Below are 141,750 nucleotides of genomic sequence, written 5' to 3'. Positions count from 1 at the left end.
AGCGCCCCCTATATCCAACTAGTTAACAAGAAATCTGTGGAGTGGTTGAAAAACTAGTTTTAATGACTCCAACCTAACTGTATGTAAACTTCCGACTTCAACTGTATGTTAGCTAGCTAGTTAACTAACAATCTAGACTATTCTGTTTGTTTAGAAAAGCCAACGAAGCTAAACTCGTTGTGAATTTAGTCATGTAGTCATCTAGACAGGCTAATGTTGTTAGCTAACCATGAGCTAGTTAGCTAGATAACAGGTATTGCGTATATGTTTAAAACATGCAGGAAAGGAGGAGCATGAGCAGCTGAGCAGTTAAGCAGTATTGCGGAGTGACACTCCAAAATACAAACATTTTTGATAAATATGTTCTATTGCAATAGGCTGCAATAGGCCTTGCGGTGAAGCGAAGAAAACATTCCAGAAATTTTGCTATAAACAACTTTGAGCTTAACCAAACTGGTGACTGTGGATCCATCAGATGACAGGCTGTGGGATCTGGAATCAGTCATTGACCAACACCACTATTCCAACTGCGACATGGATTGCAGGGATTCCTTACCTCAGACTGGCCGTAAGAACCAAGTCTCTGCCAAACAGCCTGCCAGAAGATTTAGGAACTCCTCCACTGAGACCATTGATTTAGGCAATAAGGCTTGAGGGGTTATGGTATAGTGCCAATATATACCACGGCTAAGGGCTGTTCTTATGCATGATACGCATGAGATAGGCCATATACCACAAACCCCCAGGGTGCCTTATTGCTATTATAAACTGGTTACCAATGTAACAATTTCTTTGTCATACCCATGGTATATGGTCTGATATACCACTGCTTTCAGCTAATCAGCATTCAGGTCTCGAACCCAGTTTATAATTAAATCCCTTTTGCGTGTGTGCATAAGTATAGATACATTCACAGGATAGTTTGAGCGATGAAAGTTGGACAGAGGATCTCAAACTCTGAGCAAGAAACAATTGGACAAACTTAAAGAAACGATTGTTAGCTACTGTCTGGCAATTGTGCCGTTATTATGTGCCAGATGTTAAGACTACAAACAGTTATTAAAGGCCCATTTGTGAGACTGACATATCATTTCAATAGGCATAAGCTACATATTAAAATCTGTTTTTATGATTGTAATTCAACTTTGCCATGTTTTGCTTAGATAGATGCAGGTAGCCTATAGCCCCTGATACGTCTACATTTAAGTGATAATGCCCGAGAAGCCGGTGTTTGGAGAATATATTAGCACAGGTGTTAATACTACAATACAATGGGTTACCAACATATTCAAATAATTATTGACATATTTTAATTAAAAACATTATTTGTATTAATATATTGATACTATTTCATCCTTCCATAAGATATAGTCCCGTCAAAAATCTAGGGTTGCACCCAATCCGGCTGGTCGCTTATTCTATTGGTTTGGTTGCCAGAGATGCGACCCAGTCGTTCAGTCTTTTGTTTTTGTACCTATGGACGTGACCCAGTCATTCGTTCTAAATGTTCCATCGCCATACTGGCTGGCAACGTTCTTATTCCTTGCTTACTAGCTAGCCAACTACGGCTAACTTACAGTTAAGTCAAACAGTACAGACAGAATATCAACAGTAGCTGCATTTGTTTAAAATGTTTTCTGGCTACATTTATTTGGATACATTCATAACAATGATCTAAATAGGCGTGATTTCGCCTGGCATAGAAAATGTGCACTCTCGTTAGCTCCTCTGAACAACAGTGCCCTAACCAACAACACAGCTAACACCATAATTTAAAACTGAAGCTGGAAAGACTGCAAACCAGCTGCACTTCATTTCGTTTTACCTTTTTTCAATTGACATTTCTTTGCATATATCCATAAAAATGATGCCAGCTGATTCATGATCTCAACTGGCTGAGAAACGCTGCCTGCCCCTCTCTCTCATCCTAACTCCTGACCTCGACACATTCATTACTATGGGACATTTGGAGATTGAATTTGAATGTTGAAACAACATTGCAAATGTAGGAGAGACAGACAGCAAGGATTATGCAAATCTACGTTGTTGAAAACTACACTTTTGTCTAAAAGAAATGACAATGCCTAGATGCTTTTTATATTGGAGATCAAGTTCATGACTTCCCTACCTGGGCTAATGATACAGTGGAACAGTCAGGGGGAACAGAGTAAATAGGCATTTTAACGTTGTAGATTTACCAAGTGATAATTAAGATTTAGCAGGTGGTAACTTGTGGAATAGACACCGGCTGGAATGCGCTTTTAACCAATCAGGAGTGCGTAATGCTGGGGAGCCTGGCGCCTTCAAATGCCCGTAGGGGTGCCCCCTGTAAAATCCCAACGAACTGGTAGAGCTGTATAGGATCCTGGCGAGCCGGCTGAGGCATAGCAGCCTGACGATCCGGCTGAGGCGTGAAAACCTGTCGATCCTGCTGGGCGTGGGAGCCCGATGATCCGGCTGAGGCGTAGCAGCTTGACGAGCCGGCTGGGTGTAAAAACCTGACAATCTGGCTGAGGCCTGAAGTAGGATGGGCGTCTCCCGAGCCAACTGGGGCAAGGAAACCTCTCGAGCTGGCTAGGGCATGGAAACCCGACGATCCAGCTAATGCACCCCCGGTTCCATCGGTGGCAGCCCCCGGACCCGACGTCACCACCAACCGAACCGCCAGCACTCCCCGATGCTTAATTTGATGGCTGCTGCATTATGTAAGGGCCGATGGAGAAGAGAAGCAGGTACGGGGAGTCAACATTTAATCAGAACAGACAGGAAAATAGGACAGGAACAGCGTCAGGACCAGGTAATACACAGACGTAAGACAACTAATGCAGCAGCGGGGAATAGAGCTGGGAAACTGACAAATATAGGGGACGTAATAAACAGTTGACCGAGTCCAGGTGAGTACAATAATACACTGATACGCGTGACGAGGAAAGGCAGGTGTTTGTAATGATGGTGGCAGGAGTGTGTAATGCTGGAGAGCCTGGCACTTTCGAGTGCCAGGGGGGAAGAGCGGGAGTAGGTGTGACAAATACAGTGTCTTGCGAAAGTATTCGGCCCCCTTGAACTTTGCGACCTTTTGCCACATTTCAGGCTTCAAACATAAAGATATAAAACTGTATTTTTTTTGTGAAGAATCAACAACAAGTGGGACACAATCATGAAGTGGAACAACATTTATTGGATATTTCAAACTTTTTTAACAAATCAAAAACTGAAAAATTGGGCGTGCAAAATGATTCAGCCCCCTTAAGTTAATACTTTGTAGCGCCACCTTTTGCTGCGATTACAGCTGTAAGTCGCTTGGGGTATGTCTCTATCAGTTTTGCACATCGAGAGACTGAAATTTTTTCCCATTCCTCCTTGCAAAACAGCTCGAGCTCAGTGAGGTTGGATGGAGAGCATTTGTGAACAGCAGTTTTCAGTTCTTTCCACAGATTCTCGATTGGATTCAGGTCTGGACTTTGACTTGGCCATTCTAACACCTGGATATGTTTATTTTTAAACCATTCCATTGTAGATTTTGCTTTATGTTTTGGATCATTGTCATGTTGGAAGACAAATCTCCGTCCCAGTCTCAGGTCTTTGGCAGACTCCATCAGGTTTTCTTCCAGAATGGTCCTGTATTTGGCTCCATCCATCTTCCCATCAATTTTAACCATCTTCCCTGTCCCTGCTGAAGAAAAGCAGGCCCAAACCATGATGCTGCCACCACCATGTTTGACAGTGGGGATGGTGTGTTCAGCTGTGTTGGTTTTACGCCAAACATATCATTTTGCATTGTTGCCAAAAAGTTCAATTTTGGTTTCATCTGACCAGAGCACCTTCTTCCACATGTTTGGTGTGTCTCCCAGGTGGCTTGTGGCAAACTTTAAACAACACTTTTTATGTATATCTTTAAGAAATGGCTTTCTTCTTGCCACTCTTCCATAAAGGCCAGATTTGTGCAATATACGACTTTGTTGTCCTATGGACAGAGTCTCCCACCTCAGCTGTAGATCTCTGCAGTTCATCCAGAGTGATCATGGGCCTCTTGGCTGCATCTCTGATCAGTCTTCTCCTTGTATGAGCTGAAAGTTTAGAGGGACGGCCAGGTCTTGGTAGATTTGCAGTGGTCTGATACTCCTTCCATTTCAATATTATCGCTTGCACAGTGCTCCTTGGGATGTTTAAAGCTTGGGAAATATTTTTGTATCCAAATCCGGCTTTAAACTTCTTCACAACAGTATCTCGGACCTGCCTGGTGTGTTCCTTGTTCCTCATGATGCTCTCTGCGCTTTTAACGGACCTCTGAGACTATCACAGTGCAGGTGCATTTATACGGAGACTTGATTACACACAGGTGGATTGTATTTATCATCAGTCATTTAGGTCAACATTGGATCATTCAGAGATCCTCACTGAACTTCTGGAGAGAGTTTGCTGCACTGAAAGTAAAGGGGCTGAATAATTTTGCACGCCCAATTTTTCAGTTTTTGATTTGTTAAAAAAGTTTGAAATATCCAATAAATGTCGTTCCACTTCATGATTGTGTCCCACTTGTTGTTGATTCTTCACAAAAAAATACAGTTTTATATCTTTATGTTTGAAGCCTGAAATGTGGCAAAAGGTCGCAAAGTTCAAAGGGGCCGAATACTTTCGCAAGGCACTGTACACCCCTCTGGCCCTCCCCACCACTCACTCACTCAACAACAGCCTGCTTCACTGTCTGATAGTCAGCAGGCGCAGGTCACAGTGAAATATACATATATTTTAAGAGAAATGCCATGGTGGCCGCGATGCAACTTAGAAGTAGCCCAAAAACTTACAACCAATACATTTTCACCCGCAACAGCGTTTTCAAAGTTGCCCAATACAGGAAAACCGTGAACATGGCAACCTTGCTTGCTATTTGTCAATGAGTTTGCATGGAGAAATATGCCTTGAGGGATGACATCAAAGTTTGCAACAAGATGTGTAGTTCTGTATGATAGTCACGTTAGAGACTAATTAGCATTTTGTTTTTGGAGGGTAATTACAGGCATATAATGAATGATAAGTGACTTTGTCTGAGAGAGATTTGCATGGTTATCAAAACGTCACGCCAGGGTATGCCTACACGAAACACAGACCTTACAATTTATGAAGTAGTTTTATCGTCCTGACGGAAAAGTGAATGGGTTGGTTTTTATGGCTATTATGACTCAACCTGTGGTACTCAATAGGATTCGATTTCCTCAACTTTATTTAATGGCGACAAGGCGAGAACAAAATGAGGGAAATACTTTTCTTATGAAACACTCTTTCCACCACCATGCTAGAGTGGCCAAATTCGAATCCTGGGTATTGTGTATCAAGTTCATCCGATCAGGTTGAAACTATCAGACTATAAAAACTTGTTATGGCTGCCAGTGAAAATAGAGGGCGCCAAATTCAAACCACCGAAACCTCATAATTACAATTCCTAAAACATACGTGTCTCATACCATTTTAAAGATATCCTCGTTGTTAATCCCACCAAAGTGTCCGATTTCAAATAGGCTTTTCAGCGAAAGCACTACAAAAGATTGTTAGGTCTCCACCAAACCACAATAAGCACAGCCATTTTCCAACGAAATATAGCATTCACAAAAAGCAGAAATAAAGATAATTCAAAGTTAGTGATTAATTTTATCTTCATGAGATGACACTCATATTCATGTTACACAATACATGCATGTTTTGTTTGATAACTCAGATTTTTTTATATAAATATGAACTTACATTGGCGTATTAGATTGACTAGTTCCAAAAACATCAAGTGATTTTGCATAGCCACATCGTTTCAACAGAAATACTCATCATAAATGTAGATGATACACGTGAAATATACACATGAAATTATAGATATACAGTGGAGCAAAAAAGTATTTAGTCAGCCACCAATTGTGCAAGTTCTCCCACTTAAGAAGATGAGGCCTGTAATTTTCATCATAGGTACACTTCAACTATGACAGACAAATGTAGAATTTTTTTCTCTCCAGAAAATAACATTGTAGGATTTTTAATGAATTTATTTGCAAATTATGGTGGAAAATAAGTATTTGGTCAATAACAAAAGTTTATCTCAATACTTTATGTACCCTTTGTTGGCAATGACAGAGGTCAAACGTTTTCTGTAAGTCTTCACAAGGTTTTCACACACTGTTGCTGGTATTTTGGCCCATTCCTCCATGCAGATCTCCTCTAGAGCAGTGATGTTTTGGGGCTGTTGCTGGGCAACATGGACTTTCAACTCTCTCCAAAGATTTTCTATGGGGTTGAGATCTGGAGACTGGCTAGGCCACTCCAGGACCTTGAAATGCTTCTTACGAAGCCACTCCTTCGTTGCCCGGGCGGTGTGTTTGGAATCCTTGTCATGTTGAAAGACCCAGACAGCCAGTCATCTTCAATGCCCTTGCTGGTGGAAGGAGGTTTTCACTCAAAATCTCATGATACATGGCCCCATTCATTCCTTCCTTTACACGGATCAGTCGTCCTGGTCCCTTTTCAGAAAAACAGCTCCAAAGCATGATGTTTCCACCCCCATGCTTCACAGTAGGTATGGTGTTCTTTGGATGCAACTCAGCATTCTTTGTCCTCCAAACACCAAATAAGTATTTGGTCAATAACAAAAGTTTATCTCAATACTTTATGTACCCTTTGTTGGCAATGACAGAGGTCAAACGTTTTCTGTAAGTCTTCACAAGGTTTTCACACACTGCAAAAGCAAAAAAACTCAGTTCTCTTTGTATTCACATTGCCATTGCCTTTGAATGAGTACTCTTTTGCCAGTTCAATTCACTTATTTTGTGGAACGAGTCCCCTTTGCATTCACATTGCTATGTTATGCTGTATAAAGGAACCATGATCTTTTTCCAACATTCACTCAATGTACTGTAGATTTTTACAAAGTGCAGGACAAGCCATTCCATCAGAATGTGTTATCGGACAGCTAGATATACCTACTTACATTTTGGAAGCTAATATATTGCATTTAATTAAAATGAGACAATAATTGTAATCAGAAGATACCATTAACATCCACAATCAATAAACAGCTTATGAACCTCTCCTAGCCTATAGATCACATATTGCAAACAAACAAACTAAACTAAAAACTCCCCCATTTCTGTGCATCCTTGACAATCTCTAATCAATATCCAAAATCAGCACATATGTTTTCTGGCGAACCTGCACATCATCATTTTGCTTCTTTTGAGGGGTCTGAGTTCCTTTTGGAGTGTTCACACCACACAAAAAATTAAGCAAACTGCACATAGTTCACAAAAGTTGGCTGAAAGGGACCAAGTGTGAAAACACCCTTAGGTATGAACCGGTCTATGAAGGAAATGAATGTATTGCCTCCTGTGAGGGTGTTGGTGAATGGAGAAAGGTAGAGTCAGGCGCAGGACACAGGAGTATAGTCTCCTCAAAAATGAAGGCACAATATTCCAACATGGAAAAAACAAAAAGAACAAGAACACGAACCCACATGACAAACAATAATGCACAATGTGGAGAGGGAAGCCAGAGGGTTAAATAAGGAACATAATTAATGTAATAGAACAAAACCAAACGAAAATGAAACATGGATCGGTAGCGACTAGAAAGCCGGTGACGTCGACCGCCGAATGCCACCCCAACAATGAGAGGGACCAACTTCAGCGGAAGTCGTGACAGTACCCCCCCCCCCCCTTGACGCGCGGCTCCAGCAGTATATGCCGGGGGCCCCCCGATGTCCAGAGGGGGCGGAGGAACCTCCCGCCCCTCAGACTGCTGGAGCAGACCAGCCACCACCGGCCTGAGAGACACATGGAGCAGGGGGTTAATACGGTAATCAGGGGGAAAGTGTAATCTATAACAAACCATGTTCAATCTCCTCAGGACTTTCAATGGCCCCACAAACCGCGGACCCAGCTTCCGGCAGGCCAGGCGAAGGGGCAGATTTCGGGTTGAGAGCCAGACCTGGTATGCACCGGGGCCTCACTGTGGTGGCGGTCGGCACTCGCCTTCTGCCGCCTGATGGCCCGTTGTAGACGCACATGAGCGGCCTCCGAGTGCCGAAACCATTCATCCACCGCAGGAGCCTCGATCTGGCTCTGATGCTACGGTGCCAGGACCGGCTGATAACCTAACACACACTGGAAAGGGGATAGGTTAGTGGAAGAGTGGCGATGGGAGTTTTGGGCCATATTCGACCAGGGGATGAAAACCGACCACTCCCCCGGCCGGTCCTGGCAATTGGACCGCAGAAATCTACCCACATCCTGGTTGACTCTCTCAACCTGCCCGTTACTCTCGGGGTGAAAACCTGATGTGAGGCTGACCGAGGCCCCCAGGCATTTTATAAATGCCCTCCATACTTTAGACGTGAATTGGGGACCTCACGATCAGAAACTATATCCTCAGGCACCCCGTAGTGCCGGAATACGTGGGTGAACAAGGCCTCCGCAGTCTGCAGAGCCGTATGGAGACCGGGCAAAGGAAGAAGATGGCAGGACTTAGAAAACCGATCCACAACGACCAGAACCGTGGTATTACCCCGTGACGGGGGAAGATCCGTCACGAAGTCCACCGATAGGTGTGACCACGGTTGTTGTGGAACGGGAAGAGGCTGTAATTTCCCTTTGGGCAGGTGTCTAGGTGCCTTGCACTGTGCGCACACCGAGCAGGAGGAAACATAAACCCTCACGTCCTTAGCTAAAGTGGAACGCCAGTACTTCCCAACAAGACAGCGCACTGTCCAACCGATGCCAGGATGACCTGAGGGTGACGTATGGGCCCAACAGATCAAACGATCGCGGACATCAAACGGAAAGTACAGATGCCCGACTGGACACTGTGGGGGAGTGGGATCCGTACGTGACGCCCGCTCGATGTCCACGTCCACCTCCCATAACACCAGGCAAGAAGCTGGAATTATGGGAGTGCGATCCGCAGACCTCTCCTCCTTGTCAAACATCCGGGACAGTGCATCTGCCTTAACGTTCTGGGAACCTGGTCTGTAGGATAGAGTGAAAACAAAGCGGGTAAAAAACATGGTCCACCTCGCCTGGCGAGGATTCAGTTCTGCCCGAATGTACTCCAGATTGCGGTGGTCAGTCCAAATGAGAAAATGGTGTCTAGCCCCCTCAAGCCAATATATCCACGCCTTCAGAGCCCTGACAACAGCCAACAGCTCCCGGTCCCCCACATCATAGTTTTGCGGGCTGAGCGCAGGGTAGGAGCTTTAGTGGTGTACCTGAGCGCCGAGATACCAGCTATCCCAGCCTCGAACGCATCCACCTCAACTATGAACGCTAAGGAGGGATCAGGATAAGCCAGCACGGGAGCCGAGGTAAACAGAGCCTTCAGTTGACTAAATGCCCTGTCCGCCTCAGCTGACAACTGCAGCCGCACTGGTCCCCCCTTCAGCAAGGAGGTAATGGGAGCCGCTACCTGACCGAAACCCCGGATAAACCTCCGGTAGTTGTTGGAAAACTCTAAGAACCACTGCACCTCCTTTACCGTGGTTGGAGTCATGCGGTCATTCTCCATCTCTACCCCTGACAGGGAAAAGCGGTACCCTAGGAAAGAGATGGACTGTTGGAAGAACAGACATTTCTCAGCCTTGACATACAGATCATGCTCCAACACTCGACCAAGCACCTTGCGCACCATAGACACATGTTCGGCTCGTGTAGCGGTGTCATCTATATACACCACTACACCCTGTCTGTGCAGGTCACTGAAAATCTCATCTACAAAGGATTGCAAGACTGATGGAGCATTCATTAACCCGTACGGCATGACAAGATATTCATAGTGCCCGGATGTGGTGCTAAATGCCCCCCCCCCCCCCCCCCCCCCCCCCCCCCCCCCCCACCCATGCAAGGACTCTGTCATACTGGCTATGAGAGGTAGTGGGTAACTGTATTTTACTGTGATTTAATTCAAACCTCGATAGTCTATACACGGGCGCAAACCTCCATCCTTCTACTTCACAAAAAAAGAAACTTGAGGAGCCAGGTGAAATGGAAGGCCGAATGTATCCCTGTCCCAGAGATTCGGTGACATACAGTGCCTTGCGAAAGTATTCGGCCCCCTTGAACTTTGCAACCTTTTGCCACATTTCAGGCTTCAAACATAAAGATATAAAACTGTATTTTTTGTGAAGAATCAACAACAAGTGGGACACAATCATGAAGTGGAACGATATTTCAAACTTTTTTAACAAATCAAAAACTGAAAAATTGGGCGTGCAAAATTATGCAGCTGGCTTCCGCGTTAAGTAGGTGGATGTTAAGGACTGCAGTTTGGCGGGTCATGTTTCAGAGGACGCATGACTCGACCATCGCCTCTCCCGAGCCTATTGGGGAGTTGCAGCGATGAGACAAGATCGTAATTGGATATCACAAATTTGGGGAGAGAAGAGGGTAAAATACAACTACAACAAAAAATTGATCTGCTTGATCAACATATAATATATTACCTTTTTTTACTTAAAGATAGACTCATCAATATTCACCTCAAAAGACCAGCTTTACTGAATACTGGACTCGTCATTACCTCATGCGCAGACAACAGTATCCTTGATGGTGCTGATGAGTGCATTCTCTTCACACTGTCGACAATATCTTTGGCTGCACTGCTGCTCACGCTCATCATCCTGCTCACATCTTTCTGTTTGCGTTTGATATGTTTGCGTGTGGTTTTTTTCCATGCTTTTTGAAGCACTGATATTTGTTGAGATTTGTTCTGAGTATCGGTGATGGTGATGACGAGTGCATCCTCTTGCCTCACATTCTCTGGCACACTGGTGCTCATGATCAAGTCACATTGCTGAGTCTTGTTTGAAAAATGATTTATGATTGCCTGTGATCGTGGTGCCGCTGAGTCTCTACTTTCTCTGAGGTAGGCCTAGCTAATATCTCCCTGTCAGCTGTGTTGGAACCAGCAGCAGCTGCAAACAAGGCTGTGTCCCTGCACTTGACAGGTGAGTGTTGTGAGCCCACTGCTGCTATTCATCTCACTTGCTACCTACATGCACCCTGGGCCAGTGCTGGACTACTTTATGGCAGCTGCCCTCACCCTCCATGGACACTGGTAAGGTGGCTCTACTATGGCCTCAAAGGGGATGGGACATTGGGCTGAATATCAGGGTTGGGATCAATTACATTTCAATTCAGTCAATTCAAGGTAGTCTTGAATCTGAAAACTGAAATTCCATTCCAAGGAAAATTGAAAGTAGAAATGGAATTTCAGTTGACTTCCTAAATTGAAATGTCACCAGTTGACCCCATCCCAGAAGAATATTGTGTAACGTTCATGCAGTGGGCTTTATTGACCCATATAGACCAGCTCTGTGCATCACAGGGGTTTTGCTGACATACTATGTCCAAGGTGACCTGAAGATAAAACTGGTCAAGTCTGGCCTATTCACCACGTCCATGGGGACCGTTGCCTTTTCAGCTACCATGATGTGGGGATCCGCAAGGCCGTTGCTATGCTGTGGGGGATATAGACCATACTGAAGGTACAGACACTGAACAGGGACCATATCATTCAGTGTACATTTTGCCCCATATGCCTGGACAATTTCATCTTTGATATCAGGAACTTAACAAAGTCAGCCTTGTTTGAAAAGGTTATGTTAGTAAGAACTACAAGGTTAACCTAAGCCCTTTTGTCACAAACGTATAATGTGGGTTTATATTATACTATTTTATAGTGATCCTTTTTGTTTATAACTTGGACAAGATTTGCATGGTTAAATCTGTTGTATCACATATTATTGTTGTTTTTGTCCACACTTGGAAATGGGACATTTTACCCAATGTTTTGACTATGCTGCCTCAAAACTATCCCCTGTATAAAAAAAAATACATTGACCAAAGATATATACGCAACATGTAAAGTGCTGTTCACATGTTTCATGAGCTGAAATAAAAAATCCCAGATATTTTCCATATACACAAAAGGCATATTTCTCTCAAATTTTGTGTTCAGATTTGTTTACATCCCTGTTAGTAAGCATTTCTCCCTTGCCAAGATAATTAATCCACCTGACAGGTGTGGCATATCAAGAAGCTGATTAAACAGATCATTATAAAGGTGCACCTTGTGCTGGGGATTAAAAAAGGCCTCTTGACATACAACACAATGCCACAGATGTCTCAAGTTTTGAGGGACTGTAATTTGCATGATGACTGCAGGAATGTTCACCAAAGCTGTTGCCAGAGAATTAAATATTAATTTCTCTTGCCTCCAACATAATTTTAGAGAATTTGGCAGTATGTCCAACCAGCCTCACAACTGCAGACCACGTGTAACCACGCCAGCCCAGGACCACCACATCCAGCTTCTTTACCTGCGGGATCGTCTGAGGGGGGGGTGGTGGGTGGGTGCTGAGGAGTATTTCTGTGTTGTAATAAAGCCCTTTTGTGGGGAAAAACCTATTCTGATTGACTGGGCCTGGCTGCCAAGTGCCCTCCAAGGCCAACTCATGGCTGCAACCCTGCCCAGTCATGTGAAATCCATAGATTAGGTCCTAATGAATTTATTTAAATTGACTGATTTCCTTATCTGAACTTTAACTGACAACAATTTCCAAGATTTTACTATGTTGTGTTTATTTTTTTGTTCAGTATAGTTGAAACCACATGAATCATGTTTGCAAAAAATGTGTCCTCTTTTTCATAGCCTTATCCATATACCAAGTGACAGATCAAAATGTACTGGGTGGGCAGGGGCTTGTCTGGGGAGCTATGTATGCTTTGTAAGCATTACATGGCAAAGTGGCCAGAAGGTTGTGGATTAGCAGAGGGTAGGGGTCTCCATTATAATAAAAACACTGCTTAATTCTATCATCTTATTTGCAGTCCGAGAAAAAAATAGCCTTTTATAAATACATTTCATGCAATTTCACGTAATTGTAGATGACTGGAGACAAGCAAAATCTTTTTAATACCACCACAGAGCATGACAACAAATGAGTGCATGCTGCAGCACCAGAGACGTTTTGATTTATATACAGGCTATTGTTAAAGAAAGAGGATAATCTAAGTCTGGAACAGTGCTAAGGTTGTCTGTCACCTGTAAAAATTGAGCACAATAGAACCAAGTTACAACATCCAAGATGGCATAGCAGTCTGTTTGTCTTGTCCCATCCCATGTATATATCTTTTCCTTCGTATATATTTTGTATATTTTTTTATCTCAATTTCCATCTACGGACTGAACATACTCTCCTGCAACCCGCCTCACCTAATATGGTACGGATCTGCTATTTTTACACTTTAGAACCGGACCCCCATCAGCAGCTAGCCAGCTAACTAGCTACTAGCTAGTAGTCAGTTAGCCACAGCAATCAATCAATCAAATGTATTTATAAAGCCCCTCTTACATAAGCTGATGTCACAAAGTGCTGTACAGAAACCCAGCCTAAAGCTCCAAACAGCAAGCAATGCAGGTGTAGAAGCACGGTGGCTTAGAAAAACTCCCTAGAAAGACCAGAACCTAGGAAGAAACCTAGAGAGGAACCAGGCTATGAGGGGTGTCCAGTCCTCTTCTTGCTGTACCGGGTAGAGATTGTAACAGAACATGGCCAAGATGTTCAAATGTTCAGCAGGGTCAAATAATAATGATCACAGTGGTTGTCGAGGGTGCAACTGGTCAGCTTCTCAGGAGTAAATGGCAATTGGCTTTTCATGGGCAATCATTCAGAGTATCTCTACCACTCCTGCTGTCTCTAGAGAGTTGAAAACAGCAGGTCTGGGAAAGGTAGCACATCCGGTGAACAGGTCAGGGTTCCATAGCCGCAGGCAGAACAGTTTAAACTGGAGCAGCAGCACGGCCAGGTGAACTGGGCACAGCAAGGAGTCATCAGGCCAGGTAGTCCTGAGGCATGGTCCTTGGGCTCAGGTCCTCCAAGAGAGAGAAAGAAAGAGAGAATTAGAGAGAGCATACTTACATTCACACAGGACACCAGATAAGACAGGAGAAATACTCCAGATATAACAGACTGACCCTAGCCCCCCGACACATAAACTACTGCAACATAAGTACTGGAGGCTGAGACAGGAGGGGTCGGGAGACACTGTGGCCCCGTCCGACGATACCCGCGGAAAGGGCCAAACAGGCATGATAAACCCCACCCATTTTGCCAAAGCACAGCCCCCACACCACGAGAGGGATATCTTCAACCACCAACTTACCATCCTGAGACAAGGCCGAGTATAACCCACAAAGATCTCCGCCACGGCACAACCCAAGGGGGGCGCCAACCAGGACAGGAAGATCAAGTCAGTAACTCAACCCACTCAAGTGACGCACCCCTAGCACCGTTAACTCGGACATCAGCCAGCCTCATTCTGGTCAATTCCTGCCAGTCCGCACAGCGCAATATCAACCAAGAGCATATCGGACTGCTTTTTCTCTACCACATCTCCGGATTCCAACCGCAAGCTCTGAACCTTTACACCGGATCATCGTAGCTAGCCAGCTGTTATCCGACTGGCTACTCCTGGCTAATGTCTCTGTCCCGAATCAAGCACCAGTTAGCCTGGAGCTAGCCTCGAGCTAGGCCCATCTCCCGGCTAGCTGAAGAGGTCCATCAGCCAATTCTTGGGCTACAATACCTAATTTGCCAATTGGCCTGGACCTTTTTACTGCCAACATGGAGTCCCATGCAGGCTTTCCCTGGCCTGCTAGCTGTCTGAATCACTGTGTCTCCAGCTCGCCTAGCTACTCACTGGACCAGATCACTCGGCTACAAATGCCTCTCCCTAATGTCAATATGCTTGTCTATTGCTGTTTTGGTTAGTGATTATTGTCTTATTTCACTGTAGAGCCTCCAGCCCTCTCAATATGCCTTAGTTAGCCCTTTTGTTCCACCCCCCACACATGCAATGACCTCACCTGGCTTAAATGGTGCCTCTAGAGACAAAACCTCACTCATCGTCACTCAATGCCTAGGTTTACCTCCACTGTATTCACATCCTACCATACCTTTGTCTGTACATTATGCCTTGAATCTATTCTTCCTCGCCCAGAAATCTGCTCCTTTTACTTTCTGTTCCGAATGCACTAGAGGACCAGTTCTTATAGCCTTTAGCAGTACCCTTATCCTACTCCTCCTCTGTTCTTCTGGTGATGTAGAGGTTAACCCAGGCCCTGCAGCCCCTAGCTCCACTCCCATTCCCCAGACGCTCTCATTTGTTGACCTCTGTAACCGCAAAAGCCTTGGTTTCATTAATGTTTTATTCACTGCTTTAGGACACTCCGCCAACCCTGATGTCCTAGCCGGGTCTGAATCATGGCTAAGTAAGGTCACCAAAAATCCTGAAATTTCCACCCCTAACTATTTTTATCCACCCCTAACATTTTCTGAACTACCAAAGAGGGCGGAGTTTCAATCTTCAATCTACTGCAGAGTCACCAACCAAGGAGGGCCTACAGCAGCACCTAGATCTTATGCACAGATTCTGTCAGACCTGGGCCCTGACAGTAAATCTCAGTAAGACCAAAATAATGGTGTTCCAAAAAAGGTCCAGTCACCAGGACCACAAATACAAATTCCATCTAGACACTGTTGCCCTAGAGCACACAAAAAACTATACATACCTTGGCCTAAACATCAGCGCCACAGGTAACTTCCACAAAGCTGTGAATGATCTGAGAGACAAGGCAAGAAGGGCATTCTATGCCATCAAAAGAAACATAAATTTCAACATACCAATTAGGATTTGGCTAAAAATACTTGAATCAGTCATAGAGCCCATTGCCCTTTATGGTTGTGAGGTCTGGGGTCCGCTCACCAACCAAGACTTCACAAAATGGGACAAACACCAAATTGAGACTCTGCACGCAGAATTCTGCAAAAATATCCTCCGTGTACAACGTAGAATACCAAATAATGCATGCAGAGCAGAATTAGGCCGATACCCACTAATTATCAAAATCCAGAAAAGAGCCGTTAAATTCTACAACCACCTAAAAGGAAGCGATTCACAAACCTTCCATAACAAAGCCATCACCTACAGAGAGATGAACCTGGAGAAGAGTCCACTAAGCAAGCTGGTCCTGGGGCTCTGTTCACAAACACAAACACACCCTACAGAGCCCCAGGACAACAGCACAATTAGACCCAACCAAATCATGAGAAAACAAAAAGATAATTACTTGACACATTGGAAAGAATTAACAAAAAAACAGAGCAAACTAGAATGCTATTTGGCCCTAAACAGAGAGTACACAGCGGCAGAATACCTGACCACTGTGACTGACCCAAAATTAAGGAAAGCTTTGACTATGTACAGACTCAGTGAGCATAGCCTTGCTATTGAGACAGGCCGCCGTAGGCAGACATGGCTCTCAAGAGAAGACAGGCTATGTGCTCACTGCCCACAAAATGAGGTGGAAACTGAGCTGCACTTCCTAACCTCCTGCCCAATGTATGACCATATTAGAGAGACATATTTCCCTCAGATTACACAGATCCACAAAGAATTTGAAAACAAATCCAAATTTGAAAAACTCCCATATCTACTGGGTGAAATTCCACAGTGTGCCATCACAGCAGCAAGATTTGTGACCTGTTGCCACGAGAAAAGGGCAACCAGTGAAGAACACACACCATTGTAAATACAACCCATATTTATGCTTATTTATTTTATCTTGAGTCCTTTAACCATTTGTACATTGTTAAAACACTGTATGCTGTAACTGTAAGACACAGCCATGCTCATATATATATATATATATATAATATGACATTTGTAATGTCTTTACTGTTTTGAAACCTCTGTATGTGTAATGTTTACTGTTAATTTTTGTTGTTTTTCACTTTATATATTCACTTTGTATGTTGTCTACCTCACTTGCTTTGGCAATGACACATGTTTCCCATGCCAATAAAGCCCTTGAATTGAAATTGAATTGAATTGTTAGCCTGCAGAGTTCTGTCATACTATCCAGGTCTGTGCCCAAACAATTTGAGCTTCCTCTTTTAAAAATCCACCTTTCCAGAAACAAGTCTCTCAACATTGCCACTTGTTATAGACCCCCATTCAGCCCCCAGCTGTGACCTGGACAGCACATGTGAATTTATTGCCCCCCATCTATCTTCAGAGCTTGTATTGTTAGGTGATCATTCCGTCAGTAGAGGATGCCTGGATATTCTTTAAAAGTGTTTTCCTCAAGGCTAGCTTTTTGAAACAGAAATTTGCATCCTGTAGCACTAATTCCAAAATGTTTTGGGACACTGTAAAGTCCATGGAGAATAAGAGCACCTCCCAGCTGCCCACTGCACTGAGGATGGGAAACATTGTCACCACCTATAAATCTTCGATAATCAATTTCTCTACAGCTGGCCATGTTTTCCACCTAGCTACCCCTACCCCGGCCAACTGCACCCCCTTCAGCAACTTGTCCAAGCCTCCCCCCGCCCGCTTTACCTTCACCTAAATCCAGGAAGCTGATGTTCTGAAAGCTGCAAAATCTGGATCCCTACAAATCAGCTGGGCTCAACAATCTGGACCCTCTCTTTCTATTATCCACCGAAATTGTTGCAACCCCTATTACTAGCCTATTCAACCTCTCTTTCGTATCATCTGAGATCCCCAAAGATTGGAAAGCTGCCACAGTCATCCCCCTATTCAAAGGGGGAGACACTCTAGACCAAAACTGTTATAGACCTATATCCGTCCTGCCCTGCCTTTCTAAAATCTTTGAAAGCCAAGTTAAAAAACAGATCACAGACCATTTCGAATCCCACTGTACCTTCTCCACTATGCAATCTGGTTTCCGAGCTGGCCATGGGTGCACCTCAGCCATGCTCAAATTTCTAAACGATATCATAACCTCCATCGATAAAATACAGTACTTTGCAGCAGTCTTCATCGACCTGGCCAAGACTGTCGACTCTGTCAATCACCGCATTCTTATCGACAGACCCAATAGCCTTGGTTTCTCAAATGTCTTCCTCGCCTGGTACACCAACTACTTCTCAGAGTTTAGTGTGTCAAATCGGAGGTCCTGATGTCCGGACCTCTGGCAGTCTCTATGGGAGTGCCACAGGTTCAATTCTCAGGCCGACTCTTATCTCTGTATATATCAATGATGTCGTACTTGCTGCTGGTGTTTCTCTGATCCACCTCTACGCAGATAACATTCTGTATCCATCTCCAACTGCTTTTAAATGCAAGTAAGACTAAATGCATGCTCTTCAACCGATTGCTGCCCACACCCTCCCGCCCGACTAGCATCACTACTCTGGACAGTTCTGACTTAAAATTTGTGGACAACTACAAATACCTAGGTGTCTGGTTAGATTGTGAACTCTCCTTCCAGACTCATATTAAGCATCTCCAATCCAAAATTAAATCTAGAATTGGCTTCCTATTTCACAACAAAGCCTCCTTCACTCATGCTGTCAAACATACCCCCGTAAAACTGACTATCCTACCGATCCTTGACTTCAGCGATGTAATTTACCAAATAGCCTCCAACACTCTACTTAGCAAACTGGATGTAGTCTATCACAGTGCCATCCGTTTTGTCACCAAAGCCCCATATACTACCCACCAGCTCTCGTTGGCTGGCCCTTACCACATATTTGTTGCCAAACCCATTGGCTCCAGGTCATCTGTAAGTCTATGCTAGGTAAAGCCCCACCTTATCTCAGCTCACTGGTAACCATAGCAACACCCACCGGTAGCACGCACTCCAGCAGGTATATATTACTGGTCACCCCCAAAGCAAACACTTGCTTTGGCTGCCTTTCCTTCCAATTCTCTGCTACCAATGACTGGAACGAATTGCAAAAATCACTGAAGCTGGAGTCTTAAATCTCCCTCTCTAACTTTAAGCAGCTCACCATTCACTGTACCTGTACACAGCCAATCTGTAAATACTGCACCGAACTACCTCATCCCCATGTTGTTACTTATAATCTTGCTCTTTTGCACCCCAGTACCTCTACTTGTACATCACAATCTGCACATCTATCACTCCAGTGTTAATGCTAAATTGTAATTATTTTGCCTCCATGGCCTATTTATTGCCTTACCTCCCCACTCTTCTACATTTGCACACACTGTACATATACTTTTCTATTGTGTGATTGACTGTACGTTTGTTTGTGTAACTGTGTTGTTGATTTTGTTGCACTGCTTTGCTTTAACTTGGCCAGGTCGCAGTTGTAAATGAGAACTTGTTCTCAACTGGCCTACCTGGTTAAATAAAGGTGAAATAAAAATAAACCAAAAAAGTATCTAATCATCACTGAATTTGAGAAAAAGCCATTTGTTTTTTTTAACACAGCAACCAACTGCATATAATCAGTTAGGCCTATATGCACTTGCAACTTTTGTTCATTTGGGAAAGTATAGTTTTCAAGTTTATTTTATTTAATGATATTGTTGTTAAAAATAGATTTGCGGTGACTGTGATTAGGGCATGGGAATATAAGAGCATCTGCTAGGGTAAATTAACAAACTAGGCATGCATAGCTTGCTGCATGTTCCTCAAACGAAAGACTAACACATTGTGTTTCTAAAACTGAATTCAAAGTCCGTGTAGAATGACTGTATAGCCTAATAACGGATCTTTCTTTTCATTATTTAAATCTAAGTAAAAAAATTATTTATTTGTGCATTGGTTTTCAAAGAGTGGTAATAAATGTCCAAGGTTCTACTGTACTACACTGTTTAGCCATCATCTGAATAGCCACAAGGGGGAGTTGTATGCTAGTATATCAGAGATGATCTGACCGTGTAACAGGTTTACACTGTCTTTGCGTGTAGCCTTTAGCCCATACACAGTATATGTCCGGCCATAAATGTTTGACCCACTGACTGAACCGGGGAAAGTGAAGACAACCAGTGCACATTAACTGCCACCGGTCTATTCTCTATGTCCATATTGTTATTTTATTACACAAGTATTTGAACAGGCCAGCATCCTTATAATTGATTAAAAAAATACACAATATATTGGTTTAAATGTCCAGTGAATGTATAGATATAGAACTATTATGCATTTTTCATTATAGTGCCATTAGAGAATAGTTTAATACTAATAGTAGAGGTGTGTGTGTGTGGGATGAAAGCAATGAAACTAATTTGACCCTTGCCCCTGTTAGGTAAGCTGTACAAATAGCCCAAATTAGGTCATAATCACTTCCCACTACAAGATGACTTAGCCTAAAGGTTCAAGTTCAAGCCTAAAAGCACTGCACATACTAGGAAACAACATGCAAAAAGTATCTAAAAATGCTTAAAACTACAAGAATTGCCTGTGAGAAGCAGTCATTTCATTCAATTCAGGAAGTAAACAAAAAAAAGTACTACAGTGAAATAGGACCTATCGCAATGGTTCTCTGCCTCTATACATTGAAATGAACCCCTGACCCTGGTGTGAAGATCAGAAAAGGGACTGTTCTATGACTGTCCCTGTATTCTCATCCCTGAATGATGCTGGCTCTCTTTCCACTCTCTCTCCCCTCCCTGTCCCTTTGTTCCTCAGCAATGGGTTATATACCAGGATTATATAATGCACCGCCTCCATATTGACTGCCAGTAGAGTGTGTAGCTCACTAGCGAGCAGTGTAGTGCCCAACTAGCAAAAAAAGCTTTCTCTATAAAAGGACAGTAGACTTCTGTAGCTAACTGAATTCCACGCACAGAATTCTTCACACAGCAGCAGCAGTGTTCTAAGTCAAGCCATGCCACCAGTAAAGCTTGAGGTATCAGGTAAGGTTATTCTCCTCTTTAAAGGTTAATCCTGCATCTTAATCTCTTTATCTATAACCTACAGCCGCATATTACTTTTGTATCCTAGGCTACAGCTGAATATGACTGTTTTTGCCCAGACTACAGCTGTTGGCATATTGGTTGTTTCATAGTCTATATATTACTACATATTATAGCTGCATGTGATTGCTGTTTCCTGGGCTACATATTACTGCATATTATAGCTGCATTTTACGGTTGTTTGCTAGGCTACATTTTACAGCATATAGCTGCATATTACTGTTGTTTGCTAGGCTACATTTTACAGCATATAGCTGCATATTACTGCTTATTATATGTGAATTTTACTGTTGTTTCCTATGCTATTTTACTGCATATTATAGCTGCACGTGACTGTTGTTTCCCTCTGTGTGGGTGTGTATCCTGTCCTTACTAAAAACAGTTGGCAAATACAAATGTTAATCTGGAATAGCCTGTTTGACTGAAAGACAAGACATGTTGGTCATAGAGACTATAACAATGCTGGCTGTAAAGTATGTTTACTTTCTTGTTTGCAATGGAAGCACATAGTGCCTTCCGAAAGTATTTATTTTTCCACATTTTGTTGATTAAATTGGAATTGTGTGTCACTGGCCTACACACAATACTCCACAATGTCAAAGTGGAATTATGTTTTTCTATATTTTTTTGGACAAATTCATTAACAACAAAAAGCTGAAATGTCTTGAGTCAATAAGTATTCAACCACTTTGTTTTGACAAGCCTTAATAACTTCAGGAGTAAAAAATTGTGATTAACAAGTCATAAGTTGCATGGACTCATTCTGTGTGCAATAATTGTTCTTAACATTATTTCTGAATGACTGCCTCACCACTGTACCCCACACATACAATTATCTGTACGTTCCCTCAGTCGAGCAGTGAATTTCAAACACAGATTCAACCACAAACACCAGGAAGGTGTTCCAATGCCTCGCAAAGAAGGGCACCTCGTGGTAGAAGTGAAAAATATACCTTGAATATCCCTTTGAGCATGGTGAAGTTATTAAATACACTTTGGATGGTGTATCAAAACACCCAGTCACTACAAAGATACAGGGAACCTTCCTAACTCAGTTGCTGGAAAGGAAGGAAACCATATAGGGATTTCACCATGAGGCCAATGGTGACTTTAAAACAGTTAGAGTTCATTGGCTGTGATAGGAGAAAACTGAGAATGGATCAACAACATTGTAGTTACTCCACAATATTAATAACCTAATTGACAGAGTGAAAAGAAGGAAGCCTGATATATTCCAAAACATGCATCCTGTTTGCAACAAGGCACTAAAATAATACTGCATAAAATGTGGCAAAGCAAATCAATTGTCCTAAATACAAAGTGTTTTGTTTGGGGCAAATTCAATACAACACATTCCACTCTCCATATTTTCAAGCACAGTGGTTGCTGCATCATGTTATGGGTACGCTTGTAATCGTTTAGGACTGAGGAGTTTTTCTGGATGAAAAATATAAGGAATGGAACTAAGCACAAGCAAAATCCTAGAGGAAAAACTGGTTCAGTCTGCTTTCCACCAGCCACTGGGAGATGAATTCACCTTTCAGCAGGTCAATAACCTAAAGCACTTGTCCAAATATACACTGGAGTTGCTTACCATGAAGACAGTGAATATACCCGAGTGGCCGAGTTACTGTTTTGACCTCAATCTGCTTTAAAATGGCTGTCTAGCAATTATCAACAACCACCTTGAAAAATATAGTACAATGCTGGTTTGTAAATCTTTTCGAGACTTACCTAGAAAGACCCAGAATTGTAAACGCAGACAAATGTGATTCTAACATGTATTGACTCAGGGATTTGAATACTTATGTAAATTAGATATATCTGTATTTCGTTTTCAATAAATGTGCATGACATTTCTAAAAACCTGTTTTCACTTTGTGATTATGGGGTATATGTGTACATGTGATTATTCATTTTTTTTTTAATCTATTTTGAATTCAGGCTGTGATGCAAAAAAAATATGGAATAAGTCAAGGGGTATGAATACCTTCAGAAGGATATGTTGTAAACACTGTCTTCCGGTATGCTTTAATGCAGAAACATCTGTTGATAGAATAGAATATAGGGACAGGTACGTTATAGGAATATTAGAATATCGGAATGGACAGTGGTATTCGAAAACTTGTGAGAATTCATTTTTGTGCAAAAATAGTGGTTCTGTGGGTGTCACCAAGTAGGCTGATACTTTATACCCTATTTCATAACTTAGGCGGTAAAGTCCAATATCCGAGTTGGCAGTGTGCTAAGGCAGTGAATAAAACAAACTTAGGGAGGAGGCTTCTAATGACCTCTTATGGATATGGGAGACGCTAGCGTCTCAACTGGCCAATTGCCAGGGAAATGCAGAGCGCCAGATTTAAAAAAAATGCTATAAAATTCAAACTTTCATTAAATCACACATGTAAGATACTCAATTAAAGCTACACTCGTAGTAAATCCAGCCAACATGTCAGATTTTTTAAATGCTTTTCGGCGAAAGCATAAGAAGATATTATCTTATAGCCTGCACCCATCTGCACCTGCAGTAAACAAAGGAGCTAGCGTAGCAGGCGCTACACAAAACGCTGGAATAAAATATAAAATATGCATTACCTTTGACGAGCTTCTTTTGTTGGCACTCCAATATGTCCCATAAACATCACAATTGGTTCTTTTGTCCGATTAATTCCGTCCATATATATCGAAAATGTCCATTTATAAAGCGCGTTTGATCCAGAAAAAAACAGCTTACAAAAACACAACGTCACTACAAAATATTTCAAAAGTTGCCTATAAACTTTGCCAAAATATTTTAAACTACTTTTGTAATACAACGTTAGGTATTTTTAAATGTTAATAATCGATCACATTGTAGACGGGGCAATCTGTATTCAATACATGAATGAAAAGAAACCAGCTCTGCTTTTCATGTCTTGCGCAACTCACAAAAGCGTCCCCAGTTCCGAGTTGGCCTACTTCTTCAATGCACAAAGGAATAACCTCAACCATATTCCAAAGACTGGCGACATCGTGTGGAAGCGGTAGGAACTGAAAATTGGTTACTATTAAATATCCAATGGTAAAGACAATATAGTGAACAGAGATGGGGGAAGAAAAAAAAACCTGAACAGTTAGTCCTCGGGGATTTGCCTGCTACATAAGTTCTGTTATACTCACATACATGATTCAAACAGTTTTAGAAACCTCAGTGTTTTCTATCCAAATCTACTAATAATATGTATATCTTATATTCTTGGCATGAGTAGCAGGAAGTTGAAATTGGGCACGCTATTTATCCAAAAGTGAAAATTCTGCCCCCTAGCTTTAACTTAACTTGCAACTATCAAACCCGGATCCGGGAGCGTAATCATAGCCTCAAACTAATTAGCATAACGCAGCGGACATAAATCTCCATCCTCCATTCATGAAAATCACAAATGAAATATATTGAGACACAGCTTAGCCTTTTGTTAATCACACTGTCATCTCAGATTTTCAAAATATGCTTTACAGCCAACGTTAGACAAGCATTTGTGTAAGTTTATCATTGCATAATGCTATGCTAGGCTCTGCTGGCAGCAGGCAACATTTTCACAAAAATAAGAAAAGCAATCAAATTAAATCATTTACCTTTGAAGAACTTCGGATGTTTTCACTCAGGAGACTCCCAGTTAGATAGCAAATGTTCCTATCCTGTTCCTATATTGTTTTACCTTAATTCTGAGTAGAACTACACATTAATTGATTATAATTGTATTAATTCCAATCAATTCCATACAATTATATGTTTTCAGGGTGGAATATTTTAATCATTCAATTAACAGATAAATCCCATTAACATTTTGTCTCTAGAGACACCATTTAAACCAGGTGAGGTCACCACGTGTGAGAGGTGGAACAAAAGGGCAAGCTAAGGCATGTCGTGACGTTGTATTAGTTAATGTGACGACTGTTGCGCATTGAATGATTACAAGTTTCTAATTGCGTGATTAACTGAATCAAGCAATTATTAACGCATTAACCTGGGGGACCATAGGAAAACTAGTTTTTATTGAGTTTCTATTTCCCAAATTAACTCAAAGAATATCAGAATATCGATTTTACAACAGGCGCTAATTAACCTGCAATCTCGTTCTGAACGCCGTATAGTCCGTGAATCTGCACTGCCCCGGGTCTCACCAATGAGTTCGTACCACACCAATCTTAGTTGGATATTTATTTACTAAAAAAGCTAAAATGATGATAAAAGATACACATAGACAAAACACATTATAGGCTATTGATTAGAACTTAGTTTAACGAGCCAACACACTATGGCGCGTGTTACCCAAAATTGGGATTTCAAAGAGAGAGAGAAAAAAGAAGGTACACGAGACAGATATACATTTGGGTGAATTTGTCAGCTATGCTATTCTGACCCTAGCCTTGCCCCAAACTGCCGCTCTTATGGGTCAGAATATAATGATGTAATTACGTTTGGGGCACCTCTCTGATCGTCCTCCCGATGTCAGTGTCTTTTTGGCTTAGGAGTCTGTTCCCTCACCCTTGCTCTGGAAGGGGTCTTCTGAGGACAGACAACTCTGTAGCTCAGAGCTCACAGCGTTGGAATGAAACAGTGTAGTTACCACGATTCGATGGGAGATGGAGGCTAGGTGGTTCGACTTGAATTCACCCGCTTAGACACAGCTACTCATCCGTAGCTTGGGTAGAAACTTGGGTCACGTAGTTTTCCTGTAAATTCTTTACTCACAGGTTTTATACCCTTGGGTCAGAAGTGGGCGTAACTGCCTTTAGGGCAATTCTCTGGGTGTACCAAGTTATGAGGGCAAGGTCTAGATTTGACTCAAATTCAATTTTAGACAACTAACTTCACATTTTATCTTTCCCAAAACATTCTCTTTGATTTGGATATTTTCCATACAACGTACAATGTATAAACATCAAACATATACTAGGAAAACTCTTCACGTTACAGTGTTTTCGTATTAACGTCATCTATTAACCTTTAATAACAAAACAAAAATGACATACATTTTCATATTCCATCTATCGTCATGACCACCATTTTGGCTGACGGAAACCATTGTTCCAAAGTCCCTTTATTTCATGTTTAATGTTCTGAGGCTGGTTCTCCATAGTAACAGGACAAAGGAATTTGTCTGTGGCCTGAGATTTACCAGGGGCGTGAGGGGTCATAAAACCCCCACATCAGCAGACCCCTAGATCTCTCCTCCTCTGTTGGGGTTGAGAGATAATATGTGGTCTCCTGTAACCTGACCTGATCAGGACAAGTCATGACAGGCATATTGAGCATGGCTGGAGGCTCTACAGTGAAATAAGACAATAATGACTAACCAAAACAGCAATGGACACGGCATATTGACATTAGCCTAGCCTATAGAAAGCTGATGGGATCCTCTTAGTTTTAATAGAGTCAATCACTCTGTTTTCTCACACAATTGCAAAGCCTAGAGAAATGTTGTGTAACATGAGCTCATCGGCTCTCATTAAGAGTTTGATTCGATTTTTAATTACATTTGCATTGATGTCAGGGTGATTAGAGGAACAATAGAGTGCTGAGTACCAGACAGTTATCAATTATTGTAGTCTACTAATGACCATCAGCAGCATCAGAGCTTGGAGAAGCCTAATTTACCATGACTAAATGGTCATGTGTAATTTGACCGCCTTCATGACTCGTGACTGCCGGTTTCGTGGTAATGTAGTCACCGTAACAGCCCTACCCCTTGATATTGTGCATCTGAAGCAGAGAATAGCTTTACTCGCACATTGTTTACATTGGTCAGCTATATGTTCAATTTAAAAACAATACCAATAGACAATGTTTGAAGCTACATTACTTGTGCTGACATTAAATTGTTCAGTACATATCCAACCCTTGTAATTTAGGTGGTGAAATGTCTGGAAAGAGGAGATAATGGGATCCTTAACTTAAAACATACAACTGCTATTACCAAGACTAACACAACAATGACATTATCTATGCTAAATGTGTAAAAGAAAGACAATAGTTGGGCTATAAGAAATATTTTTTATTCAATGGGGCTAGGCAAAGCAGAGATGACAACATACTTTTCATTTCACCCATACAACAAAATAGCCTATTATTAAAGTACAGTATGTTTACAATATCAACAATAGTATTTTACAAGTTCGAAATTACATTGTATATATTCATACAGTTTAAGGGGGCACTTTTGTCTTGACACCAAGGTGAATGTAATCTCTACTTAAATGGCACAACAGAACCATTCAGATTGTCCAAAGTACAGCATATGACAACCATCTCATATAACTGAGGGATGTCTCCTTTCGTATCTGGAACAGGACCGAGTAGAAGTAGAAGCTGATGCAGCATTGCTCATCTTCACAGTGGGAATCCAGTTGACATGGGTGTCTTGATATGAGAAGCACACCTGATGTTAGAATATCACTTCTTCCGGTTACCTATACCAACAGGGCTTTGAAGTCCTTGGTTGTTTTTAATTAATTCAGGTGTTTCATTGTCATATACATATTAAATATATTGTTGGGCAGGAACCAACCAATAGTCAACACATCAAGTTGTCCTGTCTCATTGATGCCTTTGTCCTATAATGTCATGTCCTTACATTTTCCCCCCTCTTATGAATTTGCGTCCCCCCTTTTCATGGTTATGGCTAGAAGGGATCCAGCTTTTGTAAAATGAACATAATATTTGACATTTCATAGCAGATTGGGAAAATGTAAACAGCAGGATAGGAGAATTAAGTTAAGGGTTAGTTAGGTTAGCTGAAATGCAAAAAAAATAACTGTTTACATTAATTTGACAAGCTGGATCCCTTTTAGTCAGGACCCCTTTTCGGCCTAGAGCACATGGTTGCTTTCAAGACAAGGTCACTTTTATTTATCTGTTGTCAGTGTCAGAAGAGTAGGCCTGGACCAACAAAGATTCTGCTAATGTCATATAAAGTGTAGTAGAATTGCATGAAAGGTTAATCAAAGGCCACATTCTTCCCCAAAACTTGAAACTCAGGTGACACATGTTAATAGCTAGACTACAAGCTATCGAGCCAGCTAGCTCATTTTGGGTAATTTAGGGTAGGTGTTAACTCCTGGTTAGCATAACAGTTAAATTAAACTTGAAATCGATCAGACTTGACTTACCAGTGATGAAATAAACGTAGTAAACCTTGTATTGACAGCTGTCTTTGTTCAGGTCTTGACGGGCAAAAAGGTTTCTTAGCTTTTCTGACAGTTCTTGAGTCTTATCTCATTGGTGTCTCCAATAGTGTTTCATGACATCTGTAAATGTATATTTTTTTCCTGTTTTCTTTCCTGCCTTGTTAGAGCAGCCAAATATGCCACAGAAAATGACCGTGTTGATGAATCAACTAGTTTTAGTCACTGTTATCATGCAGTTTGGGGTAGCCACTCGGCTGTTGTCAGAATAATTAATGTGGTGGTCTTCCAACATGGCAATAAAACCTTTACAAATAAGAACCAGAAGTTCCAGCTAAAACCTGGATTGGAAACTGAGCTTCACGCGCAGCAATAGATCTCTTCGCGAATGCAGTCTGCTTGAGCAGGTCCATCAACATTCCATATGGCAGTTGGGACAGAGCGCATGGTAAGCTACAAAACAACAAAGCTTAAAAACAACTGTTTCTCAAAATGTATGCAAAATACTTTGAAAATATTTGACTGCTAAGTTGTAGTCCCTGTTCTCCTGCATTCTTGTTTTACTTTTGTAACTAAAGCAGTGGTTTGTTGGGGAGAAGGACGTCAAAGAAATATTTGCTATCTAGTTACTGTAGCTAGCTAATTTGAGCTAGCTAACTAGCTAGCTAATGTTAGCTCTCTGGCTAATCCTCCATGGTACATTCTAACTTTTACCTGTTGTAGGCGTTGGTTACAGCTAGCTAGCTGACATTTTGATTTCTGTTTAGTTAGTGATAGTAAATGTGTGTGTGTGTGAGAGAGAAATGATCACAATAACTTTAGAAAACATTGTCATGTAAACGTTGTTATCCAAGTAGTCTAATTTTTGATATCCTCTTTTTTAAATCAAAAGGCACTCACACATCTGAGCTATCTTTTTTTGCAGGTGCATGGTAACAGTAGAATAAAGTGAGAAAAAATAAGAAACCCACACACCGATCTTGATATCATCACTGTTCTTTAATAAGCTTTACATGTCGGCCACACAGCCTTCTTCAGAGATTTTGTGAGCTTTTTAAATTAGCACCATTGTGTGGACATAGTCCCACCACATTGAATCTATATGTTTTTTTATGACAGTTTACAATTTAAGGTAACAGTAAGTAATTTAGTCTCTCATAGTTGAAGTGTACCTATGATGAAAATTATAGGCCTCTCTCATCTTTTTAAGTGGGAGAACTTGCACAATTGGTGGCTGACTAAATACTTTTTTGCCCCACTGTATGCCCCATAACCATCACAATTGGTCCTTTTGTTCGATTAATTCCGTCCATATATATCCAAAATGTCAATTTATTTGGCGCGTTTGATCCAGAAAAAAACAGCTCCCAAAATGCGCAACGTCAATACAAAATATTTCAAAAGTTGCCTATAAACTTTGCCAAAATATTTCAAACCACTTTTGTAATACAACTTTAGGTATTTTTAACATGCATGAAACCAAGGCTTTTACGGTTACAGAAGTCAGCAAAAGAGAGCGCCTGGGGAATGGAAGTGGAGCTAGGCACTGCAGGGCCTGGATTAACCTCTACATCACCAGAGGAATAGAGGAGGAGTAGGATAAGGGTACGGCTAAAGTCTACAAGAACTGGTCATCTAGTGCTTTCGGAACAGAGAGTAAAAGGAGCAGGTTTCTTTTTGCGGAAGAATAGATTCAAGGTATAACATACAGACAAGGGCATGGTAGGATGTGAATACAACCTAGGTTAATCTCCACTTTGAATGACAATGAGAGAGGTTTTGTGTCACGAGAATTCACGAAACTCCCTTTTTCACAATTCCTGACATTTAATCCTAGTAAGAATTCCCTGTCTTAGGTCAGTTAGGATCCCCACTTTATTTTAAAAATGTGAAATGTAAGATTAATACTAGAGAAAATGTATTTATTTCAGCTTTTATTTATTTCATCAGATTCCCAGTGGGTCAGAAGTATGCATACACTCAATTAGTATTTTCTAGCATTGCCTTTAAGTTGTTTAACTTGGGTCAAGCATTTCGGGTAGCCTTCCACAAGCTTCCCACAATAAGTTGGGTGAATTTTGGCCAATTCCTCTTGACAGAGCTGGTGTAACTGAGTCAGGTTTAAAGTATAGGCCTCCTTGCCCGCACACACTTTTTCAGTTCTGCCCACACATTTTCTCTAGGATTGAGGTCAGGGCTTTGTGATGGTCACTCCAATATCATGACTTTGTTGTCCTTAAGCCATTTTTCTGCAACTTTGTAAGTATGCTTGGGATCAATGTCCATTTGTAAGACCCATTTACGACCAAGCTTTAACTTCCTGAATGATGTCTTGAGATGTTGCCTCAATATTCCCACATAATTTTGCATCCTCATGAAGCCATCTATTTTGTGACGTGCACCAGTCCCTCCTGCAGCAAAGCACCCCCACAACATGATGCTGCCACCCCCATGCTTCACTCATGGGATGGTGTTCTTGGGCTTGCAAACCTCCCTCTTTTTCCTCCAAACAAAACAATGGTCATTATGGCAAAACAATTATATTTTTGTTTCATCAGACCAGAGGGCAGTTCCTCAAAAAGTATGATCTTTGTCCCCATGTGCAGTTGCAACCGTAGTCTGGCTTTTTTTATTGCGGTTTTGGAGCAGTGGCTTCTTCCTTGCTGAGCGGCCTTTCAGGTTATGTTGATTTAGGACTTGTTTTACTGTGGATATAGATACTTTTGTACCTGTTTCCACTAGCATCTTCACAAGTTCATTTGCTGTTGTTTTGGGGTTGATTTGCACTTTTCGCATAAAAGTACGTTAATCTTTAGGAGACAGAACGATTTTCCTTCCTGAGCGGTATGATGGCTGTGTGGTCCCATGGTGTTTATACTTGCGTACTATTGTTTGTACAGATGAACGTCATACCTTCAGGTGTTTGGAAATTGTTCCCAAGGATGAACCAGACTTTTGAAGGTCTAAATTTTTTTCTCTGAAGTCTTGGCTGATCTCTTTTGATTTTCCCATGATGTCAAGCAAAGAGCCACTGAGTTAGAAGGTAGGCCTTGAAATACATCCACAGGTACACCTCCAGTATACTGAAATTATGTCAGTTAGCATATCAGAAGCTTCTAAAGCCATGACATCATTTTCTGGAATTTTCCAAGCTGTTTAAAGCCACAGTCAACTTAGTGTATGTAAACTTCTGAACCACTGGAATTGTGATTCAGTGAATTACAAGTGAAATAATCTGTCTGTAAACAATTGTTGTAAGAATTACTTGTCATGCACAAAGTTGATGTCCTAACTTGCCAAAACTATAGTTTGTTAACAAGAAATTTGTGTGGTTGAAAAACGAGTTTTAATGACTCCAACCTAAGTATATGTAAACTTCTGACTCAACAATATGGCAGAGGTTGAAAACCCATAGCACTTAAGTTTTTTAAATAACAGGTTATGGTCAATAATATCAAAGGCTGCACTGAAATCTAACAGTACAGCTCCCACAATCTTCTTAGTATCAATTTCTTTCAACCAATCATCAGTCATTTGTGTCAGTGTAGTACATGTCGAGTGCCCTTCTCTCTAAGCTTGCTGAAAGTCTGTTGTTCATTTGTTTACAGAGAAGTAGCATTGTATTTGGTCAAACAACATTTTTTTTCCCAACAGTTTGCTAAGAGCTGGCCGCAAGCTTATAGGTCTACTGTTAGAACCAGTAAAGGCCCGCTTTACCACTCTTGGGTAGCAGAAGTACTTTGGCTTCCATCCAGCCCTGAGGACAAAGACTTTCCTCTAGGATCAGATTAAAAATATGACAGGAGTGGATATAAAGTCAGCCACCATCATCAGTAGCTTTCAATTTAAGTTGTCAATGCCAGGAAGTTGGTCATTATTCCACCTCTCCCACACTAACTTCACAAAATTCTTACTTGCACTGCTTTTCTTTCATTATTTGTTTTTTTTATGCATGAATATAATTGCTCACTGTTTGTCTAAGCTTGTCCACTTTGCCAGTGAAATAATCATTAAAATAACTGGCAACATCAAATGTGTTTGTGATGAATAATCCATCTGATTCGATGAAAGATGGAGTTGAATTTGTCTTTCAAACCATCATTTCATTTAATGTACTCCAAAGTTATATCATTGATCTTGGCTTCATAATAAAGTTTCTTCTTCTTTTTGTTGAGTTTAGTCACATCATTTCTCAATTTGCAGTAAGTAAGCCAGTCAGATGTACAGCATGACTTATTAGCCACTCCTTTTGCCCCATTTCTTACAACCATACAGTTTATCAATTCCTCATCAATCCATGGAGCCTTAACAGTTGTATCAGTCAGTTTCTTAACAGTTGCATGTTTATCAATAATTGGAAGAAACAATTTCATAAATTCATCAAGTGCAGTGTCTGGATGCTCCTCATTAATCACATCACACCAACAAATATTTTTAACATCATCCACTTAAGAGTCACAGCAAAATCTTTGGTGTGATCTCTTGTACACTATTTAGGCCCAGCTGTTGGAACTTTGGCTTTCCTAGATATAGCCACTATATTGTGATCACTGCAACCAATGGGTACGGATACAGCGTTAGAACATTCTACAGCATTAGTAAAGAGGTGATCGATACATGTGGATGATTTTGTTCCTGTATTGTTTGTAAACACCCCAGTAGGTTGATTTAATAACCTGAACCAGATTACAGGCACTGGTTACAGTAAGAAGCTTCCTCTTGAGTGAACAACTTGATGAAAACCAGTCAATATTCAGTTCCCCAAGAAAGTAGACCTCTGTTTACATCCCATACACTATCAAGCATTTCACACATATTATTTAGATACTGACTGTTAGCACTTGGTGGCCTATAGCAACACCCCAAAAGAAAAGGACAAGTTAACCTGCAGCCTCAACACTTCAATAACACTTGACATAAGATCTTCTCTAAGCATTACAGGGATATGGCTCTGAAAATATACAGCAACTCCTCCCCCATAAGCATTTCTGTCTCATCTATACATGTTATATCATTGTATTGCTACTGATGTATCATCAAATGAATTATATAATTATCAATCTAGTCTCAGAAATGGCTAATATATGAATGCTATCTCATGTTACCAAATGATTGATTTCATGACCCTTATTTCTGTCACGTTCTGACCTTAGTTCTTTTGTTATGTCTTTCTTTTAGTATGGTCAGGGCGTGAGTTGGGTGGATTGTCTGTGTTCGTTTTTCTATGTTGTGTTTTGTGTTTGGCCTGGTATGGTTCTCAATCAGAAGCAGGTGTCGTTAGTTGTCTCTGATTGAGAATCATACTTAGGTAGCCTTTTCCCACTTGTGTTTCGTGGGTGATTGTTTCCTGTTTTGTTGTTTGTGTCACCATTCAGGACTGTTTCGGTTTTCATTTCCTTTGTTATTTTTGTATTTTGTCATGTTCAGTGATTATTAAAGTATCATGGACACTTACCATGCTGCGCATTGGTCCGATCCTTGCTACTCCTCCTCAGACGAAGAGGAGGAAATCCGTTACAATTTCTAAGGCTACATATAGTAATATGGGCTATTTTCAGCCCTTTCCTGGGTAGCTTATCAGAGATAGACATGATATTGAAAGAGCAGACAAAGCAAGAGAAAACGGGGTTGAGGCTACGAACCCAAAAGGCTTGGCTCTCTCATCCCTTCCAGGCTTTTGGGTGGGATGGTGGACAATGAGCCTGTCATAGACAATGAGGATGTATGGAATGTCCTCACGCACAGATCAGTTCTTCCCTGTTCTGGCGCACAGCTTCAGGATAGTCCTTGTTGAGGAAGATTCCTCTCAAGTTCTTGGCTCTTTGCAGAACAGCTACCTTGTTTTGAACCTCAGGAACTTGACCACTATCGGCCTGGGCCTTTCACCTGGGCCGGTGGTGGGTTTTCCAGTCCTGTGGGCGCGCTCCATCTCAATCTTCCCGTGGTCCATCTTCAATTTCTCAGCGATCATTTCCCTCACTTTGTCCTCAGACTCTATCCAGGTCTCATGTGGAGATTCTGAAATTCCGTCCACAGCCATGTTGTTCCGCCTTGATTGTCCCTCGAGATTGTCTAATTTATCTGTCATTGTTATCATGGATTCACACACAGAACTGATGTCCTCTCTCAATGACTTACAGATTACTGTCATCTTGCCGTTCTCCTGTTTCAACTTGTCGAGCTCACCCTTGGAGAACTGTAAACAGTTATTCAGGTCCTGGACCTCTCTGGCCAGGTATTCCATTATTTTATTAGTAGAATCCATGAGAATTTGGACAAAACACTTGAAACTATTTTCTTGTTGTTGTAGCAACTGCTTATAGGTTTATTTTTGTTTGTTTAAAAGATCCTTCACGTGTGATAGAAAGACACCACTGGCACTGTCCTCAACGGTACTCCCATCGGCTTTGGTCTTTGTCATGGTAGCTAGCAAAGTATCTTAGGATGTTACTCCTCGCAGTTCCAGACAGGGCAGATCATGGGGAAAAAATAAAAACAACAAACAGCAGGGATCTAGACAGCCACAAACCTGGGACAATCCACGGTCCCAGCCACATTGGCTAACCATATCGCAGGCAGCGTTCTAGAACACCTCGCTAGCTTGATGTCCAGCTAGCTAGCAGCTAGGCTAGCTGCGACGCCAAAAAGCTCCTCAGACCCGTCCTTGGTCGGCAGGATAACTGGAAAGATACATGCAGTCCCAGCAACTGATGCCAACTGTGTTACGTGATCCAACATAAGAAGCTAGGTAGCTACAAAAAACTTTACCATATTCTTTTAAACAACTAACTTTCCAAATAAAGAAACCCAAGCTCTTCCTTATTCTCCGTACAACAGGAAGTGACTACATTAATTATAGCAGCAGTGTAGCTGTGAGAGTGATTCTTAAATTCAGCTGTCAAAGCTGGGTCCGATGATAAAACATGCCAGTGTTTCTTGACAGCATCTCCCACTTTTGTGAGTTCAAAGTATATGTGGCGGTGAACATTACAGAGTGTTCTTTAGCTCTAATGGGTCATTTTAGTAGAAGTTCAGGTCATGTTTTCCCAATGCCAAATGAAGAGCTTCATCCACACATTGTGGAAAGTAGCCTATTTTTAGAATCCTATTGCACATCTCTGCTGCTTTTTCTATATTGACCTCTGTGGAGTGTCATATATGGCGCAGTCTGAAAAACTGGCTTCTTGAAGTCCTCTTTTTAATGCTTCAAGGTGGAAGCTGTCCCCCTGTAATTTAGTATTTCTGTGTGTTTCCTTTCTATACAGTGTTGTAAACAGAGTTTCATTTGATTTCTCATTTCACATATCGAGGTAATGAACACTTTTAGAGTCACATTCAATAGTGAATTTGAGATTGGGGTCAATGTCATTGAGTAATGCCCTAAAGTCTGACAGCTCTTCTCCCGTTCCTCCCCATATGCACATTTTTTTGTCAATATATCGATACCACTTCAGGATTTTATTCAAAAATAGATTTTTGTTTTCATTGTTAACAAAACTATAATGTCTTAGCTCTTATTACTTATTTATATAATAAAAAAGATTCCGAATACAAGGAAGTGAACTGGAGCTTCACATTTACTAAAACGAGTTAGTACCAGAATAACATAGATCAACACTGCTCAATTCTTAAAGGGGGCATCAGTAATTGACAGAACATAACAAAAACGTTGTTCAAAAATACCCACATAAAGATTAACATAGCTCGGAGCGAATGTGGAGCCCATCGATGTTCCATTCATTTGGAGGTAGTATTCATCATCAAACCTGAAATAGTTATACGACAAAACATATTCAGCCAGCTCTAAAATCAAGTTTGTTGGTGTGTATTCGTTGGTATCTCTGTCTCTCAAATAGTGAGCTAGGGCTGTGATAAGAGAATTATGTTCTCCAGGTACATAACCCAATTTAATTATATTACTCTAAGTCTGAAACCCAGAGTTTGTAGGAAACTGGTTGAAATGAATCAGGCGGAGACCCAGCTACAATGGTCAAATGTTTATTCACGGGAACGTTCTAAAGTCAAGAATACAAAACAATTCATTTTATACTGACTTCTCACTCCCACACATTCACACAAACATACATACACACAAACATACGCACACACATGTCCTGCTACGCACACACTGTCTGTCTCACTACCCAGCCAACAGAGATGGTGACCTTGTCCTTGAGACGGAATGCTGGTATATAGACTCTTGACATCTAATGTGACCAAAATGCAGTCTTATGTTAATATCGTTATTAGTGAGATTTTGTTTATGAGGTATATAGAGTATTTTACATATGATGGAAATTCTTGCACATGAGATTTAATAAAATAGTCTACGAAGGTTGACAATGGCTCTAGCATTGAGCCTATTCCAGCAACCACTGGTCTACCCCATCACACCACTCTTATTAATCGTTACTCGAATAAAACAATGGGCCTTTATATACTCCCAGTAATTCTAAGCATGTCATTTCTGTGGGTGAATTCTGCAACAATTACTGTATTGTGATGTAGATTTGTTTTTGGCATTGCTTGATCTATTTTAAATGTAAAAATATCTTGTCTATGAAATTTAATTGGTGACTATGGAAACAAATAGAAATGAAATGAACAATGTTTTCAATATTCAACTTTATCCTCTGCAATACTTTTTACAGTACACTCTTTTGCGATCTACAACCTACAGTTGAAGTCGGAAGTTTACATACTGTCATGTACTGTCATGTTGTGTCTTGTTTCTGTCCTTTCCTTTCACCCTGTCTCCCTCTGCTGGTCGTACTAGGTTACCGTTTCTGTCCCTCTTTCCCCCAGCTGTTCCTTGTCTTCTCTGACTACCTCATTCACCCCCTTTCCCACCTGTTCCCTTTTTCCCTCTGATTAGGTCCCTATATCTCTCTCTGTTTCTGCTCCTGTCTTTGTCGGATTCTTGTTTGTGTGTCTCATGCCTGAACCAGACTATCATCGTGTTTGCTGCAACCTTGTCCTGTCCTGTCGGAATCTACCTGTCCATCTGAGCCCACGTGTGTTCATCATTAAAGAAACTCTGTTTGTTAATTCGCTTTTGGGTCCTCATTCACGCACCTGACAGAAGAATCCGACCAAGAATGGACCCAGCGACTTCGGATCCTCTCCACTCAGCCGTCGAGATCCAGGGAGCGATGCTAGGCAGACACGAGCAGGAATTGTGTGCTGCTCGACATGCCGTTGAGACCCTGGCCACCCAAGTCTCCAACCTCACAGAACAGGTTCACCATCTCCGCCTCGATCCACCGGCCACTTCCAGGGCTTTCGAATCTCCGGAGCCCAGAATCAATAACCCGCCGTGTTACTCTGGGGAGCCCACTGAATGCCGCTCGTTCCTCACCCAGTGTGATATTGTGTTTTCTCTCTAGCCCAACACTTACGCCAGGAGCACTGCTCGTGTCGCCTACGTCATATCTCTCCTTACTGGACGGGCTCGTGAGTGGGGCACGGCAATCTGGGAGGCAAGGGCTGAGTGTACTAACCAGTATCAGGACTTTAAGGAGGAGATGATACGGGTTTTTGATCGATCTGTTTTTGGGGAGGAGGCTTCCAGGGCCCTGTCTTCCCTATGTCAAGGTAATCGATCCATAACAGACTACTCTATTGAGTTTCGCACTCTTGCTGCCTCCAGTGGCTGGAACGAGCCGGCTTTGCTCGCTCGTTTTCTGGAGGGTCTCCGCGCAGAGGTAAAGGATGAGATTCTCTCCCGGGAGGTTCCTTCCAGCGTGGATTCCTTGATTGAACTCGCTATTCGCATTGAGCGACGGGTTGATCTTCGTCACCGAGCTCGTGGAAAGGAGCTCGCGTTCTCCGTTGCCCCCCTCTCCGCATCACTACCATCTTCCTCTGCCGGCTCGGGTGCTGAGCCTATGCAGCTGGGAGGTATCCGCATCTCGACTAAGGAGAGGGAACGGAGAATCACCAACCGCCTCTGTCTCTATTGCGGTTCTGCTGGTCATTTTGTCACTTCATGTCCAGTAAAAGCCAGAGCTCATCAGTAAGCGGAGGGCTACTGGTGAGCGCTACTACTCCTGTCTCTCCTTCAAGATCCTGCACTACCTTGTCGGTCCATCTACGCTGGACCGGTTCGTCAGCTTCCTGCAGTGCCTTAATAGACTCTGGGGCGGAGGGCTGTTTTATGGACGAGACCTGGGCTCGGGAACATGACATTCCTCTCAGACAGTTAAGGGAGTCCACGGCCTTGTTCGCCCTGGATGGTAGTCCTCTCCCCAGGATTCAGCGTGAGACGCTACCTTTAACCCTCACTGTTTCTGGTAATCATAGCGAAACCATTTCTTTTTTAATTTTTCGTTCACCTTTTACACCTGTTGTTTTGGGCCATCCCTGGCTAGTTTGTCATAATCCTTCCATTAATTGGTCTAGTAATTCTATCCTCTCCTGGAACGTCTCTTGTCATGTGAAATGTTTAATGTCTGCTATCCCTCCTGTTTCCTCTGTCTCTTCTTCACAGGAGGAGCCTGGTGATTTGACAGGGGTGCCGGAGGAATATCACGATCTGCGCACGGTGTTCAGTCGGTCCAGGGCCACCTCTCTTCCTCCACACCGATCGTATGATTGTAGTATTGATCTCCTTCCGGGAACCACTCCCCCCCGGGGTAGACTATACTCTCTGTCGGCTCCCGAACGTAAGGCTCTCGAAGATTATTTGTCTGTAGCTCTTGCCGCCGGTACCATAGTCCCCTCCTCCTCTCCCGCCGGAGCGGGGTTTTTTTTTGTTAAGAAGAAGGACGGGTCCCTGCGCCCCTGCATAGATTATCGAGGGCTGAATGACATAACAGTGAAGAATCGTTATCCGCTTCCTCTTATGTCTTCAGCCTTCGAGATCCTGCAGGGAGCCAGGTTTTTCACTAAGTTGGACCTTCGTAACGCTTACCATCTCGTGCGCATCAGGGAGGGGGACGAGTGGAAGACGGCGTTTAACACTCCGTTAGGGCACTTTGAATACCGGGTTCTTCCTTTCGGCCTCGCTAACGCTCCAGCTGTCTTTCAGGCATTAGTCAATGATGTCCTGAGAGACATGCTGAACATCTTTGTTTTCGTTTACCTTGACGATATCCTGATTTTTTCACCGTCACTCCAGATTCATGTTCAGCACGTTCGACGTGTCCTCCAGCGCCTTTTAGAGAATTGTCTTTTTGTGAAGGCTGAGAAGTGCTCTTTTCATGCCTCCTCCGTCACATTTCTCGGTTCTGTTATTTCCACTGAAGGCATTAAGATGGATCCCGCTAAGGTCCAAGCTGTCATTGATTGGCCCGTCCCTAAGTCACGCGTCGAGCTGCAGCGCTTTCTCGGCTTCGCGAACTTCTATCGTCGTTTCATCCGCAATTTCGGTCAGGTGGCAGCTCCTCTCACAGCCCTTACTTCTGTCAAGACGTGCTTTAAGTGGTCCGTTTCCGCCCAGGGAGCTTTTGATCTCCTCAAGAATCGTTTTACATCCGCACCTATCCTTGTTACACCTGACGTCACTAGACAGTTCGTTGTCGAGGTTGACGCGTCAGAGGTGGGCGTGGGAGCCATTCTTTCTCAGCGCTCCCTCTCTGACGACAAGGTCCACCCATGCGCGTATTTTTCTCATCGCCTGTCGCCGTCGGAACGTAACTATGATGTGGGAAACCGCGAACTGCTCGCCATCCGGTTAGCCCTAGGCGAATGGCGACAGTGGTTGGAGTGGGCGACCGTTCCTTTTGTCGTTTGGACTGACCATAGGAACCTTGAGTACATCCGTTCTGCCAAACGACTTAATGCGCGTCAGGCGCGTTGGGCGCTGTTTTTCGCTCGTTTCGAGTTCGTGATTTCTTATCGCCCGGGCTCTAAGAACACCAAGCCTGATGCTTTATCTCGTCTCTTCAGTTCTTCAGTAGCCTCCACTGACCCCGAGGGGATTCTCCCTGAGGGGCGTGTTGTCGGGTTGACTGTCTGGGGAATTGAGAGGCAGGTAAAGCAAGCGCTCACTCACACTCCGTCGCCGCACGCTTGTCCTAGGAACCTTCTTTTCGTTCCCGTTCCTACTCGTCTGGCCGTTCTTCAGTGGGCTCACTCTGCCAAGTTAGCCGGCCACCCTGGCGTTCGGGGTACGCTTGCTTCCATTCGCCAGCGTTTTTGGTGGCCCACCCGGGAGCATGACACGCGTCGTTTCGTGGCTGCTTGTTCGGTCTGCGCGCAGACTAAGTCCGGTAACTCCCCTCCTGCCGGCCGTCTCAGGCCGCTTCCCATTCCCTCTCGACCGTGGTCTCACATCGCCTTAGATTTTGTCACCGGACTGCCTTCGTCAGCGGGGAAGACTGTTATTCTTACGGTTGTCGATAGGTTCTCTAAGGCGGCTCATTTCATTCCCCTTGCTAAGCTTCCTTCTGCTAAAGAGACGGCACAAATCATCATCGAGAATGTTTTCAGAATTCATGGCCTTCCGTCGGACGTCGTTTCGGACAGAGGTCCGCAATTCACGTCTCAATTTTGGAGGGAGTTTTGCCGTTTGATTGGGGCTTCCGTCAGTCTCTCTTCCGGCTTTCACCCCCAGTCTAACGGTCAAGCAGAACGGGCCAATCAGACTATTGGTCGCATCTTACGCAGTCTTTCTTTTCGCAACCCTGCGTCTTGGTCAGAACAGCTCCCCTGGGCAGAATACGCCCACAACTCGCTTCCTTCGTCTGCGACCGGGCTATCTCCTTTTCAGAGTAGCCTCGGGTACCAGCCTCCGCTGTTCTCATCTCAGTTCGCCGAGTCCAGCGTCCCCTCCGCTCAGGCTTTTGTCCAACGTTGCGAGCGCACCTGGAAGAGGGTCAGGTCTGCACTTTGCCGTTATAGGACGCAGACTGTGAGGGCTGCTAATAAGCGTAGAACTAAGAGTCCTAGATATTGTCGCGGTCAGAGAGTTTGGCTCTCCACTCAGAACCTTCCCCTTCTCGCAAGTTGACCCCGCGGTTCATTGGTCCGTTCCGTATTTCTCGGGTCATTAATCCTGTCGCAGTTCGACTTCTTCTTCCGCGATACCTTCGTCGCGTCCACCCGGTCTTCCATGTCTCCTGTATCAAGCCCGTTCTTCGCGCCCCCGCTCGTCTTCCCCCCCCCCCCCCATCCTTGTCGAGGGCGCACCCATCTACAGGGTCCGTAGGATTTTGGACATGCGTCCTCGGGGCCGTGGTCACCAGTACCTCGTAGATTGGGAGGGGTACGGTCCTGAGGAGAGGAGTTGGGTTCCCTCTCGGGACGTGCTGGACCGTGCGCTGATCGATGATTTCCTCCGTTGCCGCCAGGCTTCCTCCTCGAGTGCGCCAGGAGGCGCTCGGTGAGTGGGGGGGTACTGTCATGTACTGTCATGTTGTGTCTTGTTTCTGTCCTTTCCTTTCACCCTGTCTCCCTCTGCTGGTCGTACTAGGTTACCGTTTCTGTCCCTCTTTCCCCCAGCTGTTCCTTGTCTTCTCTGACTACCTCATTCACCCCCTTTCCCACCTGTTCCCTTTTTCCCTCTGATTAGGTCCCTATATCTCTCTCTGTTTCTGCTCCTGTCTTTGTCGGATTCTTGTTTGTGTGTCTCATGCCTGAACCAGACTATCATCGTGTTTGCTGCAACCTTGTCCTGTCCTGTCGGAATCTACCTGTCCATCTGAGCCCACGTGTGTTCATCATTAAAGAAACTCTGTTTGTTAATTCGCTTTTGGGTCCTCATTCACGCACCTGACACATACACTTAGGTTGGACTCAAAACTAGTTTTCCAACCACTCCAAAAATGTTAATGTTAATAACAAACTATAGTTTTGGCAAGTTGGTTAGGACATCTACTTTGTGCATGACACAAGTAATTTTTCCAACAAATGTTTACAGACAGATTATTACATTTATAATTCACTTTATCAAAATTCCAGTGGGTCAGAAGTTTACAAACACTAAGTTGACTGTGCCTTTAAATAATTGTAGACCTCCACGAGTCTGGTTCATCCTTAGGAGCAATTACCAAACACCTGAAGGGGCCACGTTCATCTGTACAAACAATAGTACGCAAGTATAAACACCTTGGGACCACGCAGCCATCATAACGCTCAGGAAAAAGACGTGTTCTGTCTTCTACAGTTGAACGTACTGGTGTGAAAAGTGCAAATCAATCCCATAAAAACAGCAAAGTACAAAAGTATCTATAAAGCGAGTCCTATATCGACATAACCTGAAAGGCCGCTCAGCAAGGAAGAAACCACTGCTCCAAAATGTAATAAAAAGCCAGACGACTGTTTGCAACTGCACATGGGGACAAAGATCGTACTATTTGGAGACATGTCCTCTGGTCTGATGAAACAAAAATAGAACTGTTTGGCCATAATGACCATTGTTATGTTTGGAGGAAAAAGGGGGGGGGGGGGGGCTTGCAAGCCGAAGAAGCAACTCCACAAGCAGTATCATGTTGCGGGGCTGCTTTGCTGCAGGAGGGACTGGTACACTTCACAAAATAGATTGTGTGGATATATCGAAGCAACATGTCAAGACGTCAGTCAGGAAGTTAAATCTTGGTCGCAAATTGGTCTTCCAAATGGACAATGACCCCAAGCATACTTTGTGGCAAAATGGCTTAAAGACAACAAAGTCAAGATATCGGAGTGGCCATCACAAAGCCCTGACCTCAATCCCATAGAAAATGTGAAAAAACTGAAAACGCGTGTGAGAGCAAGGAGGCCTGCCAACCTGATTCAGTTACACCAGCTCTGTCAGGAGGAATGGGCCAAAATTCACCCAACTTATTGTGGGACGCTTGTGGAAGGATACCCAAAACGTTTGACTCAAGTTAAACAAATTAAAGCTAATGCTACCAATTACTAATTGAGTATACAGTATGTAAACTTCTGATCCACTGGGAATGTGATGAAAGAACTAAAACCTGAAATAAATCATTCTTTACTATTTTTCTGACATTTCACATTCTTAAAATAAAGTGGGGATCCTAACTGACCTAAGACAGGGATTTTTTACTAGGATTCAATGTCTGGAATTGTGAAAAACTGAGATTAAATGTATTTTGGCTAAGGTGTATGTAAACTTCCTACTTGAACTGTATATACTGACGTGAGCCTACATCTATGTTCCCTCTAAGCTGTTCGGTGTGCGGGCACGCAATAGTCAGAGACTGCCACACAGCTCCCTGGGACTGCCATGCTGTACACAGAAGAAATATCAGCAAACTAAGAAGCACGAGATTGAACTTCACTCAACATTCTAGAGCTTTCCCTTTTAGTTAACACTATTAACGTTTCCCTTTACTATGGCAATTGTGATTGAATCAACACATTTTTAGTCACTTTTAATGCAACATACTGAAACAAAACAACTATGGAAGAGATTTTGCTGTAGGCAGTAGAATTCTATTACGCATGAATCAGCCCATACTCTACAGACCAGTGCGGCATAACCAGTTAGAGCTGCAGTATTTAATTTGATATTTTAATTAACCTTTATTTAACTAGGCAAGTCAGTAAAGAACAAATTCTTATTTACAATGATGTCCTACCCAGGCCAAACCCGAACGACGCTCATGGTCGGTTGTGATACAGCCTGGAATCAAATCAGGGTCTGTAGCGACACCTCTAGCACTGAGATGAAGTGCCTTCGATCGCTGCGCCACTCAGGAGCCCTATATGCAAATAGAACATTTCTATTTATGGATCTGTTCCATTTACTCTGAACAGGACTGTGTTTACAGCTGTGATCGTGAGTAGATGCACTTGTTTTGAGATCAAAGGTGGGGCAACAGTACCAGGCAGCAGGCAGGTTCAGGCAGAGGTCGATAATCCAGAGGGGGGGGCAAAGGTACAGGTCGGCATGGTCAGGGACAGGCAGAGTGGTCAGGTAGGCGGGCTCGAAGTTAGGACAGGCAAGGGTCGAAACCAGGAGGGCGAGAAAAGAGAGACTGGAAAAAGGATCTGAGACACAAAATGCTGGTTGACTTGAACAAACAAGACGAACTGGCAACAGACAAATGGAGAACACAGGTATAAACACACAATTGATAATGGGGAAGATAGCCGACACCTGGAGGGGGGGTGGAGACAATCACAAAGAAATAGATCAGGATGTGACAACCTCCTTGTTTGAAGGACAAGTGGATGAACAGGTTAATGGTCAAGCCATGCATGTTTTTTCCCCCAAAGTCTAATGGAATGTAGGCCTACATTTAACTCCACACATTGGCTGCTACTGTAGGCTGAATAGCTATTTCCATGTTATTAAAATGTTATGCATATGCATTTTGTCTATCGTTTTCGATGGTATGCCACTCTGTTAGGTCTACATTATGATCAAATAGCCATAGTAGCTTACTTGGCCACTGTTAAAACTAACTTATCTCTTCCTCTTCCTCTCTACTGCCACCACAGCCTACATAACAAACACAGGTACCGGAGTCGGGACAGACAGTTTCCCTGTGATCGTTAACTTTGTGACTGACAGGTGCCTGTCCTGTCAATAGATCACTAGGAGATGCATTTTGTTCATTCTAGCAGGGATGGGCAACACCAGTCCTCGGGGGCCTGAGTGGTGTCACACTTTTTTCTCATCCCTAGCAAACACAGCTGATTAAACTAATTGCATTCTAAACTGAAGATCATGATTAGTTGAATATTGGATTCTGGTGTGTTAGCTGGGGCTGACACCAACCGGGCCCCTAAGGACTGGAGTTGCCAATCCCAGTTCGAGTGGGAGAAGGCTAACTTTTTTTCTGACTTAGTAGCCTTAGTAGCCTAATTAATTTGGAAAATTGGAAAAAAATAGGCTATCCGGCTGAAAATGAGTGTGTTAACTGCTGTATAGCAGACAGAAAGCGCTAGTGGAAAACACTCGTTAACACAAATATTAGCGTCTTAGTTCTTATTGTGGGACTCTAAAAACAAGTGTGAAGTTAGCAGCATTAAGCATTCAGCCTATTATAATCATTGAACATGCATATTGGACTGATCAGTCTAAACTAAATATTGTGCTCCCATGAAATGGGGTATCAGCCTACCCAGTGACACCAACAGAACACAACTATGTAGAGTTTACACATATTAGCATCTTAGGTCTTATTAGAGAACTTTAGCTGTGGGAAATCAGCTCACTATACAGCCTATTGCACATGGATATTTGACTGTACAGCCTAAGCTAGAGATTGTGCACCCATGAAATGGGGTGTCAGCCAACTCAGTAATGCCCATAGAACACAACTGTGAAGAGTTTTCTCTAATATTAGCTTCATAGCACTTATTGTGGGACTTTGAAACTGTTCTGAAATGAGTCACATTCAGCTCATAAGTCTGTCTACAATGTACTGAAAATGCATATTGCAATGTGCAGCCTTAGGTATGGATCTTGGATCCATGAAATAGGGTATCAGTCTACTCAGTGACATCCAGATATTGCAATTCTGAAGAGTTTACACAAATATTAGCATTGTAGCTCATAATAGGGAACTTTAACTATGGGAAATCACCTCACTATAGACCTATTGCGTGTATTGACATTCATATTGCAATGTAGAACCTTACCTATGTATCTTGGGTCCATGAAATGGAGTATCAGCCTACTGTTCATGCAGGAACCAATGGGGTGCTTGGGGGGATTCAGGCAGGTACCAATGTGAGGCTCGAGGGAGGGGGGGGGGGGGGTATTCAAGAGGAACAAATAAGAGATCAATCTCAGTCATTTAAGTTTTTTGCAAGGCAAACATAAGGCCCCAAAAGGATTTGTGAAAGTATTTTGTGGTGGTGATTTTTCTGGTGGTAAGACTATGCATCTGCTTGGTGTATAAACAGTTCACTGTCAATGAGGCCTTGTGTGGAGAACTAAGATGTATTTACTGAGCTTAATCAGAGCAAAAATCTCTTGCCAAGTCTAAACAGTCTTCATAATTTAATTTTATAATCTAGCAATAAAGCACGAGGCAATGTGATATATGGCCAATATACCACAGCTAAGGGCTGTTCTTATGCATGACGGTTTGGTTTGTGTGTCGTGGGACTCACAGCATCCTAGAGGTTCAAGAGACACACAAATAAAAGTATCTATCATTTTTTTGCAGATGCGACCATCACACCGTCTAGTGATGCCAAGCCAAAGGAGCTCAATAAGTGTAACCAGCTAGAGCTGAAGGGTCTGGAGTCTATCGCCCCTCTGGTGCGGTCCGTGGAGGAGACCCCAGAGCCCATCGCCACAGAGGTGTGTGGGACCATCCCAACCTGGATCCGAGGCAGCCTCCTCCGCAATGGCCCAGGGAAGTTTGAGTTCGGAAACCAACAGTGAGTCACACCTTTAGCCACATTTTTTGGAACAACTTGCAGCCTTTAGACCAGTAGAATAAAACAAAAAATAAGTATAAGTAGGCTACACATTGGCATAACAAGGATGGGTTTCAGAGACATACATCAACACATATCCTTTTTAGCAGTTCACCACCAAACTATTTTACATTTAACAAAAAAAATATAAGGACGTTAGGCTGTTTCCAGACCTGTTTGTGCTGTCTTGCCAACTCCTGTAGTGCTATGGACAACAACCATAGGAGTTGGCAAGACAATAAAAACAGATCTAGAACCACGCTATACGGATGGATGCATGATAAATCCACTTCCACTTTATTCATGACTAATCTAATCTGTCTTCCCTGTCCTATTCTATCCACTAACCTTGAACCTATCCCTAACCTTTAACCCATAAGAGTCTAAGCCATGTCTAGGGGGGCGGCTACTAAGCTATATTGAATTGTTTTATGACGGTCGTACCAGGATCATTTAGCTATTTGATTTTGAATTTTAAGATCCCTTGAAGACCCCCTGTTATTAGCCCACATGAATAACACATTGAATAACACATTCACTACATGGAACAACAGATTGTTCCCCCTAAAAATCTAAAGGAAGATTGTTCTGAAGTGTCTGCACTATATCTGAGAGATGTTTTTTTATTTTTTATTTACCGAAACCCTTTTTTTTTCACTAAACAGACTCCATATATCCTTCCATAAATTTTGGGGATAGGTAATTGGGGACCAGACAAGTCTTGAAGCCTGTGTGCATTCTAAAGCAAAACAACCAACATGTTCGTGAGCGTCTCACCATATATTTGTTTGTAGTCCAAACAGTTCGGACACTATAGACAGACGTTGGTAGATCAGCTGTACCGATTTCAGACTTGTCCCACATCAGACGAAGTGTAGATCAAAACAGAGAACACCATAATGTTCATAAGAGTCTCATCTTTCCATATAGGTGTCATATTAGTTTGTAGGCTAAACAATTCGGATGCTACAAACGATTTTGTGAGAACCCAGTTTGGTCTGACAAACACTGATCTAGAGATGTCACCTCTCTATTTTATTTAACTTTTATTTAACTAAGCAGACGTGGTGGATTGAGACGCATCCAATGCAAAAAAACAGATGTCTCTAGCTTAAATTGACAGACTTTCATGGGGATATTTTTATTATGCTAATTAGATTTACTCAGGGGCGCAGACATCAATCTTAGGGGGTTTTAACACTTTCCCTTGCCCTTACCTATCCCCACTGTCCTTTATTCTTCAGCTACAACCACTGGTTTGATGGGATGGCCATGCTGCACCAGTTTAAGATTGAGGATGGCAAGGTGACCTATAGGAGTCGCTTCCTGCAGAGTGATGCTTACAAGAAGAACAGCGAGAGGAACCGCATCATGGTGTCAGAGTTTGGCACAGTGGCCATGCCCGACCCCTGCAAGAACTTCTTCCTGCGTTTCCTCTCTCGCTTCGAGATGATAGGTGAGTCACAGTCACAGAGAGTGGAGAGGGGGTGGATATAAACCAGTCAGCTATACACATTTTATTTTGAGAAACACTTTACACTTGCACTTACACCTAGTAACTTTAATTAATACGGTAACAGCATTGTCTTTATACATTTCATCATAGTTTTGCAGTTGCATAGTAGTTGACCGGTTGCTGATTTCCTCAAAAATTATTGCTTTTAGACAGAGACATAACTTACTCAGTGTGTTGTTGTACCATTCAGTGTCTATGTCTTCACTCCTAAAGTAAATGTAGGCAATGCATGCATTGCAGCTTAGGGTTATGTCAGGGTCAATGTACAATAACAAGTACAGGATGCACATACTATGTCTAAAATGAGTTAACTCCACACCAGACTTCAGAAACTAGGCCATGTGGATCATGCAGATATTACGGATACTGTCTAGCCTTCCCTCTGAAGCAGATACTTTTATTTAGTCAAATAGACAGTTGGCAACTCATCCCTTACAGGATTAATGGACACATTGTTAAACAAACATTACAATGATTCTTACAATTATTAATCTAGTTTTCTGCGCAGTACGCACCGCATATTAAGAAATTAAAATATCAATAAATAATAGTAGATAAGGTTATCCAAGCAATAACAATTACCCCCAAGCAGCAAAAATAAATAAACACTGATGAATAATTACAAATAAATGAAACGGAAGAAAGCATTTAAACCCAGTTGGGCCTAAAGAGAGGTTTGAAGTGGGAAAGATAGGCCTACCTACATGAAAACAATCTATACATACGTGCTCTTTTATGTCTGGAGTTAAAAATGACATGACAGATAGAGCACAGTGTATATCTACTGAACCTGATCAAATCAGGTTTCCTTTATATTAAGAATATAAATGTCTCTCCATTTTATTTGACCTGCACTTGTATGCCGATGATACTGTTGTATATGCCTTCGCCCCCATGGTTGACCAGGCTCTATCTGAACTACAGAAATTCTTCCTTCATTGTATTGAAGAATAACATTATTGACCAGGCCTCTTCGCGCTCTTCGAGGTCTAAAAGACCCGAAGGAAGCCCCCCGAGGACGAACGCGAGGTCGACCGCGAGGACGACCGCGAGGACGAAAACGATGAAGCCTCCGAGGACGAATGCGAGGTCGACCGCGAGGACGACCGCGAGGACGAACGCGATGAAGCCTCCGAGGACGAACGCGAGGACCAATGCGATGAAGCCTCCGAGGACGAACGCAAGGACGAACACAAAGACGAACGCGAGGATGAACGCGAGGAAGAGACTGCCTCGGCTCGAGCCCAAAGGGAAACGACACTGCTGCTGTCGAAAAACGGCAAAATCAAATGGTTGCGAATGCAAATGCGATCTGCCACGCCGGGCCGGATGAGACTCCGGGCCCCACGGCCTACGCCGTGTCGCGCGCCCGCGACATCGCGTCCACCTTCCACCTGTTTGTCACACCGGAGATAAAAAGGATAATTGTGGGCATGACGAATCTGCACGTGGCGAGAAAATCAGGCGACGACGGCTGGCGAGCCATGGTCGCCTCCGACCTGTGCGCCTACGTAGGGCTGCTGATCCTAGCGGGCGTCTACAGGTCCCGAGGCGAAGCCGCGGCCAGCCTGTGGGACGCGGAGAGCGGAAGGACCGTGTTCCGAGCCACCATGCCACTCAAGGTCTTTCACAGGTACTCGAGGCTGCTGCAATTCGAAGACCGCCGGTCGAGACCCGCGAGGTTCACCACGGACAAACTCACAGCCATACGAGAGGTCTGGGACCTGTGGCAGGAGCGGCTGCCGGCCCTCTACAACCCGGGGCCCGAGGTGACGGTGGACGTGTGTGTGTATGTGTGTGTGTGTGCGTGTGTGCGTGTGTGCGTGTGTGTGCGTGCGTGCGGAGAGAGCTAGTATATGTATAACGTAGCACTCATTGGCCCCAACGAGCCGATTATGACACCAATCTCTTCTCCCCTTGCCAAAGGCCGCTGTCCTTTCCGTCAGTACATCCCCAGCAAGCCGGCGAAATACGGCATCAAGTCGTGGGTGGTCTGCGACGCAATGTCCAGCTACAATTGGAAAATGCAAGGTGCAAGGCGTCCGGCGGATGCCCCGAGAAGAACCAGGGATGTGCGTCGTCCTCAATCTGACAACGGGACTGAGCGGTCGCAACGTCACGTGTGACAATTTCTTTACCTCCTACGAACTGGGACAGCGGCTCCTCGAGAGGTACCTCACCGTGGTGGGCACCGTGAGAAAGAACAAGGCCGAGCTCCCGCCGGCGCTGCTCGAGTCAAAGGGCAGACAGGTCCTGTCCTCCAGGTTTGCCTTCACGCCCACTGCCACTCTAGTGTCCTACCTGGCAAAGAAAAACAAGAACGTTCGCCAGCACAGCCCAGTGCGGAGCCTCCGGCTATGATCGGTGATCTGGTTCGTCTGCGGCCCGGTTCCTCCAGTGAAGGTTCATGCACCAGGGCCACCAGGGGGGGTGGGGGGGTACTCCAGACCTGAACCCAATAGAAAATCTTTGGAGGGAGCTGAAAGTCTGTATTGCCCAGCGACAGCCCCGAAACCTGAAGGATCGGGAGAAGGTCTGTATGGAGGAGTGGGCCAAAATCCCTGCTGCAGTGTGTGCAAACATGGTCAAGAACTACAGGAAACATATGATCTCTTTAATTGCAAACAAAGGTTTCTGTACCAAATATTAAGTTCTGCTTTTCTGATGTATCAAATACTTATGTTATGCAATAAAATGCTAATTAATTACTTAAAGATCATACAATGTGATTTTCTGGATTTGCAAAATCTGCACCTGACAGGACTGTTTCGGTTTTCCCTCTTTGTTATTTTGTTTGAGTGTTTTGAGTAATACATTTATCGTAAACACTTACCACACTGCGCTTTGGTCCACTCATTCTGACATGAGCCGTGCCAGATGTCTTCACTATCATTCTACAATGTAGATAATAGTCAAATTAAAGAAAAACCCTTGAATGAGTAGGTGTGTCCAAACTTTTGACGTGTACTGTATATATATAGAAACAGACAGACAGAGACAGACAGACAGACAGATAAATATATATACACATAAACTCAGCAAAAAAATAAACGTTCCTTTTTCAGGACACTGTCTTTAAAGGAGAATTAGTTAAAAAAAAAAAACTTCACATATCTTCATTGTAAATGGGTTAAACACTGTTTCCCATGCTTGTTCAATGAAGCATAAACAATTAATGAACATGCACCTGTGGAACGGTCTTTAAGACACTAACAGCTTACATACAGTAGGCAATTAAGGTCACAGTTATGAAAAATACTGACTCTGAAAAACGGCAAAAGAAAGATGACCAGGGTCCCTGCTCACCACGTGTAACAACACCTGCACACGATCGGTACATCCGAACATCACACCTGCGGGACAGGTACAGGTTGGCAACAACAAATGCCCGAGTTACATCAGGAACGCACAATCCCTCCATCAGTGCTCAGACTGTCCACAATAGGCTGAGAGTGCCTGGACTGAGGGCTTGTAAGCCTGTAGTAACGCAGGTCCTCACCAGACATCACCGGCAATAACGTCGCCTATGGGCACAAACCCACCGTCGCTGGACCAGACAGGACTGGCAAAACGTGCTCTTCACTGACAAGTCGTGGTTTTGTCTCACGAGGGGTGATGGTCAGATTCAGGTTTATTGTCGAAGGAATGAGCATTACACCAAGGCCTGTACTCTGGAACAGGATCGAGGGTCCGTCATGGTCTGGGGTGGTGAGTCACAGCCTCATCGGACTGAGCTCATTGTCATTGCAGGCAATCTCAACGCTGTGCATTATAGGGAAGACATCCTCCTCCCTCATGTGGTACCCTTTCAGTGGGCTAATCCTGACATAACCCTCCAGCATGACAATGCCACCAGGCACATTGCTCATTTTGTGCATGATTTCTCGCAAGACAGGAATGTCAGTCTTCTGCCATTGCCAGCGAAGAGCCCGGATTTCAATCCCATTGAGCATGTCTGGGACCTGTAGGATCGGAGGGTGAGGGCTAGGGCCATTCCCCCCAGAAATGTCCGGGAACTTGCAGGTGCCTTGGTGGGGTAACATCTCAAAGCAAGAACTGGCAAATCTGGTGTAGTCCATGAGTAGGAGATGCACTGAGGTACTTAATGCAGCTGGTGGCCACACGAGATACTGACTGTTCCTTTTGATTTTGACCTCCCCTTTGTTCAGGGACACATTATTCCATTTCAGTTGGCCACATGTCTGTGGAACTTGTTCAGTTTATGTCTCAGTTGTTGAATCTTGATATGTTCATACAAATATTTACACATGTCACGTGACAGTGAGAAGACGTTTCTTTATTTACAGTTGAAGTCGGAAGTTTACATACACTTAGGTTGGAGTTAATAAAATTCGTTTTTCAACCACTCCACACATTCCTTATTAACAAACTATAGTTTTGGCAAGTCAGTTAGGACATCTACTTTGTGTATGACACAAGTAATTTTTCCAACAATTGTTTACAGACAGATCATTTAACTTATATTTAACACTGTATCATAACTCCAGTCCGTCAGAAGTTTACATACACTAAGTTGACTGTGCCTTTAAACAGCTTGAAAAATTCCAGAAAATAATGTCATGGCTTTAGAAGCTTCTGATAGGCTTATTGACATCATTTGAGTCAATTAAAGGTGTACCTGTGGATGTATTTCAAGGCCTAACTTCAAACCCAGTGCCTCTGCTTGACATCATGGGAAAATCAAAAGAAATCAGCCAAGACTTCAGAAAAAAAGTTGTAGACCTCCACAAGTCATTCTTGGGAGCAATTTCCAAACACCTGAAGGTACCACATTTATCTGTACAAACAACAGTACGCAAGTATAAACACCATTGGACAGCGTCATATCGCTCAGGAAGGAGACACTTTCTGTCTGCTAGAGATGAACGTACTGTGGTGCGAAAAATGCAAATCAATCCCAGAACAACAGCAAAGGACCTTGTGAAGAGGAGGAAACATGTACAGAAGTATCTATATGCACAGTAAAACGAGTCCTATGTTGACCTAACCTGAAAGACCTTCAGCAAGGAAGAAGCCACTGCTCCAAAACCGCCATAAAAAAGCCAGACTACGGTTTGAAACTGCACATGGGGACAAAGATCGTACTTTTTGCAGAAATGTCCTCTGGTCTGATGAAACAAAAATAGAACTGCTTGGACATCATGACCATCGTTATGTTTGGAGGAAAAAAGGGGATGTCAGATATATGTGTATAGGTGGCAGGGAAGTCAGGCGCAGGAGAGTCAAACTGAGTGTAAAATGGAGTCTTTTAATAAATGTCCAAAGTAACATACTCCATTCCATAACACTAAATGGAAAAAATGAATATAAACAAATATGGGTACGAAGACCCGTCGCGCACCTATACAAACAACACTACACTGACAATAAACAATCTCTGACAAAGACATGAGGGGAAACAGAGGGTTAAATACACAACAGGTAATGAATGGGATTGAAAACAGGTGTGTGGGAAGACAAGACAAAATCAATGGAAAATGAAAATGGATCAATGATGGCTAGAAGACCGGTGAGGTCGAACGCCGAGCACAGCCCGAACAAGGAGAGGCAAGTCGTGACGCGCGGCTCCAGCTGCGCGTCGACACCGGCCTCGGGGACGACACGGAGGGCGAGGTGCAGGGCGATCCGGATGGAGACGGTGGAATTCTGATAACATGGAAGGATCTAACACGTCCTCCACCGGAACCCAGCATCTCTCCTCCGGCCCGTAACCCTCCCAGTCCACGAGGTACTGAAGGCCCCTCGCCCGACGTCTCGAATCCAAAATGGATCGAACAGAGTACGCCGGGTCCCCCTCGATGTCTAGAGGAGGCGGAGGAACATCACGCACTTCAGCCTCCTGGAGCGGGCCAGCCACCACCGGCCTGAGGAGAGACACATGGAACGAGGGGTTAATACGGTAATTAGTGGGCAGTTGTAACCTATAACATACCTCGTTCACTCTCCTCAGGACTTTAAACGGCCCCACAAACCGCGGACCCAGCTTCTGGCAGAGCAGGCGGAGGGGCAGGTTTCGGGTCGAGAGCCAGACACTGTCCCCTGGTGCGAACACTGGGGCCTCACTGCGGCGACGGTCTGCGCCAATTTTCTTGCGCCTTATGGCACGCTGAAGGTGGACGTGGGCTGCCTCCCAGGTTTCCTCAGCGTGCCGAAACCAATTGTCCACCGCAGGAGCCTCGGTCTGGCTCTGATGCCAAGGAGCCAGAACCGGCTGATACTCCTTTTCAATGTGTATTAGGGTAAGGTTAGTGGAGTGACGTAGCGAGTTCTGAGCCATCTCTGCCCAGGGCACGAACTTCGCCCACTCCCCCGGCCGATCCTGGCAATAAGACCGCAGAAACATACCCACATCCTGGTTAACTCTCTCCACCTGCCCATTACTCTCGGGGTGAAAACCTGAGGTAAGACTAACCGAGATCCCCAGACGCTTCATGAACGCCTTCCAGACCCTTGATGTGAACTGGGGACCCCGATCAGACACTATATCCTCAGGCACCCCATAGTGCCGGAAAACGTGTGTAAACAGGGCCTCTGCAGTTTGTAAGGCCGTAGGGAGACCGGGCAAAGGGAGGAGACGACAGGACTTCAAAAACCGATCCACAACGACCAGGATCGTGGTGTAACCCTGTGAAGGTGGAAGATCAGTCAAAAAATCCACCGACAGGTGCGACCACGGTCGTTGAGGAACGGGTAGAAGTTGTAGCTTACCTCTGGGCAGGTGTCTAGGAGCCTTGCACTGGGCGCACACCGAGCAGGAAGAAACATAAATCCTCACGTCCTTAGCTAAAGTGGGCCACCAGTACCTCCCATCAAGGCAGCGCATTGTCCGACCTATCCCAGGATGACCAGAGGAGGGTGACGTGTGAGCCCAATAGATCAATCGGTCGCGGACAGCAGTCGGAACGTACAGACGACCAGCTGGACACTCAGGGGGAGAGGGCTCTGCACGTGACGCCCGCTCAATGTCCGCGTCCAGCTCCCACACTACAGGCGCCACCAGACACGAAGCTGGGAGTATGGGAGTGGGATCCATGGATCGCTCCTCTGTGTAATACAGCCGAGACAATGCGTCTGCCTTAACGTTCTGGGAGCCTGGTCTGTAAGAAAGAGTAAACCCAAAACGAGTGAAAAACATGGCCCACCTTGCCTGGCGAGGATTCAGTCTCTTCGCCTGCCGGATGTACTCCAGATTGCGGTGATCAGTCCAGATGAGAAAAGGGTGTTTAGCCCCCTCAAGCCAATGCCTCCACACCTTCAAGGCTTCTACGACAGCTAACAGCTCTCGGCTTCCCACATCATAGTTTCGCTCCGCCGGGCTGAGCTTCTTCGAAAAGAAGGCACAGGGGCGAAGCTTCAGTGGCGTACCCGAACGCTGAGAAAGCACTGCTCCTATCCCAGCTTCGGATGCGTCCACCTCCACTATGAATGGCAAAGAGGGATCCGGATGAGCCAACACAGGCACCGAGGTAAACAGAGTCTTCAGGTGCCCAAAAGCCCTGTTCGCCTCAGCCGACCACCGGGCCCCCCTTTAGCAGTGAGGTAATGGGAGCGGCCACCTGACCAAAACCCCGGATAAACTTCCGGTAGTAATTGGCAAACCCCAAAAAACGCTGCACCTCCTTTACCGTGGTTGGAGTCGGCCAATTACGCACGGCTGTAATGCGGTCGCTCTCCATCTCCACTCCTGAAGTGGAAATCCGATGCCCTAGGAAGGAGATGGATTGTTGGAAGAACAAGCATTTCTCAGCCTTGACATATAGATCATGCTCCAACAGGCGACCAAGCACCCTGCGCACCAGGGACACATGCTCGGCACGTGTAGCGGAGTATATCAGAATATTATCGATATACACCACTACACCCTGCCCGTGCAGGTCCCTGAAGATCTCATCTACAAATGATTGGAAAACTGATGGAGCATTCATCAAATGGCATGACAAGGTACTCATAATGACCTGAGGTGGTGCTAAATGCTGTCTTCCACTCATCACCCTTCCTAATACGCACCAGATTGTACGCACTCCTGAGATCCAATTTTGTGAAAAAACGTGCCCCGTGCATTAACTCAATAACCGTATTGATCAGAAGTAGCGGGTAACTATATTTCACTGTGATTTTATTTAGACCTCGATAATCAATGCACGGGCGTAAACCGCCATCCTTTTTTTTCACAAAAAAGAAACTCGAAGAGACGGGTGAAATGGATGGCTGAATGAACCCCTGATGCAGGGATTCAGAGACATAGTCTCCATAGCCTCCGTCTCCGCTTTTGACAGGGGATACACGTGACTCTTGGGATATGCAGCGTCTACCAGGAGATCTATCGCACAATCCCCCCGTCAATGGGGTGGTAATTGAGTCGCCTTCTTTTTACAGAAGGCGAGAGCCAAATCGGCATATTCGGGGGGAATGCGCACGGTGGAGACCTGGTCTGGACTTTCCACCGTAGTAGCACCAACGGAAACCCCTAAACACCTACCTGAGCACTCTCACGACCACCCCGTGAGAGCCCTCTGTGGCCAAGAAACAGTGGGATTATGGCAAGCTAACCAGGTTAGGCCTAGCACCACAGAATACGCAGGAGAATCAATAAGGAAAATACTAATCTTCTCCTTGTGACCCTCCTGCGTTATCATACACAAAGGTGCGGTTACCTCCCTGATAAACCCTGACCCTAATGGTCGACTATCTAAGGCATGAATAGGGAAAGGCATATCCACAGAAACAATAGGGATCCCTAAACTATGAGCTAAACTTTTATTAATGAAATTCCCAGCCGCACCTGAATCTACTAGCGCCTTATAATGGGAATATGCAGGGAAAAATCAGGAAAAGAGACAGAGACAAACATTAGTGCAACAGAGGGCTCTGGATGAGAATGGTGCCTACTCACCTGGGGTGATGCCAGAATGCCCTGCCTGCCTTCTCTATTCCCAGAGGAACCAACCCGGCACCGACCAGCAGTGTGCCCTCTGCGACCATGAATGGTGCTCGAGCGGGAACACCCTCCGGTCTCCCTGCTTACCATCCCTCCCAATTCCATAGGTTCGGGAGAGAGGGTGCGGGAGGATGGAACAACCAGACCCCGATCTAGACGTCCACGAGTAGCCAGCATGTTGTCCAGCCTGATGGACATGTCCACCAGCTGGTCGAAGGTGAGGGTGGTGTCTCTACAGGCCAGCTCCCGACGGACGTCCTCGGGTAGACTACAACGGTAATGGTCGATCAGGGCCCTGTCGCTCCATCCAGCGCCGGCAGCTAAGGTCCTAAACTCCAAAGCAAACTCCTGTGCACTCCTCGTCTCCTGCCTCAGCTGATAGAGGAGCTCACCAGGTGCTTTGCCTTCGGGTTGATGGTCGAATACTATCCGGAATTGGCGGGTGAACTCCTCATAATGGTCCAACGCCGCATCCTCCCTTCTACACACAGCGCTGGCCCATTCCAGGGCTTTCCCGGTGAGGCATGAGACGAGGGCGTAACTCTTCTCACGGTGAGATGGTACTGGGGAGACCGTGGCCAGATACAAGTTCAGCTTAAGGAGGAAACCCTGGCAGCCGGCAGTATCTCCGTTGTATCCCGTGGGTAGGGATAAATGGATCTTTGGTTCCGGAGGGGAAAAAACGTTCAAGGGAGATTCCGGTTGTGGTGGTGGTGGCGCTGGAGAAACTCCCTGTCTCTCCCAGCGATCAAAATTCTGGACAATGCGATCCATAACGGAGCTTAAACAGTCAATCTCCTCTGCTTGTTCCCGAACGCGTTCCTCCACCTCCATGAGCGTAGTGTCCTATCCTGCTGACTTCATATATAAGGGTCAGAGATTTTGTCAGATATATGTGTATAGGTGGCAGGGAAGTCAGGCGCAGGAGAGTCAAACTGAGTCTTTTAACCTCTAGCACTTAGCCATCGCGGATCCGGGATCGTGAATACAGCCTCAAGCTCATTACCATAACGCAACGTTAACTATTCATGAAACTGCTGTTCACAAATGCTCTCCATCCAACGTCACTGAGCTCGAGCTGTTTTGCAAGGAGGAATGTGAAAAAATTTCAGTCTCTCGATGTGCAAAACTGATAGAGACATACCCCAAGCGGCTTACAGCTGTAATCGCAGCAAAAGGTGGCGCTACAAAGTATTAATTTAAGGGGGCTGAATAATTTTGCACGCCCAATTTTTCAGTTTTTGATTTGTTAAAAAAGTTTGAAATATCCAATAAATGTCGTTCCACTTCATGATTGTGTCCCACTTGTTGTTGATTCTTCACAAAAAAATACAGTTTTATATCTTTATGTTTGAAGCCTGAAATGTGGCAAAAGGTCGCAAAGTTCAAGGGGGCCAAATACTTTCGCAAGGCACTGTACATACATACATTCATACATATACATACATATCTTTAAAAAAAATCCTTTATTATTTTCCACCCTCCCCTAATTGGACTAAACTAATGACCAACCACACTTAGGCTTCTACTTCCATCTTATACATACCATATATATTTTACAGACACAATCCATTTTACAATAGTTATATTTTGTTTGTTTTTAGTCTTGTCCTTCCTCTATCCTCAACCTCTCTAATCTATTTCTAATGCCCATCTAGTTTGACATATATTTGCTATATATTTAAAACTGGGTTGTTTCACAAAATTTCTGAACCTATATACATTTTACGGACACAGTATATTATACATGAGTAATCTTGTCGTTATTAGTACCACCCTTCAGCTCCATTCAACCCCTCCCATCTATCTCTTAACACCGTCCATTTTGGATTTCTATTTGCCATGTATTTTAAATGTGCTGTGATGTTTCACAAAAGATCTGAACCTTTCTATTCTCATAGTTTCTACAGATTGTAATTAAAGATAAACATTTTTGCTAAAATTATTATTATTGATCGGTTGACTATGACTTTTCAAATCAACCAGTAGTGCTACAGTATCTGCAGAGTTAGCTCCAAGCAAATGTTGCAATTCTTCAGCCATTCCTGGAACTGTGACCAAAAACAAGCCACATCAAATCAAATGTTTTTGGTCACATACACATGGTTAGTAGACGTTAATGCGAGTGTAGCAACATGCTTGTGCTTCTAGTTCCGACCATGCAGTAATATCTAACAAGTAATCTAACAATTTCACAACAACTACCTTATACACACAAGTGTAAAGGAGTGAATAAGAATATGTACATATAAATATATGGATGAGCGATGGCAGAACGGCATAGGCAAGATGCAGTAGATGGTATAGAGTACAGTATATACATATGAGATGAGTAAATGTAGGGTATGTAAACATTATATAAAGTGGCATTGCTTAAAGTGACTACATTTAATACATTTATTACATCCACATTTTTATTATTAAAGTGGATAGATATTTGAGTCAGTATGTTGGCAGCAGCCACTCAATGTTAGTAATGGCTGTTTAACAGTCTGATGGCCTTGAGATAGAAGCTGTTTTTCAGTCTCTCAGTCCCAGCTTTGATGCACCTATACTGACCTCGCCTTGAACAGGCAGTGACTCGGGTGGATGTTGTCCTTGATGATCCTTTTGGCCTTCCTGTGACATTAGGTGGTGTAGGTGTCGTGGAGGGCAGGTAGTTTGCCCCCAGTGATGAGTTGTGCAGACCTCACTACCCTCTGGTGAGCCTTGTGGTTGTGGGCGGAGCAGTTGCTGTATCAGGCGGTGATACAGCCCGACAGGATGCTGTCGATTGTGCATCTGTAAAAGTGTGTGAGTGTTTTTGGTGACAAGCCAAATTTCTTCAGCCTGAGTTTGAAGAGGCGCTGTTGTGCCATCTTCACCATGCTGTCTGTGTGGGTGGACCATTTCAGTTTGCCCGTAATGTGTACGTCGAGGAAGTTAAAACTTTATACCTTCTCCACTACAGTCCCGTCGATGTGGATAGGGGGGTGCTCCCTCTGCTGTTTCCTGAAGTCCACGATAATCTCCTTTGTTTTGTTAATGTTGAGTGTGAGGTTTCTTGACACCACACTCCGAGGGCCCTCACCTCCTCCCTGTAGGCCGTCTCGTCGTTGATGGTAATCAAGCCTATCACTGTAGTGTCGTCTGCAAACTTGATGATTGAGCTGGAGGCGTGCATGGCCACGCAGTCATGGGTGAACAGGGAGTACAGGAGAGTGCTGAGAACGCACCCTTTTGGTGCCCCAGTGTTGTTGATTATCGGGGTGGAGATGTTGTTTCCTACCCTACCCACCTGGTGGCGGCCAGCCAGAAAGAGGTCCAGTACCCAGTTGCACAGGGTGGGGTCGAGAACCAGGGTCTAGAGCTTAATGACGTGTTTGGAGGGGACTATGGTGTTAAATGCTGAGCTGTAGTCGATGAACAGCATTCTTACATAGGTATTCCTTGTCCAGATGGGTTAGGGAAGTGTGCAGTGTGATTGCGATTGCGTCGTCTGTGGACCTATTGGGGCAGTACGCAAATTGGAGTGAGTCTAGGGTGTCAGGTAGGGTGGAGGTGATATTATCCTTGGCTAGTCTCTCAAAGTACTTCATGATGACGGAAGTGAGTGCTATGGGGCAATAGTTGTTTAGCTCAGTTATCTTAGCTTTCTTGGGAACAGGAATGGTGGTCCTCTTGAAGCATGTGAGAACAGCCGACTGGGATAGGGATTGATTGAATATGTCCGTAAACACACTAGCCAGTTGGTCTGCGCATGCTCTGAGGAGGCGGCTAGGGATGCCGTCTGGGCCAGCATCCTTGCGATGGTTAACATGTTTAAATATTTTACTCACGTTGGCTGCGGTGAAGGAGAGTCCGTAGGTTTTGGTAGCGGGCCGTGTCGGTGGCACTGTATTGTCCTCAAAGCGAGCAAAGAAGTTGTTTAGTATGTCTGGGAGCAAGACTTCAGGATCCGCAACGGGGCTGGTTTGGACAGTACTAAAATGAATGATCTAACGACTCTGTCTTTTTGCAGCAAGAACCACGCTATAGATGGGAAGGTTGTATCCCTCATATATATACCATTCTATTGTTTGCAAGAATTTTGAATAATAATTTACATTGACTTCTCAGTTTTGAATCCGGCGTTGTTTTGCGCATCAGTTCATAAACCATGTGCCATGTAATCGGTACATCGAAATTATCTTCCCAACTATTTTGCAATCTGTATGTCACAGCTGTAGATTTTTTTTTATCCTTAAATGAAACTGGTATACTCTTTTATATATCACAATTTTCTTTAACCAATTTTGGTCTTTAATGCAGGGCCGAAAGACATTACTTTTTCCACTTTCCTCTTTCATTTTTGCGGTAATGTTAGTTGGTTGTGATTTTGGGTAGAACAAACATTTCCATATATTTTTGTTAGCTGCCTGTTTGACATAACTCCAATGGTCCTATTTATGACATAATTTACAAAGATTATACCTTTTTTTTAATCTGTCAGTATATTTGAGTTTATCCACAATATTTGTTGTTCTGTTTTTTCTGTTGGGTTAAACTGTAATTGCAAACTACTTTCTATGACTTGTTTTAAAAATAGTGATATTTTGGAGATTATTTCATTTTCAAATAACCAAAAGTGAGATGTTGCAAACTGAATAAAGGGAAAAAGGCCATTCTGAACATGGGGTGAGACATTCTTACGCATTTTCTAGAGAACCAGTTAGGATATAAGTATAACCTTTGTATGACTGACACCTTTAGTGAGAAGTCTAATCAAATCAAATCATCAAATCAAATTTTATTTGTCACATACACATGGTTAGCAGATGTTAATGCGAGTGTAGCGAAATTCTTGTGCTTCTAGTTCCGACAATGCAGTAATAACCAACAAGTAATCTAACTAACAATTCCAAAACTACTGTCTTATACACAGTGTAAGGGGATAAAGAATATGTACATAAAGATATATGAATTCATTAGGCCTTAATGCTTTAATATTTAATAATTTCTTTCCATCCGAATTCATGTTCATTATATAAATAGGCCAATGTCATTTTGTCTAGCTTGCCATTCCAAGTCTAATGGAATATTTTTGCTCATGTAATTTAAAAAAACAGGTTGCTAGATGTAGGCAAGACCAAATAGGTAAACTGGGTAATGACTAAAGAGTTCATCAGGGGGATTTGTCCACAATTAGAGAGGTATTTTCTGTAGCAAGATCTTATCTATTTTTGTTAACTTTCTATAAAAAATGTATTGGTGAGATCATTTATTTATTTCGGGATATGTATACCGAATATGTCCACATCACCGTCAGACCATTTTATTGGTAAACAACACAGTAATGTTTTTTTTGTCATCCAATACGTAATATTGTGTCATCTATCATAATTTTGTTGTAATCCAGAGAGATTAGAAAAGTATCTAGAACCTGTATGAGGTTTTGGAGCGATTACATTTTTTACATCAGTGTACAATAACACCTTTGCTTTTAAGCCCTGGATTTCTAACCCCTTGATATTATTGTTGGATCTGATTTTAACAGCTATCAAACTAGCTGTTTCCATTAATGTGTCCAGTGATTTTTTTTAATGATGTTCGTAACCTGTTTGTCAGCGATTGGGTGCAGAGATGTAGCGGAGCCAGGCGCAGGACAAAGGCTTGAGCAACACAACTGAGTTTACTCACAAAAATTCAAGCAATATTCCAAATAGGAAAATACATACAAACTAACACCTACAACAACCACTAAGACACCAACAATCACGGACAGAACAGAAATGTATGCCAGAGGGTTAAATAAGGAACATGATATGGGAATTGAAACCAGGTGTGTGTAATACAGACCAAACAAAACGAAAATGAAACATGGATCGGTGGTGACGGGAAAGCCGGTGATGTCGACCGCCGAACACCACCCGAACAAGGAGAGGGGCCGACTTCGGCGGAAGTCGTGACACTGTTTCATCAAATTGAGCATTAATAAATTGGCGACAGCCTGTTTACCCTTCCACCTATCTGTTTACTTTATCAGGAGCCTGGGAACGCCAGCATAGATAGAATCCTGTAATTGGCAAATATTTGCCATATTCTAGTAATTAACATGTGACAACGTATCGCCACGGTCCGTTCCATGGTGAAACTTAGACTCCTGTAGATCTGAAATAATTTGATGGTGAAACTTGCCAGCCAACCGGAAAAAGGAAGACGAAGCAATTCAAGCATTCTTGAAAGTCAGGACAATCCTTGTCTTGCAAATAAACATAATTTTTATAGTTGAAAATGTTTATTTTGCAAGCAGTAGACATTTCGATTTCAATGTGGAGTGGGGCATTATTGTTATGCGGACACGTCACATGCCCCTGCGTACCTTCAAAATGAGTCGGAAATCATAACTTAGTCAAAATACAGTTTCCATCATTTGTCACAATATAGAAAGATTGACAAAAGAAAAATCGACCCATGTTGAACGGATACAAATGTTGTTTAGAGAATATTCTTTAAATAATTTATTCTATACTGAACAAAAATATAAACGCAACATGCAACATTTCAACGATTTTACTGAGTTACAGTTCATATAAGGACACAAATCAATTAAAATGAATTCATTAGGCCCTAATCTATGGATTTTACCTGACTGGGCAGGGGTGCAGCCAAAAGCACACACTTGGGAGCCAGGCCCAGTCAATCAGAATAAGTTCTACCCCACTAAAGGGCTTTATTACAGACATAAATACTCCTCACTTTCATCAGCTGTCCGGGTGGCTGGTTTCAGACGATCCCGCAGGTGAAAAAGCTGGATATGGAGGTCCTGGGCTGGCATGGTTACACGTGGTCTGCGATTGTGAGGCCAGTTGGACCTAAATTATCTCAAACAACGTTGGAGGTGACTTATGGTAGAGAAGTTATCTGGCAACAGCTCTGGTGGACATTCCTGCAGTGAGCATGCCAATTGCACTCTCCCTCAAAACTTGAAATATCTGTGGCATTGTGTTGTGTGACAAAATTGCACATTTTAAAGTGGCCTTTTATTGTCCACAGCACAAGGTGCACCTGTGTAATGATCATACTGTTTAATCAGCTTCTTAATATGCCACACCTGTCAGGTGAATGTATTATCTTGGCAAAGGATAAATGCTCACTAACAGGGATGTAAACAAATCTGTGCATAACATTTTTGAGAAATAAGCTATTTGTACATATGGAACCTTTCTGGGATATTTTATTTCAGCTCATGAAACATGGGACCAGCACTTTACATGTTGCGTTTATTTTTGTTCAGTATATATCTGCCATTTCCATTACACATGTCGCAATTATATTTTCTGTGACATTGCATTGAATAAACCTGGAGCAATGTAAAGCTGCCTATTGTCAATGTTGCAGTGCTATTTCATGGTGTAATCTCAAAATTATCCCTGTGGAGATGGTGGAGTCAGTTCCAGTGTGGGTTCTAGATTCTGCTGATCTTTTCTCTTTAACAGTGAGGAATGTGACAAAGAAAGGACTTTATTCAAGATCTGGTTTTTATAAGACTATTTCAGAGAGAGTAAACCCAATGCAATGAGGTGTTCCTCTCTTCAAACTGTAACTCAAGCTGGTCTGCTGCCTGGGAAACTGGTTTGAGGCCTCAGGGGCTTGGCTACAGTCGAAGGTTATGTAACATTTAAACAGGGGGATTGGAGGCAAGAAGAAGGGAGGCTTTTCCTCTTCTCAAGGGTTGGCAAGCCGCAACAGGGCTCTTTGCAAGCAGCACATCTTTGCAAGAACTTTAACTATTTGCCAGAAATATCTGTTTGCAAGCAACTTTAATCTTTAATTGGCCATGCAAGCCATGCACAGGCTATAGTCATTTACCAAGGTTTAAAAAGAGTTTGTCCAAAAATCGAATAAGTTATTCACTCATTCCTTTTGTGCACGTCTAAATCAGAAAAGTGAAAATGAAGAAATATCAACAGCAACAAGATGCAATTGCCCCCATCAAAATAGAATAATCAATTTCTACATTTTATTTCTGTTTTCTCCCTGCAGAGGCAACGGACAACGCCAGTGTTAGCTTTGTAAAGTACAAGGGAGACTGTTTTGTCAGCACTGAGACCAACTACATGTACAGGGTGGACCCAGAGAGCCTGGAGACACAGAATAAGGTACAGTGATGACATAATAATAGGAGATAAGAGACAGCCAAAGAAAACAACAAGCTCAGTGAGCAGACACATTTTACAATCATACCCTTGCACAAATGTACTGACTTACGTAAATGATGCCCTGTTTGAAATATATATTGATTATAGTGAGTGCCCAGACACCTGACCTGACATATATTGGTAACAGCTGTGTACTTTATCTGACCTGTTCTTCTACTACAGGTGGATTGGACAAAGTTTATTGCTGTGAATATGGCCACTGCGCATCCCCACACTGAAACAGACGGCACTACGTACAACATGGGCAACTCATATGGCAGAAAAGGTCAGTCTACATAGAAGCTCCACTGGGCCCACATGCTCCTAAGTTGAAAAATGTAGGAGCACAAACAAATGTAGGAGCACAATGAAAAATATGAATCATATTAAATGGTAAGAATTACCAGCAATTACAAATTATAGGGTTAAGGAGCACCATGAAATTGTATTTTTGAGATTGATATGTAGCCTACATCTGGCCTATATATCATACATATATATATCATATATATAGGGAGAGCTTCTCCCTTTTCCTTTCTTTCTTTTCTCTGTTACTGATAAAACTGGCTTCTAGCAAACAGTTGTGGCCAATTTGCCACAAGCTCATATTTTCACGTGCAAATTAGTTAAATGAGGCTAACTTTGGCAACTTGTCAACTTCTGGCAAACAATTCTGGGAAACACAGCAAGAAAACACATCGGCCAATAGGTAATAATATTGGTGGCGGTTAAACAAAAAAACGTGTTTTACTAGATGAAGAAAACAGCAAGAAAAGACTAACAACTTATGAATATGCATAACCCATATTCATTCATAACCCTCTTCACATGTACCAACTGTCACGCCCTGACCGTAGATTGCTTTGTATGTTTCTAATTGTGTTTGGTCAGGGTGTGATTTGGGTGGGCATTCTATGTTTGTATGCCTAGGTTTTTGTATTTCTATGTTTCGGCTGGGTATGGTTCTCAATCAGGAACAGCTGTCTTTCGTTGTCTCTGATTGGGAATCATACTTAGGTAGCCTGTGTTGCCATCTTAGTTTGTGGGTAGTTCATTTATGTTTAGTGTTATTCACCTTGCAGGACTGTTTCGGGTTTCCTTTTTGTTGTTTTGTTTATTCAGTGTTCAGTGCAATTATTAAAGATGACCCTGCTGCATTTTGGTCCGATGATTCCTCTTCTTCCGATGAAATCCGATGAAACAAACCGATGAAACAACCGGGTGTGATCATTCTACAGTGGTCCCTGCAGTGTACACTCAAACCGGTGTGATTTATTTTAGAACGTCCAGTTTCGATTAATGCAACAGACAGCATTTGAGCTGGCCACACTGTTTTTTCACATAAACATTTGGCACAAACACAGTCCTTACAAAGTTATGCCCTGAATGTGAAGTGTTAATTTTCAGATGCAATGTTCAGACATTCACAGAAGTAACTACAGCATAACACAATCATCCAAACCGGAAAATGTAGGCTGTGTTTGTCCTACCACCTACTGAGGAAAAATTGATGTAACACAAGCGATCATATTTAGATAACTCTCGGCTGACAGAAACTACAATATGAACTAGCTAACAACAATTAGTATTTAAAATCACATCACGAGTGAGCTCACCATTGATCAAAATAATTCAGTTAAACACTTTCTAGAAATCGAAAGCTATCCGAAGATGGGAAGTTTGTGCTTGCCGCCATGTTTGTTTTTTCACTTCAACCAAAGATAATAAGAGGAGACAAGATTAGTTTGGTCTGTTTGCAGTATGCATGTTGAAGGGGGTGTGTTGCCTACCTTCATTCCCATCCCATCATTCACTTCCAGAAGTATACTCTGAACCCTCCCTCACCACATTTTGTTATAAAATCTTTGTGCGACAAACGTTTACGTGAAACCCAGAATGCATTGTATGTCAACAAACATGGCTCCACACATAGCTGGTATTAGCTTAGCTCATCAGTGCAACATTCAAAAAAATATTTGACATTACAATCTATGCAAGAATCAGAATGCATGATTCATAACCAGGACTTGAAAACATATGAATAAAACAGGAAAACAATAAATAATTACCACAGAAAAAAATTTCTGATAGCGATTTATTAATAGAAGTGCGTGCCAGAAGACAATCACCTAACCTGACTCCCACTCTGAGCCATTCAGAGCTGTTGTTAATGTAAGCTTGAAGTCGGAAGTTTACACTTAGATTGGAGAAATTAAAACTTGTTTTTAAACCACTTCACAAAAATCTTGTTAACAGACTATAGTTTTTGCAAGTCGGTTACGACATCTACTTTGTGCATGACACACGTCATTTTTCCAACAATTGTTTACAGACAGATTATTTCACTTAATACTGTATTACAATCTCAGTTGGTCAAAAGTTTACATACACTAAGTTGACTATGCTTTTAAACAGCTTGGAAAATTCCAGAAAATGATGTCAGAAGCTTCTAAAGCCATGACAGGCTTATTGACATCATTTGAGTCAATTGGAGGTGTACCTGTGGATGTATTTCAAGGCCTATCTTCAAACGCAGTGCCTCTTTGCTTGACATCATGGGAAAATCAAAAGAAATCAGACAAGACCTCAGAAAAAAATTGTAGACCTCCACAAGTCTGGTTCATGCTTGGGAGCAATTTCCAAATGCCTGAAGGTACCACGTTTATCTGTTCATCTATACAAACAATAGTACACAAGTATAAACACCCTGGCACCACGCAGCTGTCACACCGCTCAGGAAGGAGACACATTCTGTCTACTAGAGATGAATGCACTTTGGTGCCAAAAGTGCAAACCAATCCCAGAACAACAGCAAATAACCTTGTGAAGATACTGGAGGAAAAGGGTACAAAAGGTATTTATATCCACGGTAAAAATTTGTCCTATATCGACTTAAAAGGTCGCTCTGCGAGGAAGAAGCCACTGCTCCAAAACTGCCATAAAAAAGCCAGACTACGGTTTACAACTGCACATGGGGACAAAGATTGTACTTTTTGCAGAAATGTCCTCTGGTCTGATGAAACAAAAATATAATTGTTTGGTCTTAATGACCATCGCTATGTTTGGAGTAAAAAAGTGGAGGCGTGCAAGCCGAAGAACACCATCCCAACCGTGAAGCACGGGAGTGGCAGCATCATGTTGGGTCTTGGGTCTTCCAAATGGACCATGACCCCAAGCATACTTCCCAAGTTGTGGTAAAATGGCTTATGGTCAACAAAGTCAAGGTATTGAAGTGGCCATCACAATGCCCTGACCTCAATCCCATAGAAAATGTGTGGGCAGAACTGAAAATGTGTGTGCGAGCAAGGAGGCCAACAGACCTGACTCAGTTACACCAGCTCTGTCAGGAGGAATGGGCCGAAATTCACCCAACTTATTGTCAGAAGCTTTTGGAAGGCTTACCAAATTGTTTGACCCAAGTTAAACAATTTAAAGACAATGCTACCAAATACTAATTGAGTGTATCTAAACTTCTGACCCACTGGGAATGTGATGAAATAAAAGCTGAAATAAATCATTATCATCATATTATTATATTATTCTGACATTTCACATTCTTAAAATAAAGTGGTGTTCCTAACTGACCTGAAACAGTGAATTTTTACTAGGATTAAATGTCAGGAATTGTTAAAAACTGAGTTTAAATGTATTTGGCTAAGGTGTATGTAAACTTCCGACTAAAACTGTATAGCTCTTCTTCACATTTGGCTGAGAAATCGCCCGGAAATTTCAGTCACGAAAACACTGAAAAATATAAAAAATTAGCTCCATAATATCGACAGAAACATGGCAAACGTTGTTTATAATCAATCCTCAAGGTGTTTTTCAAATATCTATTCGATAATATATCCACCGGGACAATTTGTTTTTCAGTAGGACCGATTGGAATAATGGCTACCTCTATATTTTACGCGAGAATCTCTCTGGGAGCATCAGGTGACCACTTGCGCAATTTAGCCGCTTAGGGGTATTCTTCAACATAAATGCATAAAACTACGGGGAATACGGAAAAAAAGTAATCTGGTTGATAGCCCATTCACTGCTCAATAGCGACGCATTGGAACGCAGTGCTTTCAAAACATGAGGCACTTCCGGATTGGATTTTTCTCAGGCTTTCGCCTGCAACATCAGTTCTGTTATACTCACAGACAATATTTTTACAGTTTCGGATACTTTAGAGTGTTTTCTATCCTAAACTGTCAATTATATGCATATTCTAGCATCTTGCCCTGACAAAATATCCCGTTTACTACGGGCATGTTATTTTTCCAAAAATGAAAATACTGCCCCCTAGTCATAAGCATCTCCAATCCAAAATTACATCTAGAATTGGCTCCCTATATTGCAGCAAAGTATCCTTCACTCATGCTGCCAAACATGCCCTCGTAAAACTGACCATCCTACCGATCCTGACTTCGGTGGTGTCATCTATAAAATAGCCTCCTACTCTACTCAACAAACTGGATGCAGTCTATCACAGTGCCATCTGTTTTGTCACCAAAGCCCCATACACTACCCACCATTGCGACCTGTACGCTCTCGTTGGTTGGCCCTCGCTTCATACTATTCGCCAAACCCACTGGCTCCAGGTTATCTACAAGTCTCTGCTAGGTAAAGCCCCGCCTTATCTCAGCTCACTGGTCACCATAGCAGCACCCACTCGTAGCACGCGCTCCAGCAGCAATATCTCACTGGTCACCCCCAAAGCCAATTCCTCCTTTGGTCGTCTTTCCTTACAGTTCTCTGCTGCCAATGACTGGAACGAACTGGAAAGTTCTCTGAAGCTGGAGACTCATATCTCCCTCGCTAGCTTTAAGCACCAGCTGTCAGAGCCTATTTATTGCCTTAACTCTACTTATCTTACCTCATTTGCACTCACTGCATATAGACATTCTGTTCTCTTTTGTTCTACTGTATTACTGACTATGTTTTGTTTATTCCTTGTGTAACTCTGTATTGTTGTATGTGTCGAATTGCTATGCTTTATATTGGCCAGGTCGCAGTTGCAAATGACAACTTGGTCTCAACTAGCCTACCTGGTTAAATAAGGTGAAATAAAAATTTAAGGTAAACAAATTTGCATCCATCCTCCTCTACTTCACAAGTCTGACTAAATCTGCCACTGTCAGAAACTATTGAAACCCAGTACAGTAACACTAGTGTAGTACCCCGTATTATCGGCATATTCAACAGCGCTTAAGAAATACATTACCTTCAACAGTGTTACCTGGTGATCAAGCAATCAATGTTTTGTGATTATTGGTGTCGTAAAAATGTTAGCTAACGGGTTAGCAATTAGTATGTCTGACATTTCAGTGGAACTACTATTACTATCAGCTCTTTGATAAGCGGTTCAGCAAAAAATATACGTCCCGTATTGTCGGCATACTTTCCCCAGTTTTGGGCCACCTTACTATTTTGTTCAATTACAAGGTATATCCATTTAATTGTGTTCAAAACAGAGACACCACCCTCGTATCCGAAGTGTTTACTAGACAGTTGACTAGTTGGCTAGCCTTCCAATATCAAAAAATACATGCCTGTCAACTTTTCATTGCGTAGCCCGGTACGCCATCCTGTAGACAATTAAAAATGGTTCTTCACCAACATCATCTTCAGTGTTGTAACCAGATAATGTCTCATTATTTGTTTTACAGATTAATCTTATGTTTTGAGAAAGTAAACAACAGTTTAATACTAACATATGAGTATGAATAATTTAGGTAAAAAGTTGGATTTGAAATTATGTGTAGTCTATCGCGCATTCAAATTTGACAATATACAGCGTGTCTCACAACATGTGTACAGTGCCTTGCGAAAGTATTCGGCCCCCTTGAACTTTGCGACCTTTTGCCACATTTCAGGCTTCAAACATAAAGATATAAAACTGTATTTGTTTGTGAAGAATCAACAACAAATGGGACACAATCATGAAGTGGAACGACATTTATTGGATATTTCAAACTTTTTTAACCTTTCTGATCTCCCCATCCCGGATCCGGGTTCGTGAATACAGACTCAAGCTCATTACCATAACGCAACGTTAACTATTCATGAAAATCGCAAATGAAATGAAATAAATATGCTAGCTCTCAAGCTTAGCCTTTTGTTAACAACACTGTCATCTCAGATTTTCAAAATATGCTTCTCAACCATTGCAAAACAAGCATTTGTGTAACAGTATTGATGGCTAACGTAGCATTTAGCATTAGCATTCAGCTGGCAACATTTACACAAAAAAACAGAAAAGCATTCAAAAAAATCATTTACCTTTGAAGAACTTCAGATGTTTTCAATGAGGAGACTCTCAGATAGCAAATGTTCAGTTTTTCCTGAAAGATTATTTGTTTAGGACAAATCGCTCCGTTTTCTGCGTCACGTTTAGCTATGAAAAAACCCCTGTATCCAGGATTGTGTAAATCTATCAGCAAGCTCATTAGCATAACACAACGTTAACTATTTATGAAAATCGCAAATGAAATGAAATAAATATGCCATCTCTCAAGCTTAGCCTTTTGTAAACAACACTGTCATCTCAGATTTTCAAAATATGCTTCTCAACCATAGGAAAACAATAATTTGTGTAAAAGTAGCTAGCTAGAGTTAGCATTTCGCGTTAGCATTTAGCGTTAGCATTAGCGTTAGCATCCAGCACGCAACATTAACAAAAACATAAAAGCCTTCAAATAAAATCATTTACCTTTGAAGAACTTCTGATGTTTTCAATGAGGATACTCTCAGTTAGATAGCAGATGCTCAGTTTTTCCAAAAAGATTCCTTGTGTATTAGAAATAGCTCCGTTTTATACATCACATTTGGCTACCAAAAAAAATCCATAAATTCAGTCCTCAAAACGCAAACTTTTTTCCAAATTAACTCCATAATATCGACTGAAAACATGGCAAACGTTGTTTAGAATCAATCCTCAAGGTGTTTTTCACATATCTCTTCATTGATACATCGTTCTTGGAAACATGCTTTCTCTCCTGAATCCCAGGAGAAAATGCCTGCACCTGAAGATTACGCACAAATTTAGACAAAGGACACCGGGCGGACCTCTGGAAAATGTAGTCTCTTATGGCCAATCTTCCAATGATATGCCTACAAATACGTCACAATGCTGCTAAGACCTTGGGCGAACGACAGAAAGTGTAGGCTCATTCCTTGCGCAATCACAGCCATATAAGGAGAGAATGGAAAACAGAGCTTCAGAAATTCTGCTAATTCCTGGGTGATGCATCATCTTGGTTTCGCCTGTAGAATGAGTTCTGGGGCACTTACAGACAAAATCTTTGCAGATTCTGAAACTGAGTGTTTTCTTTCCAAAACTGTCAAGAATATGCATAGTCGAGCATCTTTTCGTGACAAAATATCGCGCTTAAAACGGGAACGTTTTTTATCCAAAAATGAAATAGCGCCCCTAGAGCTCTAAGAGGTTTAACAAATCAAAAACTGAAAAATTGGGCGTGCAAAATTATTCAGCCCCCTTAAGTTAATACTTTGTAGCACCACCATTTGCTGCGATTACAGCTGTAAGTCGCTTGGGGTATGTCTCTATCAGTTTTGCACATCGAGAGACTGAAATTTTTTCCCATTCCTCCTTGCAAAACAGCTCGAGCTCAGTGAGGTTGGATGAGCATTTGTGAACAGCAGTTTTCAGTTCTTTCCACAGATTCTCGATTGGATTCAGGTCTGGACTTTGACTTGGCCATTCTGACACCTGGATATGTTTATTTTTGAACCATTCCATTGTAGATTTTGCTTTATGTTTTGGATCATTGTCTTGTTGGAAGACAAATCTCTGTCGCAGACTCAATCCGGTTTTCTTCCAGAATGGTCCTGTATTTGGCTCCATCCATCTTCCCATCAATTTTAACCATCTTCCCTGTCCCTGCTGAAGAAAAGCAGCCCCAAACCATGATGCTGCCAACACCATGTTTGACAGTGGGGATGGTGTGTTCAGCTGTGTTGCTTTTACGCCAAACATAACGTTTTGCATTGTTGCCAAAAAGTTCAATTTTGGTTTCATCTAACCAGAGCACCTTCTTCCACATGTTTGGTGTGTCTCCCAGGTGGCTTGTGGCAAACTTTAAACAACACTTTTTGTGGATATCTTTAAGAAATGGCTTTCTTCTTGCCACTCTTCCATAAAGGCCAGATTTGTGCAATATACGACAGATTTTTGTCCTATGGACAGAGTCTCCCACCTCAGCTGTAGATCTCTGCAGTTCATCCAAAGTGATCATGGGCCTCTTGGCTGCATCTCTGATCAGTCTTCTCCTTGTATGATCTGAAAGTTTAGAGGGACGGCCAGGTCTTGGTAGATTTGCAGTGGTCTGATACTCCTTCCATTTCAATATTATCGCTTGCACAGTGCTCCTTGGGATGTTTAAAGCTTGGGAAATCTTTTTGTATCCAAATCCGGCTTTAAACTTCTTCACAACAGTATCTCGGACCTGCCTGGTGTTTTCCTTGTTCTTCATGATGCTCTCTGCGCTTTTAACGGACCTCTGAGACTATCACAGTGCAGGTGCATTTATACGGAGACTTGATTACACACAGGTGGATTGTATTTATCATCATTAGTCATTTAGGTCAACATTGGATCATTCAGAGATCCTCACTGAACTTCTGGAGAGAGTTTGCTGCACTGAAAGTAAAGGGGCTGAATAATTTTGCACGCCCAATTTTTCAGTTTTTGATTTGTTAAAAAAGTTTGAAATATCCAATAAATGTCGTTCCACTTCATGATTGTGTCCCACTTGAAGTTGATTCTTCAAAAAAAATACAGTTTTATATCTTTATGTTTGAAGCCTGAAATGTGGCAAAAGGTCGCAAAGTTCAAGGGGGCCGAATACCTTCGCAAGGCACTGTATGTATATATATCTATAACTTTTTTGAAAACTCTCACAACCTAATTTAATTTACATAAATGCAATGAAAATCGGTGTTCAGCTATTTTAGAAGGGTGTTTTTAGTCGCAAAACGTACTGGTATTTTCCAGTCCAATTAAATGTTGAGCTCGAGGTGATTTAATCCTCCAACCGTTAGAGAGTGTCCGAAGTTAGGGGTGTCCGATGTTGGGGGAAAATTTGCTAACTCAATCAATCACCATGCAAGCATGATATAAGCCTGACAAATTAACCCAGATAGAGAATAAGTCAATACTAGCTAATGTGACTAATCTAGCCAGCTAACATTAGCTAACGAGTGAAACAGTGTCTGACAGTCCAGACAAAGTGTCAGACTTAGCTAGCGAAGTAGCTAGATAGCTAACTTTAGCTAGCCACACTTACAGACACTGACATAGTTAGCTAGCTAGCTAGTAAACATCAACAAAACATTTACATTTAGTTATATTCCGTGACAACTCTTCAGTAGACTAGCGTTGTGACCTTGGTCGTGAAGCTAACGTTAGTGTAACCGGTGCTGTGTTGTGTGTGATTGATTGAGACTATAGACGTGGATTTTGGAGATTAGGTTGTTTTAATGAATCAGAAGTCTCTCTCTGCATCCTAAAGAAAAGACAAAACATTTGTAGAGCACAAATATGTTCTGCCAATTGTCGCCTCTTTCTATAACATAGACGCACAATACAAAGGACTGGGATCAGTCGAGGAACTAGACATTGTCCCCACATACAATACCTTAGCTAGCTAGTAACCACATTTGAATTCAGAATTCTCCTCTATATGTAGGAGGTTCCTTCACATCTGATTCAATGATGAACTTCATTTTACTGAGGTCTACATATTGTAATGATCCTGCTAACTCTGAGTGATGATCTTCTCTGTAATTACTGGTGGCTCATGAGTGCTGGACCTGCCACTTTTATATTTCTTCCCTAATGGAGCTCCCTATTTCCTGGGCTAGCTGAGTGACCAGCTCAGCTAAACCATCGTCAAGGGCTTTGATTAAGACTATATGAAGGGCTTTCATCAGATTTGTTTGTGGAGCAAAACATGGGGTGGACCTACAGTGGTTCCTCCTTTAAAAGTTTGAGTTTACACCGCGGGACTCAGAGGTACCCAGCGTCATGGCTTCATTGCTCCAGACCACCACAGGGGGAGGTAAAGCACCCATTATGCATTTGGGTGCCAAGGTTTTTATATGACAAATAATATTGAATGAATTTGACGCGGAGCCACCCCTACCTGGTGACTTTCTTCAGCAAATATGGCTGACAAAACATTACGGGGAGGCAAATGTAAGTAGTTATAATGTCATAATGAGTCAAGCAGAAAATTTACAATTGAGAGGAATCTGTTAGTTAACGTAGAGACAAACGATTGTGCATATTTTTGTGTCATTAAGTTAATTTATGAAAATCGCTATTTCGAAGTTTTTTTTCTGTCGTATCCAATACCAGGTGTATCAAACTCCATTGTGTGAATGATGCTGTCTGCATGTATGTATTAAAATTGTAGAATTCAACAGTGTTTACAACTCCTGCTCCTGGTACATCAAGGATTACACATTGTAACTATGCAATAGACTAGAAACATGATTTTGTGATTCATATATAAAGAATAAAAAATAGTACATCCTGCAAGCACGCCCACAAGCGTGCTGAATGACTCATGGAAGAGAGCGAGGAATGAGATGGGACTAACAATCCAGGCTATTTGCTCTGAGACCGGTCTTGAGATGTTGCTTCAATATATGCAATATATATCCACATCATTTTTCTTTCTCGTTATTCCATCTATTTTGTAAAGTGCACCAGTCCCTCCTGCAGAAAAGCACTCCCACAATATGATGCTGCCAACCACGTGCTTCACGTTTGTGATGGTGTTCTTGGGTTTGCAAGCATTCCCCTTTTTTCTCAAAACATAAATATGGTCATTATGACCAAACAGTTCTATTTTTGTTTCATCAGACCAGAGGACATTTCTCCAAAAGGAATGATATTTGTCCCCATGTTCAGTTGCAAACTGTAGTCTGCCTTTTTTTTATGGCGGTTTTGGAGTAGTTGCTTCTTCCTTGCTGAAGGCCTTTCAGGTTATGTCGATATAAGACTTGTTTGACTGTAGATATAGATACTTTTGTACCTGTTTCCTCCAGCCTGTTCACAAGGTCCTTTGCTGTTATTCTGGGATTGATTTGCACATCTCTAGGAGACAAAACTTCCTCTCCTTCCTGAGCGGTATGATGGCTGCATGGTCCCATGGTGTTTATTCTTGCGTACTATTGTTTGTACAGATGAACGTGGTACATTCAGGAGATTGGAAATTTCTCCCAAGAATGAACCAGACTTATGGAGGTCTACAGTTTTTTTTCTGAGATCTTGGCTGATTTCTTTTGATTTTCCGATGATGTCAAGCAAAGAGGCACTGAGTTTGAAGGTAGGCCTTGAAATACATCCACAGGTACACCTCCACTTGGCTCAAATGATGTCAATTGGCCTATCAGAAGCTTCTAAAGGCATGACATCATTTTCTGTAATTTTCCAAGCTGTTTAAAGGCACAGTCAACTTAGTGTATGTAAACTTCTGACCCACTAGAATTGTGATACAGTGAATTTTAAGTGAAATAATCTCTGTAAACAATTGTTGGAAAAAATACTTGTGTCATGCAAAGTAGATGTCCTAACCGACTTGCCAAAACTATAGTTTGTTGACAAGAAATGTGTGGAGTGGAAAAATTATTTTTAATGACTCCAACCTAAGTGTATGTAAACTTCAGACTTGAACTGTACATACACATCCATAATAACTATCAATAATGACATTTAAATTAAACTAAATCAGCCTGCTTTTCTAACAACATTCTAATCAGATACAGGCTCAGAAGGATCCTGTGAGGGTGGGACATTTTCTGGCGACAGTTGTCCTTGCAGTGCTTCTGCCATGTCTTGTAGTTTTGGAGGCCCAATAACTTCTTGGCTGCAGATATAATGATGTGCAGCTTCTTGGACTTCTTGGACACTTCTGTAATGCAAAAAAATCCACCTTCTTTGCAATAAATGTGTCCAGATCTTCTTCAGCACTGTGGCCTCTTTCTCCTTCAACTCAAGTCTCTTCATCGCCTCCAACTCTCTTCACCGCCTGATGTGTTCACCGGAAACGGCTTCTGGTAAACCTGGTGGCAGTAAATGTTGTTGCCACAGGTTTGCTACAGATACAAATAGAATCTTGAGAGAATTGTCTGCCAGAAAAAGATCACTGGTGAACTGTTTGCAACTAGAGGGAATAAATATTATAGTTGCAAAAGGTTTGCCGCAGATTCAGTAGTAGAGATTCAGAGTAGTGGCAAGTTGGGAAGTTGTGGGAAGATTCCAGCAACAAATACATTTTTGTGAAGGAGCTACTAAATGTTGTTTGATTTTTTTCTAGTTGCACTGGTGCTCCCAAATAAAAATTCCAGGTAGCACAGCAAAATATTTAGGAGCATATGCAACCAAAATGGTAGCACTGTAGAGCCGTGATTGGTTTTTCATCAAGCTCAATGTAAGGGGCACTTCACCACTTCTTAACTTTGACAACCTAGGAGGTCATTTTCGTAGAACCTTTTATTCCAAATGTAGAAAATTACTGTTTCCACGTATGTAGACACTGGTATGGTGCAGGAGACATAAAATGTTGAAGTGTCCCTTTAATGAACATATTGTATTATACATACGGCACCTTAAACCTCATATTGCACCTTAAACCTCAGTGTGACGAGACAGAATTAAGTGTGGATTTAAACCGGTAAGATATATTTTACAAGCTTTATTTACGCTTTGCCTATCTCAAATGGGTGAGGGGGTAACGATCTTCCTCAAACATACCAAGCTGTCATGACAACCCCATAGACAACAGTGGTTTTTGTGTTGAACAATGAGCACACTGGGTCTTAATTTCCGACAGCATATTATTTACTGTAATCTCTGTGAGATACTTATATACAAGTATTTCTTGTTTAAATACAAGTGTGTGTTTTACGTGACTGACACAATATCACAGGGTGACAGGTTGTGTGGAAAGTGTTCCTGTGAGTTTAGGTGATTATTTATTGCATACACCAGTGTTGTGACACAGTATTACAACACTGTGAGAGGTTGTGTACTAACTATGTCCCTGTCATTTTAGGTGCCTTGTATAACATAATCAAAGTGCCCCCTATGAAGAACAACCCTGAGGAAACCCTGGAGGGGGCTAAAGTGCTGTGCTCTATTGTCCCTGCAGACAAGGCCAGGCCCTCCTACTACCACAGCTTCGGTAAACCTATCAAACACTTGCAATACCTATGCAATTAGAGCCAAAACAAAATCATGTCTGTGTCCCAAATAGCACCCTTGTCCCGTTATAGTGCACTTATGTTGACAAGAGCTGGTCAGAAGTAGTGCACTATATAAGGTATAGGTTGCAATTCGGGATGCAACCATTACTTACTGTCACTGTACGTCTCTATCATATCCGTATGATACATATCCATGTGCCCATATGATACATATCCATGTACCCTGACATTAGTGTCTCATTTTAACTTGTGAGGGGGGGGTGATGCTTAGAATTTTAGGATCCCGTTCAAAATAAAATAAAATATATTTAAAAAAATAGAAATGCATTGAATAATACCTTCAGAAATGGCAAAATGGACAGTCAAAAAATGTAAAATAAGAAACAAGGTTTTGAAGTGTCTGTCCTAAATCTAGGAGATGCAAAATAAAACTTTGTAAATATATGTATATATTTTTTGACACTTATTTAACCCCTCTTTTGGGGAAGACACAAAACTACCTTTATGCTCCACTTCAGATGAGTTCCGTGACACTTATGGGGGTCGTAGTGCAAGAAGAAGAAAACCATCATGTTCATGAGAATCTCCCCTTTCCACAGTGGGTTCCCATTAGTTTGTAGCCCAAATGGTCCAAACGTTTGCAAACAGAAGTTGGCACATCGACGGTACCGACTTCAGACATGCCCCCTGACACTTGTGTTCATGAGAGTCTCCTTTCCATAGAGTAGTCATAATAGGTTCTAGGTCAAACCGATCGGACGCTACAGAAGTTTTCAGAATACTGATTTTCGGGGTGTCTCATGGTCTGACAAACACTGCTGTAGCTCAGCAGCCTTTCACTGGAAGTGCAAGTTTGGCGGATGTGGTGGATTGAGATGCATCCACTGCAATAACAAAAATCAAAAATTTGGAATTTTCTACTCATATCTACTAACCACTTGTTTGGTTACTACATGATTCCATATGTGTTATGTTATAGTTTGGATGACTTCACTATTATCTTAGAATGTGGAAAATAGTAAAAAATTAAGAAAAACCTTGGTGTGTTCAAATTTTTGACTGGTATTGTATCTCTCGTTTAAACTGACGGATTTTGATGGGGATTTATTTTGTTATGTAATTTAGATTGACATATCGACTCTAGGGGGGCCCTTAACACTTTGACCTGTATGATCACATATTTGTGATCATTGTTGTGTGGTCCCTGCAGTGTACCATCACAAATATGTGATTGGAACTGCAGCAACAGAACTTATGACGCAAAAAACGCGACTTAACACCATTGTTGTCTGAACAGCATTTACATTTTTTTTGTACTGATTTAAAATAAAGGTCTTAACCTTTATTACGCAGTTTTGTGAACTTCATCACCCAAGCATTACACGGAACACATCCACAGCCATGTTTGTTTATGTTTGACAAGTGAAAAACGTTCTAATCCCAGAATGCCATTTACTATAATGCCGCATTCAAAACAACTGAGAACTCATTTTTTTTTGCTCCAACTGGGAATAATTGATTTGAGTGGTCAACCAACTCGTAATTCCAACTCTGGAACTCAGACCTCTTTATAGAGCTCCGACTTTCCGACCTGAAGATCACTGATGTCATGATTTTACCATCTATTTTTCAGAATTCCCAGTTGTGTTGAACGCGGCATAAGAGGCAAATAAACAAAGTCAAATATAGCTGAGCCCATTGCCCAAAAAATATCAACTTACTTTGGTCACTTTCAGCAGCTGCATGTGAATGTTACGGTGTATACTAGAACCGGAGCACATGACTTGACAAGTTGTTTACAGTTTAAAATGTTACCGCCTCACAGATCATCGCACAAATACAAGCCCACTGCCTAGCCTAACCGTAGGGAGACCAGGGTTGCCAGATTTGGGTGAAAACATTTTATGGGTGTTTGTGGAGGGTTTAATTTCATTTGTGGGGAGGGGGGGTTCAAGTGCACGGGGGTGGAAATGGGGGGAGGTATCGTGGGGGTATGATGGAGGAAATATTAATATGATGGGGAATTTATCAATAAATGGGGGGTCTGGAAAGGGGGTCTGAACTGGCAGCCCATGGTAATCATAGTTATGAAAAATATAACTCTTGATAGACACTGATAGCCATTGATTATAGAGATAATATCCGATTTCAAAAGGAAATGCCTCTGAAGAGGAGATACGATATATATTTTGTCATTCTGATGACGAATCTGGGTATGAGAGTGAGTCGGATCAATCAGATAGTGACAAGGAATATTTGCCCCCCCAACCTTCTGGACTATGAGCGTGAGATGTCTGAGGAAAATGGTGTCCACCTCTACCTTGCATGCAATAAGCATCCCTCACCTCCCCATTATGCTGGTGCTGCTGCCAATCTTATAGGCTGTGAGGGAGAAGAGGTTGAAGTTAAAGAGGATGGTCCCTGCTACTAGAGATCCTGTCTCTTCACACCATCAGAGATAGACTTCAATGACACCCTGTCTGGCGTACAAAGCACCCTGCCAACCCCTTCAGAGTCAGAGTGTTTTAAACTGTTCCTTGATGAGGAATTGGTGGAGAGTGTGGTGCAGGAAACCAACAGTTTACCCATTATCATCTAACAGAAAAACCCAAGGCTCTTTTCAAATGAATCAAATTCAGAATGCCTTTAGCCTATTAAATATGCATATTTGTTTGCAGGTATTCTCATGAACTGAAAGAGAAGACTGTAAATGTAAACCTTCCTGGGCACAGTGCTGCTGATGGGGCTAATGAAAAAAGGCTCTGTGAGGGACTAATGAACCTCTGACCCCATGCTGCAGACCCATTTTTTTCCAACCTTTATCTACCAGGACCACTTCCTTGTCTTGCTGAGTGTGCTCCACTTTGAGAACAATAACACTGCCAACCTTGCTGACCCCCATCACAAAATTAGGAACGTCCTGGGCAGGTTCACCAGGGCATTTAGAAGAGTGTTTGTGCCTCACAGTCCATTGATTAGTCTCTCATGGCTTGGAAAGAAAGACTTTCATTACGCCAATAAATCCCATCAAAGCCCCACAGATTTTGAGTCAAGTTCTTTGTTTTATGTGACCGTCAGATGGGATATGAACAGGACCTGATCATCTACAACTGCACCACCACAGATAAGCCATTTTGAGGGTCTTGGCATATCTGGATCAGCGGTGATCGCCATGCTGCAGCCTTCCTCAGAAAAGGGCACACTGTTTTTGTGGACAACTTGTACAGCAGCCCTACACTTTTACAGTACCTTTTGAGGGAGTACACAGGGAGGGGCCTGTGGCACAGTGAGATCCAACAGGAAGGGGATTCCACTATTCAAAAAGAAAATGAGCAAGGGGGAGGTGACGTTCCAAATGAACGGGGAGATGATGGCAGTGAAAGGGCATGACAAACACGATGTCCATGTTCTGTCCACTGTGCAGACCTCCAAAATGTCGAACACAGGAAAACTGAACTATGTCACCTGAGTGAGGAAAATTAAGCCAGACTGTGTCTTGGAGTACAACAAGAAGATGGGAGCAATTGACAAAGTGGACATGCAGAAGTGTTTTGTTGAGTGTGCCAGAACATACCTGTGCCCGAATCTATTTTTCCACCTAATAGACATAGCCCTACTCAACAGCTACATTGTCCACTGGCAGGTCACAGAACAGGTGATTTCATAGCAGCTGTACAGGATAAACCTGATGCGGCAGCTCCTTGAGGACCACCACACTCCTCGTTGTCTGTCTGCTGGGGGCCGGCCTGCCTCTGACAATCCTCTACGCCTCATTGAACACCACTTTCCTAGCGATGTCCCTCAGACCACCCTGCAAGGAAAAAGTACAAGGAGGCATTGCAAGGTCTGTCTAACATCAACCCGATGACAGAACAAAGGAAGTTGAGCAAGTACATGTCTGAGCTATGTGACACAGCAGTTCCTTGCTTTGACGAGTACCACACCCTGAAGCACTACTAAGTGGAAAGTAGGCTTATAGTGGCTGATCAATTGTTGATTTATGCTGATATTTAAAAAAAAATTCATTGGAAAATGTATTGCAATGTATGACTTGAGGTGTTTGACAGGGAGGATTGGGGAAATGTTCCCCAAAAAATAGATGTTTGTTTACCATTTACATATGTTTGTTTACCTGAACTGAAATATTTTGTTTGACTCCTGGGTTCTATTTCTGAAATAAAACAGAACAGCAAAAGAATGCAATCAACAATTGTAAAATGTGTTGAAATGTATGACTTTATGCATTTGATGTGTAGTGGGTGAGAAATGGAGAAATGTTCTTTAAAAAAAGACAAAAAAAAGATAGAAAAGTAACATATGGGTGTTTACTTTGTTTGACTCCTGGGCTCCATTTCTGAAATAAGACAGAAAATGAAAAGTACGTAACCAACTTTTGTTATTCTTTGATTTGTAATGCATTCTCGCAATTATGTTTCATCATTTTGCCAAATACAACAACCTTTAGCCTAACCTGTAGACTACTGTAGCCTAAAGAGAATGATTTGAGTTGTTACATTACATCGAGTTGTCCTAGAAATATACTTTATAGTTAGTAATACTTGAAGTTTGTACAAATGTAACCACGTTTTCGAAGGAGAGTGATAACTGGTCCACCCACGTAACATTCAGCCCCAAAATGGCGCCAAAGCATAGACCTAGATAATCCTGTGGGGATTGGGGGTGGCAGGGTAGCCTAGTGGTTAGAGCGGTGGACTAGCAACCGGAAGGTTGCGAGTTCAAACCCCCGAGCTGACAACCCAGTTAACTCAGTTAGGCCGTTATTGTAAATAAGAATTTGTTCTTAACTGACTTGCCTAGTAAAATAAAGGTAAAAAAAAAATATATATATATATTGTTTAATATATCACAACATCACTTCCCTCATGCAAAGGTCTCTGCATACAATATAGCTGATTACATGCATGTACCATTCAATCTGATCACCCGCACAAACTATTTCACTTTGTTGTTTACATGACTTTGTCCACCACCCTGTTCTCATTATCCTCCGCCTCGACCAGGCTAAATACTCACCCATAATACTCATCGCATTTGATGAAAAATATATTCCTTGCTTGGTGACAAGGCATGTCCAGTGGTGATAATACGTTGACATGGTTACGAAATAAAGCCACTGCTGTAGACTAGTTTTTCCAGGGGAGAATAAATGAAATACAATTTTTTTTAATTCAAATGTTTTTAGGATCCCAGCGTTTCCCAGCCTTAACCATGGTCGGCATATGTAATATATGCTCATACCCTGCTCTCACTTTGTTTGTTTGCCACAATTGTATCAAATACACCAGATTTAGCGCCTCGGGCTTCCCGCCCTATCTCACATGCGCAGCCCCTCAGACAGGCTAATACTAGAGCCTCTTTCAGATGATAATACATGTAATATAGATGATAATAATTTTAAACTAGGTGGTTCGAGCCCTAAATGCTGATTGACTGACAGCCATGGTATATCAGACCGTACACCACGGGTATGACTTAACATTTATTTGTACTGCTCTAATTACGTTGGTAACCAGTTTATAATAGTAATAAGACATCTTTGGGGTTTGTGGTATTTTGGCCAATTAACCACGGCTAAGGGCTGTGTCCAGGCACTCCGTAATGTGTTGTGCCTAAGAACAGCCCTTAGCCGTGGTATATTGGACATATACCACACCCCATTGTGCCTTATTGCTTAATTATACAATTATCAATAATACTATACAGTAGATACTCGCTGCTACTACTATAGGAAGAAAGTTTTATTAAGCCTCATATGAAGTAGACATTGTGGTGTCGATACAATGAGGAGTGTAGAGAATAGTGTCAAAATGCAACAATCTAATTCTAGAACAGCAGCATAGAATTATGGAAATGCGTGCAAAAATAACTCACGATGTAAGGCCCGTTATTAATATTTAGAACTTAAGCGTTAAAAGGTTTTAACTCTCCCTGTACCCATGTACACACAATCTCACAAATCACTACACAACCGTATCTCAGCAATGACAATCATTGTGAAAATGCCTTGTGTGTTTACAGGTATATGTACTTTATCTCGTCCTCTCTTTCTGAAGCAAAACAAATTAAATCTATGAAAGTCAATTCAGGAAGTGATTTGAATAGAAAAATGGATAAACCTTCAATTCAAATTGATCCCAACCCTGATAAAAACAATGTATGTGACATATCTTTTCCCTTTTTCCTGTAGCAATGTCAGAGAACTATGTCGTGTTCATAGAGCAGCCTATCAAGATGGACCTACTGAAGATTGTCACAGCTAAACTGAGGGGAAAGGGAATCAGTGAGGGGGTCTACTGGGACCCCAAACAAGATACTGTCTTTCACCTGGTAGACAAACACACGGGACAGGTGAGAGGTGGACAGGACAAGGCTTTTAAAGGCCTTTATGATGCAAATAAATAACTAACGTGGTTCTATTACGAAGCCCTGAAGCCCAAAGCAACAAAAAAATACAAATGTAGAGTTTGAATTCTCTCGTTTGAACATCTTAGTATCTCGTTTGAAACGACTTAGTATCTCATTTGAACGACTTAGTTAAAAAAAAGCCTACAAATAATGTCACAATTCCTAAGTCGGTTCAACTACTTATCACATTTGAACTACTTAATTGTTATTTTGTCTAATTAGGCCTCATTCGTTATGCAGCTTGTCAGACTGTGCAAAGTTGCTGCAACCATTCATTTACTGATTCCATCCATTTGATATGATTATTTTTGTGTTTTTGATAGCCTAAAGCAGGGCTGCTTTTGAATGCCAGAGCATGTAAGTGGGTGAGTGTGGAGTGAGGAGCAGAGCATAAATCGAGCATTTAAAAAAAAATTTGTCTGCCTTCTCTCCCGCTCCACTTTTGCTCTAGTAAAGTTAATCTATAAGCTCTGGTCGTGCTCTGCCTAGCTATTTTCCTTTCCGTTCCTCACTATTCTTTTTCTTACTGTGACCCCACCCACAGTAGCATATATCTAGTTTATATTCTACTTTCTAAAAGTAGGATATGTAGTTTCAATTTTGAAGGACTTCAAATGTATTAACAGATATTTCAGGTTGGCAATTCATAGGCTACTTTTTTTAATTATTGGAATAAAAACAATATAAATAAATGTAATTAAGCTAAAATATCAGAAACAAATCAGTATTAGGCAGTATTAGCTTATTTTCATAAATAAAAGTGAATAAATATTCTCAAACTGCAGCGGTCAAATGAATTGCGCACCCCCGTGTGTGGATTCTATTTCTCCACATGAAATCATATTTCCTACAGCGTTTTTTACAATTTGATTGGAGAAAGAAAAACAAAAAAAGATACATTTTACAGTAGCCCATCTAAAACATAACATAATACATTTCATGTCCTTCATAATAGAAACTATCCTAATGTTACAGTGCCTTGCGAAAGTATTCGGCCCCCTTGAACTTTGCGACCTTTTGCCACATTTCAGGCTTCAAACATAAAGATATGAAACTGTATTTTTTTGTGAAGAATCAACAACAAGTGGGACACAATCATGAAGTGGAACGAAAAATTATTCAGCCCCTTTACTTTCAGTGCAGCAAACTCTCTCCAGAAGTTCAGTGAGGATCTCTGAATGATCCAATGTTGACCTAAATGACTAATGATGATAAATACAATCCACCTGTGTGTAATCAAGTCTCCGTATAAATGCACCTGCACTGTGATAGTCTCAGAGGTCCGTTAAAAGCGCAGAGAGCATCATGAAGAACCAGGAACACACCAGGCAGGTCCGAGATACTGTTGTGAAGAAGTTTAAAGCCGGATTTGGATACAAAAAGATTTCCCAAGCTTTAAACATCCCAAGGAGCACTGTGCAAGCGATAATATTGAAATGGAAGGAGTATCAGACCATTGCAAATCTACCAAGACCTGGCCGTCCCTCTAAACTTTCAGCTCATACAAGGAGAAGACTGATCAGAGATGCAGCCAAGAGGCCCATGATCACTCTGGATGAACTGCAGAGATCAACAGCTGAGGTGGGAGACTCTGTCCATAGGACAACGATCAGTCGTATATTGCACAAATCTGGCCTTTATGGAAGAGTGGCAAGAAGAAAGCCATTTCTTAAAGATATCCATAAAAAGTGTCGTTTAAAGTTTGCCACAAGCCACCTAGGAGACACACCAAACATGTGGAAGAAGGTGCTCTGGTCAGATGAAACCAAAATTGAACTTTTTGGCAACAATGCAAAACGTTATGTTTGGCGTAAAAGCAACAAAGCTGAACACACCATCCCCACTGTCAAACATGGTGGTGGCAGCATCATGGTTTGGGCCTGCTTTTCTTCAGCAGGGACAGGGAAGATGGTTAAAATTGATGGGAAGATGGATGGAGCCAAGTATAGGACCATTCTGGAAGAAAACCTGATGGAGTCTGCAAAAGACGTGAGACTGGGACAGAGATTTGTCTTCCAACAAGACAATGATCCAAAACATAAAGCAAAATCTACAATGGAATGGTTCAAAAATAAACATATCCAGGTGTTAGAATAGCCAAGTCAAAGTCCAGACCTGAATCCAATCGAGAATCTGTGGAAAGAACTGAAAACTGCTGTTCACAAATGCTCTCCATCCAACCTCACTGAGCTCGAGCTGTTTTGCAAGGAGGAATGGTAAAAAATGTCAGTCTCTCGATGTGCAAAACTGATAGAGACATACCCCAAGCGACTTACAGCTGTAATCGCAGCAAAAGGTGGCGCTACAAAGTATTAACTTAAGGGGGCTGAATAATTTTGCACGCCCAATTTTTCCGTTTTTGATTTGTTAAAAAAGTTTGAAATATCCAATAAATGTTGTTCCACTTCATTATTGTGTCCCACTTGTTGTTGATTCTTCACAAAAAAATACAGTTTTATATCTTTATGTTTGCAGCCTGAAATGTGGCAAAAGATCGCAAAGTTCAAGGGGGCCGAATACTTTCGCAAGGCACTGTAGAAAGTAGAATATCAACAAGATATACACTAGGCAATTGTGGGTGGGGTCACATTAATTAAAAGTACAGTGATAAAGGAAATAAAAAATGCTTGGCAGAGCATGCCCAGAGCTTGTGGCTGAGCAGCACCGGAGTGAAATTGGAGCAGGAGAGAAGGCTGACACCATTTTTAAATCTGCTTGAATTATGCTCTGCTCGTCTCTACACACTTGTCCACTTGCATGCTCTGGTGTTCAAAAGCAGCCCTGCTTTAGGTTATCAAAGAACTGTCAATGAATAATCATTTCAATGGATGGAATCAGTGAATGAATGGCTGCATCAACAATTACACGGTCTAGCTGCATAACAAATTAGGCCTAATTAGACAAAGGAACGATTACAGTACTGTGAAAAAGTATTTTCTCCCTTTCTAATTTTCTCTTCTTTTGCATATTTTTGAAAATGAATGTCATCGGTTCTTCAACCAAAACCTGATATTAGATTAAGGAAACCTGAGTGAACAAATAACACAACATACTTCTTTAATTTATTTCATTAAAAAAAGTTATGCAACACCCAATGCCCCTATTTGAAAAATAATTCCCCCCTTACACTCAATCATTCTACCACCACCATGCTTGACCGTTGTTGTAAGGTTCTTACTGTGGAGTGTAGTGTTTGGTTTTTGCCAGGCATAATGGGACCCATGACATCCAAAAAGTTATACTTTTGTCTCATCTGTCCATAGAACATTATTCCAAGAGTCTGGATGATCATCCAGGTGCATCCTGGCAAACTTTGGTAAACTTTTTGGATGAGATCGGTCCCATTATGTATGGCGAAAACCAAACAAGAATCTCATACCAACGGTCAAGCATGGTGTGATGGTTTGGGGATGCTTTGCTGCCTCAGGACCTGGACAACTTGCCTTAATAAAAGGAATCATGAATTCAGCTCTGTATCAGATCATTCTACAGGAGAATGGCAGGCCATTCATCTGTGAGCTGAAGCACAGCTAGATGATGCAGCAATCAAGACACAATCAAGTCGACATGAAAATGGTTAAAAAGCAACTAATTTTGGAATGGCCCAGTCATTAGTCCAGACCTAATACCAATTCGATGTGGCAGTACTTGAAATGAGCAGTTCATGCTTGAAAACACACACATGCCACTGAGTTAAAGGAGTTCCGCATGCAAGAGTGGAATTTCTCCACAGCGTTGTGAGAGACTGATCTCTTGTAGGGGTGGCAGGTAGCCTCTTGGTTAGAGCATTGGACTAGCAACCAAAAGGCTGCTAGATCGAGTCTCTGAGCTGACAAGGTAAAAATCTGCTGTTCTGTCCCTGAACAAGGCAGTTAACACACTGTTCCCAGGCCGTCATTGTAAATAAGAAATTGTTCTTAACTGACTTGCCTGGTTAAATAAAATAAAATAAAAATTTACAACTACATTCCAACTAAAGGTGGCACAACCAGTTATTGAGTGTAAGGGGTAATTACTTATTCACACAGGGCAATTGGGTGTTGCATAAAAAAAAGCATCCATTCTTTTTTGTTGTTATTTGTAAACTCAGGTTCCCATTATCTAATATATGGTTTTGGTTGAAGATCTGATAACATTCAGTATCAAGCACATGTAAAAATAGAGAAAATCAGAAAGAGAGCAAATACTTTTTCACAGCACTGTAAGTCGCTCAAACAAGATAATAAGTAATTCAAACAACTTAGTATCTAGTTTGATTGACTGGTTTGAACGACTTGAACGACATTTGAACAACTTTGAATGACATTTGTATTTGTACTAAGTAGTTCAAATGAGATACTAAGTCATTTGAATGAGACACTAAGTCGTTCAAACAAGATACAAGGACGTTCAAACAAGATAATTCCAAGAGTCTGCATTTATTGCGTCACTGTATGGGAAGTACAAAAGCGCTAATCTTTGATACTGTATCATAACTTGTCTAATCTATTATAAAAGTAGCACATATAGCAGTCATGTTCACTAGTGAGTAATAGTAACTAAGCTACTTACTAAATTGCTAAATGACCAGTAAATTATCTATTTATTTTATCAAACTTTGTCCCATGTTCTATTATCTCCTCTAGACCAACTCAGTGAAGTAATTTGTCTTGCTTTCTCTCCTCTGTCTCCACCAGACCAGCTCAGTAATGTTTGTCCCTCTTTCCTCTGTCTCATCTAGACCAGCTCAGTAAAGTTCCACACCAAGGCTCTGTCAGTGTTCCACCAGATCAATGCTTATGAGGAGGACGGCTTCCTGATGCTGGACATGTGTTGCTCTGATAATGGAGAGGCAATCAACAACTACCTCATCCAGAACCTACGCAAGTCAGGGGAGGCTCTCGATCAGGTCAGCATGGAAATACAGTGTCTTAAGAAAGTATTCACATCCCTTGACTTTTTCCACATTTTACAGCCTGAATTTAAAATGTATTAAATTGAGATCTTTTGTTACAATACCCCATAATGTCAAAGTGGATTTAATTTTATATATATATATATTTTTTTTACAAATTAATTAAAAATGTAAAGGTGAAATGTCTTCAGTCAACAAGTATTCAACCCCTTTGTTATGGCAAGCAGAAAAAGTTGGAGTAAAGTCACAAAATAATATGAATGGACTGTGCAAGAAGGGCACCTATTGTGTAACGGGTGCGTATCTGGTGGCAGGGAAGTCAGACGCAGGACGGCAGAACTGGGTAATAACCGGAGCAGTTTAATATACAAAACCAACGGCATCCAGAATAACAAAATATGGGTACAAAACCCGTCGCACACCAGTCACAATGTGCACAAGCACTTGCAACAAAGGGCACCTATTGGTAGATGGGAAGGGCACCTATTGGTAGATGGGAAGGGCACCTATTGGTAGATGGGTAAACATGTAAAACATGTAACGTAAAAAAAGCATACATTGAATATCCCTTTGAACGTGATGAAATTATTAATTGCACTTTAGATGGAGTATCAAGTATAAATACACCCATCACTACAAATATACAGGCGTCCTTCCTAACTCAGTTTCTGGAGAGAAAGGAAACAGCTCAGGGATACCACAAGGTCAATGGTGACTTTAAAACAGAGTGTAATGGATGTGATAGGAGAAAACTGAGGATAGATCAACAACATTGTAGATACTCCACAATACTAACCTAATTGACAGAGTGAAAGTAAGGAATCCTGTAAAGCAGGTATTCCCAAACTGGGGTACTGGGGTACCCTCAATGCCATCGGGGGTACGCCAAATAAAAATGTGATTACATTTTACACATTTTCCAACAGTACATTTATATTTTCCAACAGGGAAAAATGTGGGTGAAGTTTTTTCTCTCGCCTGAGTAGCCTCATTTCACTGGCAAAAATAATATTAAACCATCTAGTGTAGCTGACCATATAAGACGTTCCCTGGGTGCCCAGCGAAATAACAACACAATGTCAAATTGTCACAATTGTCTAAATGAGCGGACCAAGGCGCAGCGTACATAGAGTTCCACATCTTTATTTAAATGAAACTCACAAAAAAAACTATAAATAGCAAACAAAACGTGACGTCTGGAGTGCTCACAGGCACTACACAAAAACAAGATCCCACAAACAACAGGTGGGAAAAAAGGCTGCCTAAATGTAATCCCCAATCAGAGACAACGAAATACTCTGATTGGGAACCATACCAGGCCAACATAGAAATACAAAAAACTAGAGTACCCACCCTTAGCCTAGTCAAATAATTAACATCCAATCACATGAACCATTACGCTCTCGCAGAAAATCTTCACTCTTGCGCAGACATTTTGAAACAAAACATGACCATTTGAAAAATAAGCCACGGTAGTTTTTTGAGCGAGTATAAAGAAAACTTTTGAGTAGTAAGACACGTGTAAAAGCAACAGATACCATTAATACGTGTCTTATATGGTGAGCTACCGAGTGGCTAGGACAGGCAAGCCCCATACTGTTGTGGAGGACTTAATTCTTCCTGCTGCTGCGAATATGTCTGGGACAATGCTGGGGGAGAATGCCGCAAAAAAACTATACAGACAATGCCTTCATGAAACAACACTGTTTCACGACGCATTATTGACATGGCAGGAGATGTTTTGAATCAATTACTGCTTTGCATACAAGCCAGTGAATTATATGCTTTACAGCTGGATGAGTCAACAGCTCCTGGTATATATCCATTACGTTTATGGGGGGTCCATTCAGGAAGACATCCTCTTCTGGAAACCAGGACATCATGAGAGGATATTTTTAAAGTACTGGACAGCTTTGTGACATCAAATGGACTTTGGTGGTCAAGATATGTTGGTATCTGTACTGATGGTGCAAAAGCCATGACAGGGAGACATAGTGGATGGGTAACGCACGTGCAAGCAGTTGCTCCCGAAGCCACTTGGGTACACTACAGCATCTTCAGAGAGGCTGTTGCTGCCAAGGGAATGCCTGACAGCTTGAAAGACATTTTGGGGAGACTACAGTGAAAATGGTTACCTTTGGTAAAGCAAGGCCCCTGTACTCGTGTATTTTCTGCATTATGCAATGATACTGGCAGTGACCATGTAACGCTTTTACAACATACAAAAGTGCGCTGGTTATCAAGTGGCAAAGTATTGACACATTTTTTAAAATTGAGAGACAAGCTTAAAGTTTTCTGACCATAATTTTCACTTGTCTGACCGCTTGCATGATGACGAGTTTCTCACACGACTGGTCTAGCTGGGTGATGTTTTTACTCACCTGAATGATCTGAATCTAGGATTACAGGGACTCTCTACAACTATATTCAATGTGCGGGACACAATTGAGGCTATGATTAAGAAGTTGGAGCTCTTTTCTGTCTGCATTAACAAGGAAAACACAGGTCTTTCCATCATTGTATGATTTTTGTGTGAACTCAATCTTACGGACAATGTCAAATGTGATATAGCGAAGCACCTGAATGAGCTGGGTGCATAATTGCGCCGGTACTTTCCCGAAACGGATGACACAAACAACTTGTTATCCCTTTCATGCCCTGCCTCCAGTCCACTTACCGATATCTGAACAAGAGAGCCTCATCGAAATTGCAACAAGCGGTTCTGTGAAAATTGAATTTAATCAGAAGCCACAGCCAGATTTCTGGATAGGTCTGCGCTCAGAGCTGTTAAGACACTGATGCCCTTTGCAACCACATACCTATTTGAGACTGGATTCTTGGCCCTCACTAGCATGAAAACTAAATACAGGCACAGACTGTGTGTGGAAATTGATTTCAGACTGAGACTCTCTCCAAAACAACCCATCCTTTTTGCTAAAGGTGCTAAAGTAATAGTGCAAAACGACAAACTTTTTGTCATGAATACAAGGTGTTATGTTAGGGGGAATCCAATAAAACACATTACTGAGTACCACTCTTGTCAAGGCTTTCTTCCTCCTCTTCTGAAGAGGAGAAGTAGGAAGGATCGGAGGACCAAAATGCAGCGTGGTATGCATCCATAATGTAATTTAATTCGAATGAATACAAAAAGAAAACCGAAACAGTCCAGAATAGTGCAAACACTGAAACGGAAAATAATCACCCACGAAACACAGGTGGGAAAAGGCTACCTAAGTATGATTCTCAATCAGAGACAACTAACGACACCTGCCTCTGATTGAGAACCATACCAGGCCAAACACAAAAACACCACATAGAAAAAAGAACATAGACAACCCACCCAACTCACGCCCTGACCATACTAAAACAAAGACATAACAAAATAACTAAGGTGACAACTCTCCATATTTTCAAGCATAGTGGTGGCTGCATCATGTTATGGATATGCTTGTAATCAGTGGTGGTTCTAGCTTATCTGGCTCCCTGGGCAAAACCCCCTTCAGCGCCCCCTCCTCAAAAAAAACTTTAATTTTTTTCAGACATTTGGAACAATGCAAATAAATAATCATAACATTTAAAACTATATAAATATACAAATATATACAAAAATAAGACTCAAAAATATAAAAAATGAGTAACAAAGACAAATAGATACAAATTATAAATTTATAAATACAAATAAAACATTGAAACAAATTATTACACTATTACCCCATTGCTAACAAAAACACAAATAATACTAAATTGCACAAATCCTATCACACAATACACAAATAGAATAACACATGTATAAAGAAGTGTTGAAGAACTATTGTACACTGAAGATAAATATCAAATTCAACATGCAACAATTTTAAAGATTTTACTGAGTTACAGTTTATAAAAGGACATCAGTCATTTTAAATTAATTCATTAGGCCCTAATCTATGGATTTAACATGACTGGGAATACAGATATGCATCCATTGGTCACAGACACCTTAAAAAAGGGTAAAGGGAGCGGATCAGAAAACCAGTCAGTATCTGGTGTGACCACCATTTGCCTCATGCAGCGCAATACATCTCTTTTGCATGGAGTTGATCAGGCTGTTGATTGTGACCTGTGGAATGTTGTCCCACTCCTCTTCAATGGCTGTGCGAAGTTGCTGGATATTGTTTGGAACTGGAACAAGCTGTCAAACATGTCAATACAAAGCATTCCAAACGTGCTCAATGGGTGACATGTCTGGTGAATATCCAGGCAATGGAAGAGCTGGGACATTTTCAGCTTCCAGGAATTGTGTACTGATCCTTGCGACTTGAGGCAGTGTATTATCATGCTGAAACATGAGGTGATGGGGGCGGATGAATGGCACGACAATGAGCCTCGGCATCTCGTCACGTATCTCTGTGCAATCACATTTCCATCGATAAAATGCAATTGTGTTTGTTATCCGTAGCTTATGCCTGCCCATACCATAACACCACAGCCCCATGGGGCACCGTGTTCACAACGGTTCTCCGATGGAGACAGCCGAAGAACCCTTTTAGGTTCTAGATAGCATCTTTTTTCCAAAGCGGGTACACACACCAACGCATGCATGCACAAACACATGCAAACACACACAACACACAGAAACCTAAACACAGAAACTCAAAACACACCCATTGTCACCGCACATTTATACTGTGACATTGTGATGTTTTGATGTTCACGTGCGCTGTATTTGTTCCACAGGTCTACAACACCATGTACAGAGCGTTCCCCCGGCGCTTTGTTCTGCCCCTCAATGTGACCAACGACACACCGACAGGTGTGAACCTCAACACACGTCCCGCCAGCTCTGCCACTTCTTTCAAAACAGCTAAAGATAAGGTATGCTGGAAATGTGCAAGTTTCTGTTATCTAATATGCGTTGATGTTAGTGCTAGTTTGGTATTTTAGAAATGTGCATGTTTCTGTTATCTGTATGTGTTGTTGTTAGTGCTAGTTTGGTATTTTAGAAATGTGCAAGTTTCTGGTATCTGTATGTGTTGTTGTTAGTGCTAGTTTGGTATTTTAGAAATGTGCATGTTTCTGTTATCTGTATGTGTTGTTGTTAGTGCTAGTTTGGTATTTTAGAAATTTGCAAGTTTCTGGTATCTGTATGTGTTGTTGTTAGTGCTAGTTTGGTATTTTAGAAATGTGCATGTTTCTTTTATCTGTATGTGTTGTTGTTAGTGTTAGTTTGGTATTTTAGAAATGTACATGTTTCTGTTATCTGTATGTGTTGTTGTTAGTGCTAGTTTGGTATTTTAGAAATGTGCATGTTTCTGTACTCTGATTGTGTCCTTGTTTTTCTGTGTTCTTTGTGTTTGAAAGATATGGCCAGGGGGGATGAGTTATCACCTTTTGTTCATGTATGAGAAAGATCAGGTTAGGGCGGAGTTACTGTACTTAACTGCCAACGTATTTTTCTTATTTTTGTATATGTTTTCGACCTTCTCAAGTGTGACAACAAAATAAGTGTTTGTGGAGAGTTCCAGTGTACTTGTTATCGTACTGTGGTGATTGTAGGTCAACCTATCTACATGCTCTGGAACCTTTCCCCTGCCAAGTCTGGTTGTTGATGACAGTTTCTTGCAACATGATAGTGGTTCTCAACATTACAGTTATAAGTTTGGACTTATTCCAAGTACTATAGCTCCATAACATATATGACCTACAGACAAACAAACAAATATATACAGTGCCTTGCGAAAGTATTCGGCCCCCTTGAACTTTGCGACCTTTTGCCACATTTCAGGCTTCAAACATAAAGATATAAAACTGTATTTTTTTTGAAGAATCAACTTCAAGTGGGACACAATCATGAAGTGGAACGACATTTATTGGATATTTCAAACTTTTTTAACAAATCAAAAACTGAAAAATTGGGCGTGCAAAATTATTCAGCCCCTTTACTTTCAGTGCAGCAAACTCTCTCCAGAAGTTCAGTGAGGATCTCTGAATGATCCAATGTTGACCTAAATGACTAATGATGATAAATACAATCCACCTGTGTGTAATCAAGTCTCCGTATAAATGCACCTGCACTGTGATAGTCTCAGAGGTCCGTTAAAAGCGCAGAAAGCATCATGTAGAACAAGGAACACACCAGGCAGGTCCGAGATACTGTTGTGAAGAAGTTTAAAGCCGGATTTGGATACAAAAAGATTTCCCAAGCTTTAAACATCCCAAGGAGCACTGTGCAAGCGATAATATTGAAATGGAAGGAGTATCAGACCATTGCAAATCTACCAAGACCTGGCCGTCCCTCTAAACTTTCAGCTCATACAAGGAGAAAACTGATCAGAGATGCAGCCAAGAGGCCCATGATCACTCTGGATGAACTGCAGAGATCTACAGCTGAGGTGGGAGACTCTGTCCATAGGACAACAATCAGTCGTATATTGCACAAATCTGGCCTTTATGGAAGAGTGGCAAGAAGAAAGCCATTTCTTAAAGATATCCATAAAAAGTGTCGTTTAAAGTTTGCCACAAGCCACCTGGGAGACACACCAAACATGTGGAAGAAGGTGCTCTGGTCAGATGAAACCAAAATTGAACTTTTTGGCAACAATGCAAAACGTTATGTTTGGCGTAAAAGCAACACAGCTGAACACACCATCCCCACTGTCAAACATGGTGGTGGCAGCATCATGGTTTGGGCCTGCTTTTCTTCAGCAGGGACAGGGAAGATGGTTAAAATTGATGGGAAGATGGATGGAGCCAAATACAGGACCATTCTGGAAGAAAACCTGATGGAGTCTGCAAAAGACCTGAGACGGGGACGGAGATTTGTCTTCCAACAAGACAATGACCCAAAACATAAAGCAAAATCTACAATGGAATGGTTCAAAAATAAACATATCCAGGTGTTAGAATGGCCAAGTCAAAGTCCAGACCTGAATCCAATCGAGAATCTGTGGAAAGAACTGAAAACTGCTGTTCACAAATGCTCTCCATCCAACCTCACTGAGCTCGAGCTGTTTTGCAAGGAGGAATGGGAAAAAATGTCAGTCTCTCGATGTGCAAAACTGATAGAGACATACCCCAAGCGACTTACAGCTGTAATCGCAGCAAAAGGTGGCTGTAATGAGTTTCGTCTTCATACGAAGGAGAGTCGGACCAAAATGCGGCGTGTAGATTGCGATCCATGTTTATTGTGACTATAGCAACATGAATCTAAATACAAACAGTGCAAAATAATAAACGTAATGAAAACCGAAACAGCCTAAACTGGTGCAAACTAACACTAAGGACAGGAACAATCACCCACAAAACACACAGTGAAACCCAGGCTACCTAAATATGGTTCCCAATCAGAGACAATGACGAACACCTGCCTCTGACTGAGAACCATATCAGGCTGAACATAGAAATAGACAAACAAGACATGAAACATAGAATACCCACTCAGATCACACCCTGACCAATCAAAACATAGAAAATACAAAGTAAACTATGGTCAGGGCGTGACAGTACCCCCCCCCCCAAGGTGCGGACTCCGGCCGCAAAACCTGAACCTATAGGGGAGGGTCTGGGTGGGCATCTGTCCGCGGTGGCGGCTCTGGCGCTGGACGTGGACCCCACTCCATGACAGTTTTAATCCCCCTCCTAAACGTCCCTAAATAGGTTACCCACCACAATGATAACATGGGACAGAGGGACAGCTCGGGACAGAGGTAACTCGGGACAGATGGGTAGCTCAGCACTGAGAGGAAGCTCAGCACTGAGAAGAAGCTCAGCACTGAGAGGAAGCCCAGGCAGGTAGTAGAAACTACCAGAACCTGGCTGGCTGGCGGTTTCAGCAGATCCTGGTCGACTAGCAGATCTGGAAGAATCTGGTCGACTGGCGGATCTGGGAGAATCTGGTCGACTGGCAGATCTGGAAGAGTCTGGTCGACTGGCAGATCTGGAAGAGTCTGGTCGACTGGCAGATCTGGAAGAGTCTGGTCGACTGGCAGATCTGGAAGAGTCTGGTCGACTGGCAGATCTGGAAGAGTCTGGTCGACTGGCAGATCTGGAAGAGTCTGGACGACTGGCAGATCTGGAAGAGTCTGGACGACTGGCAGATCTGGAAGAGTCTGGTCGACTGGCAGATCTGGAAGAGTCTGGTCGACTGGCAGATCTGGAAGAGTCTGGTCGACTGGCAGATCTGGAAGAGTCTGGACGACTGGCAGATCTGGAAGAGTCTGGACGACTGGCAGATCTGGAAGAGTCTGGACGACTGGCAGATCTGGAAGAGTCTGGACGACTGGCAGATCTGGAAGAGTCTGGACGACTGGCAGATCTGGAAGAGTCTGGACGACGGGCAGATCTGGAAGAGTCTGGTCGACTGGCAGATCTGGAAGAGTCTGGTCGACTGGCAGATCTGGAAGAGTCTGGTCGACTGGCAGATCTGGAAGAGTCTGGTCGACTGGCAGATCTGGAAGAGTCTGGTCGACTGGCAGATCTGGAAGAGTCTGGACGACTGGCAGATCTGGAAGAGTCTGGACGACTGGCAGATCTGGAAGAGACTGGTCGACACAGACTGGCTGCTCTGGCTGCTCCATGCTGACTGACAGCTCTGGCTGCTCCATGCTGGCAGACTGCTCTGGCTGCTCCATGCTGACTGGCAGCTCTGGCTGCTCCATGCTGACTGGCGGCCCTGGCTGCTCTGGCTGCTCCATGCTGACTGACAGCTCTGGCTGCTCTGGCTGCTCCATGCTGACTGGCGGCCCTGGCTGCTCTGGCTGCTCCATGCTGACTGGCGGCCCTGGCTGCTCCATGCTGACTGGCGGCCCTGGCTGCTCCCTGCTAACTGGCGGCCCTGGCTGCTCCCTGCTAACTGGCAGCTCTGGCTGCTCTGGCTGCTCCATGCTGACTGACTGCTCCATGCTGACTGGCTGCTCCATGCTGACTGGCTGCTCCATGCTGACTGGCGGCCCTGGCTGCTCCATGCTGACTGGCGGCCCTGGCTGCTCCATGCTGACTGGCGGCCCTGGCTGCTCCATGCTGACTGGCGGCCCTGGCTGCTCCATGCTGACTGGCGGCCCTGGCTGCTCCATGCAGACTGGCAGCTCTGGCGGCTCCTTGCAGACTGGCAGCTCTGGCGGCTCCTTGCAGACTGGCAGCTTTGGCGGCTCCTTGCAGACTGGCAGCTTTGGCGGCATCCTGCAGACAGGCAGCTCTGGCAGCTCCTTGCAGACTGGCAGCTCCTTGCAGACTGGCAGCTCCTTGCAGACTGGCAGCTCCTTGCAGACTGGCAGCTCCTTGCAGACTGGCAGCTCCTTGCAGACTGGCAGCTCTATGCTAACTGGCAGCTCTATGCTAACTGGCAGCTCTATGCTAACTGGCAGCTCTATGCTAACTGGCAGCTCTATGCTAACTGGCAGCTCTATGCTAACTGGCAGCTCTATGCTAACTGGCAGTTCTGAACAGGCGGGAGACTCCGGCAACGCTGTAGAGGCGGAAAGCTCTGACAGCGCTAAACCGGCGGGAGACTCCAACAGCGCTGAAGAGGAGGAAGGCTCTGGCAGCGCTGAACAGGCGAGGCGCACTGTAGGCCTGATGCGTGGTGCTGGCACTGGTGGTACTGGGCCGAGGACACGCACAGGAAGCCTAGTGCGGGGAGCTGCTACCGGAGGGCTGGGGTGTGGAGGTGGCACAGGATGGGTTAGACCGTGAAGGCGTACTGGAGATCTTGAGAGCGGTGTTGGCACAGGACATGCAAGGCTAGGGAGGTACACAGGAGGCCTGGTGCGTGAGACTGGCACTGTCTTCACCAGCTGACTAGCACGCACCTCAGGACGAGTAGAGAGCACTGACCCAGGTGCCAATAAATCCCCGACACGCTCCTTCGGGCGAATATCATATTTAAAGCACCAACACAGCAACTCCCTCATTTCACTCTCCTCCAATTTCTCCATTAACTCCTTCACAGTCTCTGCTTCGCTTACCTCCAACACCTGTTCTGGTCTCCTCCTTGGCTCCTCACGATAAACAGGGGGAGTTGGCTCAGGTCTGCGACCTGGCGTAGCCATACTCCCTGTTAGCCCCCCCCAATAAATTTTTGAGGCTTACTCTCGGGCTTCCATCCGCTCCGTCGTGCTACTTCCTCATATTTGCGCCTCTCAGCTTTCGCCGCCTCCAGTTCTTCCTTGGGACGGCGATATTCTCCCGGTTGAGCCCATGGTCCACCATTATCTAATTCATACTCCCATGACGCTCTCTCCCACTGCGGCTGCTGCTGCTCCTGCTGCCTCTGTTCCTTCTTCGGCTGCACCTTGGTGCGGCTATACTCCCCTGGTTTAGCCCAGGGTCCTCTCCCGTCGAGGATTTCCTCCCATGTCCAGAAATCCTTACAACGTAACTCCTCTTTTTTGCTGCTGCTGCTGCCTGTTGACACGCCGCTTGGTCCGTTGGTGGTGGGTGATTCTGTAATGAGTTTCGTCTTCATACGAAGGAGAGTCGGACCAAAATGCGGCGTGTAGATTGCGATCCATGTTTATTGTGACTATAGCAACATGAATCTAAATACAAACAGTGCAAAATAATAAACGTAATGAAAACCGAAACAGCCTAAACTGGTGCAAACTAACACTAAGGACAGGAACAATAACCCACAAAACACACAGTGAAACCCAGGCTACCTAAATATGGTTCCCAATCAGAGACAATGACGAACACCTGCCTCTGACTGAGAACCATATCAGGCTGAACATAGAAATAGACAAACAAGACATGAAACATAGAATACCCACTCAGATCACACCCTGACCAATCAAAACATAGAAAATACAAAGTAAACTATGGTCAGGGCGTGACAGTGGCGCTACAAAGTATTAACTTAAGGGGGCTGAATAATTTTGCACGCCCAATTTTTCAGTTTTTGATTTATTAAAAAAGTTTGAAATATCCAATAAATGTCGTTCCACTTCATGATTGTGTCCCACTTGTTGTTGATTCTTCACAAAAAAATACAGTTTTATATCTTTATGTTTGAAGGCTGAAATGTGGCAAAAGGTCACAAAGTTCAAGGGGGCCGAATACTTTCGCAAGGCACTGTACATATGAGATGAGTAATGTAGGGTATGCAAACATTATATTAGGTGGCATTGTTTAGAGTGGCTAGTGATACATTTTTTACATCAATTTTTCAATATTAAAGTGGCTGGAGTTGAGTCAGTATGTTGGAAGCAGCCACTCAATGTTAGTGGTGGCTGTTTAACAGTCTGATGGCCTTGAGATAGAAGCTGTTTTACAGTCTCTCGGTCCCTGCTTTGGTGCACCTATACTGACCTCGCCTTCTGGATAATAGCGGTGTGAACAGGCAGGGCCTCGGGTGGTTGTTGTCCTTGATGATCTTTATGGCCTTCCTGTGACATCGGGTAGTGTAGGCGTCCTGGAGGGCAGGTAGTTTGCACACGGTGATGCGTTGTGCAGACTTCACTACCCTCTGGAGAGCCTTAAGGTTGTGGGTGGAGCAGTTGCCGTATCAGCCGGTGATACAGCCCGAAAGGATGCTCTCGATTGTGCATCTGTAAAAGTTTGTGAGTGTTTTTGGTGACAAGCCACATTTCTTCAGCCTCCTGAGGTTGAAGAGGCGCTGCTGCGCCTTCTTCACAATGCTGTCTGTGTGGGTGGAACAATTCAGTTTGTCCGTGATGTGTACGTCGAGGAACTTAAAACTTACTACCCTCTCCACTACTGTCCTGTCGATGTGGATAGGGGGGTGCTCCCTCTGCTGTTTCCTGAAGTCCACGATCATCTCCTTTGTTTTGTTGACGTTGAGTGAGAGGTTATTTTCCTGACACCACACTCCGAGGGCCCTCACCTCCTCCCTGTAGGCCGTCTCGTCGATGTTGGTAATCAGACCTACCACTGTTGTGTCGTCTGCAAACTTGATGATTGAGTTGGAGGCGTGCATGGTCACGCAGTCGTGGATGAACAGGGAGTACATGAGAGGGCTCCGAACGCACCCTTGTAGGGCCCCAGTGTTGAGGATCAGCGGGGTGGAGATGTTGTTACCTACCCTCACCACCTGGGGGCGGCCCGTCAGGAAGTCCAGTACCCGGTTGCACAGGGCGGGGTCGAGACCCAGGGTCTCGAGCTTGATGACGAGTTTGGAGTGTACTATGGTGTTAAATGCTGAGCTGTAGTCGATGAACAGCATTCTCACATAGGTATTCCTCTTGTCCAGATGGGTTAGGGCAGTTTGCAGTGTGGTTGCGTCATCTGTGGACCTATTAGGGCGGTAAGCAAATTGGAGTGAGTCTAGGGTGTCAGGTGATATGCTCCTTGACTAGTCTCAAAGCACTTCATGATGACGGAAGTGAGTGCTACGGGTCGTTTAACTCAGTTACCTTAGCTTTCATGGGAACAGGAACAATGATGGCCCTCTTGAAGCATCTGGGAACAGCAGACTGGGATAAGGTTTGATTGAATATGTCCGTAAACACACCAGCCAGCTCGTCTGCGCATGCTCTGAGGACGCGGCTGGGGATGCCGTCTGGGCCTGCAGCCTTGCGAGGGTTAACACGTTTAAATGTTTTTTACAACTGTTTAAATGTTTTTACTTACAACTGCTGCAGTGAAGGAGAGTCCGCAGGTTTTGGTAGCGGGCCGTGTCAGTGGCACTGTATTGTCCTCAAAGCGAGCAAAGAAGTTGTTTAGTCTGTCTGGGAGCAAGACATCCTGGTCCGCGACGGGGCTGGTTTTCTTTTTGTAATCCGTGATTGACTGTAGAACATGCCACATACCTTGTGTCTGAGCCGTTGAATTGCGAATATACTGACGCTTAGCTTGTTTGATTGCCTTACGGAGGGAATAGCACACGTCAATTTAAACACCTAATTTTCTTTCAAATTATTAGTACATGTAAACAGCTTAATTGGCATTCCAGTGCAAACATTAGGAAACATTGTGCAAACATTAGGAACACCTGCTCTTTTCATGACAGACTGTCCAGGTGAATGCTATGATCCCTTATGGATGTCACCTGTTAAATCCACTTCAATCAGTGTGGATGAAGGGGAGGAGACAAATTAAAGAAGGGGTTTTAAAGCCTTGAGACATGGATTGTGTATGTGTGCCATTCAGAGAGTGAGTGGGCAAGACAAAATATTGTGCTTTTGAATAGGGTATGGTAGCAGGTGCCAAGCCTACTGGTTTATGTGTGTCAAGAACTGCAATGCTCTTGGGTTTTTCAAGCTCAACAGTTTCCCATTTGTATCTACATTGGTCCACCACCCAAAGGACATCCAGCCAACTTGCCACAAATTTGGGAAGTTTTCCATGCCCCAAAGAATTGAGGTGGTTGTGGTCAAAAGGGGGTCCAACTCAATATTAGGAAGGTGTTCCTAATGTTTGTAAATGCAGTTTATAATCCATAGATGGCAATTCCCTTTCAAGTCAAGACTTGCAGCCATTGCTAGTGTACAGTCAAATTGCCAGGGTTAGAGTTTCCAAAACCCTTCTATGGATTATATGTCTATGGCCACAACACAACAAGCTGTTCCACAGATAGAAGGAGCAATAGGGAAAAAATGGTGGTTGCGCATTGCACATCAAAGACTGCATTAATGATAAGCATTAAAATAAAGACGAAACATCTAAAAGCTTATCACACCATAGCTTGCTGAATTTTCAAAAATACGGCACTGACTCACCCATGGATTAATTGTCTCAATGAAGAGTCCTGCGTTCGACTAGCCATGTGTGACATGCATGCACAGTTACACGCCTGCTAGAGTTAGTGGCAGGCGGGCGAGCAATATCCACTGTCGTAACGCGGATGAAGCCTGACCTGGAATGTGAAGCTAACTGAAGTGGTCTAGCTTTACAAAAGCCTCAGTAGATCTAGCTTGCTCGTAGTACACAACTCTGGCGACTGAGACACACACGGTTTAAACCCCCTGTTCTCCTTTAAGACCCCTTGTTCAAAGTCACTGAGTGCACTCAAAAAAATCTATATTAAACTGATTATGGCAGCCGGCAGATAATACAATAGTAATGTAAACACCTTACTCTGCTTATCTTAATCAGTGTAAGGTCAAAGTCAAAGTAAGTGTACACTGATTAAAACATCTGGTTTTCTGAGCAATCTTTCAAATTATTTGGACATGTAAACACCTTAATGGGCGTTCCAGTGATGTATTTTGATCTGATAATTTACTCAAGTGTTTCCTTTATTACCATTACAGTACATGTACACTTCTGTGGGAACTGTAAATAGCCACTCAATCACTGATGAAGATGCTTGTGTTGAAAAGTGTCAGCATTCTTTAAATCATTGAAGGGGATTAAAGTGTCCAGCTTTTACCTTTAATCAGCTCTTGTTCAGCTTCGTCTCTTTGCGTCCTGGTCAGGTGGTGTGCCAGTTTGAGGATCTCCATGGAGAGGACCTTTATGAGTACGGAGGCCTGGAGTTCCCCCAGATCAACTACAGCAAGTTCAACACGCGGCCCTATCGCTACTTCTACGGCTGTGGCTTTAGGCACCTGGTGGGAGACTCACTCCTCAAGATTGACCTGGAGGGAAAGAAAGTCAAGGTGAGTTTTGTAACAAATGTAATGCTACTCTGTCACAGCGAGAGTTTATTTTGGACAAATTCAGGTATGTTTATCCCCAATTTTGTTCTGTTCACTTCTGTTTAAGAAAGTTTTTCAACAGCATTGGCGGAATGAATACACCTCTGATCACCGGCAAACGCAGTTCAGTTTCATAGCAGCCACTTTGTATACATTATGCGCCCTCCTCCTTTCACCTCTTCCCTTCACTTTTGGAGTTCAATGCACAACTCATCAGCTACAAATGACCAGGCAAAAAAAATTTCCAAGCCAAACTCCTACGTACAGCCTACATCGTTGTTACCATATTAGCTAAAGTAACGTCATAGTCAGCATAGCTAATAGAACTAACGAGTTAGTAAACCCACTACAATCATGCTGTAACGTTAGTGTACAGTAAGTAAGCAGTTACACTGCCGGGCCCCGGTGACAATAATTAGGAAAATGAAAAGCTTACCTTAACTTGGAATAGTTTGTGTTGTGTTGGATAATCATAGCCAGCTAGCTCACATAGTATCCCTCTGTTTGAGCAGGGTGTTTCAGTAAAACAGCTAATTTTCTTTCAAATAATTAGTACATGTAAACAGCTTAATTGGCGTTCAGGTGGTGTATTTGATCTGCATATCTGCCCGCGCCAGTAGCGCAAGCCTCCTACTTATGTATATGTCCAAACTTTATATGTAAGAAATTAAAATAAAATATGCTTTGCAAAAATAGCATAGTCGCTGTGACAGAAAGTTTATTTTGATTGGTGATTTTCTGCATATAAGTCCCATCAGGTGGCCTGTTTTCAGAAGTGAGCATGTAAACAGGGCTATTATGGAAATTGTTCTTCTTGCAAAGCATGTAAACATTTTCAACAAACTATTATACTAATCTGACTATCCAAAATAATAATATTATTATGTGCATGTAACTGTACTCACTGAGTGATCAAACATTAGGAACACCTGCTCTTTTCATGAAAGACTGTCCAGGTGAATGCTATGATCCCTTATTGATGTTACCTGTTAAATCCAGTTCAATCAGTGTGGATGAAGGGGAGGAGACAAATTAAAGAAGGATTTTTAAGCCTTGAGACATGGATTGTGTTTGTGTGCCATTCAGAGAGTGAATGGCCAAGACAACATATTGTGCTTTTGAACAGGGTATGGTAGCAGGTGCCAAGCGTACTGGTTTGTGTCTGTCAAGAACTGCAATGCTGCTGGGTTTTGTCAGAGTAGTACAGTAAGTAAGCTGCCGGGCCATGGTGACAATAAATTTGTCAAACGAAAAGCTTAACTTGACTTGGAATAGTTTGTGTTTGATAATCATAGCCAGCCAGCAAACATAGCATCCCTCTGTTTGAGCAGGGTATTTCAGTAAGCAAAACTAGCTAGCTGCATTTGCTAGCTAAGTGAAACTGAAAACAATACTCTACTACTTTGCTTCTTCATTTAGGAAGAAATTATTTTCTTAAACAGTTTCTTTCTCTCAGTTTGAGTCAACTACTCACCACATTTGATGCACTGCAGTGCTAGCTAGCTGTAGCTTATGCTTTTGGTACTAGATTAATTCTCTGATCCTTTGATTGGGTGGACAACATGTCAGTTCATGCTGCAAGAGCTCTAATAGGTTGGAGGACGTCTTCCGGAAGTTGTCATAATTACTGTAAGTCTATGGAAGGGGGTGAGAACCATGAGCCTCCCAGGTTTTGTATTGAATGTACCCAGAGGAGGAAAGAAGCTGTCTGTCCTCCGGCTACACCATGGTGCTATCCTACAGTGCTGTTGTGGCTACTGTAGTCCTTCATCGCAAAATAGTGTGATTGTATTTAGTATAGTTTTATCTAAAAAACATGTTTTACATGTTTTACAATTTTGATTTTTTATGAAATATACTGAGGATGGTCCTCCCGTTCCTCCTCTAAGGAGCCTCCACTGCATTGAAGCTGGGTCGGAATATCTTCCTGCCCATCTTGTAGACTGGTGTTGGGAGGACCACTGGCAGAAGTCTTAAAGCGATGTCACCTTGTGTATCTGGAGAGAAGAATGTTAAGTGAATGACTTGATTGTTTCAGTCAAAACATTAATTGGCATCTGAGGCTCCAGCACGGTCATTTCAAACTATACCTGCACTTTAAAGAGAAGATGTTGGGCTTGCTTCTCTCAGTTTTGTTCTTGAAGACCATGATCCAGTTATCAGTGAGTTTCCCCAAGCAGTCCGGGTTTGAAATGTAAAAGTCCTGAACAATCTGTAGTAAAGCAGACAAACAATTAAATATTAAACAATAAAAACCATGATTTGACAAAAACAATAGACAATAGACTTAGCATTTACCAACATGAATGACATCACACTTGCTCAGATCCACATGTTCCCACCGTATCCACACACAATCATTTTCTAATGTTTTTGAGAGACTGCCCCATATGACTTCAAATTGTGTTATGTTGTACCAGACAAACAAGTACTTTTACTTTGCAGTTAGTCAATGGTTTTGCTAACACCTAACTCTTGAAGTCCTTCTGACTTACAGTGCCTTCGGAAAGTATTAAGATCTCTTGACTTTTTCCACATTTTGTTATGTTACAGCCTTATTCTAAAATTGATTAAATCATTTTTTTCCCCCTCAATCTACACACAATACCCCATAATGACATAGCAAAAACTGATTTTTAGAAATGTTTGCAAAAGTATAACAAATTAAAAACTGATAATTTACATAAGTCTTCAGACCCTTTACTCAGTACTTTGTTGAAGCACCTTTGGCAGCGATTACAGCATCGAGTCTTCTTGGGTATGACACTACAAGCTTGGCACACTTGTATTTGGGGAGTTTCTCCCATTCTTTTCAGCAGATCCTCTCAAGCTCTGTCAGGTTGGATGGGGAGCACAGCTATTTTCAGGTCTCCAGAGATGTTCGATCGGGTTCAAGTCCAGCCACTGGCTGGGCCACTCAAGGACTCTTAGAGACTTGTCTCGAAGCCACTCCTGCATTGTATTGGCTGTGTGCTTAGGGTTGTTGTCCTGTTGGAAGGTGAACCTTAGCCCCAGTCTGAGGTCCTGAGTGCTCTGGAACAGGTTTTCATAAGGGATCTCTCTGTACTTTGCTCTGTTCATCTTTCCCTCAATCCTTACTAGTTTCCCAGTCCCTGCCGTTGAAAAACATCCCCACAAAATGATTCTGCCACCACCATGCTTCACGGTAGGGATGGTGCCAGGTTTGCTCCAGACGTGACGCTTGGCATTCAGGCCAAGGAGTTCAATCTTGGTTTAATCAGATCAGAGAATCTTGTTTTTCCATGGTCTGCAAGTCCGTTAGGTGCCTTTGGGCAAACTCCAAGCAGGCTGTCATGTGCCTTTTACTGAGACGTGGCTTCCGTCTGGCAACTAACATACAGGCCTGATTGGTGGAGTGCTGCAGAGATGGTTGTCCTTCTGGAAGGCTCTCCCATCCCCACAGATGAACTCGGGAGCTCTTTCAGAGTGACCATCGGGTTCTTGGTCACCTCCTTGACCAAGGCCCTTCTCCCCCAATTGCTCAGTTTGACTGGGCAGCCAGCTCTAGGAAGAATCTTGGTCATTCTAAAATTCTTCCATTGAAGAATGATGGAGGAAACTGTGTTCTTTGAGACTTTAAATGCTGCAGACATTTTATGGTACCCTTCTGCAGATCTGTGCCTCAACACAATCCTGTCTCGGAGCTCTACGGACAATTCCTTCGACCTCATGGTTTGGGTATTGCTCTGACATTGTTGAATTTATTATGGATTTATTATGGATAAATGAATAAACAATATCCCCATTTTAAATAGAATTGTATCTAGGTAAACTTATACTCTGTATGTTTAATAGACAATATGAGTTCATAAGAAGAAATTGTGTGACAGGAGAAAGGAGTAATAAAATGTTAAAGAACACCATTCCAATTGGGCAGGAACAAATGGGTTGTGGACTGTGTAAACACATAAGGTCGTTAGCCTATGGTTGACCCAACCTGAAACTTAGCTCTGGGGTTTTTAGATTAGGCAGTGAGTGCATTCCTAGGGTTTCTGTTAATTACAACTGTCAGTTCAGTGGTGATCGATAATGTAGAGGGATCAAAAGTTATCTGGGAGTGTGTTAGTAAGTTAGAATGAACTTTTCACCTTACTTTGTCCTGTCGAGAGGAGGGGGTTCGGTTAAGGCAGTGAAATGACGTCATGATCTGTATATAAACTCATGGATGTGTTTAAGTGATAGCGCGCTCCGAGAATAAATTATATTACCTATTATTTAAAGACTGGTCTGCGTCTATTTTATGCAAACAAGACATCTTACAAATAAAACTACATAATGTTTTGAAGTTGACTTTCCTTGCTTTGTCTAACAACACTATCATGCAAGTTCTGTGGGTCAGTGTGCAGTATTTATTTAGTATTTAAGCATAAATGTACTGTATGTTAGCAAACATCTGGCCCACATCTGGCCTGATTCAAGTATTCCAGATCAAAAACTGCTGGCCCGGGTCTGGCTGCTGGATCAGGCCTGAGTCAGGTAGTAATATTTCTTAAATGTAGGTAGTAATATTGCAGCTATCAACTGAACCATGAACAACAAAAGACATGACATTTTCTAATTTTAAACTTTTATTTAAATAGATTTAATTGATTTTGTGTCTGTGTCATCCCTCAACAGTGGAATGGATGTATCCAAATAAATGTCATTAGAAAACAGATTCTAATGCTGCAACTTTGATATTCTTCAGTGCATCCGGAAAGTATTCAGACCCCTTGACTTTTTACACATTTTGTTACGTTACAGCCTTATTCTATAATGTATTTTTAAAAATGTTTTCTTCATTTACCTACATTTTGCAAATTTAGATTAAAAAAACTAACAGACGCCTTAGGTATTCAGACCCTTTGCTATGAGGCTCGAAATTAAGCTCGGGTGCATCCTTTTTCCATTGATCATCATTGAGATGTTTGTAAAACTTGATTGAAGTCTTCCTGTGGTAAAATCAAATGATTTGACATGATTTAGAAAGGCACAAACCTGTCTCTATAAGGTCCCACAGTTGACAGTGCAAGTCAGAGCAAAACCAAGCCACGAGGTCGAAGGAATTGTCCTTAGAGTTCCCGAGACAGGATTGTGTCGAGGCACAGATTTTTGGAAAGGGTACCACAAAATGTCTGCAGAATTGAAGGTCCCCAAGAACCCAGCTGTCTCCCCAAGTACACAGTTTGAAACCACCAATACTCTTCCTAGAGCTGGCCGCCCGGCCAAACTGAGCAATTGGGGGAGAAGAGCCTCGGTCAGGGAGGTGACCAAAATCAGATGGTCACTCTGACAAAGCTCCAAAGTTCCTCTATGGAGATGGGAGAGCCTTCCAGAAGGACAATCAATTCTGCAGCACTCCACCAATCAGGTCTTTATGGTAAAGTGGCCAGACGGAAGCCACTCCTCAGTAAAAGGCACATGACAGCCTGCTTGGAGTTTGCCAAAAGGCACCGAAAGACTGTCAAACCATCAAAAACTAGATTCTATGGTCTGATTGAACTCTTTGGCCTGAATACCAAGCGTTACGTCTGGAGGAAACCTGGAACCATCCCTACGGTGAAGCATGGTGGTGGCAGCATCATGGTGTGGGAATATTTTTCAGCGGCAGGGACTGGGAGACTAGTCAGGATCAAGGCAAAGATTAACGGAGCAAAGTACACGAAAACCTGCTCCAGAGCGCTCAGGACCTCAGACCGGGGCAAAGGTTCACCTTCCAACAGGACAATGACCCTAAGCACACAGCCAAGACAGGAGTGGCTTCGGAACAAGTCTCTGAATGTCATTGAGTGGCCCAGCTAGTGCCCAGACTTGAACATGATCAAACAGCTACAGAGAGACCTGACACTACCCATCCAACCTGATAGAGTTTGAGAGGATCTGCATTCATGAATGGTTGAAATTCCCCAAATTCAGGTGTGCTATGCTTGTAATGTTATACTCAAGGCTGTAATTGCTGCCAAAGAACTGCAACAAAGTACTGAGTAAAGGGTCTGAATAGTTGCGTAAATGTGATATATAAAACAACTGAAATATAAACATTTGCAAAAATTCCCAAAAAACGGTTATTGCTTTGTCATTATTGGATATTGTCTGTTGATTGATGATAAAAATTAAAATGGTATACATTTTAGAATAAGGCTGTAATGTAACAAAATGTGGAAGAAGTCAAGGTGTCTGAATACTTTCCGAATGCACTGTATCTGCAGAGTTGACTTGTCTGTATCAGCCACAGATGGCTAGCTAGCAAGCAAGGGATAAGAACATTGCCAGGCTACATAGCAATCAAACAAATAAAATGAACAATAAGTCCACTTCTCTAGCAACTTAACTGATAGAACTAACAACCATGTGAGAGTGGAAGGATGAAATGGTATCAATTTGTTTCTCTTGACAGCACCTTTTGAATAACAGAAAAAAATACCAAAATAAGTTGTTGCAACTGTAAAATGTATTTTAAATCAGAATGGATGGACTGTAATTGTTGTTCAACAAATAATGTTAGTATGAGTGATAACTGTTGTCACAGATACGTTTCTGTCTGTGAACAGTAAGTATTTAGGACACGGTGGTGGAAGGTGGATACAGTCCGTCAGAGGCTGAGGGTGGGGATAGTCTGCTGGCAAGAAGACTAACAAGAAGACGTATTGTAGAGCACATTGCTTTACATGGGGTTCAAGTAAGGAATGGGATCAGCTGGAAACTAATCATTCAACCTATAGAATGTTGTTTTACATTACATTTATCTTTTTTTATAGATTTGCTTTTCAATGAAAGAAGACTGGAGCTGATTGACCCATTGACTGTATAGGGTCAACCATGAATAGTTTCGCAAAACTAACTACATCCAAATAATGCAGCTAGCTAACGTTACACAGTACCACCGGGACCATATGTAAGAAAAAAAAGGCTTCCATAGTACACATGAAATGAAATAAACCGTCATCATCGCATCTTGGAGCACTTTTTGCCATCTCCACTTGAGACCTTTTGGGGGTCGCGTGAGTCCTTTGTGACTACTGGACATAGCTAGCTAACGTTAGCTAGATAGCATAGCTAACTGTGACTGTTAGCTAGCTAACTTTGCTAACTGGGTGCTTTCTTGCCTAGTCTTAGCTAACAAAAAACACTAGATTAGCTACCTAATATCACATAGGATAGAAACGAAACATATTAGCTAGCTACCTCTGCTCTAACAGTTGAGATAGCTAGCTACCATTAACGTTAGCTGACATTAATGGAGAAACTTTGACAACAACCATGACCAGTCCAGAAATTAAGCTACCTAGAATATCACAAACTAATTAGTGACTGACGAAATACACTATTACAAATACAAGAGCTACAATGACCTTTTTCTGGTATCTCCTCCTGCTGGCCTCGACTGTTTTTAACCAACTGACTGACTCTGACAATAACCGTTGGAAAATCAGTCCAGCGCGAGCTGCAAAGCAGATGGCTCGAGCAGCAGAGGCTACTGCTGCTGGATCATGTGTTTTTGGTATCTTCAGAGGTAATGCTAGTTCCCTATTAAGGATACTTCAGAAAGCATTGATGTTGTCAATTGACAATACATGTACTTTATGCTGCTATTTGTAATGTTGAAAATTACAATCACAGATTTATAAAACAGACAGGACATAGTAGCCTATTTTTGACTTGATGTGTGATCTCAATCTTGACATAGACTTTGTCTATGTTTAGGTTCAGCAAAAATGTGGCATGCATCCTTGTGTTATGACAAAGAAACACTATGACAAAGTTACACTGTTGCTCATGCAATTCATATTTTATCCACTTTAGATGCGTTGTTTTATTTTCTCCTGACTTCTCAGAACGTGCAGGCAGCACATAGCCACACACACAGCCACTGTCAACATTTTCAATGTCTCACAAATATGAGGTGTGCAAAAATAATACATGTAACATTAAGCAGACGCTTTTATCCAAAGCGACAGTATACATGCATTCAGTTTCTGTTCGTGGTCCCGGAAATCGAACCCAATCATGACCTTCAATTATGACCTTTCGAGCACCATGGTTTTTTCCCTTGCCTGTCGTTATTTATTTGGCTATTTTAATAGGCAACAGTCAAAATGTGTAACAGTTTAATTGGCTATTGCATTAATTCAACATTCATGGTTGTAGGCTGCATCACTCCTTCAGCCAGAATTTGCCGTGGGACTAAAATTATTAGATTTAGTGTGAGTGGGGTTCCCCAAAAAATCAGTAGTCAAATCTAGTTCATTTTTAGCATAGATTCTCTAGGGTCCTTCTCCTTCTCCTAATTGTTTTATTCTTTCATCACCTGCAGAATAAAAACATATGGTCCTACTTCTGAAAAAGTTAATCGGTCAGATATGCTGGGGTGGACTCGGCCCGAGTACCATTAGCCAGAACCCAGAGTAATATGATTCTGCCGGACTTGGGAAGAGCTCGGCCCGTATCAAGCCCCCCCGAGTCCGAGTCGATTACGAGTCCTCGGAGTCTCAAAAGGAATAGGCCCGAACCCAGCGTGTCGACTGGGATGTTTCTCACACTTGAATTTAGCCATAAGGGAGCAGTGTTGCCAAGGCTACTGTTGCTTAGCAACGCTTGACTCAAAGGAGATAATAGCTGTGTTCGAATATCCATACTAACATATTGTATACTACATACTTAATGAGTATATACTAGTAGTTCATTTTAGTATACTGTAAACGAACGTATCATTTCAATTGAGCATACTAGCGCTACGCCTGTAGTTAGTATGAGTATTTGAACACAGCTAATGTCTTCCTAGCTAATGTCTTCCTAGCTTCCTAAATTCCCATGATTTGTGAATCTGTTTCTAACTGAACAACAATCGCCAAGATTTTGAATGCTTCCCCGGTCTGGGTGACCTAGAATGATAAAGAGAATATTTATAATGCTCACTAGGTTTGTCCGCCTTCTCAGGATCATGCTCCGTGCTTTAAATAACTCAACTGGCTAGTTTGCCTGTCTCTAAAGAGGAGGGCAGGCTGTACCCCACTGATTGGATAAAGCAGATTAGGAATGGCTTCTACCAATAAAAAGTTACAACTGTTAGTCAGAGTTTAGAATGACAAAAAATGGTTAGCTAATGTATTCTAACAGCTCTGTGTCATCATTGGGCAGCCCAAACGGAGCCTTTGCTAAGGGTATTCACAGACGAAAAGAGAGCCAAATTATGACAAGGGTGAAGAGGGACTACAATTACTGACCACAACCACACAGCTGAACCACACAAATTCAGACCACAAGCACACAACTACTGACCACAAGCACACAACTACTGACTACAACCACACAACTACTGAAAAAAACTACTGATCACAATTATTGACTTAACCACACAACTACCGACCATTCAACTACTGACCACAACCACACAACTTCTGACCACAGATTAAATCTCCATTACTACTGGCCACCACAACTACTGACCACAACCACCTGGCCACAACTACTGACCACAACCATACAACTTCTGACCACACAACTACTGAACCACAACAACTGACCGCTACTGACCACAACCACACAACTTCTGACTACATTCACAAAACTGCTGAAAACATCTAGTGACCACAACTACACAACTTCTGACCACACAACTGCTGACAACACATCGAATCACCATAACTACTGACCGCCACAACTACTGACCACTAAACCACTGACAACAACTACTGACCACTGCTGAAGATAACTACAGACCACAAATACTAACCACAACTACTGATCACAACCACACAACTACTGCTCTGGTCTGCCCAAGCTCTGGTTCAGCTCAGGTACTGGATGTAGCTAGCTACATTAGCTCTGGCACACACTAGCTCTGGTCTAGCTCTGGTCTGTGCTATAAATTATAACTACTCAAATGTGCATAAGATTTGCATATAATAGCAACAATGATTTATCATGGCAAACTTTCACAGATTCATGCTATCCTAACTTCAAATTCTTTAAAACTTTGATAAACTCTAGTATAACTATATCAATCAAATGTATTTATAAAGCCATTTTTACATCAGCAGATGTCACAAAGTGTTTATACAGAAACCCAGCCTAAAACCCCAAACAGCAAGCAATGCAGATGTAGAAGCATGTGGCTAGGAAATACACCCTACAAAGGCAAGAACCTAGGAAGAAACCTAGAGAGGAATGAGGCTCTGAGGGGTGGACAGTCCTTTTCTGGCTGTGCCTGGTGGAGATTATATATTTGCATAAATTAGAATCATATTTCTCACCAACAGTTATTCTTGAACAGTTCAACCTAGATACACCAAACTAAATTTCACATGTTTAAGGCTATCCTAAATTCTAATTCCTTAACTTGTATTCATTCTAAGCCATTGGGGAAGGGAGGTGGAGTGCTGACATATCTGACATATGGAATTGTCTGACATATGGAATTGTTTTAAGATAGCTAAATGATCCAGTATGACTATTTGATTTAGAATTTTAAGACCCCTTAAGGTAACCCAAAAAAATACATCATTTGAAAGAATATTGATGTTGGCCTTTACTACTAAAACCTATAGAAGTGCATCGAATAACACATTCATGAATGGCAAAAAGGATATTAAAAAATAAATCATAAGAAACAAAGATTTGAAGTGTCTGTCCTAAATTAAGGAAATATTTTTAAAAACTCAGGAAATATATACATACACTACCATTAGTAGTGTTGTGTTGGATAATCATAGCCAGCTAGCTCACATAGTATCCCTCTGTTTGAGCAGGGTGTTTCAGTAAAACAGCTAATTTTCTTTCAAATAATTAGTACATGTAAACAGCTTAATTGGCGTTCAGGTGGTGTATTTGATCTGCATATCTGCCCGCGCCAGTAGCGCAAGCCTCCTACTTATGTATATGTCCAAACTCAGAATAAAATATGCTTTGCAAAAATAGCATAGTCGCTGTGACAGAAAGTTTATTTTGATTGGTGATTTTCTGCATATAAGTCCCATCAGGTGGCCTGTTTTCAGAAGTGAGCATGTAAACAGGGCTATTATGGAAATTGTTCTTCTTGCAAAGCATGTAAACATTTTCAACAAACTATTATACTAATCTGACTATCCAAAATAATAATATTATTATGTGCATGTAACTGTACTCACTGAGTGACCAAACATTAGGAACACCTGCTCTTTTCATGACAGACTGTCCATGTGAATGCTATGATCCCTTATTGATGTTACCTGTTAAATCCAGTTCAATCAGTGTGGATGAAGGGGAGGAGACAAATTAAAGAAGGATTTTTAAGCCTTGAGACATGGATTGTGTTTGTGTGCCATTCAGAGAGTGAATGGGCAAGACAACATATTGTGCTTTTGAACAGGGTATGGTAGCAGGTGCCAAGCGTACTGGTTTGTGTCTGTCAAGAACTGCAATGCTGCTGGGTTTTGTCAGAGTAGTACAGTAAGTAAGCTGCCGGGCCACGGTGACAATAAATTCGTCAAACGAAAAGCTTAACTTGACTTGGAATAGTTTGTGTTGGATAATCATAGCCAGCTAGCAAACATAGCATCCCTCTGTTTGAGCAGGGTGTTTCAGTAAGCAAAACTAGCTAGCTGCATTTGCTAGCTAAGTGAAACTGAAAACAAATACTCTATTTCTTTGCTTCTTCATTTAGGAAGAAATTATTTTCTTAAACAGTTTCTTTCTCTCAGTTTGAGTCAACTACTCACCACATTTGATGCACTGCAGTGCTAGCTAGCTGTAGCTTATGCTTTTGGTACTAGATTAATTCTCTGATCCTTTGATTGGGTGGACAACATGTCAGTTCATGCTGCAAGAGCTCTGAAAGGTTGGAGGACGTCTTCCGGAAGTTGTCATAATTACTGTAAGTCTATGGAAGGGGGTGAGAACCATGAGCCTCCCAGGTTTTGTATTGAATGTACCCAGAGGAGGAAAGAAGCTGTCTGTCCTCCGGCTACACCATGGTGCTATCCTACAGTGCTGTTGTGGCTACTGTAGTCCTTCATCGCAAAATAGTGTGATTGTATTTAGTATAGTTTTATCTAAAAAACATGTTTTACATGTTTTACAATTTTGATTTTTTTATGAAATATACTGAGGATGGTCCTCCCGTTCCTCCTCTAAGGAGCCTCCACTGCATTGAAGCTGGGTCGGAATATCTTCCTGCCCATCTTGTAGACTGGTGTTGGGAGGACCACTGGCAGAAGTCTAAAAGCGATGTCACCTTGTGTATCTGGAGAGAAGAATGTTAAGTGAATGACTTGATTGTTTCAGTCAAAACATTAATTGGCATCTGAGGCTCCAGCACGGTCATTTCAAACTATACCTGCACTTTAAAGAGAAGATCTTGGGCTTGCTTCTCTCAGTTTTGTCCTTGAAGACCATGATCCAGTTATCAGTGAGTTTCCCCAAGCCGTCCGGGTTTGAAATGTAAAAATCCTGAACAATCTGTAGTAAAGCAGACAAACAATTAAATATTCAACAATAAAAAACATAATTTGACAAAAACAATTAGCATTTACCAACATTAATGACATCACACTTGCTCAGATCCACATGTTCCCACCGTATCCACACACAATCATTTTCCAATTTCTTTTAGAGACTGCCCCATATGACTTCAAATTGTGTTATGTTGTACCAGACAAACAAGTACTTTTACTTTGCAGTTAGTCAATGGTTTTGCTAACACCTAACTCTTGAAGTCCTTCTGACTTACAGTGCCTTCGGAAAGTATTAAGATCTCTTGACTTTTTCCACATTTTGTTATGTTACAGCCTTATTCTAAAATTGATTAAATCGTTTTTTTCCCCCTCAATCTACACACAATACCCCATAATGACATAGCAAAAACTGATTTTTAGAAATGTTTGCAAAAGTATAACAAATTAAAAACTGATAATTTACATAAGTCTTCAGACCCTTTACTCAGTACTTTGTTGAAGCACCTTTGGCAGCGATTACAGCATCGAGTCTTCTTGGGTATGACACTACAAGCTTGGCACACTTGTATTTGGGGAGTTTCTCCCATTCTTTTCAGCAGATCCTCTCAAGCTCTGTCAGGTTGGATGGGGAGCACAGCTATTTTCAGGTCTCCAGAGATGTTCGATCGGGTTCAAGTCCAGCCACTGGCTGGGCCACTCAAGGACTCTTAGAGACTTGTCTCGAAGCCACTCCTGCATTGTATTGGCTGTGTGCTTAGGGTTGTTGTCCTGTTGGAAGGTGAACCTTAGCCCCAGTCTGAGGTCCTGAGTGCTCTGGAACAGGTTTTCATAAGGGATCTCTCTGTACTTTGCTCTGTTCATCTTTCCCTCAATCCTTACTAGTTTCCCAGTCCCTGCCGTTGAAAAACATCCCCACAAAATGATTCTGCCACCACCATGCTTCACGGTAGGGATGGTGCCAGGTTTGCTCCAGACGTGACGCTTGGCATTCAGGCCAAGGAGTTCAATCTTGGTTTAATCAGATCAGAGAATCTTGTTTTTCCATGGTCTGCAAGTCCGTTAGGTGCCTTTGGGCAAACTCCAAGCAGGCTGTCATGTGCCTTTTACTGAGACGTGGCTTCCGTCTGGCAACTAACATACAGGCCTGATTGGTGGAGTGCTGCAGAGATGGTTGTCCTTCTGGAAGGCTCTCCCATCCCCACCGATGAACTCGGGAGCTCTTTCAGAGTGACCATCGGGTTCTTGGTCACCTCCTTGACCAAGGCCCTTCTCCCCCAATTGCTCAGTTTGACTGGGCAGCCAGCTCTAGGAAGAATCTTGGTCATTCTAAAATTCTTCCATTGAAGAATGATGGAGGAAACTGTGTTCTTTGAGACTTTAAATGCTGCAGACATTTTATGGTACCCTTCTGCAGATCTGTGCCTCAACACAATCCTGTCTCGGAGCTCTACGGACAATTCCTTCGACCTCATGGTTTGGGTATTGCTCTGACATTGTTGAATTTATTATGGATTTATTATGGATAAATGAATAAACAATATCCCCATTTTAAATAGAATTGTATCTAGGTAAACTTATACTCTGTATGTTTAATAGACAATATGAGTTCATAAGAAGAAATTGTGTGACAGGAGAAAGGAGTAATAAAATGTTAAAGAACACCATTCCAATTGGGCAGGAACAAATGGGTTGTGGACTGTGTAAACACATAAGGTCGTTAGCCTATGGTTGACCCAACCTGAAACTTAGCTCTGGGGTTTTTAGATTAGGCAGTGAGTGCATTCCTAGGGTTTCTGTTAATTACAACTGTCAGTTCAGTGGTGATCGATAATGTAGAGGGATCAAAAGTTATCTGGGAGTGTGTTAGTAAGTTAGAATGAACTTTTAACCTTACTTTGTCCTGTCGAGAGGAGGGGGTTCGGTTAAGGCAGTGAAATGACGTCATGATCTGTATATAAACTCATGGATGTGTTTAAGTGATAGCGCGCTCCGAGAATAAATTCTATTACCTATTATTTAAAGACTGGTCTGCGTCTATTTTACGCAAACAAGACATCTTACAAATTCTCATAAAATAGATGAAGGGCTTTCAATTGATGAAAGCACATCGGCATAATTAAATTATACTAACAGACATGCACTGTCAACTCAGGGACCTTATAAAGACAGGTGTGTGCCTTTCCAAATCATATCAAATCAATTGAATTTACCAGGTGGATTTACAGGTGGACTCCAATCAAGTTGTAGAAATCACACTGTCTGTGTGGGTGGACCATTTCAGTTTATCCAGCATGTGTACACCACAAAACTTAACTTTCTACCTTCTCTACTGCTGTCCCATCGGTGTGGATAGGGGGGCTGCTTCCTCTGCTGTTTCCTGAAGTCCACGATCATCTCCTTTGTTTTGTTGATGTTGAGATTGAGGTTATTTTCCTCACACCACACTCCAAGGGCCCTCACCTCCTCCCTGTAGACCGTCTCGTCGTTGTTGGTAATCAAGCCTACCACTCTAGTGTCGTCTGCAAACTTGATGATTGAGTTGGAAGTGTGCATGGCCACGCAGTCATGGGTGAACAATTCAGGAGAGGGCTGAGAACGCACCCTTGTGGGGGCCCCAGTGTTGAGGATCAGCGGGGTAGAGATGTTGTTTCCTACCCTCACCGCCTGGGGGCGTCCCGTCAGAAAGTCCAGGACCCAGTTGCACAGGGCAGGGTCGAGACCCGGGGTTTCGAGCTTAATGACAAATCTGGAGGGTACTATGGGGTTAAATGCGGAGCTGTTTCAATAACCGCTTCATCATTTGCTGTAACTTTTTCTACAAACAACTGCTGTTTTTCACCACTACCCCAACAAGTTAGACAAAAAGTTAGAGGGAATAAAATCTTCCCCTACTTCTCTGCTTTTCAAATCCGATTAGGAATAACGTTTACCAATCAGTAGATAGAGCTGTTTAAGTAACCCATCAACTGCTCTCTTTCTAGCTGCAGTTAGTCATGTCAGAAGCTCGGATATTAATTATTTACCAACAACAGCTGCAAATTCTAATAAAACTACATAATGTTTTGAAGTTGACTTTCCTTGCTTTGTCTAACAACACTATCATGCAAGTTCTGTGGGTCAGTGTGCAGTATTTATTTAGTATTTAAGCATAAATGTACTGTATGTTAGCAAACATCTGGCCCACATCTGGCCTGATTCAAGTATTCCAGATCAAAAACTGCTGGCCCGGGTCTGGCTGCTGGATCAGGCCTGAGTCAGGTAGTAATATTTCTTAAATGTAGGTAGTAATATTGCAGCTATCAACTGAACCATGAACAACAAAAGACATGACATTTTCTAATTTTAAACTTTTATTTAAATAGATTTAATTGATTTTGTGTCTGTGTCATCCCTCAACAGTGGAATGGATGTATCCAAATAAATGTCATTAGAAAACAGATTCTAATGCTGCAACTTTGATATTCTTCAGTGCATCCGGAAAGTATTCAGACCCCTTGACTTTTTACACATTTTGTTACGTTACAGCCTTATTCTATAATGTATTTTTAAAAATGTTTTCTTCATTTACCTACATTTTGCAAATTTAGATTAAAAAACTAACAGACGCCTTAGGTATTCAGACCCTTTGCTATGAGGCTCGAAATTAAGCTCGGGTGCATCCTTTTTCCATTGATCATCATTGAGATGTTTGTAAAACTTGATTGAAGTCTTCCTGTGGTAAAATCAAATGATTTGACATGATTTAGAAAGGCACAAACCTGTCTCTATAAGGTCCCACAGTTGACAGTGCAAGTCAGAGCAAAACCAAGCCACGAGGTCGAAGGAATTGTCCTTAGAGTTCCCGAGACAGGATTGTGTCGAGGCACAGATTTTTGGAAAGGGTACCACAAAATGTCTGCAGAATTGAAGGTCCCCAAGAACCCAGCTGTCTCCCCAAGTACACAGTTTGAAACCACCAATACTCTTCCTAGAGCTGGCCGCCCGGCCAAACTGAGCAATTGGGGGAGAAGAGCCTCGGTCAGGGAGGTGACCAAAATCAGATGGTCACTCTGACAAAGCTCCAAAGTTCCTCTATGGAGATGGGAGAGCCTTCCAGAAGGACAATCAATTCTGCAGCACTCCACCAATCAGGTCTTTATGGTAAAGTGGCCAGACGGAAGCCACTCCTCAGTAAAAGGCACATGACAGCCTGCTTGGAGTTTTCCAAAAGGCACCTAAAGACCATCAAAAAACTAGATTCTATGGTCTGATTGAACTCTTTGGCCTGAATACCAAGCGTTACGTCTGGAGGAAACCTGGAACCATCCCTACGGTGAAGCATGGTGGTGGCAGCATCATGGTGTGGGAATATTTTTCAGCGGCAGGGACTGGGAGACTAGTCAGGATCAAGGCAAAGATTAACGGAGCAAAGTACACGAAAACCTGCTCCAGAGCGCTCAGGACCTCAGACCGGGGCAAAGGTTCACCTTCCAACAGGACAATGACCCTAAGCACACAGCCAAGACAGGAGTGGCTTCGGAACAAGTCTCTGAATGTCATTGAGTGGCCCAGGTAGTGCCCAGACTTGAACATGATCAAACAGCTACAGAGAGACCTGACACTACCCATCCAACCTGATAGAGTTTGAGAGGATCTACATTCATGAATGGTTGAAATTCCCCAAATTCAGGTGTGCTATGCTTGTAATGTTATACTCAAGGCTGTAATTGCTGCCAAAGAACTGCAACAAAGTACTGAGTAAAGGGTCTGAATAGTTGCGTAAATGTGATATATAAAACAACTGAAATATAAACATTTGCAAAAATTCCCAAAAAACGGTTATTGCTTTGTCATTATTGGATATTGTCTGTTGATTGATGATAAAAATTAAAATGGTATACATTTTAGAATAAGGCTGTAATGTAACAAAATGTGGAAGAAGTCAAGGTGTCTGAATACTTTCCGAATGCACTGTATCTGCAGAGTTGACTTGTCTGTATCAGCCACAGATGGCTAGCTAGCAAGCAAGGGATAAGAACATTGCCAGGCTGCATAGCAATCAAACAAATAAAATGAACAATAAGTCCACTTCTCTAGCAACTTAACTGATAGAACTAACAACCATGTGAGAGTGGAAGGATGAAATGGTATCAATTTGTTTATCTTGACAGCACCTTTTGAATAACAGAAAAAAAGACCAAAAGAAGTTGTTGCAACAATCATTCAGATTTTGACACCACACAAAAATCATAGGAATCACAATCCAGACCTCAAATGGGAAGCACATCAACATGTCACAATAACCAGAGGTTTTCAATTTCAGCATGGAGTCAAACAGATCAAAATAGATAAATATGTGCCTGTTGTAGCACCACCATGTGGTCAATCTAAATCTGCTTGCATATGTTGAGTCTTGACAGGGTTAAGAACATGTTTACCACACAAATGTCTGTCTGATTTATATGTATTTATGTGCCAGACCATGCCCACATTAATGTTTATTGGTCAGTTGTTTGACATACTAGTCTGGAAAATGTTGCATTGAAAGACATTTATCCATAGATGCCGTATATCAGGGTTTAATCCAGATCGGCCCTGTGGCTCCGGAGGAGATGTCATTTAAGTGTTTTTCAGGAATTCAAATTGGCAGAAAATACATCATGGCATTCTTTGTGGGTCCTTGAGGCAAATTTCCTTGTGCGAAGAGGGAACTATGCACAGAATTTCACTATTCTAGGTCAGGCATGGGCATCACTGGGCCGCAAAGGCCTGGGATCAATTTCCCTGGGAATATAACTATTTTCTGTGATCTTTTGTCAGGCTATGTCATACAATTATTATTCCTAATTCTATGGCCAGGCCACTGTCTCTCTCACACCAGACTCTCATCTCGTGCCCCTGCCCAGTATTCATGGATACAGATCTCAGAAAATAAACATGTAGTCCATGCTATTCAGCATCATTTGGATGTCCCTACCCCATTGTTAAAATAGTTAAGGTTAGGTAAGGGATTTGGTTATGTGTAAGAGTTAAGGTTAGGGTTATCGTTTAGGGTAGGGATGTCCCAAGGATCCGTGTTAGCACTGACCATTAACATATAGGAGTTATGGATGCAAGGACTTATAGTTTGAACCATGTTTTGAGTCTATACAGTGTTTTCAGTTAAACAGGCCTATATTTGGTTCTGATGGGGAAGAACAGTTAAACTAAGCTCGGCAAGAATGTATGAATGAATGTAACTTATTTTCTTCAAGAATCAATGGCCTAGTGAAAGTCTACACACCCTTAAACAGTTTTCACATTTGAGATTGACTCCTTTACTGTCCGGCCACACCAGCTCAGGTTCAGGGTGCCAGCCTTCAGATTCACATTTTGAGAATTTGGCGCACAGTGGTGGAAGGAGACAGTCCATCAGAGAGGCTGAGGTTGGAGAGACAGAATATGCTCGTAGAGGGGAAAAGAAGAAGACATACAATACCGGTCAGTTTTTAGAACAGCTACTCATTCAAGGGTTTTTCTTTTTTTTACTATTTTCTACATTGTAAATAAATTCATTTATATTTGAGATTTGTCAAATAGACACCCTTTAACTTGATGACAGCTTTGCACACTCTTGGCATTCTCTCAACCAGCTTCATGAGGAATGAATTTTAATTAACAGGTGTGCCTTCTTAAAAGTTAATTTGTGGAATTTCTTTCCTTCTTAATGGGTTTGAGCCAATCAGTTGTTTTGACAGGGTAGGGAGAGTATATAGAAGATAGCCCTATTTGGTAAAAGACCAAGTCCATATTATTGCAAGAACAGCTCAAATAAGGAAAGATAAACGAAAGTCCATCATTACTTTAAGACATGAAGGTCAGTCAATATGGAACATTTCAAGAACTATGAAAGTTTCTTCAAGTTTAGTCACAAAAACCATCAAGCGCTATTATGAAACTGGCTCACATGAGGACCGCCACAGGAATGGAAGACATAGTAGACCTCTACTGCAGAGGATAAATTCATTAGTTACCAGCCTCAGAAATTTCAGTCCAAATAAAGGATTCACATAGTTCAGCTGTTCAGACGAGACTGTGTGAATCAGGCCTTCATGGTCGAATTGCTGCAAAGAAACCACTACCAAAGGACAACAATAATAAGAGACTTGCTTGGGCCAAGAAACATGAGCAATAGACATTATACCGGTGGAAATTTGTCCGTTGTTCTGGAGTCCAAATTGGAGATTTTTGGTTCCAACCGCCATGCCTTTGTGAGATGCAGTATGCGTGAACGGATGATCTCTGCATGTGTATTTCACACTGTAAAGCATGCGATACGCCATCCCATCTGGTTTGTGCTTAGTGGGACGATAATTTGTTTTTCAACTGGACAATGACCTAACACGCCTCCAGGCTGTGTAAGGGCTATTTTACCAAGAAGGAGAGTGATGGAGTGCTGCTTCAGATGACCTGGCCTCTACAATCCCCCGATCTCAACCAAATTCAGATGGTTTGGAATGAGTCGGACCGCAGAGTGAAGGAAAAGCAGCCAACAAGTGCTCAGAATATGTGGGAACTCCTTCAAGACGGTTGGAAAAGCATTCCAGGTGAAACTGGTTGAGAGAATGCCAAGAGTGTGCAAAGCTGTCCTCAATGCAAAGGATGGCTGTTTGAAGAATCTCAAATATAAAACATATTTTGATTTGTTTAACACTTTTTGGGTTACTACATGATTCCATATGTGTTATTTCATAGTTTTGAAACCTTCACAATTATTTTACAATGTAGAAAACATCAAGAAAAACCCTTGACTGAGTAGGTGTTCTAAAACTTTTGACAGTTAGTGTATATTGTAGAGCACATCAGTTTACATTGGGTTTAAGTGAAGACTGTGGTTACTGGAAACTAATCATTCAACCTGGGGGTGGCAGGTAGCCTAGTGGTTAGAGTGTTAGACTTGTAACCGAAAGGTTGCAAGATTGAATCACCGAGCTGAAAAGGTGAAAATCTGTCATTCTGCCCCTGAACAAGGCAGTTAACCCACCATTTCTAGGCTGTCATTGAAAATAAGAATTTGTTCTAAACTGACTTGCCTAGTTAAATAAAGGTAAAATAAAAAACTATAGAATATTTTACGTTATTATTAGTGGAAAGTTAAAATGTATTTTAAATCAGAATGGATGGACTGTAATTGTTGTTCAACAAATAATGTTAGTATGAGTGATAACTGTTGTCACAGATACGTTTCTGTCTGTGAACAGTAAGTATTTAGGACACGGTGGTGGAAGGTGGATACAGTCCGTCAGAGGCTGAGGGTGGGGATAGTCTGCTGGCAAGAAGACTAACAAGAAGACGTATTGTAGAGCACATTGCTTTACATGGGGTTCAAGTAAGGAATGGGATCAGCTGGAAACTAATCATTCAACCTATAGAATGTTGTTTTACATTACATTTATCTTTTTTTATAGATTTGCTTTTCAATGAAAGAAGACTGGAGGTGATTGACCCATTGACTGTATAGGGTCAACCATGAATAGTTTCGCAAAACTAACTACATCCAAATAATGCAGGTAGCTAACGTTACACAGTACCACCGGGACCATATGTAAGAAAAAAATGCTTCCATAGTACACATGAAATGAAATAAACCGTCATCATCGCATCTTGGAGCACTTTTTGCCATCTCCACTTGAGACCTTTTGGGGGTCGCGTGAGTCCTTTGTGACTACTGGACATAGCTAGCTAACGTTAGCTAGATAGCATAGCTAACTGTGACTGTTAGCTAGCTAACTTTGCTAACTGGGTGCTTTCTTGCCTAGTCTTAGCTAACAAAAAACACTAGATTAGCTACCTAATATCACATAGGATAGAAACGAAACATATTAGCTAGCTACCTCTGCTCTAACAGTTAGCTGAGATAGCTAGCTACCATTAACGTTAGCTGACATTAATGGAGAAACTTTGACAACAACCATGACCAGTCCAGAAATTAAGCTACCTAGAATATCACAAACTAATTAGTGACTGACGAAATACACTATTACCAATACAATAGCTACAATGACCTTTTTCTGGTATCTCCTCCTGCTGGCCTCGACTGTTATTAACCAACTGACTGACTCTGACAATAACCGTTGGAAAATCAGTCCAGCGCGAGCTGCAAAGCAGATGGCTCGAGCAGCAGAGGCTACTGCTGCTGGATCATGTGTTTTTGGTATCTTCAGAGGTAATGCTAGTTCCCTATTAAGGATACTTCAGAAAGCATTGATGTTGTCAATTGACGATACATGTACTTTATGCTGCTATTTGTAATGTTGAAAACTTCTGAAAAAGTTAATCGGTCAGATATGCTGGGGTGGACTCGGCCCGAGTACCATTAGCCAGAACCCAGAGTAATATGATTCTGCCGGACTTGGGAAGAGCTCGGCCCGTATCAAGCCCCCCCGAGTCCGAGTCGATTACGAGTCCTCGGAGTCTCAAAAGGAATAGGCCCGAACCCAGCGTGTCGACTGGGATGTTTCTCACACTTGAATTTAGCCATAAGGGAGCAGTGTTGCCAAGGCTACTGTTGCTTAGCAACGCTTGACTCAAAGGAGATAATAGCTGTGTTCGAATATCCATACTAACATATTGTATACTACATACTTAATGAGTATAAACTAGTAGTTCATTTTAGTATACTGTAAACGAACGTATCATTTCAGTTGAGCATACTAGCGCTACGCCTGTAGTTAGTATGAGTATTTGAACACAGCTAATGTCTTCCTAGCTAATGTCTTCCTAGCTTCCTAAATTCCCATGATTTGTGAATCTGTTTCTAACTGAACAACAATCGCCAAGATTTTGAATGCTTCCCCGGTCTGGGTGACCTAGAATGATAAAGAGAATATTTATAATGCTCACTAGGTTTGTCCGCCTTCTCAGGATCATGCTCCGTGCTTTAAATAACTCAACTGGCTAGTTTGCCTGTCTCTAAAGAGGAGGGCAGGCTGTACCCCACTGATTGGATAAAGCAGATTAGGAATGGCTTCTACCAATAAAAAGTTACAACTGTTAGTCAGAGTTTAGAATGACAAAAAATGGTTAGCTAATGTATTCTAACAGCTCTGTGTCATCATTGGGCAGCCCAAACGGAGCCTTTGCTAAGGGTATTCACAGACGAAAAGAGAGCCAAATTATGACAAGGGTGAAGAGGGACTACAATTACTGACCACAACCACACAGCTGAACCACACAAATTCAGACCACAAGCACACAACTACTGACCACAAGCACACAACTACTGACTACAACCACACAACTACTGAAAAAAACTACTGATCACAATTATTGACTTAACCACACAACTACCGACCATTCAACTACTGACCACAACCACACAACTTCTGACCACAGATTAAATCTCCATTACTACTGGCCACCACAACTACTGACCACAACCACCTGGCCACAACTACTGACCACAACCATACAACTTCTGACCACACAACTACTGAACCACAACAACTGACCGCTACTGACCACAACCACACAACTTCTGACTACATTCACAAAACTGCTGAAAACATCTAGTGACCACAACTACACAACTTCTGACCACACAACTGCTGACAACACATCGAATCACCATAACTACTGACCGCCACAACTACTGACCACTAAACCACTGACAACAACTACTGACCACTGCTGAAGATAACTACAGACCACAAATACTAACCACAACTACTGATCACAACCACACAACTACTGCTCTGGTCTGCCCAAGCTCTGGTTCAGCTCAGGTACTGGATGTAGCTAGCTACATTAGCTCTGGCACACACTAGCTCTGGTCTAGCTCTGGTCTGTGCTATAAATTATAACTACTCAAATGTGCATAAGATTTGCATATAATAGCAACAATGATTTATCATGGCAAACTTTCACAGATTCATGCTATCCTAACTTCAAATTCTTTAAAACTTTGATAAACTCTAGTATAACTATATCAATCAAATGTATTTATAAAGCCATTTTTACATCAGCAGATGTCACAAAGTGTTTATACAGAAACCCAGCCTAAAACCCCAAACAGCAAGCAATGCAGATGTAGAAGCATGTGGCTAGGAAATACACCCTACAAAGGCAAGAACCTAGGAAGAAACCTAGAGAGGAATGAGGCTCTGAGGGGTGGACAGTCCTTTTCTGGCTGTGCCTGGTGGAGATTATATATTTGCATAAATTAGAATCATATTTCTCACCAACAGTTATTCTTGAACAGTTCAACCTAGATACACCAAACTAAATTTCACATGTTTAAGGCTATCCTAAATTCTAATTCCTTAACTTGTATTCATTCTAAGCCATTGGGGAAGGGAGGTGGAGTGCTGACATATCTGACATATGGAATTGTCTGACATATGGAATTGTTTTAAGATAGCTAAATGATCCAGTATGACTATTTGATTTAGAATTTTAAGACCCCTTAAGGTAACCCAAAAAAATACATCATTTGAAAGAATATTGATGTTGGCCTTTACTACTAAAACCTATAGAAGTGCATCGAATAACACATTCATGAATGGCAAAAAGGATATTAAAAAATAAATCATAAGAAACAAAGATTTGAAGTGTCTGTCCTAAATTAAGGAAATATTTTTAAAAACTCAGGAAATATATACATACACTACCATTAAAAAGTTTGGCGTCACTTGTTTTCCATGAAAGCATACGTGAAATTAGTTGCAGAATGAATAGGAAATATAGTCAAGACTTTGACAAGGTTATAAATAATTATTTTTAATTGAAATAACAATTGCGTCCTTCAAACTTTGCTTTCGTCAAAGAATCCTCAATTTGCAGCAATTATAGCTTGCAGACCTTTGGCATTCTAGTTCAAATCAAATCAAATGTATTTATGAAGCCCTTCTTACATCAGTTGATGTCACAAAGTGCTGTACAGAAACCCAGCCTAAAACCCCAAACAGCAAGCAATGCAGGTGTAGAAGCATTGTGGCTAGGAAAAACTCCCTAGAAAGGCCAGAACCTAGGAAGAAACCAAGAGAGGAACCAGGCTATGAAGCCAGTCCTCTTCTGGCTGTGCCGGGTGGAGATTATAACAGAACATGGCCAAGATGTTCAAATGTTCATAGATGACCAGCAGGGTCAAATAATAATAATCACAGTGGTTGTTGAGGGTGCAACAGGTCAGGAGATAAATGTCAGTTGGCTTTTCATAGCCGATTATTCAGAGTATCTCAACTGCGCCTGCTGTCTCTGGAGAGTTGAAAACTGCAGGTCTGGGACAGGTAGCACGTCTGGTGAACAGGTCAGGGTTCCATAGCCGCAGGCAGAACGGTTGAAACTGGAACAGCAGCACGGCCAGGTTGACTGGGGACAGCAAGGAGTCATTAGGCCAGGTAGTCCTGAGGCATGGTCCTTGTGCTTAGGTCCTCTGAGAGAGAGAGAGAGAAGAAAGAAAGAAAGAATTAGAGAGAGCGTACTTAAATTCACACAGGACACCGGATAAGACAGGAGAAATACTCCAAATATAACAGACTGACCCTAGCCCCCCAACACATAAACTACTGCAGCATAAATACTGGAGGCTGAGACAGGAGGGGTCAGGAGACACCATGGCCCCATCCGACGATACCCCCGGACAGGGCCAAACAGGCAGGATATAACCCCACCCACTTTGCCAAAGCACAGCCCCCACACCACTAGAGGGATATATCCAACCACCAATTTACCATCCTGAGACAAGGCCGAGTATAGCCCACAAAGAACTCATGTCTGGGGGGCACCAACCCAGACATGAAGATCAGGTCAGTGACTCAACCCACTCAAGTGACGCACCCCTCCTAGGGACGGCATGGAAGAGCACCAGTAAGCCAGTGACTCCACCCCTGTAATAGGGTTAGAGGCAGAGAATCCCAGTGGAAAGAGGGGAACCAGCCAGGCAGAGAAAGCAAGGGCGGTTCGTTGCTCCAGTGCCTTTCCGTTCACCTTTACACTCCTGGGCCAGACTACACTCAATCATAGGACCTACTAAAGAGATGAGTCTTCAATAAAGACTTAAAGGTTGAGACCGAGTTTGCGTCTCTCAAATGGGTAGGCAGAACAATCTATAAAAATGGAGCTCTATAGGAGAAAAGCCCTGCCTCCAGCTCTTTGCTTAGAAATTCTAGGGACAGTAAGGAGGCCTGTGTCTTGTGACCGTAGTGTACGTGTAGCATACCTGCCTACTCATCTCTTCAGTACAATTTGTTGTCAATTTGTTGAGGTTATCTGAAGAGATTTCACCCCATGCTTCCTGAAGCACCTCCTACAAGTTGGATTGGCTTGATGGGCACTTCTTACATACCATACGTCAAGCTGCTCCCACAACAGCTCAATAGGGTTGAGATCCGGTGTCTGTGCTGACCACTCTATTATAGACAGAATACCAGCTGACTGCTTCTTCCCTAAATTGTTATTGCATAGTTTGGAGCTATGCTTTGGGTCATTGTCCTTTTGTAGGAGGAAATTGGCTCCAATTAAGCGCCAAAGGGCATGGCGTTGCAAAATGGAGTGATAGACTTCTTTCTTCAAGATCCCGTTTACCCTGTACAAATCTCCTACTTTAACACCACCAAAGCACCCCCAGACCATCACATTCCCTCCACCATACTTGACAGAGGGCATTAAGCACTCCTACGGCATCTTTTCATTTTTTCTGCAACTCATGAATGATCTTCTTTGTGATCTGAACACTTCAAACTTAGATTCGTCTGTCCATAAACACTGTTTTCCAATCTTCGTCTGTCCAGTGTCTCTGTTGTTTTACCCATCATAATCTTTTCTTTTTATTGGCCAGTCTGAGCTATGGCTTTTTCTTTGCAACTTTACCTAGAAGGCCAGCAACCCGGAGTCGCCTCTTCACTGTTGACGTTGAGACTGGTGTTTTGCAGGTACTATTTACTGAAGCTGCCAGTTTAGGACTTGAGGCGTCTGTATATCAAACTAGACACACTAATGTACTTGTCCTCTTGCTCAGTTGTGAACCGGGGCCTCCCACTCCTCTTTCTATTCTGGTTAAAGCCAGTTTGCTCTGCTCTGTGAAGGGAGTAGTACACAGCGTACACAATTTCTCGCATGGAATAGCCTTCATTTCTCAGAACAAGAATAGACTGACGAGTTTCAGAAGGAAGTTTTTTTTTCTGTACATTTTGAGCCTGTAATCGAACCCACAAATGCTGATTCTCCAGATACTCAACTAGTATAAAGAAGGCCAGTTTTATTGCCTCTTTAATCAGAACAACAGTTTTCAGCTGTGCTAACATAATTGCAAAAGGGTTTTCTAATGATCAATTAGCCTTTTAAAATTATAAACTTGGATTAGCTAACACAACGTGCCATTGGAACACAGGAGTGATGGTTGCTGATAATGGGCCTCTGTATGCCTATGTAGACATACCATGAAGAATCAGCCGCTTCCAGCTACAATAGTCATTGACAACACTAATAATGTCTACACTGTATTTCTGATCAATTTCATGTTATTTTAATGGACACAAAATGTGCTTTTCTTTCAAAACAAGCACCCCAAAGTGACCCCAAACTTTTGAACAGTAGTGTACACAGTACCAGTCAAAAGTTTGGACACTCATTCAATGATTTTTCTTTAACTTTTACTATTTTCTACATTGTAGAATATAGTGAAGCCATCAAAACTATGAAATAACAATGGGCCCTTTACTTGTTCTGTATTAGCAGACCGATATAGCAGTATATAGAAATCAATGCGTGTGAGTGTGTAAAGAAGGTCAAATACTTGTCTCACGGCTAGTGTGTGAGAGTTGGCAGTACTGCTTTCTGAAATCAGTTGATGATAGAACTTAGACACGTTGTAAATGCAACAAGTACTAATATTGTATCATATACTAGCATTCACAGCTTTTCAAGAAAACAAATCTGAGACATTTATGGTATGTTTACATGTTGTTTAGAGGCAATTTATACAGGAAAAAGTGTATAAAAACCTATATAAACTGATTTATTATTATTTTTTTTTTAGGTTGATTATAATTCTAATGCCTTACTTTTTTTTGTACTTTTTTCCCCCTGCGTAAGTAAAAGCAGGAAATGCATCACATATGCTTTACTGCCATACATTCCAATTAGATTCATTTTGGGATTTCTCTCTGACCAAGATTGCTGCCATTTTCTCCTCATTATTGAACTTTGAGGGTTTATGACCAATCCCCTCTTGTAATTTTAATTTGATCTCTAAGGTTTAAGCATTGTTGTGGACTTAGAACATCCAATTTGGTTTTGTTCCTATTTAAAAAAAATGGTGATTACGAGAGTGAAAATCTGAAAAATATCTCAAACCTAGAAAAACAAAACCGACAAAAAGTAATTTGGCAAAAAAAAAAGATGTGATTGTGCCTTATGTATTCCTCTCTGGGAAGACTGAGATTATCGTTGCATGTCATGATAAACCTTAAACACAGACCAAAGAGCCCAACTCCCCCGATCCCCGGGACACTATTTTCTCTGTCTATTGTGTTTTGGGAAGTTAGGAGTAATGAGACTAATAAAATATATATTATGTACTTGTTGTTCTCTGAAGAAAAAAAATATTATCTTTCACTTTTCAAAGATTGACCATGTTTACCTTTTGGGGTCCCAGTTTGCATCTCTGCTCTCTCTCTGTTTCAAGGTGTGGTACCAGAAGGGTTTGTTTCCCTCAGAGCCTGTTTTCGTTCCCTCGCCGGACGCCGTGGAGGAGGACGATGGGGTCATCCTGTCCGTGGTGGTCACGCCCACTGAGGTAAAGGTCATGGGTCATTATATCGCACACATGACTAGCGAAATTATAAAATATGATCTTACAGAGTTAGGCTTTCACAAGGAAATTCCGAGAAGCAGATTGTAATTTTGGTGTGCATAGAATGGAGTCATGAGTGCATTCTGATGTGTGGTCTGTAGCAAATTTTCCTCACAATAAAACAAACAGGCTGTTCTGTTCAGGACAACCCAGGGTATAACATCATGTCATCTTGTAACTGTACATGATAGGTAGTGATCATAAACGTTACATAAGTTTTATGATATGGAAATGTGAAGTGCGCATTTGGACCCATGCTTGTATCATCAAATATGTGTTTATTATAATCCTCAAGATCTTATCTTTCAAAATGCACAGAGTTCTTGTAATTTACAGCATTTTACTCACTCAGACAACAAAATTCAGGCCAACCGATATGGGATTTTAAGGAGGCAAAAGTCACATATTACCCATATATCTACCGATTTAAATTACTTTTTTAAGAAATGGAATGAAACACAAACCCTCTTTATTACACAATGTGCTCCAAATTTATTAACTAAATATTCTAATTTAAATGTAAGAATATTTTATTTGTGGTTTACATGATAACCACCAAAAAGCAACTATAGTGCCTTCAGGTCCTTGAACTTTTCCACATTTTGTTGTGTTACAGCGGGAGAGGTTGTGTACAATACCCCATAATACCCCCTACATACAATACCCCATAATGTTGTAGTGCAATTCTGTTTTTAGAAATGTTTTACAAACGAATTAACAATGAAAAGCTGAAATGTCTTGAGTCAGTAAGTATTCAACCCCTTTGTGACGGCAAGCCTAAATAAGTTCAGGAGTAAAAATGTGCTTAAGTCAAATAATAGGTTGCATGGACTCACACTGTGTGCACTTATAGTGTTTAACATGATTTTTGAATGACTACCTCATCTTTGTGTCCTACACATACAATTATCTGTAAGGTCCGTCAGTCGAGCAGTGAATTGCAAACACAGATTTCACCCACAAAGACCAGGGAGATTTGGCAATGCCTCGCAGAGAATGGCACCTAATAGTAGATGGATAAAATTAAAAAAGCGGACATTGAATATCCCTTTGAGCATGGTGAAGTTATTAATTACACTTTGGAGGGTCTAACAATACACCCAGTCACTCCAAAGATACAGGTGTCCTTCCTAACTCCGTTGCTGGAGAGGAATGAAACCGCTCAGGGATTTCACCATGAAACCAATGTTGACTTAAAAACAGAGTTTAATGGCTGTGATAGGAGAAAATTAGGATGGATCAACAACATTGTAGCAGTTACTTCACAATACCAACCTAAATGGCACAGTGAAAAGGAGGAAGCCTGTATAGAATACAAATATATTTGCAATAAGGAACTAAAGTAAAACCGCAAAAAAAATGTGACAAAGAAAATAAATTCATGTCCTGAATAGACAGTGTTATGTTTGGGGCAAATCCAACACCACACATCACTGAGTACCACTCTTCATATTTTCAATCAAAGTGGTGGCTGCATCATGTTATGGGAATGATTATCATCAACAAGGACTAGAGAGTTTTTCAGGATAAAAATAAAAGGAATAGAGCCACGCACAGACAAATTCCTAGAGAATATTCCGGGAGACAAATTCACCTTTCAGCAGAACCATAACCATACATTGGAGTGCCTTTACCAAGATGACATTGAATGTTCCTGAGTGGCCTAGTCACAATATTGACTTATTTTGGCTTGTAAATCTAACCAACTTGACAGAGCTTGATGAATAAAAAATAAAAAATTTAATTATTGTACAATCCAGGTGTGCAAAGCTCTAGAGACTTGCCGATAAAGACTCACAGTTGTAATCGCTGCCAAAACTGATTCTAACATTAATTGACTCGGGTTGTGAATATATATGTAAATTAGATGTCTTTATTTAATATAATACATTTTCAAAAATGTCTAACAAAACATGTTTTCACTTTGTCATTATGGGGTATTGTGTGTAGATGAGTGAGATCTATTCAATCGATTTTGAATTGAAGCTGTAACAATACAATGTGGAAAAATAATTAACTTTTATATAAAAATACAAAACACTTGTTCAGTTTACCTTCTTAGACACATTTTTAAGTTGTACCTATTTTTGGCAGTGGATAGGAATGCAAAAGTGTTTATGCTGAAGCACCACAAGCACACAATTAAAAAAGAAGGGCTGAATGAATTAAACTTTGTCTCAAAGTGAATCTGAAACTGCGCCAAATTAAAACAATGCAGTAGCATGCAGTTCCTAATATCACCACTAGACCACTACTGTGCGTCACAACAGTCAAAGGTCATGTAAAGAAACACTTTATGGCAACGGTTTTAGAGTATTGATAGAGGTTAATCTAGAATGTTCTACAGTGTTGTTGTAGATTAATCTGGAAGCTTCTATCTCTCTGTGCAGGATAAGAGTACATTCCTCCTGGTTCTGAATGCAAAGACATGGGAGGAGCTGGGGAGAGCCGAGGTGCCTGTCAATATTCCCTACGGTTTCCATGGTACCTTCAACCCCACTGCCTAGATCAGCATTACTGACCTAACAATCACCCAAGCCTTCCTCCCTCCCTCCCTCAGATTATTTTGTGACCAATAGAAATTAATGGTAAATAATGTAGTGTTTCATGATGGAGTCACTTTTATTGTAAATCAGAATATAATATGTTTCTAATCACTTCTACGTTACATGTTAAAATGTGGATGCTACCATGATTACAGATAATCCTGAATAAATTGTGAATAATGATGAGTGAGACAGTTAGATGCAGAAATAGCATACCCCCCCCCCCCCCCCCAAAAAAAAAAAATATAACCTCCTCTGTTATTGTAATGGTGAGAGTCTTTTGTGTGTCTGTAACTTTCTCACTTGTCATTATTTACGAATCATTCAGGATTTTCCATTTTCACGGTAGCATCCACGATAATGTACAATGGAAGTGTTTAGAAACATTCTATTGTTATTTCCAATAAAAGTGACTCCAAAATGACCATACATTATTTACCATTCAAGTCAAGGGGTCTGAATACGCTGTATACACACATTTTAAATATACATTTTACACACATGGTACTTTTTTATAGAGCAATCACATATTAATAATAATAATAATACATTACCAAACACAAGCTCTTTAATCACACATGAATTTTGAACCTTTATCATCGCATATTATCCACAGATTGTAAGCTAAAGATGAAAACCTTTCCTATGATAATACTTATATTATTGATTGATTGACAATGGCCTTCCTAATTGCCCAACACTGCTCTTTGTAAGGTTAATGTTAAGTCAATGTTGCTACTGTACATAGGGGCAATACCATAATAAATGATCTCTTCGCAGAAAAATCTACAGTGCTGAGATTGTTGTATGCCCTAAATATATAGCATGAAATTGGTGGCAAGAATTTTGTATAATAATTTTCATTGAAAAAGTCAGTCTTGAATCAAATTTAGTTTTTTGTATCAGTTCATATAACATGTTTCATGGAATCGGTACATCGAAAATCTCTTCCCATTTATTTTGCAACCTCTATGGCGCAGGGTCAACATTTTTGCCCTCAAATGAAGCTGGTATATTTTTCTATTTATGCCAATCATTTTCTGCCAATTTTGTATCTTTAGTATATGGCAGACAAACAAGTTCCAAACATTCCCCCTCTTCCCTTTGCCCTTGGTAATGCTGCAATCAATTGGTTGTAACTTTGCATTGAGCAGACATTCCCATATATTTTTGATAGTGGAGTTAAGTAACATATGCAGCTATCTCTATTCATAATATCAATAATACATATAATACCATTTTAAAACATTTTTTCCATAAAGAATGTTTTTTTTAATTAATCAGTATTTGAGTTTAACCATAATATTTGTTCTGTCTTTTCTGGAGGTAAAATTGAAATTGTAACCAGCTTTGTATGGCTTGTTTATGAAAGGGCACACTTTAAACAAAGTTTAATTTTCAATTAGTCGGAAATGAGAAGTTGTAATCTATATAAAGGCAATTTTTGAACAAAGGATTAACCTTTCTTAATAATCTACTGGAAAACCATTTTGGTTTTAAGTGTAATCTATGTATGAGTGAAGCTTTTAGTGAGAGGTCTAATGCTTTAATATTTAATATGTTTAGCCCCCTAAACACATTAATTATTTTGTCTGGTTTAGCTTTCCAAATTAAGTGAATTATTTGTTGCTCATATGATTTAAAAAATACAAGTCGCCTGGAGTAGGCAATGCCATTAGTAAGTAAACTGTGATAGAACCAAAGAGTTAATAAATGTGATTTATGGTTGCAGAATCTTATCTATTTTTGCAAACTTTCTATTGAAATTGGTTGTGGTAAGTTAATTTATATTTTTTGAGATATGAATACCAAATATGTCTACTTCACCTTCCGCCCATTTTATCGGCAAACTACAAGGTAGTGTAAAAACTGACTTTTAACGATCCAATACGTAATCTGGTACACTTTTCATAATTAAGTTTTAGTCCAGAGGCTAGAAAAGTGATCAAGATCTTCAATGAGACTGTGCAGGGATCCAGATTGCAGACCTAAGAGAACTTGAGTCATCGGCATACTTTGACACATTTTTTTTTTTAACCCCTTGATGTTCTTGTTGGATCAGCTTTTAATAGCTAGCATTTCGATGGCCATAATGAATATATATGGAGACAATGGACAGGCTTTTACTCCTCTTAAAAGCTCAATACTTTCTAAGTAACCATTGCAGTACATAACTTTAACCCTATGTACAGTGCCTTGCGAAAGTATTCGGCCCCCTTGAACTTTGCGACCTTTGCCACATTTCAGGCTTCAAACATAAAGATATAAAACGGTATTTTTTTGTGAAGAATCAACAACAAGTGGGACACAATCATGAAGTGGAACGACATTTATTGGATATTTCAAACTTTTTTAACAAATCAAAAACTGAAAAATTGGGCGTGCAAAATTAAAAGCGCAGAGAGCATCATGAAGAACAAAGAACACACCAGGCAGGTCCGAGATACTGTTGTGAAGAAGTTTAAAGACGGATTTGGATACAAAAAGATTTCCCAAGCTTTAAACATCCCAAGGAGCACTGTGCAAGCGATAATATTGAAATGGAAGGAGTATCAGACCACTGCAAATCTACCAAGACCTGGCCGTCCCTCTAAACTTTCAGCTCATACAAGGAGAAGAAAACTGCTGTTCACAAATGCTCTCCATCCAACCTCACTGAGCTCGAGCTGTTTTGCAAGGAGGAATGGGAAAAAAATTCAGTCTCTCGATGTGCAAAACTGATAGAGACATACCCCAAGCGACTTACAGCTGTAATCGCAGCAAAAGGTGGCGCTACAAAGTATTAACTTAAGGGGGCTGAATAATTTTGCACGCCCAATTTTTCAGTTTAAGATTTGTTAAAAAAGTTTGAAATATCCAATAAATGTCATTCCACTTCATGATTGTGTCCCACTTGTTGTTGATTCTTCACAAAAGAATACAGTTTTATATCTTTATGTTTGAAGCCTGAAATGTGGCAAAAGGTCGCAAAGTTCAAGGGGGCCGAATACTTTCGCAAGGCACTGTATATGAGATTCACCGAAATTAAAGTAATCCAGGCATTTATATGTAAATTCTAATTGTACTTTATCAAACTCCTTTTTGAAATGAGAGAGACTGTAAGTGTGTCCATTCACTACAACAAATATCCATGTTCAAGTAACTTCAATTGTTATAGATCAGAATACATCATGCAATTTAGTTTCAAAAAGTTCATAAAACATTCAACAGTTAAGTATTTACAACTTAAGAAGACCATATGGGTGGTGATGTCACTTTATTACTTTAAGTATTGAACACTGAAATACTTGGGTTACTCAAATGGTTCTAGGCAACTGGTTTCCACATAAAATAATTGTTAGCAGAACTAATTACTTTATACAGTGCAGAATCTGATGCCTTAGTTTACATTAAGTTACGCATGCATATCCACTAACAATCTTTTGTATTTTTTGTCAATTTTATACAAATTGTTTTACTATGTTCCTGTGGTACATTTCTAATAAAAAGTGATACTATAAAAGTTTCTAATTTGTTTTCTGACCTTTATCAGTCATTGATATTATTGATATATAAATTGAATTAAATGTAGTTGATAGTAAAGCCACCAGAGGCCTGGGGTGGTCTAGCCGCTCTACCGGTCTAAGCTGCTTCCTCTAGAACGCTATGTACCACTGAGAGTCTTAGAGCATGATTTGAAATCTGACCAAGGGTCTTTCAACACAGTCTTCTTGTCTCTCCTGTCTCTCTCTATCCAATCCAATAAACATACAAACTCTGTTTTCAGTCATCCTATGGTCCTACCTTGAGTTCCAGTGGGTGTATTGTTGTACAGTGCTGAGTTTTCTGCCAATCAACCTACATGCATGCCTTTGTAAATTAAAGTAAGCATATTTCTTCTAGGATTCTCAGGTATTATGAAAAGCCTTGAGGGAGTGTTAGTGGTCCAGGTGTAACAGGGTTACAAGTTGTGACTTTCTCCAAAATGATTTGTTTTTCATGTTACTCATGTGGTATGAGTGATCTCTACTGGCATAATGTGGTACTGCAGTTCGGTGGTTGCAAAGACCAGGATGTCATCTCCAGATAAAAGGCTCTGCATGATCAATCCAATGTCTGAAGTGGCCGTACAGAATTTACTGCGAAAAGGCCTCCGCAGACATCAGGGCTTTCATACGAAGCCTCCTACCACATTTTTGGATCAAGCATAAATTGGCTTTTAATTTAATTTACCTTAGAACCCCACAGTGGATGCATCATAATACACATAAAACCTAGCAGTCAAACATGTAAATGGTCCCAATTAATTTTCATACATTTTTCTCATAGGGGATATTAAAACCACTTCAAACAAGGTGTGTGTTTAATGTTTGTTTTTCCTTGGCGTTATATTTTGATAACTGTTAATCTCTCTCGGACAAGGAGACTTTTATCAATATATTCGGCTCTACAGTGGCTTGCGAAAGTATTCATCCCCTTGACATTTTTATATTTTGTTGCCTTACACCTGGAATTAAAATTTATTTTGGGGGGGGTTTGTATATTTGATTTACACAACATGCCTACCACTTTTAAGATGCAAAATATTTTTTATTGTGAAACAAACAAAAATAAGACAAAAAAATAGAAAACTTGTGAGTGCATAACTATTCACCCCCCCTCAAAGTCAATACTTTGTAGAGCAACCTTTTGCAGCAATTACAGCTGCATGTCTCTTGGGGTATGTCTATATAAGCTTGACACATCGAGCCACTGGGATTTTTGCCCATTATTCAAGGCAAAATTGCTCCAGCTCCTTCAAGTTGGATTGGTTCCGCTGGTGTACAGCAAGTCATACCACATATTCTCAATTGGATTGAGGTCTGGGCTTTGACTAGGCCATTCCAAGAAATGTAAATGTTTCACTCGATTGTTGCTTTTGCAGTATGCTCAGGGTCATTATCCTGCTGGAAGGTGAACATCCGTCCTACTCTCAAATCTCTGGAAGACTGAAACAGATTTCCCTCGAGTTTCCCTGTATTCGGCGCCGTCCATCATTCATTCTATTCTGACCAGTTTCCCAGTCCCTGCCGATGAAAAACATCCCCACAGCATGATGGTGCCACCACCATGCTTCACAGTGGGGATGGTGCTCTCGGGGTGATGGGAGGTGTTGGGTTTGCACCAGACATAGCGTTTTCCTTGATGGCCAAAAAGCTACATTTTAGTCTCATCTGCACTTTCACCCCATTTGTTTGGGGAGTCTCCCACATGCCTTTTGGCTAACACCAAACGTGTTTGCTTATTTTTTTCTTTAAGCAATGGCTTTTTTTCGGCCTCTCTTCCGTAAAGCCCAGCTCTGTGGAGTGTACGGCTTAAAGTGGTCCTATGGACAGATACTCCAATCGCCGCTGTGGAGCTTTGCAGCTCCTTCAGTGTAATCTTTTTTTTCCGTTGTTCCCTCTCTGATTAATGCCCTCCTTGCCTGGTCTGTGAGTTTTGGTGGGCGGCCCTCTCTTGGCAGGTTTTATTGTTGTGCCATATTCTTTCCATTTTTGAATAATAATTTAATGGTGCGCCGTTGTATGTTGAAAGTTTAGTAGATTTCTTTATAACCCAACCCTGATCTGTTCTTCTCCACAACTTTGTCCCTGACCTGTTTGGAGTACTCCTTGGTCTTCATGGTGCCGCATGCTTGGTGGTGCGCCTTACTTAGTGGTCTTACAGACTCTGGGGCCTTTTAGAACAGGTGTAGATATACTGAGATCATGTGACAGATCATGTGACACTTCGATTGCACACAGGTGGACTTTATTTAACTAATTATGTGACTTCTGAAGGTAATTGGTTGCACCAGATCTTATTTAGGGGCTTCATAGCACAGGGGATGAATACAAATACATGCACCACTTTTCCATTTTTTATTTTGGAGAATTTTTAAAACATGTTATTTTTTTTCATTTCATTTCACCAATTTGGACTATTTTGTGTATGTCCAGTAAATTAAATCCAAATAAAAATCCATTTAAATTACAGGTTGTAATGCAGCAAAATAGGAAAAACGCCAAGGTGGATCAATACTTTTGCAAGGCACTGTATTAACTCTCCGATTTGAAAATGCTAATTAGCGTCAAAGTAGACATCGTGCATAACTACAAATCCCTGCAAGCTCCTGCACATATTTGCCGTCAGCTAACTAGCTACTATCTACCTTGATCCAAATAGAAAGATATTGAGCATTTTCATTTGTTCCATATTTTATTTAAGTATATTTTTTGTCTTATTTTTGCATTTGGTCTGGTACAGAATACTATCCTAGTAGCAGTCAGATATTTGCAATGAAAACTAGGTTAGTGTATTGCAAAGAAGCTAGCTCGCTACTTACAATAGCTACTTACCGAGATGTTAGCAACATACCCTTATTTTACCAGATCCTCTTCTCCTTCCGCCAGTCGTCTATATTTAATCCCTTACAATTTCTGCCAACTATATGAACAAGGTGAAATCTACAGTACCAGTCAAAAGTTTGGACACACCTACTCATTCAATGTTTTTTCTTTATTTTGAATATTTTCAACATTGTAGAATAATAGTGAAGACATCAAAACTATGAAATAACACATATGGAATAATTTAGTAACCAAAAAAGTGTTCAATAAAAATAGTTTCTTCAAAGTAGCCACCATTTGCTTTGATGACAGCTTTACACACTCTTGGCATTCTCTCAAACAGCTACACCTGGAATGTTACATGATTCCATATAAGTTATTTCATAGTTTGGATGTCTTCACTATTATTCTACAATGTAGAAAATTGTAAAAACAAAGAAAAACCTGCAGCATTGAAGGTCCGCAAGAACACAGTGGCCTCTATCATTCTTAAAAGGAAGAAATTTGAACCAACAACTTCCTAGAACTGGCCACCCGGCCAAACTGTGCAATCGGGGGAGAAGGGCCTTGGTCAGGGAGGT

The 141,750-nt window shown here is 41.9% G+C and overlaps 1 protein-coding gene and 1 long non-coding RNA gene across 2 annotated transcripts; both read left to right on the top strand.

Moving 5' to 3' along the window:
• The first annotated feature begins 10,252 nt into the window (after window positions 1-10,252).
• LOC149980059 (uncharacterized) lies at window positions 10,253-15,173 on the top strand. Its single transcript, XR_016483801.1, has 2 exons — window positions 10,253-11,512; window positions 12,259-15,173. It is a non-coding gene; the product is annotated as an uncharacterized LOC149980059 (long non-coding RNA).
• A 5,320-nt stretch (window positions 15,174-20,493) lies between these two features.
• Window positions 20,494-136,551, top strand: bco2a (beta-carotene oxygenase 2a). The gene is made up of 12 exons (XM_021618973.3): window positions 20,494-20,729; window positions 46,028-46,244; window positions 47,528-47,739; window positions 64,763-64,878; window positions 65,101-65,203; window positions 77,991-78,119; window positions 84,350-84,510; window positions 89,288-89,455; window positions 94,178-94,315; window positions 103,813-103,995; window positions 132,109-132,219; window positions 134,667-136,551. Exons 1-12 carry the CDS (start codon window positions 20,702-20,704, stop codon window positions 134,781-134,783), a joined length of 1,683 nt encoding a protein of 560 aa, XP_021474648.2. The 5' UTR covers window positions 20,494-20,701; the 3' UTR covers window positions 134,784-136,551.
• Window positions 136,552-141,750: the final 5,199 nt, after the last annotated feature.

Source organism: Oncorhynchus mykiss, chromosome 10, assembly GCF_057628025.1.
Source record: "Oncorhynchus mykiss isolate SJ-2025 chromosome 10, ASM5762802v1, whole genome shotgun sequence".
NCBI classification, from domain to species: Eukaryota; Metazoa; Chordata; class Actinopteri; order Salmoniformes; family Salmonidae; genus Oncorhynchus; species Oncorhynchus mykiss.
The sequence above is the reverse complement of the archived record's forward strand: the minus strand, read 5'-3'. Positions and strand labels throughout refer to the sequence as shown.

Excerpts from the sequence above, each read along its gene's own strand:
- bco2a (XM_021618973.3), top strand. The coding sequence starts at position 20,702 with ATGCCACCAGTAAAGCTTGAGGTATCAG. Across the intron at positions 78,120-84,349 it reads CTCCTACTACCACAGCTTCG|CAATGTCAGAGAACTATGTC; the intron begins GTAAACCTATCA and ends TTTTTCCTGTAG. Across the intron at positions 103,996-132,108 it reads TGGAGGGAAAGAAAGTCAAG|GTGTGGTACCAGAAGGGTTT; the intron begins GTGAGTTTTGTA and ends CTCTGTTTCAAG.